This window comes from Ciconia boyciana, chromosome 4, assembly GCF_034638445.1.
Source record: "Ciconia boyciana chromosome 4, ASM3463844v1, whole genome shotgun sequence".
Lineage (NCBI taxonomy): Eukaryota > Metazoa > Chordata > Aves > Ciconiiformes > Ciconiidae > Ciconia > Ciconia boyciana.
The window spans coordinates 74,297,082-74,441,260 of record NC_132937.1 but is presented as its reverse complement, the minus strand read 5'-3'; the positions used below and the strand labels follow the sequence as shown (position 1 = coordinate 74,441,260).

The window sequence follows — 144,179 nt, the reverse complement described above, 5'->3', positions numbered from 1 at the left end:
AAGAAATGTTACTTTCTTCTGACCGTACCTAAACAGTAAATTTTGTATTTCACAAAGTATGTTTTATAATTTATATATTTTTATATATTATTTAACTGACTATTTTATTAGTGGTGTTAAATTGTATCTGTAGTTTTAAAAAAAGTTAAATTCATACTTGTAACTTGTACTTATTGTGCCTGAAGAAAAAAATTGGTTCAGGAGCATGACTTGCTCTTTCAGAGTAACTTTGTACTAATTTCTGAAATGGAAAAGAATTACAAATATGCATTTAAAACATGATGATTTTTACTGTATTAATTTCTGCATGTTAATGACTATCTTCTCTCTAAAGCATGATACTAGGTCTGTCTGATTACGTAAAATGGTCCGAAAAGTCAAAACAACTATGGAGGTTTGGACAGAAAAACTTGTAAAAGATGCCTAAATCTTCTTTGGCAACTAGCTTGGAAACATTGAGTACACCCATACATTGAGAGGAAATATGTACTGCTTTCCAGTTCTACCCTCAATATCACCAACCATTTCCAAACAAAAAGGCATAAAATGGCCAATGATACTAAAAGAAACATTTAACTCCCTCTCAGTATTCTTCCTCATGTCAGAAAAGCAGTTGCTTTACAGCTGTATTGTGGAAGAGCAAAATGAAGAAAAGAATGCTGTAATGAAAAAAATGAACATGGACAGCTGGGTTTCAGCTATGAGTTTATCTACAAAACAAAAGTCCACTTACTTTCCACTTCAGCAATTCATAGGAGAAATCACTGGAATTTCTCTAGTAAGATCTCATCTTAACCACCTAAGAGCTGTGATGCAAGTTTGAGTATCAACATATTCCAAATACATGAGCTAAAGTTTTGAACTTTTGACTTGTCTAAATCTATTTCTTTTATTTTTGTATCTTCATTTCATGAATTTTGTTTTTTAATAATTTAAGAATGCATTCCAGTCTGGCATCATAATTTTGGTCCTAGACAGTCCTAAGTGGACAGTGTTCAAGCTGCTGTCTTCATTTCTTCCTTTAACACCGCTTCCATCTGTATAGTCTTAGTCTGCATTGTGTTTCCTCCACATTACAGGAGTGAAAAGTACATTAGTACACCATCTATTCATATGAAGCTCCAGATTTACGCTATGTTCTTGCTCATGATCTAGGCTCTCTTCAAGAACAATTTCTCATAATGGAAGTGCAAACAGTAAATAAGCAAACATATTGTCAGTAACTTTAAATTTACCAGTCACAAGGTTCCACAAAATCTAAAAGTAATGAAAACAACTAAATCATTTGCATGGACTGATTCCTTGAGCATGTGAATGATCTAGCTTAAGTAGTCCCAAGAAATGAAGATAAACTATCATGTAAAGACTGTTTGCTATCCTGGAACAATGAAACCTACAGCAGCAGCATACTGGATCACGATCCTTCTGCATGAAAAAGCTGGTCAGTTTGATGCTTCCTTGTGGACCTCTCATTAACCTCTTTGCTCACTCTTGAGGACAAAGACGTCATCGACAGTCAGTTTTTATATCCTTATTTTATTAATATGGTTTGTTAGCCTCACCCATGACCAACTTGTACAAAAGCTACGCACCTTATCACAAATGCATAACCTCTTCTCAAATAGTAAAAATGTGTATCTCCTTAAGAAGATAAGAGTTAAGGATTTGGAAGTGTTAAGAATTTTGAAATTGTAAAGAGGAAACAAATACTCAGGGGTGATTTTTTTTGCAACAAGAATGACATGGCCTTACTAAAAGAAGTTTAAATGGTATGTAATTTTGGTTTGGTTTTGGTTTTTGTTTTTTTTTTTAAGAAAAGCTGGGTTTCTTTTCTTTTAGAAGGGACAAGGTATTTGTCTTCAATAAACATGGAAAGCTGGTTTCAACCATTCATCTGGATGGGCTACCATTTTCTACTTCTAAATCTTCTTTAAAAAGTTTCCTTTTTCACCTTATCATAACCCCAAAGAGGTTACCACACACATGCAATTTCCAAAATTACACTTAAAACATCTAAGCCAAGGCTTTTGCAGAGTCTTAACCGAATTGTTATTCTCCCTACTCTTTCTCAATCATAATAGATCACTGTGTCTTGGAACAGGTTGTGTGTTGTGCTCTTTTTTTAAAATCAATACTTAATAGCTGTATTTAAGTAGTCAATAGAATTTGCCAAGGAATATACAGCCAAATAATGAAGTCTTTTCTCCAACACATTTAAAAACTAGTAACATTAGAAAATTCAAGGGGAAAAAAAAAAAGAGAGAAAAAGAAGACAAAATTTTCATGTGGTCTTCATTGTTCACATACCCCACTAATTTCATTTATTATTTATCATGCTTTTATTGTGAAGAAGGTAGAGATTAAATTTAGCTGTCATCTTGGTACAATCCCCACAGTTCAACATACATGATCTGACCATGTTTCATACACAATGCTAACCTAGCTTCCAGATATTTATTGACTTATCAACCAAAATGTCTCTCTGGTTTATCCAGTTGGAGGAGAGAAACATTAAGATATACCTAATTAGTCATATTTATTTTGACATCTGAAAATAATTATGAGATTGCGAAGGAAGGAGGACATGAACTTCATAAGAAAAAACATCCTTGCAAGAAATTAAAGAAAACACATTTTACAATAATCTAAGAACAATGAATTTGAAACAATTTACAAAATTTTTTGAGTTACTAATTTAGAAAGTTATTTCCAGGAAACATTTTTTTCAGAAACAGTGCTTATTAACAGTGCTTATCTTAACTGTTTCAGAGTTTTCTTTAAGTGAATCTGAAATCAGTACAGCTGCATGTTCTAGGCCCATAGTTTTAAATGGACTCTTTAACTAGAAAATCCTCCTAATATAGATCCAAAAATCAAAATGGTTTATAGTTAGTGTACAGAAAAGTGATTATTTTCTTTAAAGTTAAAAATGTAAATGGCATGATGCAATATTCTAACTTTAGTTTTTAGTTAGCTTATTATTTTTTTTAAATCCTTTCTTCTTGTGAAAATGAAAGGATCTCCCCCCCCTCCCCATACGTCATTCAAGAACTATTTGATTATCCTTCTCTCCAAGTTTCCATGGAAACATGAGATTAAACACAATAATAGTAAAACTGTTTCTGCCAACTAAGCAAGCAATCATTACTCCTGTATTATGCAGCTAGTGAATCTCCAGATTCTGCAAAAAACTCTCAGCATATATTCACTTAAAAAATTATAAACTGATTTGCAGTAGTCTCTTTGGCCTTAGATGAAACTGACCTGATAGTCAATATTCTGAATTCAACTACTATACTGTCACAATTTAGTCTGATCTTAAAAACATACACCTTTTCCAGTATCCTCTTCCATTCAGCTTACTACCAACATATTTTCACCCATGGGAACATCAGGCATATCACACACACACACAAAATACAAGAGTGCAGTAACAGGAGACACTTCAAAAGCTGGGTAATTCTTTGTAAAATGAGACTGAGAGATTACAAACAAGGAGGAACTCAGTATTAGCTGGTCCGTGAAGTAATCCATTCGTGTTGTATATAAGATTACCATATAGCTGGATTATTGCACAAGGGAAGAAAACAGTATTTGAAATAATTAACTATAGCTACTGAATCCAAATTGTTTATGAAATTATGACTTTGCTTTTTAATTGCTCAGGACTGATGGAATTCGAAGTCATTAAAAGTATCAAAGAACCAATCCGTCCTAATAATTTAATAAATAGTTTTCATTCTTTTTAGATTCTGTGGAAACAAGATGCTTGTGGTTAACAAACTTGAGCCTATTTGTAATATACTTGTTTTTTCTATTTAAGAGTCCTTATAAGCTATTAAAGAGCCCCAGATCACTAGTTTCAATAACATTAATACCTATCTACTAACAATTATATAAAAGAATTAATTATGCTGTTATGGTTAATATATACAGACATTTTTATTTTACTTTGTCTCTTCTCTGAGCATGACTTGATTGCTAAAACTTAGAGCTGACCAACTCAACATATTAGCTACTAAAACTCAAAAAGATAGAACACACACTGATATCACCTATGTTTATATTGCCATCTCCCCATCGCAACATATTATGCAATTTACTTACTTTATGGTGCGTCTGTACTGTTGTGGTTTAGCCCCAGCTGGCAACTAAGCACCACACAGCCACTTGCTCACTAGCCCCGGATGGGATGAGGGAGAATCGGAAGAGCAAAAGTAAGAAAACTCATGGGTTGAGATAAGAACAGTTTAATAATTGGAAGAAAATAATAGTAATAATAATAATAATGAATTGTAATAAGAAGGAAAACAACAAGAGAGCAAGAGAGGAACAAAACCCGAGGGAGAAAAAAAAACAGTGATACAACCGCTCACCACCTGCCGACCAACGCCCAGCCAGTCCCCGAGCAGTGACCGCTAACCCCCGGCCAACTCCCCCCAGTTTATATACTGGGCATGATGTCATATGGTATGGAATAGCCCTTTGGCCAGTTTGGATCAACTGTCTTGGCTGTGCTCCCTCCCATTTTCTTGTGCACCTGGCAGAGCATGGGAAGCTGAAAAGTCCTTGACCAGTGTAAACACCACTTAGCAACAGCCAAAACATCAGTGTGTTATCAATATTATTCTCATACTAAAATCCAAAACACAGCACTATACCAGCTACTAGGAAGAAAATTAACTGTATCCCAGACAAAACCAGGACAATATCCACCCCTTATTCTATACCATCTATGTTATGCCCATGTTCTATATCATCTATGTTATGCCCATGTTCTACCCTTTCTAATACATTCCAATTAATCACCACCACTTTTCCTGTCTCTTGATATATATACACACAGCTATCATTCCCTTGGTCTATGGGCCATCCCTGTAAAATGTTCGTTAAGTTTAATCAGTCCATGACTTTGGGCTCCATCTGTTACAAGTGTATTTCAGGACAGAAGAGATTGTGTGTGGTGTTGGATTGTTGCATGCTGAAGCCAGTTCTGGTTCCATCACTGCTGCACTTTGCTTGGTTTTCATCGAAGTTCATTCTTCATTAATCTGGGTGATCCTTACTGAAATACCATTGATATGGTGTATAGTAACCATAAAAGTGATGACATACAGTATTATATAGCAATTAACATCATACTACTCAGTTCATTGGCTATTCTCACCCAAAAGAAAATCCCCTTGAGGTACACATTGGACTTCCCCATCCTTTTGCATTACCCACCAAGTGCACCCGGGTCCTTGAGCAAAAGCAATCCCATGAATGGGCTTGCCTTTGCCTGAGGCAGGAGTAACCCAGACTGTCTTCCCCAGCATGTTTTTTATGTGCACTACAGGGACCTTATGTAGCGGATTGATGCACGGACTCCAATCGAGGGGTAAATCAAAGACCCTTTATTGAAATCTTCCATGGTCTATATACTTTCTATTTGTTTACACACATGCTACTGAGAGAACTCCTATTGGTCTACATGTCTTGTCCACGTGCCCCCCATGCGTCCCTTCAGCTAATACAATTGGCTATCTCCCTGCAACCCTGCAGTTCCTTCCCCCACAACAAAGGTGTTCCAGACGCACTGTCTCCTTTTTTTGGACATGACCCAGACCCTCAGTACTTCAATCTTGTTAACTCTTTCACTCCCACAATGCCTAATTCCTCCTCAATTCCCCCTTTTTGTTTTTCAACAACATATTTTTTGCACCAATTTCTGCAACATTCCTTGAACACATGACAACAAACAAGGTACAAACAGCAAGATACAATAAAATATACACTGATAACCAATAACCCAGTTTTTAACAATGATTCAGCGTTCGCACTAAAGACACCCATATGTTGCTACTGTCCCAGGTTATCGTTGACATGGGGTTCGCTGCTGTTATGGTCGTCAGTGTCAGCAGTCCCCATGTTATTAGCAAGGGCAGGCTTGTCGGTGTCTTCATGATTCGCTTTTTCAAGGGCCGGTCTTACACATCGAGCAGCGATCCAGTGTGGTCCTTGCTCTGTGGAGACACAAGCGTATCCTTGACCCCATGTTATTAATGTATAAGGTCCTTCCCATTGTCCTGATTGTAGAGACCGTACCCACACTTTAACATCCTTGCTAGATACATCTATCCTATCGGTCGAACCAAAACTTAAAAAATGTCGAACAATTGGTGGTCGCTGTTCCAGTGCGGCCTCCCTAATATCTAAATAATTTAAGGTATAAACTGTTTTCCATAACCGTACTTGGGGGCTTTCTCCCACCATTCCCCCTTTTTGTTTTTCAAGCATACGTTTTAGGGTTTGGTGACTGCGTTCAACAATAGGCTGGCCTTGTGGGGAATGTGGAATGCCTGTTACATGTACTACACCCCATAGCTGTAAAAAGCATTGGGTTTTCTGGCTAATGTACCCAGGCCCGTTATCTGTTTTGATAGTAGATGGCACCAGTGTCGAATGATATCTTCTGCTTTTTCTCCAGATTCTGCAGTTGCCCATAAAGCACCCGAATAAGTATCGACAGAAACATGCACCCATTTTTGTCTCCCAAATTCAGCTGTATGAGTGACATCTGTCTGCCATAATTGTAATGCGTAGAGACCTCGCGGATTTACCCCCGTTTTGCGGACGGCAGCAAAAGGTTGACAATCAGGGCATGCACGTACAATGGCACAGGCTGTATCCCAAGAGAGGCCGAATTGTTTTCTTAGTGCTTTAGCTGACTGGTGAAAAAACTCATGGGATAGCTGGGCTTGTTTTATGGTTTGTGGTACTGGGGTTGCCCAAACTGGAGCGGTCAAGTGATCTGCTCTACAGTTACCTTCCGCAATAAAACCTGGTAGATTTGTATGGCTCCTGGTGTGTAGTACATAAAAATCGTTTTGCCTACGATTTAGCTCATACCATAATTGTTTAAATAAAGAGAACAGCTGTTCGTTATTAACATGTTTTAACCATGCTTTCTCTAATCATTGGACTACCCTGCATACATATTGTGAATCAGTCACTGTATTCAATGGTTCACTCCATTTTTGGAATGCTTTTATGACTGCTACTAATTCCACTATTTGAGGAGTGCCTTGAACCACATGGATCTCTTCCTTCCAGTGTTCCTCTTCTTTCCAAACTATGACTGCTCGGCCCATTTTTCCTGACCCATCAGTAAACGCAGTAATTCCAGAGACTGGTACAGGGCTGCATCTGGGTCGAGCAACTATTTCAATGTCTTTAAATGCCATAAATAATTTATGAGCTGGCATGTGGATGCTAAGTGTTCCCGCATAGCCTAGCAAAGCAGTTTGTAACGGTATGCTATTAGCTAAGCTCCAGTCCAAATGTTCTTTCGTCAATGGAATGTAAATTGTATGCACTTCCTCACCTTGTAACTGTACAGCACGTTTCCGCCCTTTACAGATTAACATCGCAAACATTTCCACTCTGGTAGTAATAGTTTTCACAGACTGATATGGCAAAAAAACCCATTCTATCAAAAGCAAAGGATCATTATTGGTTGCTACCCATTGCACCAGTAGAGCTAACGTCTGGGTAATAGTGTTAATGATATAGAGCTGGAGACCGTATCTGTCATGCACGCGATGGGCTTGTCGTGACTGTATTGCTTGTTCGATGTGAGCCAAGGCCTCCTTCGCTTCGGGAGTCAGTATACGTTTGGAATCTAGTAAGGGATCACGTCTTGATAAATCAAAGAGAGGTCATACTGTATCATTTGTGATTCCCAGCAAGGGTCAAATCCAATTAATGGCACCAAGTATTCTTTGTACATCATTTAGAGTGCTGACTTCCCACTTCAAGGCCACTCTCTGAGGTTCAACAGCGCATTCCAAGATTTTCCACCCTAAGTAATGCCAGGGGAGTTCCTTTTGCACCTTCTCAGGTGCCACTTGTAATCCAAATTTCTGTAATGCTTGAACTGTGTCTTTTACTACTAACTGTATAAAGTCTACAGAAGCCCCAGAGATGAGTATATCATCCATATAATGACATATTAGTATTTGTGGGTATTGTTCTCCAACCCCAGAGGGTGCTCTTGCGACATATATTTGACATATTGTGGGACTATTTTTCATGCCTTGAGGCAAGACCGTCCAGTGATATCGTTGCATGGGTTCGCTGTTGTTAATTGAGGGAACCGAAAATGCAAATCGAGGGCAGTCTTGGGCCGCTAAAGGAATTGTAAAAAAGCAATCCTTCAAGTCCATCACTATTATTGGCCAATTCGCAGGAATCATAGTAGGAGAAAGGAGTCCCGGTTGCAAAGCCCCCATGCTTTCGATCACTGCATTGATTTGTCTCAAGTCATGTAACAATCGCCATTTACCGCTTTTTTTCTTTATAACAAACACAGGGGTATTCGATGGACTTGTAGTTGGAACAATGTGACCTTGTTGTAACTGTTCTTGCACTAAATCATTCAGAGTGCGGATCTTTTCGTTTGTGAGGGGCCACTGATCCACCCAGACAGGCTCTGTTATCAAATCTCAAGGCTTTGAATGCGGAGGCCATGGCTTGAGCCTGATGTTCGAATGAGCCAACCTTTTGACAGGCCTCCATCATTTCTACCAAGTTGGGATTGCGTAAAGTCTGTAACACCCTTTTACAATCTACATTTGCATTTTCTACGGCTAGCTTCATTAACAACACTTCCCTTGCTGTCTCATTTTCAACTTGTTTCTCTATTGCTTCTTTCAACTTATCTATAAATGACATAAATGATTCAGTTATCCCCTGCTTTATAGAGACAAATGATTGAGTAGCCTTCCCTGTATCGGGAGTTTTCAGCAGAGCTTGGTATGCCAACTGGCTAGACTGCTACAGAATAGCAGGGTTCAATCTAGCTTGTAATTGCGGTGTCTGTACTGGTGCTTCCCCCATTAGCTGCGGTATTCCTGCACCTCTCAAGGGGTCGCCATCCGGCCGTTCAAAATTAGTTATGGCTGCCATCTCACAGGCAGTCCGCCAATATGCGTCAAACATTACCCTTTGCGTAGGTGTACATATTAACATGGATATCTGTTTAATATCATACGGGGTCAGTTCATAATTAAAAAAAACGTTATTCAACAAACTTTGTACATATGGTGACCCAAGACCATAATCCATAACATTTTTTCGCAGTTCTTTCACTAGTCCAAACGGCAACCCTTGCCATTCTGTCCGCCCCTGAGTGTCTTGAATCACAGGACACGCTATGAGAGCAGCAATTCCATGATCGCCGCTTTTTTTGGCTTGTTGCCGCAACTCCTGCCAATGTTTCCTTGGATTATGATCTGTTTCAACACATTCAAAGTCCCCTCTATTTTTCTCCTTGTACGGGTCCTCTGCAAACAACGAATCCATATTCCTAGGTGATGGTGGCGGTGGAAAATCGGGCGAGGGAGGTGCAGTGGGCGCTAGTTCGTTAGCTGTGGCAGCCGCCACTTCTTTCTGTCTCTCTTACAGTGGCTGCTGCAGCGGCAGCCGTTACAGCGCGATCTGCCTTTTATTGCTTTAACGAGTCTGTAACTAAGCGCCACGTGGTTAACAAGCCTGTGGCACCGGAATCCCCCTTGGTAGCCGCATCCCATAAAACCTGTCCAGCTGTTTCCCATGTACATATTTCAAATATCTCAGTCAATTCTGGAGCTACACCTCGGCTTTTAAGCCAGGCGAGCAGCATGCACAGTTGCGTCTCATCATACTTAATGCTGCCCTTTTCTAATATCTTCTTAAACACAGTTACCACCGATTTTTCTTCTGCAGACATTGTTGCCCCCATTGTCCCTGGCTGCTCAGCTGATCTAGGCAATTACTTTGTCCGGACTTTTCAGCTCTCCAACCGCTGATTCTCCAACGTTCAGCCAGTCTCCGCTACCGGTCGCTCTTTCCCACGATTCTGTCCCGCAGACTTCAAGTTTCTGTCCTGCAGACTTCAAGTCTCCTATTCGGCAGACTTCAGGTCCCGCAGACTTCTGGTCTCCTGTTCGCAGACTTCAAGTCCCACAGACTTCATGTCTCTGTTCGCAGACTTCAAATCCCGCAGACTTCATGCCTCCTGTTCGGGCGCCATTTGTAGCAGATTGATGCACGGACTCTGATCGAGGGGTAAATCGAAGACCCTTTATTGAAATCTTCCATGGCCTATATACTTTCTATTTGTTTACACACACGTTACTGAGAGAACTCCTATTGGTCTACATGTCTTGTCCACGTGCCCCCCATGCGTCCCTTCAGCTAATACAATTGGCTATCTCCCTGCAACCCTGCAGTTCCTTCCCCCACAACAAAGGTGTTCCAGACGCACTGTCTCCTTTTTTTGGACATGACCCAGACCCTCAGTACTTCAATCTTGTTAACCCTTTCACTCCCACAATGCCTAATTCCTCCTCAACCTTATCCCCTTCTACGGTATGTAAAAGTTTTGATTGGGCAGGACCAGCTCGATTGACAGATCCTCTAGTGTTAACTAACCAGGTGGCCTTTGCTAAACGTGTATCCCAATGTTTGAATGTCCCACCACCCATTGCTCTCAGTGTAGTCTTTAACAGCCCATTGTATCGTTTGATTTTCCCAGAGGCTGGTGCATGATAGGGGATGTGATACACCCACTCAATGCCACGCTCATTGACCCAGGTGTCTATGAGGTTGTTTCGAAAATGAGTCCCGTTGTCTGACTCAATTCTTTCTGGGGTGCCACGTCGCCATAGGACTTGCTTTTCAAGGCCCAGGACAGTGTTCCGGGCGGTGGCATGGGGCACAGGATATGTTTGCAGCTATCCAGTGGTTGCTTCCACCATTGTAAGCACATAGTGCTTGCCTTGGCAGGTTTGTGGGATTGTGATATAATTGATCTGCCAGGCCTCCCCATATTTATATTTCAGCCATCGCCCTCCATACCACAGAGGCTTTAACCGCTTCGTTTGCTTGATTGCAGTGCATGTTTCACATTCATGGATAACCTGTGCAATAGTGTCCATGGTCAACTCCACCCCTTGATCACGAGCCCATCTATATGTTGCATCTCTTCCTGGATGGCCTGAGGTGTCATGGGCTCTCACCGAGCTATAAATAATTCACCCTTATTTTGCCAGTCCAGATCCACCTGAGCCACTTCAGTCTTAGCAGCCTGATCCACCTGCTAGTTGTTTTGATGTTCCTCAGTGGCCCGTGAGGAACATCCTCAGATGTTCCTCACATACCCTCTTGGGTACATGAGCATCTACGTGACGTACTTTTACAACCAGGTTCTCTACCCGGGCAGCAATATCTTGCCACAGTGTGGCAGCCCAGATGGGTTTGCCTCTGTGCTGCCAATTGTTCTGCTTCCATTGCTGTAACCATCCCCACAGGGCATTTGCCACCATCCATGAACCAGTATAGAGATAGAGCACTGGCCACTTTTCTCATTCAGCAATGTCTAAAGCCAGCTGAATGGCTTTTACTTCTGCAAATTGGCTTAATTCACTGTCTCCTTCAGCAATTTCTACCACTCGTCGTGTAGGACTCCACACAGCAGCTTTCCATCTCTAATGGTTTCCTACAAAACGACAGGATCCATCAGTGAACAGGGCATATTGCTTCTCATTTTCTGGTAGTTTATTGTACAGTGGGGCCTCCTCAGCACGCATCACCTCCTCCTCTGGTGATATTCTGAAATTTTTGCCTTCTGGCTAGTCCATAATTACTTCCAAGATTCCCGGGTGACTGGAGTTTCCTATTCCCGTTGTGTGATCAGTGCAAGCCACTTACTTCACGTAGCATCAGTTGCATGATGTATAGAAGGGACCCTCCCTTTGAACATCCAGCCCAGCACCAGCAGTCAGGGTGCCAAGAGGAGTTGTGCTTCAGTACCAACCACTTCCGAAGTAGCTCAAACCCCTTCATATGCTACCAATATCTCTTTTTCAGTTGGAGTATAGTGGGCCTCGGACCCTCTGTATCCCTGACTCCAAAACCCTAAGGGTTGACCTCAAGTTTCCCCTGGGGCTTTCTGCCAGAGGCTCCAGGTAGGACCACTCTCCCCGGCTGCGGTGTAGAGCACATTTTTTATGTCTTGCCCTGCCCAGACTAGCCCAAGGGCTACTGCATGAACTATCTCCTGTTTAATTTGTTCAAAGGCTTGTTGTGCTCAGGGCCCCATTTGAAATCGTTCTTCTTCCGGGTCACTTGGCAGAGAGGGCTTACGATCAGACTGTAATTTGGAATATGCATTCTCCAAAAACCCACAACGCCTAAGAAAGCTTGTGTTTCTCTTTTGCTAGTTGGTGGAGACATGGCTGTTATTTTGTTAATCACATCCATTGGGATCTGATGACGTCCATCTTGCCATTTTATTCCTAAAAACTGGATTTCCTGTGCAGGTCCCTTGACCTTACTTTGTTTTATGGCAAAATCAGCTTTCAGGAGGATCTGGACTATTTTCTTCCCTTTCTCAAAATCTTCTTCTGCTGTATTGTCCCACATGATAATGTCATCAACATATTGCAGATGTTCTGGAGCTTCACCCTGTTCAGTGCCATCTGGATCAGTCCATGGCAAATGGTAGGGCTGTGTTTCCACCCCTGGGGCAATCGATTCCAAGTGTACTGAATGCCCCTCCAAGTGAAAGCAAACTGTGGCCTGCACTCTGCTGCCAAAGGGATTGAGGAAAACGCATTAAGGATATCAATTGCAGCATATCATTTGTCTGCTTTTGACTCCAGTTCGTATTGAAGTTCCAGCATGTCCGGCATGGCAGCACTCAGCGGCAGCGTGACTTCATTCAGGCCACGATAGTCTACTGTTAGTGTCCACTCTCCATTAGACTTTTGCACTGGCCATATAGGGCTGTTAAAAGGTGAACAAGTCTTACTGATCAATCCTTGGCTCTCCAGTCGACAAATCAGTTTATGGATGGGAATCAGGGAGTCTCGGTTGGTACAATATTGCCTCCGGTGCACTGTTGTGGTAGCAACTGGCACCTGTTGTTCTTCAACCCCCAGCAACCCCACAACAGAAGGGTCCTCTGAAACACTAGGCAAGGTGGACAGCTGTTTAATTTCCTCTGCCTCCCAGGTACCTCCAAAAGCCCACCGGTACCCTTTTGGGTCCTTGAAATACCCTCTCCTGAGGTAGTCTATGCCAAGGATGCACAGAGCCTCTGGGCCAGTCACAAGGGGGTGCTTTTCCCACTCATTCCCAGTTAGGCTTACTTTGGCCTCCAATACAGTTAACTGTTGGGACACCCCTGTCACTCCAGAAATACAGATGGGTTCTGCCCCTTTATAGCTTGATGGCATTATGGTACACTGTGCACCGGTGTCTACAAGAGCTTTATACTCCTGTGGGTCTGATGTGCCAGGCCATCGAATCCACACAGTCCAGTAAACCCTGTTGTCCTTTTCCTCCTCCTGGCTGGAGGCAGGCCCCCCCTAGTCCTGGTCATAATATTCATTACCCATTTCTTGTATAGATGAGTCAGGAGCTCCTTCATTAAAATCAGGAGTAAGATCAGCCCTTTTACTCTGTCTGGGGAACTGTCCACTGGAAACCGGAGCAGCAATTTTCCTGGAAGAACCCCCTTTGGTGATTGTTTTCCTTGCAACTCATGTACCTGTGCCTCTAGGGTCGAGGTAGGTTTTCCATCCCACTTCCTCATGTCCTCTCCGTGGTCATGCAAGTAAAACCATAGGGTGCCCCGTGGTGTGTACCCTCTATATCCTCTCTCTTGAGCAGAAGAACGCTGACTTCTAATAGCTGAGACACTGGTCCGTACAGGTGGGGAGTAGGACATATCTTCTCTGAACCGTTGGAACTCCGGGGATAGTTTCTCCACAGCTGAGACAAGGGAGGAAGAGATACTTTCTTCGTATTCCCGGAGGTTACTAGCAGCTTCATTCACTGTTGGACCATCTCCATCTTTCCAGGTTAGCATTGCCAATGAGTGGGCACACGACAATGGTGCATTCCGTACCAACTTCCGCCACATAGGTCATGTGCACTGAACCTCATCTGGATCTTTGGGTGACCACTCATTGTCCAGGTCACCATAAATCACCTCCAACACGGCTAATTCCCTGAGGTACTGGATACCTCTCTCCATGGTGGTCCATTTCCCGGGGCGATATACAACCTCTTCCTTGAAGGGATATCTTTCATTTATAGCTGACAGGAGTCACCTCCAGAGGCTGAGGGCTGGTGCCCCTTTTGCAATCGCTTTGTCCATGCCCCCTTCCCTAGAAATGGATCCCAGCTGTTTGGCTTCCTTACCCTCTAATTCCAGGCTACTGGCCCCACTATCTCAGCATCGGAGCAGCAGGTGACAATGTGCTCACCTGGACGACAGCTGAAATCTTTTTGCATATCTTGCAGCTCACTCAGGGATAGGGATCAGGTGGTTTCCATCTCGTTTACGAGTTCTTCTTCTTCCTCCTCCTCTCCCTGTAATGGCCCTGCTCTTTCATCTTCCCTTTCTAAACGAGCTGACTTTTGCTTCCAGGATTTCTTCTTATGTAGAGGGGCAACTGATACTGACACGGGTTGGTTCCCTGGTTGAAATGCGTCATCTGTCGCAGGGGGGCTGGGGTGACCGCAGTGCTTGTAACAGAGTTGTCCGGAATAGCCACAGTGCTTGTAACAGGAGGGGCTGGAGCAGCCGCAGTGCCTGTTGCAGGAGAGGCTGGAGCAGCTGTGGTGCCTGTCACAGGAGGGGCTGGAGGAGCCGCAGTGCCTGTTGCAGGGGGAATCAGAGCAGCCGCAGTGCCTGTTGCAGGGGAGGCTGGAGCAGCCGCAGTGCCTGTCATTTTGTCACCAGATCCTTGAGCGTTCTGAATAGTGTTGAACAGGGCTCGGTAGGCAGGGGGCAGACCCCAGCACATTGCAGTGATTTGTATCTCCCTAGAATTGCCAGGGTGATGACATACTTTTTCCAAATATTCTACTAATTTTTCAGGATTCTGCACTCGTTCATGGGTGAAGTTCCAAAACATTGGAGGTGCCCAATAATTTAGGCATTTGCCCATGCTATCCCACACACCCTGCCACTCATAACTATCCAGCCTGGGGGCAGATCTCTGGATGATATTCTTAAATTGCTTACTAATCTTGGACAAGATTGAAACAGTATTCCCAAGCAATACCAATAGATATATCTTAACTACTCAAGGATGTTCAAGATACTGAAAAGTTATTGTAATGAAGGAGGAAACATTGTAGAAGAAAGTAGTGAAGGTACAATTCTGCATTTCCTCCATAAAAAACCTCTCAGAGGAAGAAATATAATTGCGAATTGTCTCCCTAAGGTGATACCCGACATACAATAACGGTTTCAGTACGGCACTTAGATACCAAAATAAACCCAAGGTCACTGTTTTAATAACAAATCTCACAGGCAAAACTTCACCAATTAAAGCAGAGCACAGCAAACTGCAAAAAACAACACCCATCTTTAACATGTACAGCAAAAAAATGAATATGGTGCAGATCAGGTAAACCAATACCGAGAACAGATGAATCAATATCGCATCCCACAACTACTAACAGATCTAAATTCCTTAATATGCTCTGGTTAATCTGTTATTATCTCAAACCCTTCGTGCCCCACGTTGTGCGCCAAAAAGGACTGTCGTGGTTCAGCCCCAGCCGACAACTAAGCACCACGCAGCCGCTGGCTCGCTCCCCCCCGGTGGGATGGGGGAGAGAATCAGAAGAGCAAAAGTAAGAAAACTCATGGGTTGAGATAAGAACAGTTTAATAATTGGAACAAAATAATAGTAATAATAATAGTGAATTGTAATGAGAAGGAAAACAACAAGAGAGCAAGAGAGGAACAAAACCTGAGGGAGAAAAAAAGACAGTGATAGAACCACTCACCACCCACCGACAGATGCCCAGCCAGTCCCCAAGCAGCGACCGCTACCCCCCGGCCAACTCCCCCCAGTTTAGACACTGGGCATAATGTCATATGGTATGGAATAGCCCTTTGGCCAGTTTGGATCAACTATCCTGGCTGTGACCCCTCCCAGTTTTTTGTGCACCTGACAGAGCATAGGAAGCTGAAAAGTCCTTGACTAGTGTAAACACTGCTTAACAACAGCCAAAACATCAGTGTGTTATCAGTATTATTCTCATACTAAAATCCAAAACACTATAACAGCTACTAGGAAGAAAATTAACTCTATCCCAGCCGAAACCAGGACACTGTACCCTCAGTTAGTGATCTTCAATATGAATCTGAGGTCTCACTACAATTTTTTTTGTTTTTAAACATGTCTTGCCATTCAGTATTTTTGTGAAATCTGTGGATTTCAAATATTGTACATAAAATTTGGATGGACATCCTTTTCTTTCATATGGCCTCCATCTACATAAGAGACAATACTTTTATTAGGATCCTCATGCAACAATGAAATAAGAAAACCAAAGGAAACTGACAAACACAAACCATCTTACAGTTCAAGTTTTTCAAGATGTTGCCAATCCAACTACAAGCACAACTAAATGCTTTTGTATTGAATGATCCTTACAAACAGTATTATACGCATTTCTTAGCCTAGGCTTATTGTGGTTGGCTGGCTGCCAGACCCCCACCCAGCTGCTCTCTCACTCCCCCTCCCCAACCGGACAGGGCAAGAAAATAAGACGGAAAAGCTTGTGGGTGGAGATAAAGACAGGGAGATAACTTACCAATTGCTGTCATGTGCAAAACAGACTCCACTTGGGTAAAATTAGTTTAATTTATTACCAATTAAAAATTGACTAGGAGGTGAGAAACAAAACCACCTTCCACACCATGCCCACCGTTCTTCCCAGGCTCAACATCACTACTTCAGTCTTATACCTCCTCCTCCTTCACCACACCCACGTGGCAGAGGTGGCATGGGGAATGGGGGTTGCCGTCAGTCCCTAACTTCCTCTCTGTTGCTTCTTTGTCCTCACATGTTTCCCCTCCTTCATCAGGTTCCTTTCACAGTTGACAGTCTTTCATGAACTGCTCCAGCATGGGTCCTCCACAATCTGCAATGTAGATATCTGCTCTAGCATGACCGTCTCCATGGTCTGTGGGGAAATACCTGGTTTCCTCCACAGGCTGCAGTGAAATCACTGCTCCAACACCTGCAGCACTTCCACCTCCTCCCTCTCCTCTCACCTTAGCACTCGCAGGGCTATTTCTCACATTTTTTTAACCCATTTGTCTCTCTTAGAGCTGCTGAGCAGCATTTTTTTACTCTTTCTTAAGGATAATGTTCTCATAGATGTGCCCCACCCATGGCTGAGGGGCTCAGCTGTGCTCTGCGGCAGCTCTGTTGGAGCTGTCTGGAAACGGCTGTGTCCAGCACAGGGCAGCCCTGGCCTCTCCTCACAGAGGCTGCCACCCGCTGCCAGCACCTGTAAATCCATTACAATCATACATATTATTTGCTTCTTTATGGTAGATAGAACTGAAAATAATGAGTAAAATCTGATTGTCAAAACTCACAAAATACTTGGAAAAACTGTGTACAGAAATTTACTTAAGATATTTTCCAAAACAATTGTAAATCACCAACATAATGATGTCTAGGATCATTAGGATTTATGAATTCTATTTTAACTAAGGAATTTTACAGTATTATTAATAATTTTTACTACTTAATTGCTGTTGTTGAAATCCTTTGGAATCAAAATTACAGTGAATAGTATTCCAATGCTGAATCTTATGTCAACAGTCAGCAGTTACAAGTTAAATTACAGAAGGCACTCTTAAGATATGTCACAGAGCTGCCTTGAAACCTGACTCACCCAAGAGTCTCTACTGTGTTTGAATACTTAAATAACTGGCAGTCTCATTCATTCCAGCACTCATCAAAAATGACCTTAAAACACATTGGGAGACCATAGAGTTCTGATAGTCTTAATTCTGAAAAAAAGTACTGCTAAATTTGGTATTGCTAATTTCTAGATTATCAATGTTATCAAAATTGTAATAACATTTTGAACTGTTTTTATTATAATAATGATATTATTACATGAAATGAAAGGTAACCTCAACCACCCCTCAATCATTTCACCAATAAAAAAATCTTGACTGTCAAGATGCAGGTGAACTGTGAATGGCTGAATCTGAAGTGAATAATCTCCAAAAAAACCCAGTTACTGCAAAATAAACACTTCTTCAGGAGAGCAGTTAATCTGTGAGCAAACTTTTTGAAAGTCTTTTACAGATAGTAAACCAGATAAAAATAAATTCTACTTCCTTAATACTTGAAAGACTTTCCAAGTGAAGTCTCAAGTGATCAGAAATTCCTGACATTGTTCAAAGAAAAGTGAAACTCTATCAGTCAGTAGATTCTTCTCTTCCCATTATATATAGCAGCATGTACATTCTAAAACCTGTGTAGACACTTTCAACAAAGGTACTTTCATGAACACCACAGGTTTCAGGAGATTTTACTGACAAAATTCTGTTAAGACAGAGGGCAAATGTTTTAATTGTACCCAGCACATGATGTTCTTTGGCCTAGGACAACTGAGATTACATGAGCCAACAATGTGCCCATGCAGCAAAGACGGCTAATGGTATGCTGGGCTGCATTAGGAAGAGTGCTTCCAGCAGGCTAAGGGAAGTGATCCTTCACATCTACTCAGCACTGGTGAGGCCACACCTGGAGTACTGTGTCCAGTTCTGGGATCACCAGTACAGGAGAGATATGGACATACTTGAGAGAGTCCAACAAAGGGCCACAAAGGTAATGAAGAGACTGGAGCATCTCTCCTATGAGGAAAGACTGAGAGAGCCGGGACTGTTCAGCCTCGAGAAGAGAAGGCTCAAAGGGATCTCATCAATGTATGTAAATACCTGAAGGGAGGGTGCAAAGAGGACAGAGCCAGGCTTTTTTCAGTGATGCCCAGTGACAGGACCAGAGGCAATGGGCACAAACTGAAACACAGGTGGACCTGTCTGAACATAGGAAACACTTTTTCCACTGTGAGGGTGACTGAGCACTGGCACAAGTTGCCCAAAGAAGTTGTGGAGTCTCCCTCCTTAGAGATATTCAAAAGTCATCTGAACACGGTCCTGGACAACCAGCTCTGGGTGGCCCTGCTCAAGCAGGGAGGCTGAACCAGATGATCTCTGGAGGTCACTTCCAACCTCAACCATTCTGTGATTCTGTGAGATGGTAGACTAGGAAAAACTAAGTCTAATTTGGCAGGAACTTTGGGTAACCTTGTACTTGTCAAAGAGAGCATAACCACTGTTTACCAACTCCACACTAATTTTTCAGCTCAGGCAATGGACAATAGAAAGACTGGCTTTGCAAGTGATTTTATGGCCTTCTCCTATCACAGCCTATGACCAGAATCAGTTCATGTTCATGACCATCAGAAGAAGGAGGAAGGGGGGATGGAGGGAGGGGCTGGTGTTTGGTTTGGATTTTAATTTTGTCACTGAGAAAGAAAGAAACCAATAACAATTTACTGAGAGCATAGAGAAGGGAACTGAATGACAGATAGTTTGGATTTTTAAGCAGCCCAAAGTAACCCCAAAACACTGGAAAGTATTACTCCAAAAGGTCTGGCTGTTCACACCAATATCAAGCCCACAACTTAAAATTCACCTGTGATACTGCACATAGCTTTACAAGCAGCTCCTACTTCAGGTACAGTCTCAAAGGACACTTCAAAAGTTTAATATCCCTTACCCAGGATTCATTTTGCATTGTAATTGTGTGTTACCTGTACATAAGCATAAATGGTTCTTACTCTCAATATCCACAGCTATAGGAGGCACAGAGGATTTTGAATTTCTTCAGATAAGAAACTAGTAACTGCCATTTCTCCTTAGGTAAATACTTTAAATTTAACAGATTTGTTTTAAAGAAAAAGTCTAAACAGATGCATGTCTGTTGAGAAGCCTAGACCTCAAATTTCTTTCTTTTCCAGTCTGTTATTGCAGAGGTGGAACTGAGCTGTTTGTTACTTCCAACCGTACTGAACTAGCTCCATCTCTTTGTAAGGAAAATACTTTGACTTTTTTTCCTCCTGGATGAAAAACACTATTCTGTTTATAACATAAGTGTATAAACTGCCTGCAAGGCTCCTTCAGATCAGTGGGAGTGAGATATTTAACTTCCTTTCCCCACAGCTCTGTCTTGTATGAATTTAAAGCTGCTTTAATTCATAATTCATGAGGCATTGACCCCAGTTTTCCAGACATAAGTATCTGCTGAAACTAAGTGTCACAGAGTTTTCAAAGGCTGTGATTTTGCCATAGCACATACTTGTTCAAGTTATGATGTGGGTTATGCTAATACCAGTTCAAAATAACTTAAGTAACTTTGACTAATATAAAAGAACTTTCACCTCTCAGACCTCATTAGTATTTATATTCAAGATACCTTTCAAACAACATATATATATATTTATGAAGAGATTCTTTACTCAGTTAAAAGAAATCTTAGTGTACACCAGTAAAAACAGACTAAATGTGACAGCATGCATTTGTGAAGTTTGTTTGGGATTCCTTGTTACTGTTACTGGAATTCAAAATATATGTGGTATTTGACAATTAGTACAACAAAAATAAAGGACCTTGTGCTATACTGGGAAAATTTGCATTTATGATTTTATTTATTTTAGAAAACAGTAATTTAAGAATTTTAGAAATTCTTATTTTCATAATTCCAATTGACACATTTATACAAACAACAGTAGAGAATCATGAGGTAAGAACTAAGATTGAATATTTAGGCATATCTCTCTAAATAAAACCAATCAGCCTTGATAATTATTTTGTTCTTCTGTCATATGTGACATGCTGGCTAGCATAATGGATGTCATTCCCATGTGAGCCATTATATTTACATACTTACAGAGGGGAAAGTCCCTTTATTCTGAAAAGATTAACAACGCTGTATCATGGTTCTACTTGTTTAGAGTCTCTGCAGGCCATTGACTTTAATCAGAATGTTTTGTCTGAAAATTCCAGATACTTTAAGACATGCAGCTGAGTGACAAAATACCCACTCAATCTGTAAGATCATGGCTATAATACACAAAAAGAAGGCATAAATATAGCCTTGAGTGCCAACAAATAGATGTCTTGAACGAACAAATTTGTGAAGTTTGTACCTCAGCTTTCAGCTTGATCAATTTAAAATGGCTTCTCACTGGTACAAAAGTACAGATAAATGAGCTTGCTTTAATTGGCAGTCTGAATACCAACTACAGCATTACTAAGCACTCCTTCATTTCAGAGGTCATTCTTACACAGAAGAAAAAAATATTTTGTTTACTAATAATAGTCAGCCATTTGAGACATTTATATATTAATGTGGGAAAAGCATCAATTTTAGCCAAAGTTTCAAACTGAACATGAGTATAGAGAAGAGGTAATAGATATTCTGTGTGCTTTTATGATAAGATTAATCAGCTAAACTGAAAAAAATATCTGTAACTAAACCAAACAGCTTCAGAAATCTTTGAAGTATTACCAGATAAACCAGTCTGGCTGGATGAGTTTGTACATACAATTTGTACAGGTTCTTTCATGTCACCACTATAGCCATCAGAGTATTAACAACAGGACAAAGTTTTGATATGGACAGTTACTGGCTGAATTCATTGACATGCTTCCTTTTCAGCTTGCATGCTCTTTTGTGTTAAGAAGGGCCAATTACAGTGTGCCATTTGACACCCACAACAGTAGCGCTTTGCTACAGATATAAGCCACCATGCCAAATAAATAAATAAATAAATACTAGCACATGTGACCAGTACTTTGCTGTGAATTTTTATTTTTGAGGCCACGCTACTTGATGAAATATTAAAAACTTGGGTATGTTGAAGGATCTGGATAAGGATAATCACCATATTCTAGGACAGCTCACTCCTCCTCCGGGTTATCAGTTTATCCAGAAAGTATTAGGAGACCCCTTTGAATTTCCTCTCTGTTATGGTGGCAATCACAAGGCAGTAATAAATATTTCATCACAGCCACCCACTATCAGTGCAACTATAACCCAAAGCACTATATGCCCTTGTTTACTAGCACCATAAATAACTGATCATAGCACTCTAAGGAAGGTGGATGGTTGTTTTCAGGATATATTTTCAAAGAACAGATTACAGACAATTATATGTGCATTTATATTTATTAATTATTCATCAATAATTATTCATTTTTATGTCTCCTGTTGGTTCAGCCATCAAAGCACTACAGTTTTGAAGACACCTCATTGCAAGTTAGCTGTCAGCAAATGAAACCTTACACTCCATCTTTTAAGAAACAGACACATCATGCATTTTTTTAGAACCTAAATATCTCCTAAATCAAAGTGTTCTACCCCACCAGAGTTTCACCCTAACCTATAAAATGCACAAAGCTGAAATAGGAATATGTCCAAAAATATACATATTTTTCTGAGACCTAATAAAATAAAATATCAACATACATGTATGCACACGATAATAGCTAGCCATAAAAAAATCACTTATTGTGGAAATCTGAAAGAGACAAGCAAAAGAACTACTAGAATTTGACAAGATTATAATAACAGTCCAAAACTACTTTATTGCAGAGAACTGACTTTCTTTTCAGATATCATTGAAAAGATGAAAAGAAGCAAAGTGGAAAGGTACATTTAAAGTATGGTTGCCTTTTTTCTTCATGGAAAGAACAGGTTTTCTTGCAGCCGTTATTACTAGAAATGAGCAAAGAAAAGGGAAGAATTCCTTTATATCAATCCCACAGATGATTGTGCCATGGAACCTCCACAAGTTCCCAGTTTGCCCAGCAGTAGCAGAGATTAACATCAGCCTCAAAGTATTACACCATTTGAGACTCAGGATAGCCCAAAAAGACATTAAGGTGATTCAGCAAATCATTAATCAGTTCACTGCTCTACCATTTCTTGTCAAGAGAATGTGACAAGATTTCACTGTTAAATACTCTTCCATCTACTTCAAGGACAATGAGCATTTTAAAAATAATGTAGTCTACATCACTGAAACCCAAAGAAAAAACCCAAAGAAAAATATGCAAGTTAACTTTACCAGGAAATCAAGGCTGTTGCCAAATAAGCTTATGAGATAAAATGTAGACACTGACATTTATATTTAATGTTCTATAAAAATACCAGGAAATCCTGCATAACAGCTTATGTAAAAATGAAGAAATAATTAAATCAAAAGGCAAAATATTGACACATAGTGGATGATATGAGGTTAGGATAGCTACAACAACGTTCCAGGCAAGGTGGGAATGCTGATACTGAGTTCATTCATGTGCTACATCTTTGTCTCAGTGCAACAAAATCTTCCCAAATTAGGATTCAGGTCCATAAAGCAGCTTCCTCCTGCATTATAAACAAATACTAACCATTTCTAAGGCTGAAGTTCAGAGTCTAAAAACTTACCACTCCTATTATGAAATGGTCATATTCTTTCACCTCTCAGTCTCCTCTTCCCTTACTACCACAAATTCTTATACTTTTTTTTTCTTCTGCCCTCTCTGATGTTTGCCAGACTGTCTATGAGCTGATTTTGCACTTAAATATGAGGAAAACAAATCCTCCAACAAACAAATGTGTGCAAACACAGAGTATTCTACTGTGTTAGCAAACGCAGTAGTTTATGGAAGGCTCTGGTAGGAATCTGATCAGACATGAACTATATCAGATATGAACTGTAACCCTAATTCAGAAATTCAAGCCAATTTTGTAGTAGTAAATAAATTTAAATACATTACTAGTTTTTGAAACAAGGCCAAAAAGAAGGATCTCCATTCAAAATAGCTAATTTACAAAACAAGAGGAAACCCTGATTCAACAATGGGGCTAAGAGAAAGGGATAAAAGAACAGTCCAGAGACAGAGGACTTGCATGGGTTGGGATCCAAGATTCTGTGCTACCCTGAAAGGTTAGAGATTATGAGTATGTATGAGAGGAAAGGAAATAAGGAGTCATAAGGAATCTGTGGGGATACCAAAAATGTACAGACCTAGTGTACTGTGACTACTTAGCCTGCTTTGTAATGCAGTTATAGCTAGTTTTGTGCTTACCTGCAATTTGTGAAGTGGTCTATGCATGAGATTTTCTGACAGGACTCTATAAACCCACTGCAAACGTTTACAGAAGAACTATTTGATTTTTTTAATCTAAAAGAGAAAATATTTTACCAAAATAAAATTCCAGCGGAAAATACATTATCCTTCTGAAGAACTAGCATGCTAGAAGTTTAAATTTCCTATTAAATATCACTGAAGGATGAAGCAGTAAGATTCTAATCGTGTTTTACCTGAAAATGTTATTGTAATTTTGACTGCTGCTAACAAAGCATTCATAATAAAAATTTAAAATCAAAATTGCTTGTTTCTAAATCATACGCATGTACTGAAATTTATTTTGACTGAAAATAAAATGTTCAATTCATAGATTTCCTACTAGTTGCTAAAAGAAAAGGAAATCACCTTAGAACTCATTTTTCTTAAAGTAATTAAACAAAAGGAAGACAACATTCTTTTCCAAGCAGAATAAAGTTAAATTTATTTATTTATTTTGCAAGGAAATAATTTGGCACATTATCTGATTATTCCATAGTTAATTAGTTTGTAGAAAGATTATATGGTATATATAAAACAGTCGAATCTAGCTTCTGTTAATAACTTAGAGTATGATTATGAGGCTAGAAGTTAAGGTTAAGAAATTAACTTTATGGTTAATTAGAAGAATTCGGTGCTCCTACAAACAAGAATACTGTTACTAGAGGGAAAAAACCACGAATTATACCATGGTATACAGCCCTTTCAAATCCATACAGAGGTTGGGGTTTTTTTAAAGAAAAAATGAATATTTCCTCTGCTACAGAAAATATAAGCATTCCCTTTCATAATAAAAGTATATGTATGCTTATGTGTGTATGCATATGTACAAACACATACATATGCAAAAATAATGTTTCCCACAGCAACTGTCTCCTAGAATGTCACTTTCTCCTACAATCTCTAGATTCTCCTAGATTCTCCTTGATTCTCCTAGATCTCCTAGAATCTCCTAGATTCTCCTAGAATCTCCAGCAGACAACACCTTTGGAATTTAAATACTTTCATTTGTTAATCATGCTACAAAGTTTAAATTTCATATTTGAGAACTAAAATTAAAAAATGTGATGGATATGCTCATGAACATTTTAAGCTTCAGAACAACAAACCTATTTTCTACTCATGGTTAGGTATATTTACATTTCTGGAGGCTTGAATAAAACATTCAAAGGATCAATCTGTGTTTTGCATTTACACCTGCTCTGTGTACTGAACCCTATGTATTGAAAGGCACCTTTTCATCAGTCCCACATGTGATGGGTACATGACAAACAAACCAAGTTCAGGATATACTCTTTGTTTTGTTTTATTTTTGGAAAGGGGCATCAATTCTTTGTTGGTAGTGTTTTTAGTTAAACAGCCTCCTAAGCAGACAGGGAGTTGGTATTGGCTAAAGACAGCAATGACATGAAAGCACTTAAACAATGTATGACTTAATAATGTTTTGGTTTTATTACACACACACACAAATTCAAGCACGAAAATGACACCTAACTAAAGCAGAGATGCAGAAAACAAAGTCGCAACTTGTCATGTCTACACTTGCAGCGTTTCCTCTCTTAATTAATTTTTGAAACCTGTTTTCTAAACTCAACCAAATCTCCAATCAACTTCCAAGGCTTAAAGTTTTAAAAAGAACAAACAATTCACCAGAAGCACTGTCTTGGGGTCAAATGACACAATTTAGGCTTGGGAATTGCACACCAGATATTGGAATACTACACTGATTTTTTTTTTCCAATGGCTTCACAGAGAAGGAAGTCATTTTGTTCCAAGGAAAACGCAGTTTTGTTTTTCTAGTTGGAAAACATTTTCTTTTATGCCACTCTTATTCATTCCCACCACACAAAAAGGGACTTTAGGATTTCATACAGTCCATTTCTTGGCTCTATGGCAGGAACAACTGTACCTCTAGACATTTCTAACAACTGTGTATCTAGACTTCCAATAGCAACAACTCTAAAAACCTCACTGAGCACTGTAGCCCATTGCTTCGTGATCCTATTATGGTTTTTTTCCTATTGTGTTATTTAAGATTCCTTGGTGCAGTTTAGGTCCATTACATGTTTTAACATACATTGCCCATATATGGAATGGAGACCTTTCTCTGTGTGGTAGACTTCTTAATAGTTGAAAATTTGCTATGTTTCTAAATATTCTGAGATTTAATTTGCTCTTTTTTAGACTAAACAATTGCAATTAAATAATTTTTACCTAGCAGATCAAGTTTCCTAGGTCTCTGATCATGTTCACTTGCAGCTATCAGAGGAGAAATCAACCTGCAACCTTCTGGGAGCTTGGCCACAGTAATCCAGTTAAAGTTTAACAATGCTGAATAGTTCCATAAATTACAACTATAATAGCCCTGTTAATTCATCGTAGAACTTAATTTGTTAAATATTCCTTCTATCACTCAGTCTATTTCTCTAATTAGTTTGATATTAGGTGGATAAATAAGCAAATCCTATTCTTATCTATCATTCAAATCTCTAGCACTGGCAACTGAATAATTTCTTTCACAGTTTTTGGTGTTTTATTACTGCTGTTCTCAAAATCATTACTTTATTTTAAATACCTTCCATTTGTTCTGTATTTTCCTAGTTTGTTACTTTGTTGACTTCTTGATTTTAGACTGGTCTGTCTCTAAAAATGAAGGTACCAAGTCACATATATTTTTTGCTGTACTGATGACTGACTGATGTTCTGCAGGATCCAGATCTTTCATTTTACACCTCCTAGTTACAGATTAACTTCCAGGCGTTCTGCCGTTCTTTGTTTCACTGAACAGAATGATTACTCTGGCATTATTCTCATACAGCACATTTCTGAGTTCCTTGAAATTACCTGTAGCCTCTGATAAATCTCATGGAAAAGTACAATTGATTACAACATGCGAATGTTACATGTACACGCACAGATAACCAGCTGAAAAAGACCACCTAACCACTCAGCCTTCATTCTGGGAGAGCAACACCTGTAATCCACCTCTTTTTTTGTAAGATGCATATCTAACAAGGTTCACCTGCTACCGCTGGGTAACTGGACATCTCTTTGTGGCTTGAAATTTCTTATGCTTTTCTCTAATACAATTTTGCCTCATACACATGAACAGAGAGGCCAACCCACCTCATCCGGTCTGTTCACGCTCTCAGAAAGACAACTAAGAAACCAAAGTTAACGAAGCATTTAATTTTGTTCATTTCACAAAATCTCTACTTACAAATGCAGAGATTACCAACATGGCTTGTGAGATCAGGCCTGATGTCCTGTTTGATTATTTCTATTTCAAATTCTGCCTTCTGTATTGAGACTGTACATAGAGGTGCAAGTCATTACAAATTCTGGTGGAAACAACTCCCTACAAGCAACTCACCTGAAACCCCATCAGCATATTTCATCTATACAACTAAGAAAAACACCCATGAGATGGTAAAGACCAGACATTTTATTACAGGGTTCCCTTTAAACCAGTCACTACACAGACAAAAAGTGTCATAAGTCCTTTATTAATTCTAAATCAGAAATGATCCAAGAATGAGCAGTTTGTGATTTCGCCACTGAACATATTCAGGAATCCTCACTGATCAACAGAATTACTTTTGTATATGTTGGCACATCTGGAAAAAATAATTGCATCATATTTCATGATGATAAATGCTTTAAAGTGAAAACAAACTTTGGAACATGATTATTCCAAAGCGTACAGAAACATAATCAGAAACACAGGAGATATATATGCACGAAAGCAATAAACAAAACAGGATGTGACAGGCATGATTTAAGTGAAATAAGGATTTTGATCTAAGAAATGTTCTGCAAAAGCTTTTTAAAATTCCATTCTGTTATTCACTGAACTTCAATATACAAAGTTTTGAATTGTAAATCATCCGTAGCACAGATGGCACATGAAGTGTCAAATAAACAAGTCACCACCACATTCCTCCATAGATTGATGACACCTCGTTGCACGATGTATGCACCTTTGGGAGGCTGTGGCAAATCTCTCACAGGGCTTCTCTCCTGGAACTAACATGAAGCTGTGTTTGCCTTGTGGCAAGCAAGTGTTTGTGCAATTCATTAAGTTTTCCTTCAAGAGCACTCTGTAGAAACACTAAGGTTAGGCAAAGAAATGGTAAACATTGTGAAATAAAAGGAAGCTATTTATGCTAGGTGAAAGGCCACAAGACTTGTTTAAGCACCTGCAAGAACAACTTCAAATATGTTGATATTTATACACAGCCTCCTGGGAATTTATTGAAGATGTCAAAACTTCAGGCAGGTTGCCTTTCTTTTCTCCCCTTAAACCATCTGTGGATTATAATTGGAGGAGGGAATGACCTAACAGAACATGGAATAACAAATTTCTAGTCTTTTAGCCTCTTACAACAAAAACAAAAACAAAGATCAAAGACACCATCTAGACTGGGCTGATTGTTTCATTTTCTGAAGAACTGCCCACAGCTAGCATAAGAAAATATTCAGAGTTCTAAACAAAGCATAAACAAGAGCATGTTTAGCTTACACCTACCACAGAATCTTCTTGTGCCCTTTTAGTGTTTAAACCTTTAGCCAGCTGGACATTCAGTTTATTGAAAGCGTGTTTTCATTTACTAAGACATTAGAATATTCCTAAAAGATTGGAAATATATTTTGAAGCAAACTCTGTTGAGAGAACACTTACTGTGCTGTACAGGAAGAGGCAAAAGGGACAGCAAATATGTACTCACACAGCACATAACAAATCCAAGAGAGAGAGGAGCTGGTTTTTCAATTTTTTTAACCAGAAACTATTTTTTTTACAACTTATGACATATGCACCCTGATGTAAGGTCTTACATTTCATGCTGAAATACAAGGAATCTGCATTTAAAACCGCCACTTCAAAAATTACGCTTTCATGAAAATTTGAATCCTATTATTGTTTTTGTTTATAAGTGCTCAGTAGATATTTCCTATAATTACATGCAAGTTAGCATCCCATACAAACACTGAGCTTTCTAGTCTATTTCACTGAGAGACAGAAAGCAGCAATCACAAACAAAAAGCAACTTTTAAAATTAATTCTTTCCACAATCTAGAAGTCTACAGACAAGAATTGTTTCAGTCCTTCAATAACCCAAACACTGACCCAAATTTTTAATCTTTCTGGATCCTTTTTCTCTGCCAATCTTCCAATGTTTTTATTAGATATAGCCTGATTTTGTACATCAACAAATATTTTAAAAAATATATTAAAAAACCAAACACATTTCCAGCAACAGACACTGAGGCTTAAATCTCAGGTACTGTATCACTAATTCAGGAGCTCCAAACCTAAGAGAGAGCTTACAGCCCTTTCTGTCTCAGTCCCTCATTAGCTGTGCTAAATGCTCTTGGCATCAAGAAATGAAGGAGCCATTTACGCAAGCTCAGGTAGGCTTTCAACCAGTGTAAGTCAGCACCATATCAGGAAAGCTACAGTTTTGCATTATTAGACTTACTGAACCAACAGGGAACCATTCTGATGCATGACTGAAGTCTGTGTTTGGTTAAATAAACATATACTTAAGATCTGGTGATTCATGCATAACTATAGCTGTATCACTGCTTACAAGTGACAAAACTATAACCTCCTGACCACTTTTTATTTTCTACAGTGATTTCTGGCTATTATAAGCCTTTTAGAAAGTGAGTGAGGAAGAACATCTTGCAAAAAAAGATAATTAAGTGTCTTGCTGCTTTTTCTGGGCTTTACTATAATACAAATAATACTCAACAAGGACAGAGCTGGTCCTCCAGATTCCGATACCACATGAAGAATGAAAAGCAACAAGAAATGCAAATATATGCTTCTAACTGTCTTTAATGTGGTGCATTATAAGGCATTATCTAAGAAAAATGAATTTTGATAGTGACAATTAAATTGCAAGACTTGTTGCCTATATGTTAATATGCAAGGCAAAACCTCAGCAGGTGCTCTAACTCATTAAGTGATTTTCATTAATAATTAATTAATCAAGAAAAGCACTTTGACTGAGATACAATTTGCAATAGTGACAAGTGAATCTGAAGTTGTCTTTGGCATTCAGTTTACATTCAAAAAGTTACACCCTTGACACACAAAGGAAGTTTAGAAGTGCCCTTTTCTTCTTCTACATGTTGATGTCTCATACCTTCCACTTTTAACACTGCCTATTCTGTCACCTAGAGGGTAGTTATTTCAGTATTTAATAAGAACACAGACTTTGGAACTTAGATTCTTTTCTTTTTTTACATAAAATAAAAAAAAATGCACTTCCTACATCTGTCAATGACCTGGAATTTTTATAACTTTGAATATATGTACTCAGTGCTATGACAGCAATAGCTCTCAGAAAGGTTCTTGTTCTAACTATTAGAGTCAAAATAATTCAGATCTTACACTTTTTTAAAGTATTTGAATGTTCGTAGTTAAGTACTTACATGCTCTTACAATTTGCCATTCTATTATTTTATGATTCACAGATGTAAAAACTTCCGTATTTCAAGAAATGTTTAAGTTAAATAGCCTCTTATATTTTGATATACTAAAAAGAAATATCAGTAAGTACCCATTCCAGTTATGTTTATGGGACCAAAAAGCTCATAAAATCTGGTTCCATGCCCTCCCATAATATAAACTAATAAACTTATTAAGTACTACCCTAAGACTAAATGTGTTTTCAGATGCTTCTGACAAAAAACTGTTCTAAGCCTCACCTCTGCTAAGGCCTGAAATTCTCTTCTAAACTGCAGCTTTAACACACCTATGACCTGTTCACCTCATCTGTGTGTGCCAATGAAGTCCACACAGACACAAATTTATTTCATAAGTGTCTGGTTTTGGCTGGGATAGAGTTAATTTTCTTCCTAGTAGCTGGTATAGTGCTGTGTTTTGGATTTTACTATAAGAATAATGTGATAACACACTGATGTTTTGGCTGTTGCTAAGTGGTGTTTACACTGGTCAAGGACTTTTCAGCTTCCCATGCTCTGCCAGGTGCACAAGAAACTGGGAGGGGGCACAGCCAGGATAGTTGATCCAAACTGCCCAAAGGGCTATTCCATACCATATGATGTCATGCTTAGTATGTAAATTGGGGGGAGTTGGCCAGGGGGTAGTGATCGCTGCTCGGGGACTGGCTGGGTGTCGGTCGGTGGGTGGTGAGTGGTCATATCACTGTTTTTTTAATTTCCCTTGGCTTTTGTTCCTCTCTCGCTCTCTTGTTGTTTTCCTTCTCATTACAATTTTTTGTTGTTGTTGTTACAATTATTAAATGGTTCTTATCTCAACCCGTGAGTTTTCTTACTTTTGCTCTTCTGATTCTCTCCCCCATCCCACTGCGGGGGGAGGGTGAGCAAGCTGCTGTGTAGTACTTAATTGCTGACTGGGGCTAAACCACAACAATAAGAGAAAAAGAAAGATGGAGACAATTCCCTCTATGAGCTTAGCAGGCCCCTCTAGAAAGCTGTGGCTTTAATCCCTTCTTGAAAATCAGTTATCAGGACTGTACTGTGGCATTCTCTCCAAGTCTTGCATTACCAGCATGCAATCCTGCCCTCTAAAAAGTCATTTCTTCAATGGCACATTGCAGAATTGCATTCCTTTTTCACGTCTCTATCCTCTTGGTGGCACAGATCATCCTGCCATCCACTAATGCGTCCAAATATTTTTATTCCAGCTGCAGTGGGAGAGCTCAGAGTACACAGCAAAACTGACTGTGCATTTTGTTAACTATCATACCAATTGTATTCCTCCTCTTTCTGCTGTTACATGTAATTGCACGAAACTTCTTGTTCCTTCTTCAGTTGAGGCATTAAGCTTGCTGATCGTCCTGGTACTACCCTACAAACTGATAAACTTTTAGAACAGAGTTAGTAAGCACTAGAATACATACTGCCTTCTTCAAAAGTGCTGTGGTGGCTTTTGCAAAGGGAAGTGGGACTGACTAAATCCCCAGGGGTTTAATGTGAGTCACTGAATAAACTCCCAATGGAAGAAGGCTCAGAGGAAATGGGCAAAGAAAGCTGACACTATGAAGCCGGGGCAACTTCTACACCAGTGTGTGCTCTTGCTATGTATTGCTCCGAGGAAAGAGCCTTATATGTGTCTGTTTATGTATATAAACAACCCCATGCACTAACACAGGCTGGGGGCCAGCTAGCTGGAAAGCAGCTTGGCAGAAAAGGACCAGGAGATCCTACTGGGCAACAAGGTGAGCATGTGTCCTTGCCACAAAGAAGACCAAGGGCATCCTGTGCTGCATTGGGAGAAGTGTTTCCTGCAGGTTGAGGGAGGTGATCCTTCCCTTCTACTCAGCAGTGGTGAGGCCACACCTGGAGTGCTCTATCCAGTGCTGTTCTGGGCTTGTCAGTACAAGAGAGAAATGGACATACTGGAGCGAGTTCAGCACAAGGCCTCTAAGAGGCCTGGATCATGAGGAAAGGCGAAGAAAGCTTGGGATTGTTTAGTCTGTAGGAGGCTGAGGGGGTGATCTTGCCAATGTGTATAAATGCCTGATGGGAGAGAATGAAGAGGATGGAGCCAGGCTTTTTTCAGTGGTGCCCAGTGGCAGAACAAGAAGCAGTGGGCACAAACTGAAACACAGGAGGGTCTGTCTGAACATCAGCAGACACTATTTTTATGCTGTTAGTGTGACCAAGAACTGGAACAGGTTGCCCAGAGAGGTTGTGGAGTCTACCACCTTGGAGAAATTCAAAATCTCACAACATGGCCCTGAGCAACCTGCTGTAGCCAAACTGCTATAAGCCAGGGAGGGGATTGCACAATGTGATCTCTAGAGGTCCCAGCCAACCTGAACCATTTGGTGATTGTGTGGCTGTCCCAGCACATAAGTGAGCTATTGGGAGTAAAGGAGTGATTTGGCAAGGAGTACTTTGTTGTTGTAATTTAAAAAAAAGAAGATATACAGAGAAAAAAAAAAGCCTAGGCTCATCTCAGCACTATTTATGCTTTACAGAGAGCTCACATCTGTACTTCATTACACAACCATGCAAACATATTTTTTCCAACACTAAAGCATTGTATATTCCTAAAGTAATGACACAATTACTTATAACAATCATCATGTGATATCAGTAAATAACTGGTAAGCATATAAGACTTTAGTGATATTTCACTTAGCAAATAATTTCCCTACTGTAGATGGGACTGGTAGTGCAATCCATTAGATTTACCCTGTAGTATTCTTTCTAAGAATGTTCTAAGTTGCTTGTACATTTTGCAAATTTAATTCACTTGAACTTAGGTTTTTCATGCTAGCTGCATGCCTCAAGCAAAATAAATATATAATGAACTTCCCAGGAAAATTGTTCAGTGGTCTCCAGATGCAGGTCAGGAAAAATATGCCCCACAGTACTTGAGCAGAGAATCCAAATTTGGCAGGAAATGCCCTTTTCCCAGGGATTTGCTTTTTTCATATCAGTGAAAATCTACACACTCAAGTAAAGGAAATCTACTCAGTTTCATGTTAAAATATCTATAATACCTTCTACGTTTTCTAACTCCTGCTGCTGTCCATCCTTCTTTTTGTCATTCTCAGTTACTGGGCCTGTTTAAGATCAAGGGCTAAGGGTAACAGAACTATTCTTATAACTGTAGTGCAGGGCTATGTGGGGCTGAATGGAGACACACTAGAGCCCAGCCTTTCCTTTTCTCTCCCCTGCTAATGTCCAGACAGCACTGAATATCCCCACCACTAAAAACTGAATGGAAATTCATTTAAGGGAATGCCGAAAGAATGAAAACAGGAGCAGCAAATTAAATTAAAGACATCAATTGGTGAGCTCAGGGAATAACAAGGGATAACAGAAGACATACAATGATGTGCAGAAAAGACCAGAGATATCAGAAAGCATATCACAGTTCTGCCAGAGAAGGGATTAAACAAACCAGAAATTTTAACTTATAAAAGGCTTGACAGAAAGTACACAAAACAGCATTATCTACAGTAGAATCATCATGAACAAGATGAAAAGCTGAATAAAGCACAACTATTCTTTAGTTTTCTTAACATATATATTAAATGAATTATTATGTAGAAAGTCTGAAACAACCAACATACATGAAAAATGTTAATTTCATGGATAAAATGTCTTTTGCAGGCTATTATACACACCAGATTAAATCTTCCCCCTCAAGAAGTCCTTTATGAGGAAACCAGGATGAATGTGACACAGGAAGGATCACTTTATCACCTGATTCTTACATTCTTTCCCTAAGCATCCCCCATTGTTCACTACCAGGGACAGGAGGCTGCATTCACCAGACCATGTATGTTTAGAGCTAGAAGGGAAAAGCTCACAGTATAAACAGAAAAAAGGGGCTGGAGCCATCAGAAAAATAGCTAGGATAGAAAGCCTGAATGGGAAATTGTACACACAAATTTCCACAAACAATTGTGGAAGATGGCTGTACCAGCTCACAATTATATGCAACTGGTGTGTAAATAACATTAGCTTATTATGGGGAAACCTGTAATAGCTGAAGAGAGAGTAAAACAAAAATATCCTGGGCATAACTGAGAAGATAACTGCATCCTGGAAAGGGACTGAGGGGGTGGGTGGAGGCAGGGGGAATGAGAAGATGAACAGGTAAGAAATCAAGATAAATCCATAGCTTGCTAAACAAAGAGAGGTAGATCAAGACAAGCTAGAACTTAGAAACAGCGACAACTAACTGAGCCAATGCAGCCAGACCCTTTGAAAAAAACCTAGGAGTCTCACTGAGCACATTTTTGTCCTGCTCTAGAAATGGAATTCTATGTTTAAATTAAGCCCACTGGGGAAAGTACCATCTATTTCCAATATCTGTCAATATAAAAGATGAGAACTTTTTTCATCAATCCAACTGGCAGAAGTTTGTTGCACTGATAAAATACCTGTAGATGCTAAATCTCAGTAGTTACTTTAAACATTTAAATGAGTTGGATCTAGCTGTAGTAGTACACCTGGGAAGGACAGCTTTTATCAGCAGTAGCCTCCTGGTTAAGCACATGCTTTGTCCAAGGAAGATAGATGCAACTCTGGCCCAATATTAGTTCTTTGACCATTCTTAGTCCATTCAACTGATCTTGTAAGTAGGTGTAACCAATATGATTAGTTTGTTCTTTTGTAACTAAGCAACATAGAGATAGGAGCGGGGTAGACAATACTTTAATATTGTGTTTGTACACCTATGGCTATGGATATGCTACTATGCCCAAAGACAATTGGACAAGGAGTAGTACGGTCATGCTTCCATGTTCCCAGTACAGCCCCAGCCTATCTTGATGAGTCGAGGGTAGTTAGAATAATTGGTTTGTATTAAGGGTGCCAAATCATTGTTAGGGACCATGCACCATGAAGAAGGGAAGCAAGTTACATAAGCAAGGTGATATTGTGCATGTCCAGAAGAAGGGGTCAACTAAAGGACACACCTGTACGACCACCAAGGACCACCAGAGACCCCCACGGAAGCCCCTCGGAGCTCAAGGACGCATGCATAATGACCACACAAATATGATAATTAGTTCCAGGAAATATAATAAATATGTATGATCATTCCAGGAAAATTGATGCATAGGTATGTAATCGGACAATATAAGTTTCGCCTGCAGTATGCACGCTAGGTGGAATGATCCTCCGTGCATCCGGCGCCGTAATAAAGAATGCCTGCTTCTTAATACTACATTGGTGTTAAGGAGTTTGATTCCCAATTTCGGTGACAGTTTTGGCGACCCAGATGGGACCCTGCTTCTGAATTTCGACAGATCCAAGGGATCGCAGGACCTCCAGCCAGCACCGAGGGATCCTCGGGGAGAACCTCCGATCCCCGGACCAAAGAATTCTGAGCAAGATCCCCTGGAACAAGGTAATAAGGCATTCTTGTAACGGGTAACAGAACTCTAGGTAGGATGTGGGTTAGAGTCCCACTATAGGATGTGGGTTAGAGTCCCACTAAAGCCTGCTCATAAGGCGTGGCGAAAGCTACACAGGGTTGGGCTAAAGAGGTACCTCGGTTGGTAAGTCTCTGCTAGGTGAAAGCCTGTGGAGCGGGGCCCAAGGGGGAGTCTTCAATGGGGGGTTGAAGTCTCCAAGGTTGGGATTTCCTGCAGGGGGCTGGAATCCCAGAGGGAGCTCCAACAAGGGTTGGGGTCCCTCTGGCTAGTCCCTGTGATAGTGCACAATCACAAGCACTAGTCTTTTTGTGAAATGGGTACGTTTCTGAGTAAAAAAACCCCATCCCACAAAGAACACCTTTGGGATGTATTTTAAAACATTGGAAAGATCTGGGGGGTGATCCTTTGACTTGGAAACAATTAATTGAATATTGTAATTATTGGTGGCCAATGTATACCTTGGAAGGTGGGGAGAGGTGGCCAAAGAATAGTACTTTGCGATATAATACCATCTTGCAATTAATGTTATTTTGCAAAAGGGAAGGTAAATGGGATGAAATACCTTATGAGGTATTTATTTTTGCTTTGAGAAATCATCTGGAGTGGCAAAAACAGTGTGGGATTATCCAGTAAGATGGCATTGACTTTGGAAAAAAACAGGGAAGGAATAAGAGTTTAAGATGATGTTGCTCTGCCTGTAGCATTGGAAAAGGGAATGTCCCAAAGTGAGAGAACTGGATCCTTCACTACAGGCAATTAAGTTGATGACTCTGAATGATGAGGACTGAAGGAGACAGGGGAAGTCAACCCCAGCTGAATGCCTGGTTACATTAAAGCTGGGGAATGATGAAGTAGAATTTTTAGTGTATATAGGGGCAACATATTCGGTATTAAATATATGCAAAGGGGGGTTTAGTCATAAAACTATAAGTGTTGTTGGGGCAGCAGGGCAGAAAGAAAATCGTCCGTTTTTACAACCTTTGAAATCCAAATTGGAAAAGCAATGAGTAACTCATCAATTTTTGTATATGCCAGAATGTCCATCATCTTTGTTAGGAAGAGATATATTGAGTAAATTGAATGCACAAAATAATTTAAAAAAAATGGGGAGACTCAGCTATTAATACCTGAATCAAAAGCTGTGGAAGCGAGAATTTTCATGTTACAGAACACACCAAAACTGAAGGAAGAAATTCCTGCAGAAGTGGAGGATACAGTAATACCCTTGTTATGGGCTAGTGGAATTCCAGGTCAGTCTAAATTGGCAGAACCAGTAAAGGTTGTTCTAAAATCTGGAACTAAACTGGTAAGACAAAACCAGTATCCTATTAAGTGGGAAGCTAGAAAGGGGTTGGAAGAATTAATAACGAAATTTTTTAATTATGGATTATTGATAGAATGTGAATCAGAATATAACACCCTGATATTGCCAGTGAAAAAGCAGAATGGCAAGGAATATACGTTAGTTCAAGATCTAAGAGCCGTAAATCAGGTTGTTCAAGGCATTCACCCAGTAGTAGCTAAGCCATATACCTTGCCGACATCCTTAGAAGAAAAGCATAAGTGGTTTACTGTACTTGATCTCAAGGATGCTTTCTTCTGCATACCTCTAGACAAGGATAGCCAGACATATTTGCCTTTGAATGGAAAGCCCCACCACTGGACACAAGACACAACTCACCTGGACGGTGCTACCTCAAAGGTTCAAAAATAGTCCTACAATATTTGGTAATCAGTTGGCAAAGGAATTGGAAGTGTGGAAAAAAAAATTCAGAAATATTAATATTGCAGTATGTAGATGACATCTTGATAGCAGCAGAGACTCGAGAGGACTGTTTACAAGTGACCATCAGCTTGTTGAATTTTTTGGGGGACAAGCAGGATACCGAGTATCAAAAAGCAAGGCCCAGATTGGGAAAGAGACTGTGATATATTTAGGCTTTGAAATTTTGCAAGGACAAAGAAGATTGGGAGCAGGCAGAAAGGAAGCAATTTGTCAAGTTCCAGAACCCAGAACGATACGGGAATTGCGGATATTTTTGGGTATGGTCAGGTGGTGTCAATTGTGAATCCTCAACTTTGCAGCTTTGAAAGGATCCCAGGAGAATTACCTGTTGTGGACACCTGAGTGTCGGACAGCTTTTAAAAATCTGAAGAAGGCTTTGATGTCCGCACCTGCGTTAGGACTGCCAGATTTAGCAAAGCCTTTTGAATTGTTTGTACATGAGCGATAACATCTTGCTTGGACTCAAAAATTAGGAACTTGGAAACGGGCCGTTGGGTATTTTTCTAAGCAATTGCATAACGTCAGCAAGGGATGGCCTGGATGTTTGTGAGCTGTGGCAGCAACTGTACTCTTAATCCAAGAAGCAAGGAAATTAACCATGGTGCAGAAAATTACGGTTTATGTCCCACATATGGTAATTTCTGTCTTGGAGCAAAAAGGGGGGCATTGGCTGTCCCCAAGCTGCATGCTCAAATACCAGGTCACTCTCTTGGAACAGGATGATGTGGAACTTAAAACTACAACAGCAGTGAACCCAGCAATGTTTTTGAGCTTTGAAATGGGTGAGTCTTTATACCATGATTGTTTGCAAACTATTGAACAGGTATATTCTAGCAGACAGGACCTGAAGGACAAACCGTTGCCTAATCCTGATTTGGAGCTGTTTACGGATGGAAGCAGCTTTGCCCGAGATGGAAAACGGATGGCGGGGTATGCAGTCGTCACCACCACCCAAGTGATGAAAGCTGAAGCTCTCCCTGTGAATACAGAAAGCAGATTCACACACAGGGAGCTATGTAGAAGGAAAGAGGACTGTTGTCAGCTCAAGGATCGCCCATTAAATATAAGGAAGAAATTCTTCAACTCCTCCAGGACATCCAGCAGCCCAAGGAAGTAGTGGCAGTGCATTGTAAAGCACATCAATTTGGACAAACCATGGTAAACGTGGGCAACCGACTGGCTGATAAAACTGCTAGAGAGGCAGTGGAGCAAAGCATCCTTGCCCTGGGACCAGTAAAACAGGTAAAACTTCCAACCCTAAAACCAAATTATGGTAAATTGGATAGATTATTGGCAGAACAGTTGAGAGTAGTAGAAAATGAGGTGGGTAACACCCACCCGACAAGTCATAGTTACCCCACAAATAATGATAAAAATAGCAGAGGAAAAACAGAGAGAAACACATGGGGGAATTGAAGTGATGATTGTGGATTTACAGAAATCAAGATTGCTGTGTGCACATCCCAAATGTTACAGCTGCTTTGAATGAACAAAGAGATGGTATGAAGAGGGTGGCACAGCAGACTCAAGGTTTAAGGAGTGAAATGCAAACAAATTGGTTAGGCCAAATTTTGGGACATTTTGGATTTCCTCTTGAAGGATGGATAACTGAGTTGTTACAGACACTAATCATTTTTATTACAGTTGTCTTGGTGATTTGTTTGGTTTATCAATGTTTAAAGAAAATGTTGACACAGACAATGTCTAGGAATTCTGTAACAATTTTTAAATCAGCGATGAAGCATCGTACACTAATGCCAGGAGAGAAGCCACCTGCTTATGCTGAGATATGAAATATTAAGAGTGGAAGTATTGAAAAGATAATTATTTCAAAACTTCCAAAGGGGGGAAATGTAACCAGATGTAACCAAAATTATTAGTTCATTCTTTTGTAACTAAGCAACATAGAGATAGGAGCGGGGTAGACAATACTTTAATGTTGTGTTTGTACATCTATGGCTATGGATATGCTACTATGCCCAAAGACAATTGGACAAGGAGTAGTACAGACATGCTGCTATGTTCCTGGTACAGTCCCAGCCCATCTTGACAAAGAGTCGAGGGTGGTTAGAATAATTGGTTTGTGTTAAAGGTGCCAAATCATTGTTAGGGACCATGCACCATGAAGAAGGGAAGCAAGTTACATAAGCAAGGTGATATTGCGCATGTCCAGAAGAAGGGGTCAACTAAAGGACACACCTGTACGACCACCAAGGACCACCAGAGACCCCCACGGAAGCCCCTCGGAGCTCAAGGACACATGCGTAATGACCACGCAAATATGATAATTAGTTCCAGGAAATAGAATGAATATGCATTATCATTCCAGGAAATTTGATGCATATGTATATAACTGGACAATATAAGTTTCGGTTGATGCAATCTGTGGTATGCACGCTAGGTGGAATGATCCCCCGTGCATCTGGTGCCGTAATAAAGAATGCCTGCTTCTTAATACTACATTGGTGTTAAGGAGTTTGATTCCCGGTTTCGGTGACAATCTCATCACCAAATGAGAATGAAAGACATGGTCAACACAAGTTTAAAAAAAAGTTGGAACAACAGTGTGTTTCCTCAAACACACAACTGTCTGAATCCCACTTCAGTTTGCCAGTACTCCAACTTGCACAGGAAGGTGAAACAGGTGGAACAGTCAGTTTACTGCAATACTAGTCTTCCCAAGCTGTAACTTTGTCAGTGCCTTATTTTTATTCTGCTTGCCAAGCTCTTTGTACTAGTTGTGCTTTCTTTCTGCCTGTTCAGCAGAATGTGGAATGATAGGCTTATCCTGTATAAGAGAAGTATGTTTGTTTGTTCTGAATGCACATTATAGCAGATGAATCATTCAACCTGGAAGTAGAATTTTTCACGAACATCTTAAAAAATAAATAACAATTATAGGAAGCTTTCATAATAGTTGCTACAATTAATCTAACCACAACTTTTTATTTCCACCCCACTTCTTTCCAACTTAATTTCTAGCCATTCTTTTCTGCTTGGGGAACAGGAGGGGGACAATAAAACTAAAAAGAATCATAGGGGAGGATGGAAGATAAATTACTGCTGCTTGAGATATGTTTGTTTTAACAAGCTGGGAGTTGTATCTATTTTCTGATTAGAGTTTGCTTCCAAAGAGCAAACGAGGAATAAGTTTAAAGACTTAAGATGTGTGTTGGGTATATGGATAATAACACATGAAAATTAAAATCCCAATATTCAATACATACATATAAAAACACACGAAAAATGTTTATGAAAAGTGATTGGCATTGGACATTTTCATAGCAAATGTCATTGCCAGTAATTCTACCACAGTTATTACAAGCAATTAAATATTATGCCAAGTTCTCATGGCACAAAGCCTTATTAATGGTGATGGCAACACTGCAATTTTAACACTTGAATACTTGCATCTGACACCTCAATTAACTTCGTGCCTACTGCCTACATTAAAAAAACCTGACACATGAGCACCATATGCATCTGTACATTTCTTAACAGCAAATTAGTTCTGAATGGGCAGTTTTAAGGTTAAGACCCATTGTCTCTCTAGGTGAGAAATCAGTTTCTCTCATATGCACAGCTGAGCTACAAAATTAGCAATTAACAAACATCTGACCTGCTATATACACACACAAATAAGGAAATGAAGCTGAATTGTTTGCAATTTTTTTTTTTTCTAGAAATCTTAAGGGAATGTAGTAGGGGTAAAGCAGGTTTAATTCCTGTGTTTCCCAGATAAAATGGCAATCCTCCCTCTCACAGAATTTGTATTTTGTCTCTAACACTTTGCTTTAGACAACTGTGTTTCAGAAAACTGAAAAATAAAGACTGGCCATTTTAATGTTAGCAAAGGGCTTTCACAAAATTACTTACTGAATACCCTGATCCACAGAAGCACAGAGTCAAAAAACATATCGTAGTGCTTTGTATGCTTTAGGACGCCACAATCACTTTACCTCTCCTGCTACAGCCAGAACTCCAAAAAGCTCTCCAAACATTAGAAAAAACTTTTCTGAAATCAATTCTAATAGCTTTCAATATAACTATAATCAGATTTTATTAAAAACTCTTTATATGTACTTTGTGCACTATGGCTATGGGGCACATATAATTGAACATTATATAATAATGAAAAAACACGTTAGTTTTTTGTCCCAGGCACTAGGCTCCATGACCTACTTCTCATTGTATATTGCCATTTTCACAAAAGGAGCTCCAAAGAGTAGCCAAGACTTTTTTGTAATAATAATTTTTAAACAAAATCCACAAGTGTTAACATTTTAGCTGTTCAGAAATGTTACTGGCCTATGCCCCTTTCCCCAACAAAGGTAGTAAGGGTACAAGAATTGCTTTTCCTGTTTTCTGCTTTCCTTGAGGAATACATACATTTTACCTATACCTGAAGAGGCAACAAGTCACCAAACTTCAGAAAGCATTGGAAACAGCCCAAGAACATGCAAAATCACATTCACCAAGCCTATGCCCAATTTCCAACCTCAAATACCACATAAAATCCATGATGAGGTATCATGAAAATTAAATATATATCACAATGAAACAACACTGAATACTACAACTAAATACCATCTCTGTTATAAAATGGACAATTATACATCAAATTAGGACAGTAACAGACCAACAAGTAGTGGTTTTAAGGAGGGAAGTTATGCATATACTATTCAACATCTGTGTAAATGGATGGCCAATCCATTTCACACAGACATTTTTATGTCTGTATGGACAATTTATGCATCATTGTCCAACTCATGAATTCCATGCAAACAGTTCACCACAGCACTCATCAAGTTCTTATTTCACATAACCGGAACTAAAGCATTGTTAATCTCACCCACCTCCAGAATCACAAAACTAGTAAAAATTTAGTAAAATTTTTTAGAAGACAAAGTATAAGGTTACTGCAAAGGAAGCAGGTAAATTAAAAATTAATTAAACATATTAGTACACACAAAGAAGCAATATACTATGCAGAATGGAAGTTCCTGACACATTACAAAATTACTTTAGGTAATTTATCTAACATAAACATCATGCTTGTCAGAATACCTCTTCTGGACAGACATCAGCAGAGCAGTTGCAATCAAGAGAGGGTGTGCACATCCACCATAGGTTGCATCATAGCAGTTGGAGACACAGTCAAGCTGGAGACATTTTAATCATTTGCAAACAAAGGTTGACAAAATAAAAAAATCTTATGCAGAAATTAGAGTATTCTGATGCTACAGTCACTGCAGAAGAGAGGAAACAGACCAGAAATAACTGGTCTGTGTGCTCTTCAACATGCTTATGAACACAGAAGGCTTCAGGCTACAGACCAGGCTCTATAGCCCGGGCTCAGCCTTAGAAAGAAACATAGCTATGGTGTAAAGATACAAGGTGGCTTCCTGTTTCTTGTTTCAGTCCTCAAAACCATGCCCTTCCTGTGTAATGCTTTACTCCTGCCCAGACCCTAATTTTACATCATCAAGATTCACAAAAATGCTCTCTCACATTTTCTACCAGTCATTAACAGAAATGCAACCAACTCAAGACCAGCTTCTCTGTAACACAGAGTACTAATACCCATCCTCTAATCTAATACTTCTCCTTTGCTATTTCCCCTTTTGCCATTTCTTTACCAACCTAGTAATCACTCTTGCAAGAGATCTTTTCCAGTTAAAGAACTGACCACGCTTGTGCCACTGCATCACTTGCATTTCTCAGGAGTAGATACATTACAAATAGAAGTACATCCTCTGTCTAGAAATAAGGAGTCTGAAGGAAGAATGCAAAATGTTGGTTGGTTGTTTCAAGGCAGATAATGCACATTATTTCAAATTGTATTGAAGCAACTGGACATAGGTAGGCATTTTTCTTCAAAAACTTGTTCAGGAAAAAAAAGCTGCCATACTGTCATATTCACATTAATAAATCTGTTATTAATCATTCCTTTTATTTCTGTCTCTATATTATGGTACCAGTATTTACTATTCTGTAGTTCATATGATACTACTTCTCACCTAAATGCAAAGATCCATTAGGTTATTAATAAATCTCTAAAGCGTCAGTTTCTTCACAACACTGGAACAATATAACAACAAAACCAGACCATCAGTGTTTTGAGTTTTAGTGCTTTCATTGTTACTTCCATTTCAAAACTATCATTACCCCATTCCTGGAAGATGAGGCAGAACATTCATTCCTGAGTTAGAGAAATTAAAGATAATCTAGATATTTGATCCTCATTGAATTAAGTCTAATTTTTTCCTTACTCTTTTAAAAACTGAATGGCTAAAAAGCACTTTGCCATTTGCTTTCATTCCTACTACACTACATTTGGCAAATGTAACTTTATCCCTACATTTAAAGTTTTTCATTGCTTATTGGCCTTTTCCTTCTCACATCCTCTTTCCCTCATACGACCTTTCGGAATTCAATATTCTCACAGACATACGCAGTCCTTCTTTCAAGTTACCTCACTAAGAACAAAAAAAATTTCCATGTGGAATTTTAAATCTCCCTTTCACTTGAGTATCTGGGCTCCTCAGTGTAGCTGTATTTCTAAATCCTTAATTTATCAATATTTCCCCTTTCGAAATCAAGACCATTAAAGATCTATTCCTGCTTATACATTTAAGTCAAAATAAATCAACACAGGACTATAGAATCTAAAGGTATTCAGCTTTTTTGTAATGTATTCCTTAATCCCCAAAATAAGTTTAGTCATTGAAAACAAATTAACTGATTAAGATACTGGTCAAATGTCACTATCTAGACTCTAGGACTATTAACTAGCATTTTTTTCCCCATAGTCTCTATCTAGAAAGCTAAAATATCCCATATTGCTGGAGTGGACAGTGCTATTTTTTTTCCTTTAATGCTGTTAGAGAGACTTAGTTTCCAAAAATTACCTCATCAGAACTTTCTTACTATCCCTTCCAGACTCCACTGAACCCAGAGTACCATGCTATGACCACACATTTTAGCTTTATTTCTATTTTCTTCGAACACCATCTTACATTTCTATAATTATTTCCGTTAGTTAACCTATAAAACTGGGGTTCAAGCAGTTCAAGATCCTCTCCCTTGTTATTAGACTTCCTGCATTACCACACAAATATTTCAGTAGTGGCCTGTTGACCACAACTGATCAAGGATAAAATCCATTATTTAGTGGAATTACTTATGTCGTTATCAATATTATCAATATTTTTAACTTCCTTTCCCCTTGCCATTTCTCCTATTACTCTTTTATTACTTCATCATTTGCCATTTTCTCATTTCTTTTATTTTTCTATTCTGAAGTGCTCAAGTTGAGTTAAAAGATGTCATGCCTTCTTTCAAAGTCTCATTTTTTACTTCTTCTTTAGTGTCTTTCCCATCTCAATTTGCAGATGACAGTATTTTCAACAGAATATAGCTATCAAGAGGAGTTCATTTTTCTGTGAATGCCACTTAGTAGTCAAGCATCCTAAAATAATTCTCTTGAAATGCATTTCCCCTATTTTTTTAAGGCGATTAAAGTAATTTCACCCATATAACCCCAGATCCCTTACTACCCTAAGGATCTTTCCTAATCTTGGGCACTTTAGAGCAGATAACTGTCATTTGTCCCAAGCACCACTTTGCATGAAAAATATATGCATGAGTAGTGACATACTGTTACTACCTTACCCTCCCCGCCTACACACATACAATGACACACACTCTTATACAATTTTCTTTTTTAAATGAAGTTGTGCCAGGATAAGGAGAACTTCCTTCTAAAGATGGGAATTTTTTATTTTGAAGTATTTTAAGACAGTGATGCTTAATTTCTGTAATATACAATTATTATAATTTTCAGTCCCAGGCAAATTTTTCAGTTAATGAAAGGAAAGCCAATGATAAAAGACATAACCTCCACACTTTTCAAGTTTTACCTTTTTGTAATTAAGAAATGTCAGCTGATATACAGAAATTATTTAATTAAGTGTTAAATTTACTATAAGCCTCCCAAAAATCTTTTTTTCTAAATGTAGTTTTCAAATTGCTTTCAGCAAAGCATTAAGGATAATGCAATTTTGTGACTTTAAAATTAGTCAAGTGATTCTCAAGACACTCTGTATTGTTCTTACATACAAACTGAAAGCAGGAGTTTTGAGTCTCATACTGAAACACTTAATTACAGGATGAAATCATACTTATAATGTCTGTGGGTTATCAAAGTTCAAATATATTTTTAAATCTATTTTTATATCATATAAAATGCACTGTTTTATTACAGTATACAACAATCCATATTAGAAAAAAAATCAGGATCTTCATTCACTACAGCACTGTTTACTAGGAAACAGAATGTCGCAATATAGCCATTACATAGAATTTCATTATTTTCTCAATCTTAGTAGCCACTCAGTGGCTGCTCTTTTTAACACCTGGACATAAACAGGACCAGGAACTTAAGAGATGCTGAGAACCTGCAATTTTCAGTGACATCCCCTTGAGTTAAATATTCTTATTATGTGAAATAGGAACTAAAGCCATCGGTATTTCTTCTCTGCCAGCAGACTCAACTCACACATTTGGAAGGAAAAAAAAAAGGTTATGGATATAATTGGGGTGGAGCTTTTTTTGTCATTACTGAATTTTTGTAGATTTTTTTGTCTCTTGTTGCTTGTCTTTCTTTTAAAGAAAAGATTGTTAATAATAAGATACTTTGTTAACAAAGTTTTGGTAGAAAAAACTGTGTGATTTACAGTGTGATTTTTATGAAGGATACAGTAGGAATAGAGGTATCTTACCAAACTGGCATTGCACACCATATAATAAGTTCTGTACTTAAGGATAGAAATAGTAATAACAGCACACACAATGAAAAGGGAAAAGGTTTACATTACCCATTTGACTGTATATTTTCAGAGGAAAGGAAAAAAAGTTATCCCTCCATGTAACAGAAGTTTAGTAGTTACCACCTAACCATCTTCACCTAATACCACAACACCACTTAAGCTATCTTCAATATTTTAAATTTGAAGTTGTGACAGTATCTCTTTCAAATTCTGGCTTTGACTGGCTTTGAGAGCTTAAAATGTATGCTAATGACAGGACAGAGAGTTTAATCATAATCTGCAGTTTTGGGAAATATCAAAATGTTTTGCACTCCATTTAAAAACTAATCTTGTTAAAGGAGTTTTATTCTCACTGATCTTTGCTTCCAGGTACTACCACATCAAACCAAGCCCATTTTCCTGTGATAAATCAGTTGTTTATACAGGTTAAAGGTGGCAGCATGAAATCATCAGACTAAGATAAGCAACACAGAGATAACTCACATTTACCATGTGCATATGCAAGTATACCAGTAGTTCAGTGCAAATTTCATCATCTAATTTCCCATGCACATACATTTTCCTCCTTGTAAATGCAAAGTAGTTCATTCACCTTTGAGAGGGAAGTGAAACCACCCAGAATTATCTTGCAGGGCTGCAAAGTAGAACAATAACAAGTAAGTTACCAGTCAGTTTACTGTGTGAGCTGAATCTAAATCCCAGAAGATGAGGAAGCAATAAGGTACAGTTATAAATCTCACTAAAATGTACATTCTGATCCTTAGGTTTATTTTTATTAATCTACAAGTAAGAGATAATTGGGCCTAACTGTCCAAACTCAGATTTTTAATGGCAGTGGTGGCAAAAACTGGTTTCTCATACATAAGTTCCAAGAAAAAAGAAGTGAATCTATAGCTTCCTAAAAAATTGCAAGACATTAAACATGTAAATACACTTTAAAATTATTTTAAGCTACAGATTTTTTGCTTCATTTATTGAACGTGTTGAGGATCTAGTAGGTTTTCTTTTTTTAAGAGATCTGGAGACAGAAAAAAAACAAAGCTATTAATGCATGTAGAAAGTATCAAGGAGCTTAGACAAACTGCACTGACAGACATTTCTGACCTTTATTGTAATAAATTATGAAAGTTTTGCAAGAGTTCTCAGTCTTGCAGGAAGGGAATGGAAGTGATTCCATGGTGTATTTAGGTGTGTTTGTGTTTAGGTGCCAAAGAATGGCTGCATATCCAAAAGCTTGCCTGTTTTTGCAACTGTGTAAGTCTAGCTAGAAAATCTACTCTCCCTGCAAATTTTGCCCTGCAGATATCCATAATGCTTCACAGCTTCAACATTGTAGACACTTTCATATTTATGAGAAGAATATATACAGCCAGAGAGATATTTAAATAATAAAATTATTCAGGATGACCAAAAGCATGAAGTTTTTAATTCACGACATTTTTCCTCAGGATCTTCCAAATACTCTACTGAAAAGCACATCTCTCCATTTTCTAAGTTCAAAGTTAATAAGGTCTAGGTGTATAAAGACAGTTTCAATAATGAAGAAAACCTCTACAACATTCACAAAGTATAACAAATATAAAAGGTTTTTGCTGAATAATGCATCTCTTATTACCAGACAAGTGACAGATCACAACAAAAACTAAGCAATGAATATATATACTTTGTTATAAACAGGCAGCATCAGCTTCTGATGTGCTGTGCTTGGAAAAGACACCTTATTGTTGCATGAGTTCCCTCCAGCAACCTTAATATTTCAAAGCCACCATGGTGCACTCTCATTTCCAATTAATGAATGCTACTGTTTGACACATCTGTATAAGAAAGAGCTTTGTATGTTTGACCAAGGTTTAGAACTTCTCTTTAAACTGAGGCTGACAAGTGTCTTCTGTGCTAACAATAGACACATACAGTCAGGACTAGGCTGCATCTTCTTTGACACAAAGCTATACAGTCAGTATTACCACTTCCATATAACATATGCCCAGTTTTTGCAAGTCTCAAGCTGAGGATGGGACCTAGCTGAAGTCTTTTAGCAGCACAGATTCCCTGCTTTCTTTCCCAGAGGAAAGCCACTGCTTTTTGTCACACTTTCTCTTACTTAATTTCTTTTTTTTCCCTCCTTCATTATTTGCCCCCAGCTTCAGGTTGACCTGTTTATTTCCACCCATTCCTCTCTGTTGAGGATAGAGCCACTTCTGTTGGTACATGCTCTTGTGAACAACACGGCAAAGAACAGACCTGAGTGAAGTCCAACTGAAGACCCCACATAGAAAAATGGTGATGAGGTGGTTATGTTACCCCGTAGCCACCAGTTGGAGAAAATGAGAGAGATCAGCCCTGTAATTCTAGAGCTACTCAGACTTCCGTTAGGAAGAGCAAGAAAGCAAATTACTTTCTATTTTACACTACCTTCACAAATGAACTGTCAAGCTATATGAAGTCTCTTATAGCATGTTTGTATATAAAGCTGTCTTAAAAAATAAAATACAAATGTTTGGGGTAAAAAGTAAGAAATACCAAAATATACTTTATATATAATACATATATGTTATATATAGTTTACATTTTAGTAACATGAGCACTTTATTTCTATTGGTTCAGAGTAACAAGACAATACAGAAATCAAACATTTTGTTCTTTTGCTTAAAATTTGTTGATGTTAAGTACATTTTCTTTTTAAATCTCCATTCTTCTGATACTATTTAGTGTATTTATTTTTAAAATGAGGTGTTGAAAAAAATACCTTGCTCTTTTCTTCTTTGATGGAAAATAAACATAGTAATTCAGTTTCACTGCAATGGCCTAATCCTTCTCCATTGCTCGCTTTATTTTTCTTGGTACCAAAACACTTACTAGTTCACTTCCACACTTTTTGCTTCTGGCATATTTCAAATACTAAATTATTTGTTTTTAATAAAGCTGATAAATTTTTTTCACCCAAGAGAAAGGCAAAGTGTTCTTTCAAATGAGAAGTAGAAAAAAGCTTGCAAAACCAGAATTCCAAGCTGCAATTTTAAAAGAAAGACTACTCACTAAGATTTAGTCTACAGGCCTTCATTTTGTGTTTTTATATAGCACAAAGCTGTAAGAGCACAAAGCTTTTCAAAGCTGAGCTGCTGAATGACAAAAATACAAGGGAAGTTACAAGAATCTCTACCCATATCCTAGGTGTAACTGAAAAATATATGGCGTTTTCTTGAGACTTCACTTTCACCGTAACCATATAAGGAAAATGGTAGGAAAATTAAAGTTAAGTAAAATGAGACCAGAAGAGTGCTACAACCAACATTTTATTTGGGTGCCTAGAGTATTACTGCCCTTTCTTTTGCTCAAATAGGTTACTAGGACTAGCTGAAGTCAATAGAATGTATTTGAGAATATTGTTATTAGATTAAAAAAATATTTTAATAAATTAGCAAATTTATATTAAGTCTTAACAAAGATCTTCACCAAGTTAGACATATTTATATTAATCTAATGCTCTGTGTCTTCAGAATAGTGTTCGAACATTTGCCTATGTAGCTGAAGCTGGAAAGAGCAACACATTTGCTCCCTTAACCCCAAAGACATAGTTTCTACAATACCAGTTTTGTAGCAGTTGTTTTGGCTATAAAAGATATGTGAACAGCATTGTGTTCATTAATGCCTTATTATTTTCAGGAGACAGGTAGCTAAAAAAAGACTGGTACTTTTCACCCATACAGATCAAGAAACTTCCAATGACTTTAATCAATTTGACTAATGGAGTGTTTTGTATTGAATTAAATAATTTAATTTAACACTTTTTGCTTAGACATTTGATAAATTAGTGATGTGTTTGTAGAGCTGGACAGTGGTGTGAATCCACTTCCCATGCCCAGGTTCAAGACAAGATCTAGTTAACAGTCCACAAATCTGCCTATACATTCTTCTCATTGGAGGTGCCTAAACAACAAAACTTGATTTCTGGGAAAAAAGAACAAGCAAAACAACAAAAACAAACAAATAAATAAAAAAAAAAAAGTGATAGGTATACTGATTATTTCTTTTAAAAAGCAACACAAGCTTCAGAATGTTCGGACCCTATAATCTACTACGTGAAGTTAAGCTCAGGCTGATGAGCTGATATATCAAGTACTTTCTCCAAAGCAGACTACAGACCACACACGCAAAGAGTTAATGGAAACATGTAATTTCTTCACACCTTGTTACTTCTGGGTGGGCGAAGGTAGTTACTAATACAACGATCTTTGTTCAGCTCCTTAACCTGAAAGTACTTGCTTCCAGTGATTTACATCTGATCTTAATCTCTTTTCAGTTCTGTCTTCCACTGAATTCAGGAAGGCATATTTCTGGTAACTTTTTAATACTGTTTGCTTCATTTAACCAAGGCCTGGGTCCATAAATATTAGCTAGCAACAGACTTACAATTCTAATTAATTTTACTTGTTTTCACATTCATCATTACATGATGTCAGTAGCAATAGTGTCTAATAGGAGATGTCACATAGTAAAATGACTGTACATGACTTTACAAGAAATTATATGTCATTGTTCACTACTTTAACTGATATTGCAATACTGCCAAATATTTTCTGACCAGTTCTAAATAACCCTTCTCTACTGTGCCTCCTCTTACTCCCTGCACTGGCACTAGTTAGAATTTGTAATTCTTCAAATGTATACTTAATTCCAACTGCTGCACTACTAGTGTTTCTGAAGCTGTAGCTTTGGCTTCTCCACTGCAACATGCTTGTACAGAGACAGGTTAGGCTGTTCTGTGGATAGTGCCCTCACCAGACTTTTAAACCATGTGTAATAAAATTCAATTTGTACCAGACATCAGAATTAATAATGAAATAAATTCTGAACTTAATATAAAGAAAATTTTATATTTAGGCATTCCAAAAGGAAGACCTTAAATCTTCAAATTCTTGCTTTATTTTCATATTTTCCACTTGGAGTTTCTGAAACAAAACAAAAAGTTTATCAATAAAGTAGTGCAAGTAACCAAAAATAAACATTCGACCAATATTGATGATCCATAATGGATTGACTCATCATTTATTGACTGATGATCTAATTAACCATAGAATATCCAAGGTATGTTACACAGAAGTGTTCAACATACAGTGTTTAGAAAAAACAATTGAAGCAGTATATGCCATTCAAAGTAATCATATATGTGAATGAGAAATGTGGAATAAGCAAGATCGCAAGGGTGAACAAGAGCATGAGACAGTATGAGAGCTCAAGAGAGACACCATCAGAGTGCAAGAAAGAGGGCACGCGCCGTAGAACACGAAAGACTGAGCATGGGGAAGCAAACATGAGCAAGCCAAAGCAAGAGAGCATGCACACATGACCGAGCCCACAGGAGCATGTGTGAGACAGAGAGAGCAAAAGTGAAAGAGCTAGAGATCAAGTGAGAGAGCAAGAGCATTGTCAAGACAGCAAAGATAACAAGTGAGCAAGAGATGTAACAGGAAGATAGGGAGAGCACGACAGAGAGTGCATGGGGAAAGGGGGGGCATGGGGGTGCACGTGCAATGGCATGAGAGTGTGACAGTGATAGTGTGAGAGTGCAACAAGGCGAGAAGTGTAACAGGGCACAAGAAAGGAAGAGAGGGAAAGCACAAGAGTGAGTTTGAGTGCAAGAGCACCAGAGAACAAGCCCAAGAGCGCAACATTGACAGTAAGAGAGTGCAAGCGAGCTTGAGCATGAATGACAGAGAGTGACCACAGGAAAGAGCACAAGTGCACAAGCACAGAAAACAGCAGTGAAAGAGTGAGAGACAGAGTGTGACACAGGGAGTGTACAGAAGGAATAGAGAGCGCCAGTGCAAGAGACACAGCAAGCATGCAAGAGAGCATGCAAGTGTCCTTTAGCTCTCCTTTCAATCAGCCTTTAAAGTGGGGCAGACACAACATGGTCTCATCAAATTCTGGAAATCACTACAGAAGACCTAGTGTAATGAATAGCCCTCCAAAGCTACATCAGATAAAGAACTGTGGAGTCCAATGCACAAATTACTGCTAGGTAGCTCATACTTCACATGTTGAAGTCTAGCAAACTATATACCTTGAAGCCTTTCACACTTCCCATGCAATGAATAAAAATGCACCGTTTTGCAATCCTCTTCTAAAAGCCTTAGAAATTTCCATTTTTCTTGTCAATGAAAAGAAAGAAATAGGTTAAAAACCACCAAGAACGTATAACTTTCAGTTCAGAGGATGCCATCTGAAAGTCCATAGATGCTATTTGTTGGCTTATCATTGCCCGTTTAACAGCTAAAGAATTATAAATCATCATTATAAATCATCAATTTATAAATCATAATTATAAATTCTTGCTTTAAAAATAGGTAGTCAGAAAGGCTAAATAAAGTGTGATTAAAATATCAAGTGTTTCAAACTATTATCTAAATGGTTAAAACCATACTTTTGGTTATTACAAGCATGCAGCTGAATGATCATTGTACTACTACTTTATTTACTTGATGCTAAAGCCAAATATATAAATTTCCTCACTCTCTTCACAGAAAAACAAATGAACATCATAACTCAGAAAGCAGAACAGATGCTTTTATGTAAGATGACTTTTATGTCATAAAAGCCCAGCAATGAAAGCCTGAAGAGAGGAGACAAGGAGCAGAGACTTTGAGAATCCCAGAAGGACAGGCAAGCACACAGGTAGAAGCACTGTGTTGACATCTAGTAAAGAACGAAGGGAACAAACAAGACAGCCAGCATGTCAGATCTCAGTAGGACTAAGCATGCATACAAGCACATTTTTATATGTGAACATATATGCATACATAGATACGTATGCGTATGCATGTGTGTAAATACCTTTAATTTTTATATTTGGATATATAGAATATCTTAAAAATAAATAGAGAAATATAAGGTACTATTTGTGGTATTTAAAGAATCAATACATTATAATATTCCAATAATATACTCACATTAGGAAAATTCACACAATCTGATATGCCTAAATGTTCCCCAGCTACTTGATCACCCCTCATATATTGCAGCATTGGCATGGAAAGTAAAAATTCCTCGTTTGGAGAACCTCTAACAAAACCAAAAGCAGATAAGGTCCTAACACACACATTGTTGAAACAGAAACTCTGCACAAACTACTTTTCAAACGACCTGAAACACTTACTGCAAACTAAGCTTTTTCACAGCACAGCAAAACTGTCTAGTAGCATAGCACAGCCATCAAGAAGAGCAATCAGCAACATCAACAATAACACACCATTCTTACCAAGCAAAGGACAGAATATTTAAGATTGTAAAAATAGAGCCAGAAATTAATTATTCCTTTAATGGAAACTGATTCACCTGCTCATCTACTGGGGTCTAAACTGGATAATAAAATTTGGAGGAATATAGCACCTGGCCCTTTCGCCAAGTACTTGCCAGTGCTGAAGAACTGAGCAAGGGTATTTGGGGTTTGTAGGACAAGTAATTGTGTGGAAAGCATTTACATTTCATGCTGTACATGCTACGTCTTCCCACTGTCTTCTGCCCACTAATATTCTGACCTGATTTATTTACCAGAAACCCCACACCCAACCCCAACGTACCCAACATTAATTGGATTAAAATCTGATTGTCACATTAAAAAAAACACTTAGCAAACACAGCCTTTTAACAACATAGTCACAGCTAGCAAAGATCCTAGATAAACTATTCCCTGTGCAGCAATTAATGTATTAAAAGTTATGATCCATAAACAAAGCAAGTACAAAACCAGTAGCTGTAAGAGTCGCAGATAAGTGAAAAAGTAGAATAAGTAAAAAATTACAGGAAGAAGTCAGTTATGCATCATTTCAAGTAGCAAGGGTAGAGCGTGAATTTTACACATTACATCAGGCAAGTTATAACTATGCATACAGGGTGCCTAATCACTCTACAGTAAATGAAAGGTGTCTCTTTTCATTGAAGCTACCATGAAATACTTAATAGTTGCAATGCAGTAATAATACACACAGATGTCAATCATACAGAGGACACAAACAGGTCTGGGAAATTCCTGAAGCACGTGCAAGATAACCTCTTCGTGCAAGTACTATGGGAGCTGACTAGGAAAGATGCCCTCCTAGATTTATTGTTTGTAAACAGAGAGGAACTCATGGGCAAACTGGTGATTGGTGGCTGTCTTGGTCACAGTGACCATGAAGTAGTTGAGTCTCAAATCATTGGTGATAGGAGGAAAACTGCTAGCAAAACTTTGACCCTGGATATGGGGAGGGCAGACTTTGGGCTGCTGAAGAAGCTAGTTAGTAAGGTCCCCTGGGAATTTACTTTTGAAGGCATAGGGTCCATGAATGCTGGTTATTTTTTAAAAGCCATCTCTTCAGAGCACAGAAGCAGGCAATTCCAAAGTGTCAGAAGTCAAGCAAGTGGGCCAGAAGGCCGACTTGGCTGAGCAGGGATCTTCTAGAACTTAGGCAGAAAAGGAAAGTGTATGGACATTGGAAGCAAGGACAGGTGACACAGGAGGGCTACAGAGATGCTGTTCACCATTGTAGGGAGAAAATTTGTGCGGCCAAAGCTCCATCAGAGTTCAAGCTGGCCAGTACTGTGAAGGATAATAAAAAGGGCTTTTTAAAATATCTTAACAGCAAAAGGAGGATCAGAGACAACGTTGGTCCCTTGCTTGATGAGATCGGTCACCTCACAAATGGGGACGTAGACAAAGCATAGATAAACTAAATGCCTTCTTCACCTCTGTCTAACACCGATGATGGGCCCTGGGACCCCTGGAGCTCTGTGATGGAAGACCATGACTGGAGGGGTAACTCCCAGCTGACTCTGAACTTGTTCAAAACTTGCTGCTCCCGAAGGATGCATGTAAGTCTATGGGGCCCAATGGGATTCATCACAGTCTACTGAAAGAGTTGGCTAATATTATCGCAGGACCTCTCTGCATTATTTTTCAACAGTCTTGGGAATCTGAACAGGGCCCAGTCAACTGGAAGCTGGAAAAGGTTGTCCCAATTTTCAAGACAGGTAAGAAAGAAGACCTTGGTAATTACAGGCCTGTCAGTTTCACTTCAGTGCCTGGTAAAATTATGGAGAAGGTTATTCTGGGACTTATTGAAAAACACTTGAGAGACAATGCAGTCATTGGTCATAGCCAACACGGGTTCATGAGGAGAAAGTCCTGTTTAACTAACTTAATTTCCTTTTATGACAAGGTTACCTGTCTAGTTGACCAAGGGAAGCCAGTAGATGTGGGTTTATTTTATTTTAGCAAAGCTTTTGATACTGTCTCTCACAGTATCCTTCTGGACAAAATGTCCAGCATACAGCTAGACAAGTCCATAATACATTGGGTGAACAATTGGTTGACGGGTCAGGCTCAAAGAGTTACAGTAAATGGGGTTACATCAGGCTGGTGGCCAGATCCCACCTGGGGTTCCCCAGGGCTCAATTTTAGGGCAAGTGCTCTTTAATATTTTTATAAATGATCTGGAAGCAGGAGTCAAATGTACATTAAGTAAGTTTGCCAATGATACCGAATTAGAAGGAGCTGTGGACTCCTAATTCCAAGCAAGTGCAGGATTGTGCACCTGCGATGGGGTAGTCCTGGTTATATGCACAAATTGGGGGATGAGAGGCTGGAAAGCAGCCCCGCGGAAAGAGATCTGGGGGTTTGGGTTGATGGCAAGTTGAACATGAGTCAACAGTGTGCCCTGGCAGCCAAAAGGGCCAACCATGTCCAGAGGTGCATCAAGCATAGCGTAGCTAGCCGGTCGAGGGAGGTGATTGTTCCACTCTACACTGCACTGATGTGGCACCACCTTGAGTATTGTGTGCAGTTTTGGGCACCCCAGTATAAGAAGGACATAAAACCATTAGAGTGTGTCCAGAGCAGGGCAACCAAGATGGTGAAAAGTTTCAAGAGCAATATTTATGAGGAACGGCTGAGGTCACTTGGTTTGTTCAGCTTAGAGAAGGCTGAGGGGTGATCTCATCGCAGTCTACAACTTCCTCAAGAGCGGCAGCAGAGGGGGAGGTGCTGATCTCCTCTCTCTGGTGACCAGTGATAGGACACGAGGAAATGGTATGAAGCTGCATCAGGGGAAGTTCAGTTTGGACATTAGGAAAAGATTCTTCACTGAGAAGGTGGTGGGTCACTGGAACAGGCTTCCCAGGGAAGTGGTCACGGCACCAAGCCTGTCAGAGTTCAAGGAGTATCTGGACGATGCTCTTAGTCATATGATTTAGTTTTAGGTAGTCCTGTGAGGAGCAGGGAGTTGGACTCAATGATCCTTATGGGTCCCTTCCAACTCGAGATATTCTATGATTCTATGATTATCCAACTTAATCACATTACGCTTTTGTAAAAGTGGTACATATAAACCACATTTTCAATAAAGAATTTGAAGAACTGTTCTACAACTGAATACACAAAATGCAATGTAACACTAAATTCTACTGCATTAAGAGTACTACTTAGTCTATTGAAGATGCAGAACAGAATGTTAATGTACTTCTGTTTTAAAATCCAAATCCTGACAATGAATTTTACACAGCCTTTTTATGTCAAAACCCAAAAACTCTTCCCCATATGAAACTTGAACATTCCCAAAAAGTATTGTTTCATTTCTAGCAAACAATTTAACAAGATATTAAATTAAATATATTTAACATATATTAAATTAAATATCTATAACAAGATATTAAATTAAATATAAATTTAACAAAATATTACACACTACTTGGTTTCTAAGAAACAGAACGTTAGCAGAACTAGCAATATTACAGGTAATTAATCACACATTATGTTCCTCCTAACTCTTTTTTCTATTTTTTATCACAGAACTAAGTTATTATTGCCCTTCAAAAGCTGATAGTTTACCACTTCCTGCAAAGTAAAGAAGCAACTTTATCCTTTCCTTTGCAACAGTCTGCCTTTTTCTCTTCTTAATCTTTAGATTAGTGAGATCTCATTCCTAGCCATGAAGATGCAATTACTTCAGGGGGGAGGGGGGAGGTTCTAACTAGATGTTCCAAAGCTATCCCCTCCAATGTGAAATCAAATAAACAAATAAAACTGGAGAACATTTAATTTACAGGGGCTAGCACACCTTACTCATTATTATATTAACAAAATGTACAACTTTTTATTCTAATGTTTGCATTAAAAAAAATCAGTATTTCTAATGATAAAAGAATATAAAAGTACACTAAAGACATCCAAAGTCTATCACACTGTATTGGCTTTATGAGGCAAGGTTTTGGCAGTTGGGGAGCTGCATGGGTGGAAGAGACGAGGGCCTGCCCTGTGCTAGACACAGGTGGTTCCAGCTGGTTCCGTACCAGACTTACCACTGGCCAAAGCGGAGCCCATTAGTGAAGCTGGTGGTGCCTCTGTGAAAACATATTTAGGAAAGGGTAAAAAATGCTGTGCAACAGCTGTGAGAGAGAGGAGTGAGAAAAAAATGTGCGAAAAATGATCCTGCAAACACCAAGGTCAATGAAGAAGGAGCAGAAGGAGGTGCTCCAGGTGCTGGAGCAGATGTGTCCCTGCCACCTGTAGAGGACCATGTTGGAGCAGATATCCACACTGTAGCCCATGGAGGACCCCATGCTGCAGTAGGTGGAGATGCTCTGAAAGAAGCTGCAGCCAATAGAGAGCCCACATAGGTGCTGCAGCATGTGGAGAGGAGCTCGTGGTGGACCGTGGTGGACCCACGCTGGAGCAGTATGTTCCTGAAGGACTGTACTCCACAGAGAAGGACACAAGCTGGAGCAGTTCGTGAAGGACTGTAACACCTGGGAGGGGCCACACGTTGGAGCACGGGAACAATGTCAGCAGGAAAGAGCAGCAGAGAGGAACTCTTACAGACCGTGCACAACTCCCATTTCCCCATCCTCCTTGTGCCCCTCGGAGTGGGGAAGAAGGTGGACAAATCAGGAATAAAGGAGTGAAGTTGAGCCTGGGAAGAAGGGTGGGAGCAGAACAGAAGGTATTTTTAAGTTTTGCCACCATCCTACTCTGTTTTTAATTGGCAATAAATTAATTTTCCCCAAATGCAGTCTATTTTGTCCATGACAATAACTGGCAAATGATCTCCCTTGTCTTTATCTTGAACAAGGAGCTTTTCCATTTTTTCTCCCCCTGTCCTATTGAAGAGGGGGAGTGAGAAAGCAGCTGAGTGGGGGTCTAGCAGCCAGCCAAGGTCAACCCACTACACCCACTCAGGTTTGGACTCCATGAAATGAAATACATTCAGACTTGCATCTGAGCACAGGAAAGAAAAAAAAGAAAAAAAAAAGAAGAAGAAAGATGAGAAAGGTCCAATTCTTTTAACTGCTTTACTGAGAAAGAATATTCAGAGTGTATTTGGGTGATCCCCAAAGAGCCACTCCAGAATACAGACCCAAATCTGTATTTCCATGAAAACAATATGCCAAAACAAGTTCATTTTTAAAATCTTACCTTGTATGTAAAAACATACCTATTCTAAAGGGAAGGAGGAAAAAAGAAAGAATTAAGTGAAGTGAAATATTTGCCATGCCAATAATCATTATTTATTAACAGCAACATGTCATACATATCCTGAATTAATCATATTCCTCACAGACTTTGCATTTACTGCAAGGTTAAATTTTTATAGAAGTTTAAAATAAAAATGGATCCCAAATTCTGAGAAAAATTACTAGCACAGAAGACTACTGGCTTCACATTTCTATCTAAGCATTACATGGGTACAAATATATGATGGGTTTGAACTGCAGACTGGGCTCTGGTTAGGCAGAACACTTTTTTTTTTTCCCCCCGGAGTGGAATAATCAGTGCATATTCCAACAGCTCCCTTTCTATGTATTAAAGTTATTTCAAAATTTTGTAAAGACTCAAATCTATTTCTCTGCACAAGCTAAATATGCAGGTCTTTGCCAAGATTCCTGTCTATTGTGCATTTATGAAGGCAAACATGAACGCCATTGATCCCAGTAGGAAGTCTTGCAGGCCTGACATACTCAGTGCCAAAGCAAGGGCTCTAATTAGTGAGCAGTTCTGGTCAGACAGTAAAGGCCTTAACCTTCCTTGGGGAATAATGAGCTAGGCAATGTCTGAAGCCCCAAAATAAGCTTTAGAGAACAGGGAGGGTGCACAGAACTGCCTTGAAGGCACTAAACTGACAGACACAGGTGACCGAACAGTGAACCATGCACTTGGCAATCAACAGCCAAATGCCTGCTATACATAGGCATCATCCAGTCTTTGGTTCCTCTTCTTTGCCTGGATTACCAACAGAATTCAAAGGATTATATTGGTTGGTACAACTATTTTAAAAAAAAACAAGAAGTTTGTTGAAATCCAGATAGTTTCAAGTATCTCCAAACTTTAGCAATTACTTCTAGTCAAAGATGATGCTTGTTGACAATACCAGATACCAAATTTTATCTCAACAGAATAATTATTAAACTCAGCAGCAATAACAGCCTTCGAAAAACAGAATTGTTCAGCACCATGTGTAACTTAGATATTTCAAAACTGTTACCAAATCAAGTCACATACTTTTAACTATATTAATTTCTAAAGGAAATCTATCTAAAGGATACACCTATATAGAAAGTCTTTTCATAATAAGGACCACATAAGCACCTACACATACATGTGAGACCAACATCTAGATTTCTTTATGTAAGTTATCTTGGATAGCTTTACTTCTTTCCTCACATTGCTCCTTTAGAGTTCACAAAAATCTCATTTAAAAATATTTTACATATAATTACATTAAGTACATAAAGGAGCTTAGACTTCTTAAAAGTTTACAGTGGCAAAAAAATGATAACTGAATCTCAATCAAGCAATTACACATTAACTGTGAATGTTGTCACATGTGCAAAGCTCCAGTAGAAAAAAAAAATCCAAACATTATATGCATACGCATTTTACACAATGTCAAATATGTATTAACACATAAAGCAGACAAATTCCTCCCCTGTTAAAACTTTTCAAAAGACTTCTGAAAAGACTTTTTGGAAAGAAAATGCAAATTCTAAAAATGAAATATTAAAAGTATAAACAAAAACTAAGAAAAGGAGGCATTTAAAATTTATTATCCTGATTCCCAAATTGCAGTTGTCCTTTTGACAAGAAAAATGTTTGGTCCTTGTGATGTTTGTTTCATTTTCAGTGTCAAGTTGATGTTAACTACTTGCTTTCCCTAAGTATCCTTCATTCTTGATGAGACATAAGAAAATTATTTATGAAAAAACAGATATAATTTCAAGCTCATTTTTGAAGAGACATAACAAAATTATTTATTTATGAAAAAACAAATGTAATTTCAAACTGGCTTCCGACAGCCAATAGTTCTCTGCCTTTTGTTTAAAACTGATTATTCTTATTAGCCTGAAAGTCTACTATGTATCAGCAATATTACTGGAAATACATTCTAAAACTATTAAGATATCAAAAAAAAAAAAAAAGACTGTATCAGGAATGATAGTTACTTTTATATTAAACAAAATTTTACCTTAGTTGCAATAGTACATGGAGTGTCTAAGGAAATAACACCACAGAGCCACAAAGAGCATGATTAGAACTGAGGACAAAAATATGCTTACAATCCTGCTCTTCTTTCCCCCAAATCCACGCAGAGTTGATTTGGAACTAAGAATAAAACTTACAATGCATAAAAAAATCCTACAAATACCTTTCTTAGAAGCCTTATTAGACCGAGGGAATGTATTTTACTAATTCTATTTAAAAAAAAAACAAAAAAACACCCAAGCAATCAATTTGAATATTACCATCTACACCAATTTCAATTAATTTACTGACCCAACTGCAAGACACTCACACATATTCAGAGATCTCTCTATATGAAAGGTATGTAGGCACAAAGTACTTAAATCCAGCAAAGCTTGGTATTTTTATTAAATGTGGACTTGTTATGGCCAAAGACACCAAACAAGTACTTCAAGGGAAACGAGCTGGAGAGGTGTTATGGGGAACAGAGCCCCAAGGCTCATTTAGGGTAAGATTTCATGAAACGGATGACAACCCCCTCCCCCCCTTACTCTCACAAGGGGCAAATAGTTCCCTCCTCATTCCCTGCTTGGCTGCATGGCCTCAGCTCTACCTCATGGCTGCTCTTGTTCCCTGGTTGAACTGTTGTTAAACACTCCCAAGGAAGCCCATTTCCCCCTCCAGCACTGCTGTCTCAGTTCTCCACCAGCCCAGAGAGCTGAACTGGCATGCCATGGAGACAGAGGAAACTGCCAAAAGCATGTAGTTAGGGAAACTGCATTAGAAGTGGCAGTAGGTCATCTGATTAGTATTGCTGCCTTTTGAAACTTCACCCCCTTAAAAGCAATATTAAATAAAAGGAGAAAATAACAAACCACAGCAGTTCAAGAAAGAACAGCATGCATCAGAATTTAGACTCTCAAACTGTAACAAGCAGGGAGGTAATAGCCATCAAGACCAAAAGGGTTCAAAGAACCTTCCATACTACTCATACAGCTGCACATCATAAAAAGCCCCATGACTCTTCAGGTAAAAAAAAAAGTAAAAAGCTCAAAAAACTAGTGTGTTACAGTAGACAGAAGGAACCTGCAAACACAAGGATCAATTTCAACATGCAAGAATGGTCCATAGGACTCTAAAGAGGTAAACTGCTTATCAGATTGCCAGCTCAAACCTGAAATCCCAGTGAAATTAATGAAAAATTTGCCTACACAATAACTATTAGATACAGTATGACTATGCTCGTTTACAGGCAAGAAAACTTGGAAAATTAAAGAAAACTTAGCACATTCAGGATGACCTCTCTTATCCACTCTAGTCAAATCTAACATTAAACTGTACTCTAGCATTATTTGCAGCAATCTGTACTTTGACAGGAATAGCTATCTTAGTAGTAGGAAAGTTTGGAAGTAAACATTGGATACATATGGCTGCAATCACAACCCAAATACAATTACATTACTTCCTCATTTTCTTCCACTTGACTGCTTTTTTTTTTCTTTTGTCAATAAATATTTTTTGGAAGCATGAAAGATTTGAAGACAAAATTCAGAAGAAGACAAAAATTACAGTCTGAAATGCAGTATGAAATAGCAGTAGTGATCCATAACCTGGATGCTTCTGATAACTTGCAACTCTAGCATGCCAAGGACACAGCAGATTCTTTAAAAAATCTGGAAAAAAAAAATATTTGAAAGTATGTCCTACTCTAACTGATCCCTTGAGTTTGCATTGCTAATAAAAGGAAAGCATATATTGCTCCCTGTGAGAAAGTGTCTGAAGAATCACTGAAATTAAAGTTGGGTTTGTTCACATCAAGGCATACAGGTATCTTACCTGTGAGGTAAGATAGAACTACATTTACAGGAAAAAGCTACAGCAAAAATCTGTGAAGTAGTCACAGGGTCTGAGCTATTCAACCTACTCAGAAACTAACTCAATGGAACATAAACAAAACACATCAAAAGTGCCTTTAGAAATACTTTTGGCCAGGTCAAATTTGGTCATATTTTTGGCCAGGACACCAACTACCATGAATTGATTCTAGACCACATTGAACCACAAGGATAAGTAAGAGGAAGGGGAATGTCACTCCACATTAGGCACAAATATGCTGCATACCAGCAGGACACCAATCACTAGGGTGGATTGGTTAAATAACCGTAGAAAATTTGGGCTCTTGATTTCAATAGCAGCAGAAAAGCATTGTAACTGCCTTCAGCCCCCAAGTGAACCTAAGTATACAGATTTGTACAGGCACCCTGTTCTCTTCAAGGCCAGGAGAAAGAAGCAAGGAGGAGTGATCAAAGACCACGACCAGCATATTTTGAGTTACAGGGCTTCCTTGAACTATTTACTGACAGCTGTGAGAAGGAAGTATCTAAAACCTGTCATTTAGCCCAGACAGACGCATACTTTAAAATAATGTATAGACTTACAACAAACTTTGGCTTTCAAAGGTTTTTATGTACTTGGCTTTTAAAAAGCTCTTTTGCCTAAGTCCATGAACCAAAAGCAATACTCATAAGACAGACAACAGCATTGAAAGCAATTCCTTATCCCCTGGTAAAATTGTATTTGCCTATGCTCTTTCAAGAGAGAAGGGAAGCATCGCCCTCTAGAGGAAATCTATTATTTTCTGGAAACAGCGTTACAGCAAAATAAGGCTCAGGCCTTATTCTCCAAATCCCCTTTTATCTTTAGTTGATTACAAGAAATACAAAAGTTGCCATTCAAGATCTTCCCCAGTTTCTACTCCCCCTCCCAAAACAGGTGAAACATACAAATGAAATTTTATTGCTAACAAAAAATGCTATCTTTTTCAAGTACAACATGCACTGTTTAATACAGACTGGCTTTATAGGCTGTTTTGAAGGGCTTTAACATACCTAACAAGTTAGTCACAAAAGGTCAAAGGGACAGGGAGGGAAACAAGCTTTGACAGAGGCAGACAAAAATTGGACAGAGGCAAACACTTCTTTCTGCATAAAATCTGAGAAGGCCTTCAGGGGAAAAACACTGCAATGCTTTGTTGCATTAATGCTCTTACAAAATTAATCCAGATCATAAATTAGGATTCAAAAAATCACCTGTCGAGCCAGAGGACTATCAGAAATTGAAGGAAACACCACAATTTCCTAAACACTAATATGAAAAAAGACTCTAAGGATAACCCAGGTTAAGTGAAATCACTTTAGACAGTTTGGATGATTACATCCAGCGACTGCAACTGCTGCTCTGACTGATCTACTGCAACTCTCTGGTTGGGTGCCTTCTAACAGTGCTTTTCAGCAAAGAATATGAAACTTTTGACCTAAGTACCTCAAGTCCCTGTGGTACTAAAGACACAAGATTATAAATGTTTTTGTAACACACTGCAAGGGGGATTGAATAAGGAAGAGAAATTATTCTTCAGACCCCATATCATATTCTCATTTTTAGAAACTATCTTGACCTCCTACACAGATACAGGAAAAAACAAAAGTGCACATGTGACTGTGCATCAAGGGAAAAGGAAAAGATGGATGAGAAAATGGCCATGTCAGCAAAGTCAGTTAATCTACTCTAATATCTATATTAAAAAAACCCCAAACAAACAAAACAAACTCACCCACCTAAAGGAAGGAGAACAAATCCAAATTCAGTTTTGTTTTCAACTTCAGAAATATATACAAGAGTAAAAGAAATCTAAACAACTGAGCAACACCAAATTCAACAGCTTTTCTCAGTTTGATGGCAGGTATTACAGAACAGTACCAGAACTGCCTCCCATAAGACTTCTTCTGTTGCCACTAAGACCTCTGACACGCAGATTTAAGACATTATACAGGAAAAAAAAGCATGAACCTATGATTCCTATTAAATACTTAAAGAGAAAGTGATTTTAAAGAAATGCAAGAGATATAGTTACAATATCCAACAACCACTTTTGTTTAATCAAGTTTATATGCATAATATCAGGACTGATAGCATATTTGTTTGTAGAATCAATGCTGCTATCCTATCATTCCTTGGAAAGGTCCCCACCAAGAGGGCACAGAGGTGTATTTAGGGTGCACTTGCATTTTCTACTCAAGCTTAACTGTTCAATAGGTAACTGACTTGCAAACAACTGTTTGTTTGGATACAATTTTTATTTCTCTTTCAAGTAAAGGGAGAGGGGGGACAGAAATTATCTAGACACAGACTGTAACATCCTCTCTTCTTCACCTAAGCAGTAAAGAATACCACTTCTCTGAAGTTAGAAAGATAGTCAGCTACTAATTCACAGTGCAAACCTGATTCTGGAATCTGGGCACATTTACACAGTGCCCAGAACTGCAAAATTTATCAAATACATTTACAGACTCTATCAGTGAAGTTAAGACTGCATTTATAAGCTATTTTGTTCATATTTGTGCTTTATTCAATCATGAGCACACAGTTTTTATGTTTTAGTGAGCTAATCACCTCGATTTCCCTGAGTGAGAAGACACTTTACTCCTGATCCACACAGATCCAAAAACTAGGCCAAAAATTATATACTTCTACTTTAAAAGCAGTGGATTTAAAGGACAGTAAAATGTAAGAAGCTAACTGACCAAAACATAAAGCTTGTATCTTGTCCAAAAATCAGATGGCTTCCTGTGAAAAATGCTGCTTCTTCCCTCCAATAAGCAATTCTTATTTTGGATTTCCAATAGCGTGACAAATTGAAGTACAGTAATAAAACAAGATGCTTAGGTATGGACTCCGAGATTTTAAAATTTTCTGAAATCTATTTTAAAAAGACACACAGTTTTATATTCAGAATCTTGATCAAAAGTTGCTATAAAATTTCTAATTTACCATTCCTATAGCAAAACCACTATATCTTCTTTTTAATCTGATTTATTTTTTAAGAATAATCTGCATACTTGAGATATTAAAATTTCTATAAGCTTTATTTCCTCAAACGAGAACCTTAATCGGGCCTTTCATTTTGAATGGGGAAGCAAACTACTTTCAAAAGGTTTCAATTCCACTATTATCTCTTCCTTGCGCCTACATACTCCTAATAGTGTTTCAGATTCAAAACTCACTTGTCATACTTCAGACCAACCCAGAAGCTATCTGTTATAGAATGTATGACTACCTCAGTAGTCGTTTGGCGGTTTGGGGGGTTTTTTTGTTTGTTTGTTTTTAAATCAGTTTAGTCATTAAAAAATATGTGAGCTGTCCTACAGTATGCAAAATACCTATTAACTGCAATATCCCTGGCAGGAGAGCGATAGTGTTCTTAAAGCTGTAGTTGAAGGAAGAGGTTCCTGTAGAGTACCTAGCCAGTTCTGAAGAATTTTAAGATAAAAGATGGATTTGCTTACATGTAAAGTTGTATTTGGTTTACAAAAAATGTTACTGCCAGTTCACTTGAGATCAAATCAACTTATGGTTTTTACTTGGAACTGAGAGTAGTTTATTATTTCTGTAAGAAGTTGCTTAAAAATTGTTTTAAGAAGTCATCTGAAATAAGACTGTCTACAACAAGCGTCATAGCAAAGAAACGAAAAGCAAATGGATATGAGAGCCTACAGTCATATTTGCGTGGTTTAACAAGTTGCTGCTTCTCAGATCTTAATTACAACTCCTTACGTAACTGTGTGTACATTCAAGTCTGTAGCAATGCAGAAGAGGATCCAAGTTAAACCAAGTAACAGAAAGCAGTCTGAACACATAATTGCAAGAATTCTCACAGAAAGGAGATGCTAAACATTATTTTTATCCCTAAAAAAATGAAAGAGAATGTTTCAAAAGCCCAGTAAACACAGTGGAATAGCAAATTGTTCAATAACAAATTAATCATTGATATCTCATCAGAGCAGTTTAAATACTAATTCTACAGTAACAGTTTGTCTAGAAATTGTAAAAAGGGAAGCAAAACTAATTTTGCTAGTCAAAACTAGTTATGCAGTTATCTTGAATTTCCCATTTCTGTTTCAATCTGGTGGAGGATCTGATATGAAGGACACTTATCCCTCTTCTACCAAGAAGAATAAAAAACAATTTTTATATAAAGTTTCTGAAAAACAGAATTTATATATACCTACACATTGTCTAATTACCCACTCACTAAATAAGTAATTAGGGTCCTATACAATGCACAGATATATTCATGACACCAACTGAAGACGTTTAAGCCTGATGCCTGAACTAGACACCAAAGCTCCCCATGAAGTCGACAGAGCCATCAGATCATTGAAATTCTCCATGCCAGGAGTCTGCCCAAACTAATTTTCATTTGTTTTTCAGCTAATGCAACTCAGCTATTTTCACAAATGTGGTTAGCAGAAAATACTGTCTTGCTAGTCTTTTATAATTCTTAACAGCGATTCAATGAGCCATAAGCACCTCCATGATTTGAAGAGAGCTTAAAAGCTGAGGGGTAGAAAAGGAGGGGAAAGTGGAGAGGATGAAAACCCTAAAAATGTGTCATTTCAATGTCTGGAAAAATTCAAACCAATTTGGGCAGAGTGGTAAGAACTGGTTAAAAAACAATGTTTCTATAGATTCAGCAGAAGTTTCTTACAAATTAACATTAAGTACTCTATTTCACTCCATCTACAGTGACTATCCTCCATCCGATGGGGATTGGGCTGCCCACACACCTGACAGCTGCTCTCTCAGGAGACAACCATGATAACATCAAAACTCTGAAGAAATTATTTCTCTCCAGCATACCAGCAGTCTCCATGTTGTGCTCCAGCAGTACAGGGGGAGAAGAGAAAGATCTGTACAGTGGAGGTGCTCATCAGTCAGCATCAGGAATAAGGAAGCTCAGAGCATGTGTGGTGAAGATAATGAAAGAAAGAATCAAGGATGAAGCCAGGGTCAGGGAGAGATACAAGCAAGGTGGGATGAAACAGGTATAGGATTGGGAGAAATAATAATGAGAATAAAGAGAAACACAGATATCTAGACTTTCCACAGAGACTAAATGCCAGTCACAACAGGGCCTGGAACTGCATTGCATTTCTGAGACTCTTTATTTGTTCATTATAAGAAATATTATGAAAATAACTGAGTTGCATTAGCTGAAAAACAAATGAAAATTAGTTTGAATGGACTGTCGGCATAGAGGATTTCAACTATCTGGAGGCTCCGTCAACTTCACAGGGAGCTTTGGTGTCTGGTTCAGGCACCAAGAATAATATTTGCATTTCACATTTGCATTTGGTAACGACACTGAGATCCGCTGGCAACTTGTATGCCCCTATTCCACTCTACTTTGTGATTCTACGCATCTACCTCATAAATAACATACACACACACAATTAATTTAAAAATTATTTTCTAACTATGCTACAGTAAGTCATGCAAAGCTAAAAACTGAAATAAAACTGGGCTTCCTTAGCAACCTGAATTCAGCCTCTGATTCAGCCTCTGTGCATATTTTTACTACAACAGCCTGACCTCATTACCTGACTTCGTATTACTACCTCTTACTTTGGGCAAGGTAAAATCTGAAGATGAAAACTTCAGGGTCTGTACACTAAACCAAGCTGTAATATCTTATTGCCACAGAAGCTGAAAGGTGTGTAGGGAAATCAAAGGAAACCACAGAAGTGAAGAGAATGATCTTGTGAAATAGCACTCAAATTCCTTGATACAAACCAGAAACTCGTCAAACTAGTTAAAACAAAGAGAAAAGGGAACAAAGTGCTTATGTGACTTAAGTGACTTGAGGACCGCAAGCAAGCAAGGCCCTGACCCTGTGCTAAAGTCCTCGATGCAACTGACTTAAAAAGGCTTCTGAGATCTGTCAGAATGGGATTGCACTCCAAACCATTAAGTTTTCCCAGGCTTCAGTTTACTTGAGCACTGCAATTAGCAATAGCAGCTACAGCTTGGGCCTCCCAGCTCGATGCCATGCATCAAGCAGTGAATGCACCGTTCACATACTACTCTGGAATAATTTGCATAATAATTCTGGTAGATACACAGAGTTTATCTGTGTAAACATATAACCTGTGTATACACAGGGGACATCTTACTAAAGAATCATTGAAGATCTTCACCCAACAAAGGCTTCCATAGACAGTATTCCGAGAGAAAATAATTTAAAATTACTTAAGTTGATAAAAGCAATTATTAGAAAATTAAGTATATCTGAGCTGTTAACTCAACCTTGTAATATTTGCATTTTACTTCATATTTTAATAGATGGACTTCTACCATTTTTAACATTCTATACACTGTAGAAAGTATTGAAAATGAGAATAGTAGGCTCTTTTTTTAAACTGTTAGCAAAACACTACACTAAGATAAAGATATAGAATCCAAGGGAGCATCACATCTTCACAAAAAAAGTTGGCATCACATCTTCACAAAATAATGCTGAAGGATTATGTTTCTATAACTAAGAATCTTTTTTGCCTCAAATCTGGAGAAAAAGTAATGATGATAAAGCTTTGTACTCCAAACATAACCCACTATTATTGAAGGGCAAGGACAAATTCCTCTCACTTCCCCCATCCCATCATTGGAAATAAAGGAAAAAACATTCAAGATGAAAATCACTATCATTATTTATTAAATCCAGTGTGCCTTTAAAACATCCGAAATATGTTGCTGTGCTTATTTAAAGCCTATTCTCCATGTAGGCTGGAATAAGAAAAATATCTGTAGAATTATGCAAAAGAGCACACAAACAAATCTTCAGCATACTATTTATTTAACACAAACACAAAGAACTCATAATATAGTATTTATAAAATGAACACATAAGACATACATAAAAGAAAAATAACCAGAATCTGGACTTTAAACTGTAAATTTCCTGTGCAACCCAGACAGCTGCCTTATTCTCTGTGTGCCTAACTGTCGCAGATGGAGTGAGAGTGCACTTCACTCATAAGAGTGAAGTAAAAATATAGTTTATTGATACAGAATAGAGAGTTAACAAAGTTCAATGCAACAGTGTTTTAACAAGATTCAATGGCAAGGTACACTTGATCATTTACTGCATAGAGGACAGGGTTAGACAAAACTGTCAGGGAGACGCTCCCACTGAGTCAGGTTTGGAAAAGGATTCCCTTGCTTTCTAAACTCCTTCTCAGCGAGGAGTCTAGGTGTGGCTAGATCCAGTCCTAGTCCCAGACTTGGTCAACGGTTTATGTCTAAAGGATTATATGTGCGCAATCAATCCTTTATATCTCTTAGTGTCACCGAAATTGGGAACCAAACTCCTTAACACCAATGTAGTATTAAGAAGCAGGCATTCTTTATTACGGCGCTGGATGCACAGGGGATTGTTCCACCTAGTGTGCATACTGTAGGTTACAATCAACCAAATCTTATATTGTACGATTACATACCTATGCATCAAATTTCCCAGAATGACCATACATATTCATTCTATTTCCCAGAACTAATTATCATATTTGCATGGTCATTATGCATGCGTCCTTGAACTCCGCGGGGCTTCCGTGGGGGTCTCTGGTGGTCCTTGGTGGTCGTACAGGTGTGTCCTTTAGTTGACCCCTTCTTCTGGACATGCGCAATATCACCTTGCTGATGTAACTTGCTTCCTTTCTTCATGGTGCACGGTCCCTAACAATGATTTGGCACCCTTAACACAAACCAATTATTCTAACTACCCTCGACTCATTGTCAAGATGGGCTGGGGCTGTACTGGGAGCATAGCAGCATGTCCGTACTACTCCTTGTCCTATTGTCTTTGGGCATAGTAGCATATCCATAGCCATAGATGTACAAACACAACATTAAAGTATTGTCTATCCCGCTCCTATCTCTATGTTGCTTAGTTATAAAAGAACAAACTAATCATTTTGGTTACATCTGGTTACATTAGCTAAGATTTCAAAGTTTAGCATGCTATTAGTCACTTAGCAAGGATTTGTTGCGGCAAGGAATCTCTCAACCTCGAGGAGTAACCTTTAGAGGTGTCCCTGCTCAAGGGGAGATCCTGGCGTGCAGCCCACTGCCGTGCAGGAGAGCTCAAAGGGCTCTTGGGCTGCTCACTATTTATGGGGGATAAGATGATTGACCCATAGTCACATTAGCATGCCAACCACAAATTTTAGTTTCTTTGGTGGGCGCATTGCACAATAGCCCTAGGCTATTGTGTTGTTATCTGTCTCCTGAATCCACTTTGAGCCAATGCAGCCGTCGTGACCAGATGCATCCATTATAGCCACCACTGGTGGTTATTACCTAAGCAGGGCTGCAGGAGATAAAGGTCGGAGACGGGGGAAGCACACCATCACACTAACCCCTACATAAAAACTCTGACATTTTTTAGGATAACTAGATGAAAGTTTATATGTTTTCAGTGATGGAAATAAACAAGCCAAAACTGTACTTTTTATTTACAAATAAAACCATATGATACAGCTGACTTCTTCATTGTTCTGATCTAATTGCTAATTATCCACAACAACCTCATTACCTGCCTGCAAAGGGTTTTTTGTTTTGTTTTGTTTTAAATACTGCTGGTTATCTATCCAGTAGCAAATAAATAGTTCTTTAGACAAAAAAAACAAATCAATATTATCTTGAGAAATAAGCACTATGATTCTGACCACACAAATTGTTGGGTTTTTAAATAAATATAAGAGCCATTAAGCCTCCAAATGATTCTCCCTATAGTTGCAAAAAGGATTTTTCTTCTTTTACTTTCTGATGGTTTAGCATTATCATAGGTCCCTAAAGACTAAGAAAGTATTATAACGCTGGTTAAAGACGAGGAAGTAAGGAGGACAGCCCTGCATCTCAAATTATTTGTTATAAAAATGTATTGGAAAAGACAGATATTTATAAGACCTTTTGCAATCTACCACTTTCGCTAATATTATTAAGTGTTCCAATGTATTTAAAATCTTATTATTCTTCATTAAGACAACAAAGTGTGTTTTCCCGACACTCATTCTTTCTTAGAGCACTCTGGTTGGTGTTTGTAGATGCAGCCCAAGTATTATGCATTACCTTTTACATATAGTAATGGGATTGCACAAAAAAAGCAGGGAATACATTTGGAAACTAAAATACAAGCTACAGTCTGCAGGAACTGTCAGGGAAGATGAAAATTGGCACGTATGATAGCATAGATTGACTGTTATTCCCTGACAGAAAAAGTATTCAAGCAGAGAATATCTGTACAGGTTTAGAGTCCAGGATATGTAGTCAACAGAACATAACTCAAGTAACAAATGAAACCAGTTTCTGTCAACTAAGTCCTTACTGCTTCAGAAAAACAATGCTAGGCTCCTTTGAGATTACATACTGCCTCTCTGGAATTCTACTTAGGATAGACTTAGGGTCTAGAAGGGAACTCATTTTAAGCCTTTCATCCAACCTCTAACAACCTAATTGGTGGGCAGGCAGGGTACCTGCAAACCAGAGAATGACAGCTCCTAGTTTAAGGTTTTACAATAAGGTTTGCAGAGTTCTCACTGCATCACAGCCTGCCACTTTCCCATGTCCAGGAGAGAGCTCTACTCCCTTTTTTCCCTTGGTTTTATTCCAAATCTGAACAAAACCACACTTGCTTGAAATTCTCCCCTCATCTTGCTCAAACAAGGAAAGTAGTACTGAGCCTTATTCCAATCTGTCCCCTCTAATTCATACATCAGAGCTCTCAACAAGGGATTCTGACAAACTCCCTCTGCACCCATGTCTACTACAGGATAGCAGTTCAAATTAAGAAAATGCTTCTTACTTTTTGGAAAGTTAAGCAGCGATTTCAATGACAAAGAAAAATTACTACCCTCCTAAATAAGTATACGAACCGTCAGATGACTACAGCATTTTGCTTACAGAACCATTAGAAACTACTTAGAAAACAGTCAATGACATACATACAATTTTACTGGATGGCATCAACTTGTGCCTAGCTCCGACTGCTACACATCTTAAGTTAGCACCATTCAATCTGCAGTAAGCTGCACAAACGGGCTGTTACCTGCAAGAGTGAGACTGCATTTTAACACAATGTAAACATGCTATTATATATAGACTTTTGTTGGAAGTCTCTCAGCAAACACCAAAAACTAGCCCAGAAAATGAGCCAAGCTTTCAGACTTTCAGCTTACCCCTGCTATTTAGATCAATATCACCATAATAAGGCAGAACAGCGAAGCTTGCACTCATGTGGAAAGAAACCTTCACTAATATACTTCATGAGCACTAAGCTTCACACACTACTTCCATAAGCATTAAAATAATGGTGCACTTTGTGAGCCCTACGGTTTTTAACAATAAAGAGTCTGAATAGCTGACTAAATAGCTATTCTGGAAAGATTTAAGAGTGTTAAACATTCTATGTCATTTAATTAGAATTGAAAAGTTCCCATATTATCTACTCTGAAAACATATACTACCCTGCTTTAACAGTCTTTCAGAAAGCTATTTTCAGCCATAACAAGGGAATGGATCACAGCTAGACCTCACACATGTTGCACGAGCTACAACTCTGATGCAAAGTGAGCTGTTTGACCATCAACTATGGTTCAGGAAGTGACCAAACGCTTCCTTAACAAGTGCCAGATGCTGATCTGAAATTCCAGGTATAAACATGCAGGTAGAATACAGCCATCACTGTGGGCTCCTTATAAATAGAGTAATCACTTTTTGTCTTTTTAGTAATTCAGACACGTTAGTAGTTTCCTAAACTAGAAACTGTAACACTACCACAACCTATCCCCTAAAGAGTTATTACTAATTTCCATTTGAAAAGGGACACTTGCAGCAATAAAGTCATCAGCATTCATATCTGTCTTGAGAACATTAGTTTTCCAAAACTGCTATGAAAGAGTCTACTATATGAACTGCACTGTTCAAACCTTACATTCAAGTAGAGCTTTTGGGGATTTATAAAACTACCTTCAAAAAGGAATGCACAGCATTTGTACACCTGGTATAGACTCTGCTATTCATTAGAAAAGTTTTTACAAATACCAGGGCTTTTTTCTGTCCCCACACTGATCATTCATACACACACGAGTCAAAGTTCTAAAATATCAAAAATGCGATTTTGCTAAACATATTCTTCATGATAAAGGCAACATGACCTTAGAAGTATACTGATCAGTCAAAAATAACCATATATTTACAGTCCTCATTGATTTTGTTACAACAGTGCAGACTTCTAGAGAACATTCCTTTTTCATGGGTATGACCTTGATTTTTAAGAAAGATTCCTTTTTTTAACTGTTTGTACTGAAAATTTAACATCTCAGTTTACAAGTTCAACTTTCAAGGGGCTTCCTTATAAGTCCAGAACATACTTGTGCTGTAAAGAAGTGATTCTATATTAAGAATATGCAACAAGATCTGCTGCAGTTAGAATCTAAAGTACAGTAGCAGTAGCTCATACTAGAGGCAGACGAGGAAAATTTTTAAAGTTACTATTCCTTGTTAAGGGCCATGAATAGGAAGTTCTGGATAGGAGTATATTCAAACAGCCACTCTCTTAATTAACTAGTTGTACAGTGGGTTAATGTCCTGTTTTTTCTCCTTGAGATAGCTCATTTGGAAACTCACCTTACAGTCACATTTTCCTGGTGTTTCTAGCATAAAGATTTTATAGAATTACCTCTTTTTCCAAGGCTTGCCAGCAAACCTTGCAGAAGAGATGCCAGACAGCAAATCAGGATATGCCATTCTTCATCACGTCATGTAAGAACATGCATGAAATAAAAATAATATTAATTAAAAAACCACCCAAACCAAACCCACACACCCTCTCCCCCCAAAAACCCCAAAACCTATGCATTGAAGTCAAGTGCATTACTGACATACATTAACTGGCCAACAAATCATAGAATCATTTAGATTTGGAAAAGACACTTAAGATCATCAAATCCAACCATTAATCTAACACTGCCAAGTCCACCACTAAACCATGTCCCTAAGCACCATGTCTACATGTCTTTTAAATACCTCCAGGGATGGTGACTCAACCACTTCCCTGGGCAGTCTGTTCCAATGCTTGGCAACCCTTTCAGTGAAGAAATTTTTCCTAATATCCAATCTAAACCTCCCCTGGCACAACTTGAGGCCATTTCCTCCTGTCTTATCGCTTGTTACCTGGGAGAAGAGACCAATACCCTCCTTGCTACAACCTCCTTTCAGGTAGTTGTAGAGCAATAAGGTATCCCCTCAGTCTCCTCTTCTCCAGGCTAAACAACTCCAGTTCCCTCAGCCCCTCCTCATAGGACTTGTTCTCTAGACCTTTCACCAGCCTTTTATGCTCCTCTTTCAATGTTTTCCTGAAAGTGTACTGCTAATATCAAGGAAACAAATGTAGTTAAATATATCCTAATTACACTCTGTGTTTCACTGAGTGCTAACTTAGAACATTGAGAATGGTTAGGTGTCCTACACACGGATTATATTATTCCTGTTTATTTCTCCACAGACTCCTTATAGCAGGACAACTTACATGACAGACAACAAAAGAATGTCTCTGCCATAGCACCTTGCAGAGGTGCAGGAGGAGTTCAGTTTTGCCTCCTCTTTTCCACAGCCCAACCACCCCCAAAAGCAGCAATTTGTGGTCTGGAGCAACCAACCCAGGTAGCACATAGACCTGAGCACTGTCAGGCACTAGATACCTTGTAGCTGACAGCTCTGCCCACGTGCATGCTGGCCCTTGCAAGCAAGGTGGCACAATGACAGGCAGTAACAAACAACACAGACATAACAAGGAGCAAAAAGTCTTTAAGAAGAGATGTGGAATGAATAAAGTACAACTACCCCAGACAACTTTGTTCCAGTGCAGGTACAGAACAAAAGCTAGTATCTACCACCTCTCTCCATCACATGCTACAAAGTAACTGCTCCAGTGCTAATTAGATGGTAAGCAGCAGTGAACTGTCTCCTTGAGAAGTACTGAAACCTACAGCTGATCAGCATGACTACTTATTCCATGGTAAAATATAATACTTCAAAAGGTACAGATAGCACAAGTGAAGCAGAGGTGTGGATATAGAACTGGGGCTTGTGGAGGTTAGAGAGATGAGGATACTGTAGTAGAAAGTTAGAATCATGGGCGTCTGGTTTCAATAAAGATAATAGTGATCAGGAGTTTGGTAGAAGGCACATACCTACAGGATGAGGCTGACCTACCTATTAGACTTGAGCATCCACCACTGCTGTACAGAATTTCAACACAGCAGATGCCATTCCTCCACATAATCTATCTTCCTCACTACTTGGAGAGCACTGTATCAACAGCTAGTGCACTGCATATATAAACTATTTCAGTTTTTTATATATGGTCTCTGCCTGTACTTATTACAACTTATTAAGAGAAAAACAGACAAAAATAAACAGATCTTGCTATCACTGTGAAAACTTTTCTCAAAGATACTCAATTAGTAAGTAACATCTTTCTGACTTGCCATGTCAGAAACACTTAAAAAGAAAAAAAGAAAAAAAAGGGAGGGGGGCAGGGCACATTTTATAGCTATGTTTAAGTTCTGAAAATTAAAAAAAAATAAGTATCAAGGATTTGCTGGTTTAAGGCAACAGAAAGATACCCTTGTCACCATTTAAAGACCTTGAGAAAGAACCTCAAAAATGCAGTAGACAAAAAGTTCACTAGAAATATTTTCACCACAAGTAGTTATATTACAAAACAATAAGGAAAAGGTGTCTAATTTTTAATTACTGCTACAGAATAAAATTAATTAACCTCTCACCACTGCAGTCTAACGAAGTAGTAACTAAGAAATAGTTAATAACGAAGCAGTAAAAGCATTTCCTTTCCCAGTTAGTAAACGCGAGTTCAGACTACCGCCTCTTCCTCAAAGGAGTCGGGGGACGGGAGAAGAACCATCCCCACTTCCCTACGGAATAGGTTTGGAGTTCTTTTGTCCCATCAATATTTCTACTTCTTTCAGCCCTACTATCACGTATGATTAAAAAAAAAGAATTCACAGAAAGGGCTGCACATCACCGCCCATGGGTGCGACACACTTCCAAGCCTCGAACGCACCCTCCCTCCCCTTCATTCGGCATGCAAAGGAGGCACAGCGATGCGGCGCAGGCGTACAAGGAGCTTCCTCTCACACTCCCTACTCCATAGGCGCGTCACATCCTGGCCGTGCCAGGGTTGCGCGCAGGCGCAGTGGCCGCCGAGGCTTGCGGTCGGCTGGAGGGCAGACAGGAGCGCGGGGTGGGAGTGGTGCAGGGATCCCTCCCGATAGTTCGTACTCGCGCCGTCCCGCCGCTCCAGCGGAGCAGCGGTGGGACGAGCGGGTTGCTTTGCCTGCGTGTCTGAAGAGTGGTGTTTGTTCTAGGGAGTCGGTCTTGGCAAATACACACGCCACCCAACTACCTCATTTGCAGTAGGGAGAGAGGTCAAGCCAATCTCGGAGTAGAGGCTTGTTCTGTTTCGATTTTCAGTCGATAATGACACAGTGACGAATGAAGCACACAAATACCCGGCCGAGGACCTGAGTGCTTACGCAGCTGCCAGGACCCAAATACACAGCAGCCTCGGCCCCGGAAGCGCTTGCTGCGGCAAGGTCGAGAGCTCTGCGCATGTGTCGGAGTGGTGGTACGGTCCTAGCGCGTTTCCGCACGGGGAGAGAGGCCTAGTTGTCCTTCTCTCTAGACTAAGCGAGATCTTCGCGCCGCTAGCGTGTACCGGCCGCAGCGGTCATGGGGAAGCTGAACGTGGTGATGCTTCGATACCTCTCCAGGGAGCAGTTCAGGGTCCTGACAGCGGTGAGCCGTGGGGAGGCCTGGCTGGGGGGGACAGGCGAGCGGAGGGAGCAGGGGAGCCCTGCCTAGACCAGCCCTGCGCACGAAGTTCCGCATGGCCGGCTACCTAAGCGGGGTCGGGCAGGTTCCGTGCACGGATAGGAGACTGGATTGGTTGTGTCGCAAACGGCAGCGGAAGAAAGGCTGCAGGGGAATGGGACCTGCTCGTGTTCTCGCTGCTTCCCCTAGGGTCCGATGTTGGTGTTTCCTGGTGGGGAGGGCCCAGGTCGTGCCGTTCTTTCCTTCAGCCGGCCGCCTCGGAGGGATCGTTAACGGCAGGGCGGTCGCTGGGGCTGCCCAGGTGGTGACTGTCCAGTAAGGTACCGTCACCATTTCTCCAAACGTGCTGATTGCTTTTGGCACCATGTCTAACGAGGAGTCAGCAAAGGTTTACCAGTGCACGGCATGCTGCCTTGGCTAGTTATGTAGTAAGTGCAGGCTGCACCACTGGGCCTGTCTGACTGTACTGGCAGCAGGAGTACTAGTGGAAAGGCAAATTGAGCCACGGCTGTGTACGTATGAGAAAATAGTCTCATTTCAGAAATGTAGAAGAGCTCCTTCATCCACTCCTGAGACTGAAATCTAATCAGCCATTCATCTTCTGACCAGTACAGTAGAAGTTTCAAGGCTGAATTATACAAAGAATATCAAGGGGCACTGATGCATATTAAAAGGTTTGGTTAAGTCGTTAAAAAAAAAAAAATGCATCCATGAAAAGAGATTTTAGTCTCAAGTGGGATCTGATATTATTTCATTGTTGAACACAGGGGCTAACAAATCTATTTTTATTTACTCTTTTAGGTGGAAATGGGCATGAAGAACCATGAAATAGTTCCTGCTAGCTTAATTGCTTCCATTGCCAGCCTTAAACATGGTGGCTGTAATAAAATTTTGAGAGAGTTGGTGAAGCACAAACTTCTAGCTTATGAACGAACTAAAAGTGAGTTTAAATTTTGTGTTGGGCTCCCCCTGTCATTCTGTCCCCAATGCTTCACAGTGGCACTTGCAGAAGTACTACAGCTTGGCATGTATGAGCATCCAGAGCACTTGCTAGCCTTACCTTCTCTTGGTCCTAACCTGGGAATATGGGTTTGTGCAGTACCAAATGTTGTATCTCTCTGCTGAGCTGCTGGTGATGAATAAATGATAAACATGACAGGCAGAAAAGAGATGAACAGTTAACTTTCTTTTTTGCTCGGTCACCAAAGTAATGAAAAATAAAAGACTCATCAGTTAAGGCAATATTCAAATGCATACAGGAATCAACCTAAATGAGTTACAGTCTTATAGTTGTCCTGGTTTCAGCTGGAATAGAGTCAATTTTCTTCCTATTGGCTGGTCTAGTGCTGCGTTTTGTATTTAGTATGAGAATAATGTTGATAATACATGGATGTTTTAGTTGTTGCTAAGTAGTGCTTACACTAGTCAAGGAGTTTTCAGCTTCTCATGCCCTGCCAGCGAGAAGCTGCGGGGGTGCACAGCCAGGACAACTGACCCAAACTGGCCAAAGGGATATTCCATACCATATGATGCCATGCTCAGTATATAAACTGGGGTCAGTTGGCTGGGGGGTGGCGATGACTACTCAGGATCTGGCTGGGCATCAGTTGGTGGGTGGTGAGCAGTTGCATTATGCATCACTTATTTTGTATATTCTTTTATAGTTATTATTATTTTCCCTTCCTTTTCTGTTCTATTAAACTGTCTTTATCTCAACCCATGAATTTTACTTTTTTTTTTCCCCGATTCTCTCCCTGCTGGTCAGGTGGGGTGAGCGAATGGCTGTGTGGTGCTTAGCTACCTGCCAGGTTAAACCACAACAGTCCTTTTTTGGTGTCCAACGCCGGGCTTGAAGGGTTGAGATAATGACAGATCTGACCAAAGCGTGTTAAGGCAAATTTGTTATAAGCATTCATTATATTGGCTTAATAGTTGCTGGTCACAATGTTGATTTATTTGCTCTCACAGTTGTCATGCTTGCTCTCAAAGTTGTGTTATGTAATACCTTACTTGCAGTATATGTTCCCTGTTGTGCCATTTATCACTGCTAGGAGCTGGGTCAAGGTTATCACTTTGCTGCAGTGTGTAACACTGGCTTATGGTATGATAAAATCATTGGTCATGAGACTAGTCTGGTATTTGTACTCAGCATTGCTGTCATCTCCGTACATCAGGAGCCATGTCTAGGAAACTATTAATAATTACACTCTTTACCTTTTCTCCTCGGAATTGGAGCAGACTGCAAGAGCCTTGTATAGTTCACCCCCTCAGAAGCAGCTACTGAAGTGGTTTTTATTCCCTGTCATGTGACAAGTAGCAGTTGTGCAGGCCTTTCCCCATTTCCTTCAGCCTTTTAGTTGCACCTGGCTTTGCAAACATGCTGTAGGAGTCTACAGGAAATTCCTATCCTTTTTGGCCCAGTTCTTCAGAGCATTAAGGGTTGCTCTAGATCATCAACAATCCCAGATCCCTGCTGTATCTCCTATATGTGTGTCTTCCAAAATGCTCCTTGGGTTTTCCCAGGCTGTTTAAAGTACTGCCATTGCCTCTATTAGAGAGAGGCTAACAGCATGTCTGTCTTTTGCCCAGTTGTCCATTTTCATAAAACTTGCAGGATTTTAAACTTCTTTACCATTCTGTCAAATTGGGCTGATATTAGCCAATGGGTGAAATATTACTTGGGTGTGGTGTACCGTAAGTTGAAACAAGAAACAAGACTAAATTGAGACTTAACTGTAAATGTAATGTATGTATAATGAGGAATGAAATGTTTTGCATTTTATTCTTACCTAGCTTTCCAGGGTTATCGATTAACTAATGCAGGATATGATTACCTTGCTTTGAAAACTCTGTCTTCCCGACAAGTCATAAATTCTATTGGAAACCAGATGGGTGTTGGCAAAGAATCAGGTAATTAAAAAAAAACATTTTTAATAATTTTTTTTTAAGCAAACCCAGCTGTAATGTTGAAAATGTTTTGCTAGAAACTGGGTTAGTTTTCCTCTGGATAGTCACATCAGTTATTCTGTCAAACACCAAGATTTATGGGTCACTTGTTAAAATGCTATGTGAGGCTTCTGGCTGCATTTGAATACTTCTTCACAAGAAAGTTGTTCTGCTTTGACCATTTTGTCTGATTCTTGGTTCATCACTTAGGTACTTTGCAGGCAGATGCTGTTTGTCTCATGCTTTGTGACGAGTTTTGAACCATTTTAGCAAAAACATAATTTCAGGTTTTTCATCCCACTTAAAAATAAGATAGTAAAGTAAAATAAAATAGACTCAAAACTATTGGAGTACTATCTTCGTTCGTCTTACGTTCATGTAGATTGTAATTTGACACAGCATGTAACTTGTGTAATTGAAGAATGAGAAGGGGATTATTGGGGACAAATGGTAGCAATGAAACATAGGCTATTTATTAACACTGTTTAAATTAAGAGGCTGGTCCCTTGGGTTGTCTGTCCACTCAATAGAAAGAAGGCGGCTCTTCAGAGTGCAATTAAGAACACTGGCATCTGCCCTAGATTTCTCTCAAGGACAGCTTATGTTTGTTCTTTGCTGTGCAGATAGCCTGGGGATGTTAACCTGAATATAGGAACCTTAAGATCTACTCTGAAAGATGTTTCAGATAACATCAATATTTCTTCTAATGAAGTACCATGATCTTTTCAACAATAATTTCTTCTTGTTCAGCTCTCTAATGTACAGTATGTAAATTTAGCTGTGTTTACTAACTGTAGTACAACTTGCCATGCCAGAAATAATAATTGTGAGAAGTGAAGTAACAAACTTATGACTGCACTTTTTCATCAGATAGTAGCTTGTTAGATATAATTTGTTTCTTAGAACTATGCCATTATGTGTCTTCTAGATATTTATATTGTTGCAAATGAAGAGGAGCAACAGTTTGCATTGAAATTACATAGGCTTGGAAGAACTTCCTTTCGCAGTCTGAAAAATAAGCGTGACTACCACAAGCACAGGCATAAAATGTCATGGCTGTATTTATCCCGGCTAGCAGCAATGAAGGAGTTTGCCTATATGAAGGTAGGTGGCCATTCACACAATATCAGCAATAGTGTAATAGACTGGAAGATACTTTTCAGACTGTCTTTTGATCAGTTCATGTTTGCAGTACTGGTAGGATTTACGCTTTTTATCTTTTTTTTTTTACTAATGGACTTAAAGGATACGTTTCAGAGAATTTCAATGCTATATGTTTTGTATACTTTCCAATGACAAAATGAAGCTTTGCCATGGAAGTCGTGTGGAACAGAAGCAGGTGTCATGAGAGAATTTCAGATGAATGTTGTTATTTATGGATAGATCAGTTTATTGCTTATGTTAGATGGGAGTTTGTCAATATATATAGTGTTTTCTTAACTATTTAATTTTAATTTTTCAATGTATTGTCTCTTTCCAGGCTTTGCATGACAGAAAATTTCCTGTTCCAAAGCCTGTAGACTACAACAGGCATGCAGTTGTTATGGAACTTATTGATGGCTATCCTTTGTAAGTACTGAAGCTTGAATTCTCTGTGTTATAGAAACCCTAACAATGTTAGGTTCAGTAATGTAACAGGATTAGGGTTTTTCCTTGTCATGTGAGTGAATTCTGACTTCACCATGCTGAATAATACTCTTTAGCCCACACTCAGTAGCATTCTACTTAGATATAGTCTTGCTTCTCTTATCTCTTTATTCAGGTAAATTGTTTTTTTCTTAGTCCAAAGAAACCGGTGAAATAGACTAATTTTTTAAGTAAGGAATACATCAAAGATTGGTGTGACACAGGTTAGTACTGCAACTGTTTTCTACACAGAAATCACATATTCTGTATGTTATTGGATATATACAATATTGAATATTATATCTTTCACATTCTGAGCTCCGGTTCGTGATCCTTGCTCTGGTAATTCGAGTAATATTATCACTCACTGTTTTAGAACTTCTGTTCTGTTTATGTAGAATACCATGTATAATCTGGTTTTGCTTCTTCAAGGAAGATTACTTTGCTTGAGTTGTTCAACATCTAGAAACATTAAATACCATTGAAGTTTGTACGTGAAGGAATGGTTTGTTTTGTTTGCAGAGCAGAATGCAAAAGGCCTATACACTTGATATAATGTAAAATAACCAAGGTGCTTATCCAGAGATTTAAAGTGTCTAGTTCTAGAACAAATCAGTTCATGCTCTTGTATAGTAATCAAGATCTAACGTGGGCAGTTTAATCAAAAAGGAGTTAATCCCAAAGTATAACAGTTGAAGAGTAACATGGAAGAGACTTCATTGTATTGTTAAATACAATTTGTTATATTAATTTGTTAAATGATTCCACATCCATCATGTACATGGAGCACTTCAAGTTCCATGTGGACATCTGCAGTGGAATTTTACCATGCGCTCCCTGTTTTGCCATTCTAACCTGAAGGAGATAAGTAGTGGATGAGAATTATTTCAAATATGCCAAGATCAAAGAATCTCCAAATAGTTGAGGTTGGAAGGGACATCTGGCAGTCATCTGGTCCAAACACCCTGCACAAGGACGGGCACCTAGAGCCTGTTGCCGGTTTTTCTATTGTCTATTGCCTGAGTTGAAAAACTAGTGTGGAGCTGCTGACTTATGGTAAACAATTGTTATGCTGTCTTTGACAAGTACAGGGTTATCCAAAGTTCCTGCCAAATTTGACTTAGTTTTTCCTAGTCTACCTACTTTATTTCGCATCTTACAGAATCACAGAATGGTTGAGGTTGGAAGTGACCTCCAGAAGTCATCTGGTCCAACCTCACTGATAGAGCCTGGCCACCCAGAGCTCGTTGTAAAGGACCATGTCCAGATGACTTTTGAATATCTCTAAGGAGGGAGACTCCACAACTTCTTTGGGCAGCTTGTGCCAGTGCTCAGTCACCCTCACAGTGGAAGAAGTGTTTCCTATGTTCAGAAAGATCCACCTGTGTTTCAGTTTGTGCCCATTGCCTCTGGTCCTGTCACTGGGCATCACTGAAAAAAGCCTGGCTCTGTCCTCTTTGCACCCTCTCTTCAGGTATTTATGTACATTGATGAGATCCCTCTGAGCCTTCTCTTCTTGGGGCTGAACAGTCCCAGCTCTCAGCCTTTTCACATAGGAGAGATGCTCCAATCCCCTTAATCATGCTTGTGACTGTTTGCTGGACTCTCTCCAGTATGTCCATGTCTCTCTTGTACTGGTGATCCCAGAACTGGACACAGTACTCCAGGTGTGCCCTCACCAGTGTTGAATAAAGGGGAAGGATCACCTCCCTTGACCTGCTGGCAATGCTTTGTCTGATGCAGCCGAGGATACCATTAGCCTTCTTTGCAGCAAGGGCACATTGCTGGCTCATATTCAACTTGGTGTCCACCAGGACCTCCATGTCCTTTTCTGCCAAGCTGCTTTCCAGCTGGGTGACACCCAGTGTGTACTAGTGCTTGAGATTGTTCCTCTCCAGGTGCAGGACTTTGCATTGCTTATTGAACTTCATGAGGTTCATGCTGGCCCATTTCTCCAGCCTGTCAAGGTCCCTCTGGATGGCAGCATGACCCTCTATCAGCTATTCCCAGTTTGGTGTCATCTGCAAACTCTGCCCCATCCAGCTCATTAACGAAGATGTTAAACAGGACTGGAACCACTTTTGACTGCCGGGGTACACTGCTAGTCACTGACCTCCAAGTAGACTTTGTGCCCAGCCATTCAGGCAGTTTTCAATGCACCTCACTGTCTGCACATCCAGACCGTACATCGACAGCATTTCTATGAGAGTCTTACAGGAGACAGTGTCAAAGCCTTACTGAAGTCTAGGTAGATAATAACTACCTCTGTCCCCCCATTTAGCAGGCCAGTCACTTCATCACACAAGTTTATCAAGTTGGTCAAGCATGACTTCCCCTTGGTGAAGTTGACTACTCTGGATGATTTTCTTGTCCTTAACGTGCCTGACAGTGGTTTCCAGGATTAGCAGCTCCATCACCTTCCCAGGGCTCGAGGTGAGGCTGACCAGCTTATAGTTCCCTGAGTCCTCCTTGCCCTTCTTGGGGCAAGATGGGAGTGACATTTGCCTTTCTCCAGTCTTCGGGTACTGCTCCCACTCACCATGATTGATCTACAATTAACAAGAGTGGCCTTGCACTGACACCTACCAGCTTCCTCAGAGCTTAGGGGTATGTCCCATCAGGGTCCATGGACTTATGTATGTCCCGTTTGCTTAAGTATTCCCTGAACTGATGCTTTTCTACCAAGGAAGGGTACATCTTCCTTGCTCCAGCCCTTCCCCCTGGTCGCTGAGATTCCTGTCTCGGAAGATACCAGTTAACATGACTTCCAAATTCAAAGAGCAAGTGGGACATTTTCTGATACAGACTTGTGGCTATGAGAAGTGTCACCAGTTAATTTTGGTAGAGTATGAAAGTGTTCAACAGGAGCTTGTTACAGAGCTGCTAGACTTCCATTGTTCATTCTGTGTTTTGTACAAGTGATCCGTTCTCCTAATACTGTAGTACTGCATTCGGACCAAAATATTTCACATGATAACTGTAAATGCTGACCACTTCTTGGCAGTTTATGGTACAATGAGATAACTACCTTTTTACTTGTTTTTTTTTCTAGAGAAGATGATTTGTGTTTTGCCACTTAAGGTACTTTGCTTTCTCAGGTATACGTTCAGGAATGCTTTAAGCTTTTTTTCTTTTTTTTTTTTTCCTAAGTTAGTTTAGAAAATACGTTTTTGTAAAACAAAATGTCATGGGGCATTTCAGTTTGAATACGGGAAGACCTAGTTCCTATTGAGACCATAAGATTACCTCAAACAGGAGAGAGACAAAAATTTGCAGATCCATTATTTCAGTAATGCGTTATGACAATGGTGCATGATGGGAGGCAATGAGCTTAAGCTGAAATGAGATTTAGCCTGGATATAAGGAGAGATTTTCTCCCTTTGAGGACCATGAGGCAGTGGCACAGGGTGCTTGTGGAGGTTGTGCAGACTCTCTCCATCCCTGGAATTTTTCAAGCCCCAACTAGACAAAGCCCTGAGCAATCTGGTCTGATCTTAGAGCTGACTCAGCTTTGAGGAGGGTATTGGACTACAGAGACCTGAGGGCCCTTTTAGCTTGAATTACCCTGCCATTCTGTCAGATATATTTCATATACTTTGTCTATGTTCTTAAATAAAGTATTTGAAGATTCAGAATATTTTATTTTATTTAACTTTTCAGGTACCAGGTGCACCAAATGGAAGATCCTGCCTCTGTCTACAGTGAATTAATGGATCTAATTGTAAAACTTGCCAATCATGGTTTGATTCATGGTGATTTCAATGAATTTAATCTCATATTGGATAATGATGACCATGTCACTATGATTGATTTCCCTCAGATGATATCAACATCACATGCAAATGCTGAATGGTAGGTTCAAATTTGAAGATGTTTTCAAAGTAAATCTGACGAGTGCTGATGACAGCAAATAGTCAACCATTACTTGTTTCCATGAGCCTGTTTCTGATTCTTTTTTTACCATTGTTGTCATGCAGCACAAATAATGTTCCAAATGTAGTTTGATTTATGAATGAGTAGAAATGTCTCTTTAGGATAAATATGTAATTAATTGCTTCTCAGAGTGAATGATGTTGTTCAGTTAAGAAATGCTTAGAAATAAACTGCATGCAGTTTGTGTCCCTAAGCCTTTTGTCTTGGGATCTCTAATAGAAATAATTTTCAAATAAAATCAGTAAAAGACAAGAAATGTAGGGTAAAAGTTTGTCATTACAGTAGACGTCATTACCTTGATTTTGTGTTTGTACAACTCTATTTTTTTTACAGGTATTTTGACAGAGATGTTAACTGTATTAAGGAGTTCTTTAAGAAACGCTTCAGCTACGAGAGTGAGCTCTTCCCAGCATTCAGAGACATCAGGTAGAAACTGCCAGATGAATTTGAGTTCTCCTATTTATGGTATTTGTGTTGGTTTTGTGAGAAAAATGAGTGCCTGTGAGAGATGCTTGTAGGAGAAATAAAAAAATAGGCCCAACCATGCAATTTTAAATTATGTTTTTGTAATTCCTATTGTGTTTTCATCAGCCAAAGTTACTGTAAGTAGTTTCCAAAAGCTAAAGTGTGCTTTAAAATCTGCTGCTGCCTCCTTTGTCTTTCCTCTTGTAGCTACAGAAGAGAGACATCAATACAAAAGCTTGATCCAAATGGTAGATATCTAGGAAACGTTAACAGGGATGCAGAATCGGTTTCTCCCACTTCTCAAAGCCCATTTGACAGATCTAGTATATTGAGGATTAATTTGTGTTTCAATTTTAAGTTTATTTTTAAAATGCTAGTAAATATAGTGGCTGCCTCTTGAAACATTATTATGTTTAAAGTTTTCTTCCTAATGTCTTTTGTGCCTTTTGAAAAGTAAAGTAATTTTTCACCTATTTTAAGACTGAAGCTGCTGCAATGAAAAGGGTTTTATTTCATTATGAGTGCTTTTCCAGAGGGGTACCACACTTGAATCGGTCTCTATGTATCTGTGTACCCTTTATTCTTCTGTTTGCTTTAACATAATTTGAACTTAAAGCCAAATTGTATTCCTGCTAAACTAAAATAATTTCCTATAAATAAATAAACAAACAAATGCTGGTTATGGAGATGGAATCATCTTTTGTAGAAGTTTGCTTCTCTCAGGTAGCATTCTGTTAATACTTTACCTAAAGCTCGGTGCAATCACATGGTGTTCTGTGTGTTTCAACAGAGTATATCCTCTTTGTTAATAGTATGGGTAATTATAGTCTAGCTTGATTAGTATTTTTAATCCAAAATGTAGCATACTGGTAGCTTGATTATTTAGCATATTAAAAGAAAACATACTTTTACTTCTTTCACAGGAGAGAGTGTTCTCTTGATAGAGAAATAGCTGCCAGCGGTTATACAAAAGAAATACAGGAAGATGGTGAATTGCTTTACCCACCAGGTTCTGATGAGGATGATAATACAACAGAGGTATCAGAATTTGTAGAAGATGCTGAGAATAAGCTCAGCTTCTTCAGCAAAGATAAAGAAAACAATGCAGGCTTCATACATGAAGTGGGTGATTTCTCTGAAAGCAGAACTTCTAACGACTTTATGTATAGCAATGAAGAGCCTGATGCAACTGAAAGTAGTGAAAATACACAAAGGCTGAATATGTCAAAGTTGAGTTCAGCCTTAGAAAAAATTGAAGGGCAAGCTATGCTTTGGAAGTCTGGTGAAGATGCAGAGAGTTCTTCAGTTGCTTTCTTTGAGGTCAAAAGCATAACTGAAAATGTTGCTGAAGTTGAAAATCAGACAGATCAAGGAGGGTGCTGCAATGATAAGGAGAATGGAGACAAATACCCTGATCTGGTGGTTGACTTGTCAACTTTAAACGAGAAGTTCAAGCATTACAGGTAAAGATTCATATTTACTGGAATATGATATATAATACATATATCTAGGAGTGTCGTTCCTCCCCTACCCCTAATAAATGCAAATCTTTCAAGTAGGTCAAAAAGGACTATTCTTCAGCTACCCTTCTTTAAACTGAAGACTAAAAATTCAATTTATTTTTAAAACGTTGCAGTCAATATCTTTCCTATTGGTCTCATGATAGGTAACCTGTTGATTGGTACTATATACGTAATACTTCATACGTAATGTGTGACAGATCAGTTGTCTGGCTGTGTAATAGTATCTGAGAGAACAGGTCTTGGATTTAATTCATAGACCAACCTATTTTCTGTGGTGGTATTTTTTCCCCTTTTTCTTTGTCTCAGTTAACATTGGTAGTGAAAGAGTTCTTGATAGTAAAATGCTGCTTCTAAGTAACTTTTATGAATAAGTTTGTCATTTGAATGCTCTGTCTCAAAGGCAAATTATTCTGGTGCTCACTCAGCTGAAGTTAGCAAGAACAAGCTCCTTGGAATGTATTATTCAAATATATTGTACTGTGCATTGTTATAGCTTTTAATTCCTTTCCTGACATAGTTAGAAATTCCCGCTAGCCCCTTGTACATGAAATTCTAACTCTGATTTTGCCAGTCCACCATGTACCTGGATGCATATACCAAGGTCATACTCCCCCTCATCTGCTTTTGCTTTTTAGTGAAATGACTTGTCAAGACATTGTGCAGAATCTGAAATACTTTTTTTTAAGTGTTCTGAAACTTCTTTTAATGTGCTTGGTGTACATGTGGCTATTGTGCTACAGATTCTTCCTTTCATAAAATGCCTGTTTTGAACAACTACTGTTAATATTTAAAATGTAAATGTTCTGTAGTACTTGCATGTTCTGTTGGGAGTTTTCAGATTATATCTCAAAGTTAAGACTAAAACATGATGCTCATAAAGGCAAAGGATGTTTATCTTGCTAGTGGAATAAAACATTGATGTATGTATTTTAGAAATGAAGAGACTATCGTTCATATTGCTGAGCACAGAACAAGGACTAAAAGTGTCACATCAGCCAGAAGTGTTGGGAGCTGTTCAACAATTCCAGCGGTAAATATTATTGTTGTTATTATCTAGTTTACTCTCAGTCCATGTTAAATAGCACATAGCTGTTAGTGCGTATTTGTAAAAATGTTACCTAGCATTAATTATCTTTAAAAAGACTGTTACCATGTACCTCTCTGGTTTGCATTTCCGTGCCCACAGAAAAATAGGACTGGTGCTTCTGTAATTGTTTACAGGGAATGATTTCCAGCACGTTCCTTCATGTATTGCTCTTTCACCAAAGCTCTACGTCAGCATTAACAACTTTCATTTAGCGAATAACATGCTAATGTATGTTAATGTATGTTAATGCACTAATGTATAATCAGTTCATTGATTTCTGTTGCTAGCCACAATTAATATTTTTTATTTTAAAAGTGGCTGCTTGAGTCAAGATTTAATTTGGCCTTTTAAACCTGTCTTCTTAGAGATTTATTCACACTCTTTTCTGAATATGAATTTATTTGACTTTCTGCCTTATATAAAGCAGAACATTTTACAGCAGAATTTAATGTCTTTTTCTTCAACCCCAGGCTATACACTAGTCAGTATGGCTACCTCTGTCACATTTTTAAAAGTGCATTTTAATTTTAAAGGGAAGAAAGTCCAATGTTCTTTATTACTTATAAAGTATTCTTATACAAAACAGGAATAAAATTCTTTCAGCTGACAGATGATCCATGAGGTGTTTTTTTAATTGGGTCAGACTACATAATTGCCATTGTAAATATGCATACCTATGTTCAGTCTCATTTTCATTTGCAGTTAGGACCAGGAGCTCTGAAAAATCTAGTTTGGAGAACATGTTAGTGTAGTTTCAGCTCTTCCATGACATGTACCAAAAGTAAATATGTACTTTTTCAATTTGTGTCTCTTTCAAAGTATTTCTATTGCCTGATTAGAGTGTTAGTCCTAGAAATACTATATCTGAAACCTCTAGTGCTGGCAAGAACAATTTTTTTGGTTTTGTTTTGTTATACTTGATCTTCCTCATTCAACAGTCTTTTCAGTCTGCTACTTACTGCTTCAGTACTTTTCTAACAAAGGTTTTGTTACTGTCCTATTAAGTGATGTGTTATTCTGTGAAGCAGCCTTGTTTTACACAAGGTGCCTGTTGGTGGCTATGTTATTAATGGAATATTTGGCTGCTTTGCTCTTTCATGTTTGGATTTTTTTTTTTAAGGAAAGTATTTTAAAGATATACCAATAACCAGTAAAGTTACATGTGTAAATAAATGTTAAGGAACAGCGTGTTTGCATCTTGTCTAAGATTTTTTACAGGAGTTCATGCGAGGAAAAAGCAACTTTGATCTTCATCATCACAGTTCTTATTCTAGGGGATGGCATTGTATCTTCTTAAGGAGACAAAGGATTAGGTTAAAACTATGGGATGAAGTAAACAAGAGCCAGGATGATCTGCCAGGAATTCCCTAGCTTCTGGTCCATGCAATCTTTTTTTTTTTTTTCCCTCCTCTTTTTTTGAGTTTGCTAGTTTAAGTGTGCAGAATTAAAAAACAGAAGAAGATCAGTGCTACTAAGTCCTATAAAGGAAATTACTTGAAATTGTACTTCTTTATACCACTTGGTGGTAGCAGTGGTCATTATGTAGCTATAGAAACTTTTTTCGAGTATTTAGTGGATGTATGTTTATTCTGTAGACAGACACATAAAATGTGTTAAAAATACGTAAATGGCATGTACCTACCTAATTTTCTGTTCTAAAAGAAAGAAAAAAAACACTTCAGCAGACAAGCTTTGAAGAGATTCAGCCACATAAAAACATTTTTCCTGCACCAATTTACCTTGCATAATGATAAAATAATGTTTCTGCCCATGGCTGAGTCTTATTTTAACTTTTGAGTATTAGAGCTAAAGAAATGATATGTATAATGAGCTATTTGTAACATAAGAAAAATAATTACAAAACTAAAAATGCAAAATAATGGCACTGCAGTAAGATCCATGGGGCTGCTTAGAGCTGATGGCTATTATTGCTGCTAGCATTTATCTGTTGTTTATGCAGCTTGCTTTCTGTTTGGTGGAGAAAACATATTAAAGCATAAGCAGATTTTTAAATTAATCACACCAATGAATTCATATAGGCATATATAAACAATGGCAGTAATAGCAGTAGGTACAGTCATAACTTGAGACTATGCAAAAAAGAGAAAACATCATGAATTTTGGAAAATCAGATATTCCACATGAAGTAATATATCTTTCTATGCTCGCACAAATCTTTATATGCACTGATGTAATTTAATTAGAGGAAACAATGTGAATGATCAAAAATTTAAAATGTAAATCTGTTTACTGTGAAGCATTTCGCAGTATTTCCTTACATTTAGGTTGTGATGATGGAAAGACCAGTGGGTCTTTCCACAACATGCTGTGGTTGAGCAATAGAATTTGGTGAATTTACATTATGATTCTGGAAAGACTTCTGGTATCCGTCTTGCAAAATTTCTTTTATCAAATTTTGTATAAACTGGACCAGAGTGGGAGAAGTAAAGAAGCCTTCTTTCAGGGTTCTGCCTATAGAAAACACAGAATGACAGATGCTTTATTGGCAAAAGAAAAACAACAGTGCAACAGTTTAAATTAGTTCTTACCATTTTTTCTTCAGGAATATTTTAAAGAGAATCTACAATTTTTATTTCCAAACAACTCAATGTCAAATATTGAGTGCTACTAAATACCCAAGGAAAGAAGGATACGTCACATGCAACTGTTTTTTATCCACATTTCAACAGTCAGCCTGCATGCGACATAACTTAGGAAACTGCTGTTCAGGTGGTTCCCTAATTACTACAGGATTCCTGCTGAAATCAGTATTGAGTAATTGGATTCATTGACTACCTTGTATTTTGTTACTTTAGTTGTATTAGTCACAGCAATTCTTAAAGAGCGTAACTTGCCAAAATTATGCTTTCTGGTTCCTGATTTACTCCCTACCAACTTACTACTTCATATGCTACAGTGGAGTTGAGTTGATAGTACAACCAACAAAACACAAGGCAACGGAAATTGGGGTACATGTAAAGGAAATATATTTAGATGGATATTTTTCCTTTTGTCCAGTTATTTGGACAGCAGCAGATCTTTTATTAAGGGCAGATTTATTCCTCGATATGATTTTTTTTTTAATGCTTTATTGATAAGACACTCCTTTGGGATTTCCAACAAGGTATGATTCTGTCATGATTGAATAGTTAGAAAGATGAAAATAATTTGATTTCTCTTTTTCTTCCAAGGCAAGATATGAAAGTATGCAGTCAATATCAGTGCAGCAGCTTGACCTGGGATCATTTTCCAAATGACAAAATCACTGCCACAATCTACTAAATCACGGCTTCATTTTTATTATGGATAGCTATTGCCATCATAATGGAGAGCAGAATTTGGAATGAAAACATAGGTGTAAAAAACAGATGAAATTTCATAAAACTACTGCAGTTTTATGGAAATAACAGTTGCTGTTGCTGTTTCAGTACTTTCAATGTAGAGGCATGAGACAGTCCTGTTAGTAGGAGAGTGCCTCACGACAGGCGAAAACTGGAGGAGGAGTTGTAAATCAGTCCTGACTGCCCCTCCTTTTTAGCCACCCTTATGGTAAAGAGTTGTTTTCCAGTAGAATCATACTCAGATCTTTGTAATCCAAACTTTAGAAAAACCAGGGTGCTAAAAAAAAAAAAGGCGCAAACTGAATAATTACTGCAGGATGTGAAATGTTCTATTAGTCTTTTTTTTTTTTTTTTTTTTTAAACTTAAAAGACATTTGTCAAATCTTCAAGCATAGAATGTTACCAGCTTTTTACATTTTGGTAGAAGGCATGTGTTTTGCACTGAGAGGTGCTGGTCCTTTATGATCCCTGTAAGAAAGACACTTAAACTCTGTAAAGTATGATTTAAAATGCTATTTATTAGAGCTAAGACTATCAGAAGAGAATAGCGGTCCCACACCCCTTTACATGCTGGGAGCCCTGAGGGTGTAGCACTGAACAGGACTCCAACACATGTGCAGCATGCCATGCAGACCTTGTCCATAGCAGAGAATCTCTCTTTTTCAGTCATTCGAGCTATTTTACAATTTTCTTACAAGGAAACAATTCTGTTCATAATTTCTGCAGTCAAGCTGAACTGATGTTCACATAAGAACTTCTTGCTGTGCTTTTAGATAAAGGCAGGGCCATACAGGAGGCCTAATTGCCAGTACTGAGTGGGGGCTGGCTTAGTTTATCCTGCTGCCAATGGATTTGTGCAGTACAACACAGGCCTGAAGACAATCTTGTACATGCAGTTTAGTGCAACACAGAACAGACCTGGGCTTACTTACATTAACTGTTGTCTGGTTAGGATCATGCATGTTCATGTTGGTACTGAAAATACACTATCGTGGTGCCATGTCTTAGTACTATCTTCAAAAAGTTCTGATACTGAATTGTTTCTTTATTTGTAGGAACTGGTGAAACAGAAGATAAAACGTCAACTGACTAAACACCAAAAGTCTGCTCTGAGGCAACGACTGCAAAAAGGAGAGGCAAATATTTATACCAAACAACGTCGAGAAAATATGCACAACATTAAGTCAAGCTTGGAAGCAGCTAGTTTCTGGGGATAATTTATTAAAGCTCCCATAGAACGTGAGAAAACTCGTAATGTATATGCTTGAAAGAATTATGCTAATAATGACTAATTCTTTTATATAATGGAGCAATCTCTTATATATAACCAAATGTTTTTCTGGAAGTTAACCTCATTCTGGTTCGTGTGATTTTGATTGGGGGATTTTGTTTTGTGTTTCTGGTTAAAACCATTGACTGTAATTTAAATTAAATTAGTAGTACTGGCTAAGACCATTTAACTACAGCAATTTCCAACAGTATCTTGTTGTAAATAAATTGTACTGTGTTTGTTTAGATTAAGAATCTTCTGTTGTGCAGAGGATTCTTCTTAAGAGGGAAGGGAAATTTTTAAAACCAATTTTTACAATTACATGAAATTTAAATTTAAAATGTTGCCTTCATGTTATAAACAGATATTTGTTTGGTGTAATTTAAAATCACAAATATAAACCTGATAGCAGCTAGCAGCTCTTAAGATTTTGTTTGTACCTGTACAAACATGAGCAATCCATATGATTCATATGCATTTTTTGAAGCCAGGAATTCTCATTTATTTTTTCCTTCACTCCAAGATCTCACGTATAAATCTTGCCCAGACAAATATATAATAACAACAGTTTTGTACAGACCTGGCAGGCACTTGGATTTTTAATGTGCCTGCACAGTAACCGATAAATTTGATTCCTTTATATCTAATAACTTCCATAAAGTGATTAGGATTCTGGAACTTCTCTTTTCAAAAATATTACCATGACTTTTACTATGTTATATACTTGGGGTCTGAAGACCTAGAAGAAAAACAAGTATCTTGATTTTTTTTTTTTTTATTTTAAGCAAGGTTTGTCTAGTAATAAAATTAAATGGTGTTTATATTTAAAAACATGTAATAAACTTAAGGAGAGAAGTGTTTGTGAACACTGAAGCAAGAGAGAGCAGTTTTAATTTTTCTTTGTTCTTTTTTTAACCTTCTATCCACTGTATCTGTGCTTGAGATGTGAGGTGGAGCCCTTCGTGGGAGGGACAACTTGGCAGAGTTTAAATTATCAATCTATAGTTTGGAAAATCTTAAATCTTTTACTTGCCTTGGTAAAAGAAATCAAGAACTTTGGCTGTGACTTTTTGGTTTTCTGCTCGCATGTTCTATCTGTTCTTTGCCCTGTGTACCTGATATGCCCGATACCTTATTCAGGTTTTAACCTGTTGAAGAATTGCAGCCTCTATCCTGTCTTGCAGCATGCTCTTGCTTTCAAAGTTTTTAATTTTTGTCTTCTCTCTGGAACAACATAAAAGCTAGTCTCAGCCAGCAGCGGTATGTGGTCTTAAATAAAACCGTGGCAGGTCAGTGAAGAGCTGCAGTAGATAAGTGTTCCTTGTAGCATCACAGCTGCATGAAAGTCTGTTGACAGAAGTAAGGAAGTCCAATTAAATCTTACACATAAGTGATTGCAATCAAGGTATGTAGGCCTGTTTCTTGATACAGCTAGAGCTGATTTGAGCAGGAGTAGAAAAGCAAACTAAGTCAATTTAGTTGCATTTCCATTTTAAACATTAAAGGAAATAAAAATCTTTTTATGTTTCTGGGCTCTTATCTGTTAAGAGACTGGTTCAGTGACAGCTTAACAAGATTTGAGTTACCGTTCTTTGGCGAATATGTGCATGCACTTTTTGGCTTCTAATTTAGGACTTCTCACACTGAAAGAGTTCTTTCTGGTGTGTGACCTTAAGTCTGTCTTGGTAATCGGTTCCAAAAATATACAAAGGCTGTCTGTTTGATTCAGCACCATGAGAAAAGAAAGAATGATGGAAATCTTTGCTGTTTATTTTCAAAATGTCCTTTAAAACATCCATTACCTCTTTTAAGGGTATTCTAATGGATTGCTCTAAGTTACCATTTTCATTTACTCCGCCAGACAAGACTCTTCTGAGACTGGACTTGGTGAGGGAGGAACTAATCCTCAAAGTTACAGCTTAAGATATCTTTAAGACTGTTTTTTCCAAAGCAGCAGAATTCCTGAAATATCTAAAGTCATCAAAGGTCACAGTGAAGTTTACGCATCGAATGAAGTTCAGAGTACTCACTGCACTTGAATGTCCACATATGAAACAAAGTATTTAGAATGAACTTAGGAAAATGCAGAGATTAAGACAATAGTGTTTTTACTATCTTAAAATCACATATTCACCAGGAAGGAATGCATGGGTTATAACAAAATTGGTTTAAAATGTTTTAATAAGCACACATAAAGTAGCATTAGTTCATTAATTTGTAACCAAACAAAATTCGAAAATTAGTAAGGAGCAGACAAACATTGTATTACACACTCAATATATGCAACAGTATGTGTTAAAACTTTTAAGTGATAGAGGTACAAGGTTGTGTAGCAATTTTCTACTGCTGAATCCTAAAAAACTATTTTTTGTTTGGGAACATGGAAGAAAAGATTGTAAAGTAACTAAAGAACACATCTTTACTTTTGGATTTTTTTTCAAGCCAGGAAGACTTTACTGGAACTGATATAAAAGTATTCTGTACCAGCAAAGTAACTCTAGTTGATGTAGCTTATGGTTGCTACAAACAGTCCTCCTGTCTGAAGGAAAAATTATACCTGTATAACAGCAGTATATTTGCGTTTGTACTTCAGGCTTTTGCCAGCATGTTTATGTCTGTCTTTTGGTTTGAGTGCTGCTTCAGACCCCTGAACAACCCACAGGTCCTGTTTTCTTATATGTAAATAGTTTAATTCACTGGCATTTTAATACACTTACTGTACATGGAGTTGGAAACTACATTCCAGGAAAACAGATTCAAATTGGGTTAACCTAATACATCACAAGTTTAATTTTGCTTTCTGTTTCATTTTCCACCTGCCATTAATATCAAAGTTGTGTTCCTGTTACATAATTGGAAGAGAAACAAAAGCATACTTTTTAGTTAATCCACTGCTTAAACAAGAGTCCACATGCTACTTTCATGGTAGTGAGTTTGGAACGATTTTACATCTTTTTTCCTTATATTTTCAGTCTCTCCCTAGAATTTGAGAGTCTTGGGGAGCAAGGGGGTCTCTTTGTTCATTTGGCAGAAACCAGAACGATCTTTGCTTGATCACGTCAATATCCTGATGAAGCAACTCTTTCACTCTTTCTCTCCCTAGCCTGTAGGTGGGGGCGTGTAACGGAAGGAAGCAATAGGAATGAGCCTGTCCATCTGCCTTTACAGCTAATTAGCTCAGCATGCAGCAAAGATAAGCAATTCAGGGAGGTGGACCCTCTGAAGGATCTTGGAGTTAGAGACAGTGTATGACTGGCAGTTGTGGGGAGACTCTTTAGGAATCCAGGGCATCAATGAACTGCAAAAATTCAGTATAGGACTCAACTAATTCAGGTATGAGGACGGTCTGTGGATGCTTTCTAAAGAAGCAGACCGGAGATGGACAGAACCTTGGAGTCTTCGCAACTTGTAATTGCCCGAGTTCTTCCTCATAGGGACCCTGCCCTGGTATTTAAGACTGTAAGTACCAAAGATCTGACTTTCCCAACAATTCAATTGCTTTATTTAATTCAAATGTCTGCTACAGTCAAGATATTAAGACATAGAAGTAATTAATTGGCTTGTATTTGCATGCATATGACAAACTATAATACTATTTTAACTCCATATCACCTATCTAAGGTGGTGTTGCTGGTTGTTTAAGTTTGCATTTCAGAAGATTGATTCAGAACTTTTTCTTAGGATACTTAATTACATTGTTAGTGACATTCATCTTGTGGCACTTGACAGCCTTGGAAAATTTTATGTCACTTTCTTTTTCTGGTAGTTTGTCCTGTCCGCTTTTTAACCAGTGTTTCTCTAAAACTCCAAAGTATCAAAATCTTAATGCTATGTTTACACAGATGTAATATAATATGCTGCTGCTTAAACGTAAGATGTTTTCCTACAAGTAATGGAATGGGGGGTGGGGTGGTTTTCTTTTTCTTTTCTATCAGACTTGAGCATAAATGCACATTTTTTTAAATGCATGCCAAAACTGTTCACTTAGTTATTCTATATATATAGTTTTCTCATCTTACAAGCTGTATGTACCTGTCCCTCATGAAACATTAGTTGTGAAGTGCTTTTCAGTAAGTGCTGCATTATAAACTAATCTGTTGCATCCCTTGAAACCAATGGAGTTGAATGTGACCTGCATATCCAGGAAATACGAGTATTTAAATTTGAATTTATGATTTAAGTAGGGCTATACATGAAATGAAGTGCTATTTAATTATTAAAGTTTTACAAAACTTATCCCAAGTTCTACAGATTTCACATGGTGGTGGCTAGAAAACAAAACCAAAAATTCTTTTCTATGAATTAAACAAAAAATATTTTAATTCCTTTGTTTTTACAGTTTCCTCCAGAGATTAATGGGATCTCTTAATTTTGTGCCCCCAAATCCAGTCCTACTTAAACTGTTAAATTAGGAGTCTTCTGGCTGTCATTTCAAGCTAAATTGATCAGTTGTGTAATGTGCAGACAATGCTGGGATAATGTTTGATTTTTATTTTTTTTTTAAGGAGCTTTTTTCCCTTAACATTTAAATCTAGTTGTAATCTATTGTGGGACCTAAGGCACAGTGCAGAGGTATTTATTTAATCTCCACTTCATTTGTCAACAGCTATGTTTAGAGTTAATAAAATCAGTCTCATACAATCAATGGTTTCCTTCTAACTTGCTGTGGAAGAAATAAAGTACGTGGCTAGTATTGGACCAGGGGGGAAAGCCTGTGTACTGCTGCATTAAACATTTCTACTCACTAAATTTCCATACTGTTATTCACACTGAAAAGTGAGAGACTGCACAAGTTGTTCCCTGGGAATAAGTAGGAATACTCATGTAGAAAGATGCTACTGTCATGAGTGTCTTGTAAGGATCCATCCTGAAACTTAAAGTTCAACATCTGTTTCTCAAGCCACCTCTCAGGTGGTTTTTATGCTGCTGGGTAGATGTGTATTACCATTGCAGTCTTGGGACCATCCAATAAAGTCTGTGAATGTACATGCATCACAGGACCAAAGAATTTGATGGGGGGGAGAAGAGGGAGGCGAGAAGTTAGTCTGGAGGAAGAAGGGCATTCCCTTTCATAAGTTATCACTGGTAACTGGTTTCTACAGATCTGCTGACAAGGTTTTTATTGATACTGTATGTACAAGCTGCTTGGACAATGCAGTTGTGACCACCCACAGATCTAAGGGGAAAGATGATTAAATTGAAACAAAAGTGTAAGTGGCTGGGAGTACTATTTTTCTTTATTCTTTTCTGAGGTATTAAAAGAATTTTAAAGACATTCTAATACTGGTTTAGCCTACATAGGCTTGAAATTACTGTGAGTGCATGCCACTAATTCTGACTGGTGAAAAACTTTCATAGTGCTTTGTGTATAAAGTCAGATGAGAATTTACATACCTTCTTTTTATCTTCAGTAAAAAGTCAAGTCTAAAATTATTTAGGTAGAGTTGTGCATCTCATCTGATTTTTTTTAATGGGATTTAAAAAATGTGAGCAGGTATTAGTCTGGAAAGAAGATAACCTCATGGTTCCCTGAAAGAGCACGTTCACAGCTCTTACAAACACATTAGTTTCAGCCTTTGCCAGTGATAACCAGATAAGAATGAAAAGCCATCCAGCATCCACTTTACTAACAGCTACCTTTTTTCACAGTGTGAGCTGAACCAGTTTAGTGTATAGATCAGACTGAATTTTGCTAAGAGGGAAAAAACAAGCATCTCAGAGAAAATAGTCTGCTTGCTACCACTCAACACCACATACAGCTTTTGTTCCCATTGCAACTAATGGGCCTCTGCTTACTCTGACCCAAAGGCATGGTCTCTTGGGAATGCCTTCATAGAGGGCTTTCCCCAGCAGCAGGCAGAGGCAGGAGTTTCAAGAGTTCCTGCCTCCCTCAGTGCAGCTGGCAGGAGAAAAAAGTTTTTATATGTAAAACAGAGACATGAGTATGCACTAGCCTTGCCTATTAAGACTTTTGTTCTTACTGTCGGCACTAAACCTGTATATTTAAACTGATTATGTTCCATACTGGAACTTCCAGCTAGCACTAGGTAAAAAAGAATTTTTGTCTGAATTAACAGATCATGGATCTATTTTTCTCTGAAAAAGCAGTATTCCATGATTTTTGACAAGGATTTGGTGTTTACCAGCAGAAGTGGCCTTCTGTATAAAGGATGCAAGTTCTGCAGTTAGCTAGAAAAACTTAGCCACATTTCTGGTTTTGGAAAATCTCAGTTTGCACATGCTCAGTGGACACAATCTATAGGTGTGAAATTTCTTTTCCCTAATAATTGTGTGGGTGCTGAGAGGAACTGGGCCTTGAGTGGTATCTCTGGGCTGCTGTGAAGCATGCCTGGATTTGCAGTTGCCCTCACATACTGGTATGGCCACACCTGCTGACCCAGGAACATGGACGGTAAGACTGCAGTATTTATGACACAGAGCACACAGTCCACCCGTTAGTATCAAGGAGGAGGCATGTCAGGCTGCCTACTAACTGGTGGGACAGAAAACATCAGACTGAGACAGCTAATCTGCAGAAAGGCTGTAGCAGGCAGCCCCAGGGAGAAAGGAATGGGCAAAGACCTGGACGATGGAGGAGGATACTTAGGCTAGAACAAGGAGCCCAGCATTCAACTCTTGTAACTGTTACATTTACTTTTTTGCATTTTCCTGGTCTGTGTTTATTATGTGACTTCTGTCTCAGATAACGCAGGGGTCATAAAGATAACGCCTTCTACCACACAGTCCCTATTTAACCCTAGAGCTAGTCTAACCTGTGCAGACAGAAAAAAAGAAGTGTCCTGGTAGCAGGGAAGGAATGAAAAGTATCAGTATGTATTTAATTACTATGTAATTAGACTGTATTTCCTGTGCAAATTAAATTCATCCCCCTTCTCCATACATACTATGATGCACCAGTGTATTCTAACTTCAGTTGTTTATTTTTTAATTTTCTTTGAGGAAAAATGTGGATACCCAAGCAAGGAAGGAAGCTGAACTCATGAATTCTGTAAGGAGTCTAATAAAAGGCTGAAGTACAAAGGGTTGTTTTTCTTTTCATATTTGTTACATCTCAGAGAATGTAAGGCATCACTTGACATGCTACCTTGGTTTTATATCTCATAATATTGTTCGTTAACTAAAAAGTAAGTTGCCGTTGCATTTCCCACATGTAAATTATTTTTGTAGGTTGAAGAAATGGAAATAAGCCCTTTACTTAATGTGCAATTGTCTGAGTAGAGCCACTGTGGAATGTACTACAGAAAAGGTTTACAGTATTAAGACTGATCAGATGTGATGTGCAAGACTGTAGGACACCTGAATATATGTCAGAACCCAATTCTGTTAAACACTGTGCAATCAAATTAGGTTCTCTACCTGAAAATGCTTACAGCATGAGTAATGTACTATGCTATCCTTACCCCAGATTTTCTGAAATGTATCAGACAGTATAGAAAAAGTAATTCCAGATCCAATAGTAGATTATTTACTGTGCAGAAAGATTTTCTTTTTCTTCAAATATATGCTAATTTTACTAGTTCTCTCTTCTCTCAGTTATTTCTAGTTTGTAAACCAAAGGTGAAGTAGTGATAAAAAAACCTACAAGAATTAAATAGCATCCCATTTTATAAATTGGAGAGGCAGAAAAAATAACCAGGTATATTCCTAATCCAACAACACAGAAGTTAGTGGAGAGATTATTAACCCAAAGATTTTGAATCAGGCACTTTATGATCTTAGGAAATAGTAATAAAACTGCCAAGGTTTCTTTTAGGGTTTATAGTTCTTTCTGTTGGTTTTGTTTGGGGTTCTTCACTGCTGGTGGGGTTTTTGTATGCTTGTTTTTAAGAAATGGCCTGCTTGAAAGTGCTAGAAGATATGAAAGTCTTAGGAAAAATATATTCAGCATGAATGGAGAGGAGGTAGTCCTCCTTTTGGCCCTCAGCAATACCACGTGTAGAAGTCAAGAGAGAGTGAGACTCAGGATGCAGGGTAGAGAATTATATGGTGTGGTGAGTTGACCTTGGCTGACTGCCAGGTGACCACCAAGCTGCTCTCGCATTCCCCCTCCTCAACAGGACAGGGGAAGAAAATATGATGAAAAGCTTGTGGGTTGAGATAATGACAAGGAGATCACTCACCAATTACCATCACAGGCAAACCAGACTCAACTTGTGGAAATTAATATAATTTATTGCAAATTAATAACACAGTAGGCTAGTGAGAAATAAAAACAAAACTAAAACCACCCTTCTTCTTCCCAGGCTCAGCTTCACTCCTGACTCTATTACCTTGCCCCCTCCAGGTGGCACAGGGGGATGGGGAATGGGGATTGCGATCAGTCCATAATGTTCTTTCTCTGCTGCTCCTTCCTCCTCATGCTCTTCTTTTGCTCCAGCATAGGGTCCCATGCTCTCCTCCACAGGCTGCAGGGAATTCTCTTCTCCAGCACCTGGAACATCTCTTCCCCTTCTTCTTCACTGACCTTGATGTTTGCAGGGTTGTTTCACATTTTCTTGCTTCTCTCTCACAGCTGCTGCACAAGGGTTTTTTTACCCTTTCTTAAACATGTTATCACAGAAGCACCACCATCATTGCTGATGGGCTCAGCTTTGTTCAGCAGTGGGTCCATCTTGGAGCTGGCTGGAACTGGTTCTGTCCAACATGGGGGCAGCTTCTGGTGTCGTCTCACAGATGCCACCCCTGTAGCCCCTCTGCCCACTGCTAAAACCTCACCAGGTAAACCCAATACACATGGAAAGTGTCTTGATGGTTCTATATGGAAAACATCCTGCTGAGGAGCTCCGCTTCCCTGATGGCCAGAGGCCATCAAGGCGGGGTCAGGAGTCAACTCTGGACTGACTCTAAGCAGGTTACATCCATATAAATCATAGAATCATTTAGGGTAGAAAAGACCCTTAAGGTCATCAAGTCCAACCATAAACCTAACACTACCAAGTCCACCACTAAACTATGTCCCTAAGCACCCCGTCTACGTGTATTTTAAATACATCCAGGGATGGTGACTCAACCACTTTCCTGAGCAGCCTGTTCCAATGCTTCACAACCCTTTAAGTGAATAAATTTTTCCTAATATCCAGTCTAAATCTCCCCTGGTGCAAATTAAAGCCGTTTCCTCTCTTTCCTATCACTTGTTACTTGGAAGAAGAGACCAACACTCACCTCGCTACAACCTCCTTTCAGGTAGTTGTAGAGAGCGATAAGTTCTCCCCTCAGCCTTCTTTTCTCCAGACTGAACAACCCCAGTTCCCTCAGCTGCTCCTCACAGGACATGTTCTCTAGACCCTTCACCAGCTTCACTGCTCTTCTTTGGATGTGCTCCAGCACCTCAATGTCTTTCTTTAGTAAGAGGCCCAAAGCTGAACACAATATTCAAGGTGCAGCCTCACCAGTGCTGAGTATCGGGGGACAATCACTTCCCTAGTCCTGCTGGCCACACTGTTTCTGATACAACCCAGAATGCTATTGGCCTTCTTGGCCACCTGGGCACACTGCTGGCTCATATTCAGCTGGCTGTTGACAAACAACCCCCAGGTCCTTTTCCAACAGGCCTTTTCCAATCTTTACAGCCACACTTCCGCAAGTCTGTAGCGTTGCATGGGGTTGTTATGACCCAAGTGTGGGACCTGGCACTTAGCCTTGCTGAATCTCATACAGTTGGCCTTGGCCCATCAATCCAGCCTGTTCAGATCCCTCTGTAGAGCCTTTTTACTCTCAAGCAGATCAACACTCCCACCCAACTTGGTGTCATCTGCAAACTTACTGTGGGTGCCTTCGATCCCCTCATCCAGATCATTGATAAAGACATTAAACAGAACTGGCCCCAATACTGAGCCCTGGGGAACACCACTTGTGACTGGCTGCCAGCTGGATTTAACTCCATTCACCACAACTCTTTGGGCCTGGCCATCCAGCTGGTTTTTTAACCAGCAAAGAGTACACCCATCCAAGCCGTGAGCAGCCAGTTTCTCCAGGAGAATGCTGTGGGAAACAATGTCAAAGGCTTTACTAATGTCCCGGTAAACAACATCCACAGCCTTTCCCTCATCCACTAAGTGGGTCATCTTGTCACAGAAGGAGATCAGGTTAGTCAAGCAGGACCTGTCTTTCATAAACCTATGCTGACTGGACCTGATCACCAGATTGCCCTGTACATACCGTGTGATGACACTCAAGATTATCTGCTCCATAACCTTCCCCAGCACTGAAGTCAGACTGACAGGCCTGTAGTTCCCCAGATCCCTCTTCCGGCCCTTCTTGTAGATACTGTGCTATAACTGACCACTGGTCCACTCTCTCTCCTGTCCTGTTTTCAGCTAGTCCCAGTAACCTTACTACACTTTTGTCGCGGATGGAGTGAGAGTGCACTTCACTCGTAAGAGAGAAGTAAAAATATAGTTTATTGATACAAAATAGGGAGTTAACAAAGTTCAATGCGACAGTGTTTTAACAAGATTCGATGGCGAGGCACACTTGATTATTTACTGCATAGAGGACAGGGTCAGACAAAACTGTCAGGGAGACCCTCCCGTTGAGTCATGAGGTTCGGAAAGGATCCCCTTGCTTTCTAAACTCCTTCTCAGAGAGGAGTCTAGGTGCGGCTAGATCCAGTCCTAGTCCCAGACTTGGTCAACGGTTTATATCTAAAGGATTATATGTGCGCAGTCAATCCTTTATATCACTTAGCTAAGATTTCAAAGTTTAGCATGCTGTTAGTCACTTACCGAGGATCTGTTGCGGCAAGGAATCTCTCAACCTCGAGGAGTAACCTTGAGAGGCGTCCCTGCCCAAGGGGAGATCCTGGCGTGCAGCCCGCTGCCGTGCAGGAGAGCTCAAAGGGCCCTGGGCTGTCCACTATTTAAGGAGTAAGATGATTGACTTATGGTCATATTTGCATATCAGCAAGAGGTTTAGATCCTTGCGTCAAAGCAGCCAATGGCTACTTTGTTGCCATTTGTCCTCAAGGTCCAGGATAACTGGATGCAGCTATCAGGATGACTCCCACTGATGGTTACTGCTTGTGCAGGGAGCTGGGGAGCTGGGGGCGGGGGGGAGCACACCGCCACACTCCACCCCGTGACTATAGTCAATTCATCTTACCTTCACAGAGTGGTGGTACGGTCACCTCTTGCCTCTGTGCCATAAATAGTATACTGATGGTTTGTGCGCTTATAGATCCATGGTAAGTAGACAGTGAAGCACTGCTATTTGTTATGCGTTAATTTGTATGTTTTGGGTGGTTGAAGTTGGGTTATCTGTTTTATCATGTGCCAAACCTTTATATACAATATAATTATAAGCAATAGACACACTAATGTTAGAGTTAGTAAAATGACAACTGGGTGAAGCATAAGATTGAACACTCCTGTTGCTGTCGGTGACCATCCAAGAAGAGTTTCCCACCAATGGTGTTCTCCATCCTTCTTCACTCTTTCCAAGACATGGTGTATTTCTTCTGCATCATGATGAACGGTGATTAGAGTTTTGTGTCCATTGTTTCGTATGCGTTCTAGCAGTTGACACAGGTCATCATGTTGTAGTAGTTTCTTCACCAATGTAAGATTCATTCCGATGGGGGTAGACAATAAATCTTGACTCAATGTGTAGTTAGATTGTAACAATTGATAAGACGTAACAGGAGCTGAATAATTGAAGTCACATCCCACAATTTTAGTAAAGTTACAAACACAAATATTTGAGCGATTGCTTGTATCTACAGTAACGTTATCTACAAATATAACATCACAAAGGGTTCTCATACAAACACATCCTTTTCCAGTATACACAAGTACAGTTTCAGGGGCTTCATTAGGTCGTATTTCAAAATGACAAACATTTTGTTCAGTGTCAAGACAGATGTCTTGGGCTTTGAGGGTGTTACTCTCACAAATAAATCCTTGTTGTTCCCATTACAACGCATGCATTAACATCAACAGTTTGCCATTTGTTTCCATTTCGGTGGGCCCATACTCTATGTTCTAATGGATAGAGTACAGTTCCATTGTGATTCAATCCCAGTGCAATGATTGGGTATATGGTGTATACCGAAGCATTGTGAATTGTTAAGACAAAAGCTGTGGCCTTATTGCTAATGGGGTCATAAGTGAAATTGACTAAATACCACCAGGACTGGAATTCTTTCTCAAATTTAGTTGCATTATCCCAAATTACCTTTCGAATTTCAGTGGGTAAGGTGCCCTCTTCACCTTCTCTTATAATTGCTGCTACCATAGATTGCATCCACAGTTGAGCTTGGATACAACTAAGAGCTAGAGAAACATTGGTTTGGGCTACACCAAGTGCATCCACAATCAGTTGGTGGTCCCTTTCATTAATTCTTTTCCACTGAGGTAATATATCAGATAAGAGCCATTGGTTAGTTCCCAATGCTAATAGAGAAGACCGTAATGGGTGTTCTAATTTGTTCAAATCACTTGTTGTTGTGCTCAGTTTGTTTACGAGTACTTCGGCATCGATACTATTTAAGACTCCCAATCCTGTCCCTATGATACCGGTCACATCTCTCCTTGTTCGTCTTGGAGAGGTGAGGGTTCGCCCATGTAACCATGCTAACCATCCTGCATAGGACGTACCTAGGAATGGTGAACAGGTCGGTTTGATTGCAGAGATATTAATTTGCATTAGTAGTTCTACTCGTTTAAGAGACCATGATGGATTAAATAACACTTGTTGTTGGCCTGTATTTTTGATCACATATGGTCCAACTTCAGAAACCTGTGGGAATAGAATTGTCTCATCCTTTACAGTCAGGGCGGTTGTTGTGCTAGGCTTAATAATGTCTATTTTAAATTTAAAGGATAATCCCACACGATGGTGAGCCCAGAGGCAGACTACAAAAACAGGTCGTACTAAGGTAAAATTGTACCAACAGTCCAGTTTTTCAAAGGCGCAAAGTTTCGTATCTTTGGCTATTGGTTTTGATGTAATGTTGTACACAGAAATCTGAGATGCCTTCTCATGGGTAGACCCATTGATCATCCGGCATCCTATTTTAATTTCTTTCCCTGCTGTTCCTCGGAGCCGGGGAACTTTATCATCAGCTTCATCTTTATCCCAACTCCATTCATTTTCTAAGTATGTTTCAGTTCCGTGCATGACCATGGTGGAAAGCTTTAAATCCCCCTTACTAGAGTGTATTCCCATACTTCCAGTGTACTCAACACGAGCTTGGGACCATGGCCATTCTAGGGTTCTTTGACCACAGGCTAAGAAGAGCAGCATTGTTAGGGTTTGGAATAGTAACATGAACACAGCATTTCCGTCTGCCATCCTGTGGGGTGCTGTAAGAGAAAATAGAGACTTGTTTCGGTGGGGAGAGTCCGAACAGGTTACCCCATTAAGAAGAAGGAAAAATCCATCGTGAACTAATTCTGTGTTTTGCACCACTGCTATCAGTAGCTTCCCAGGCAAGTGGGCCACGAGGTTTAGTTAAAGTCATAGGCACAGTACCGATAGATGGCAAATTGACCATCACAGGCTGTCCTGGCTGTAATGTCATTGGATATTCTCTTTTCCTAGTAGGTGGAGCGCTAAGCTCAGTTTTTGCAAAGAATGCTCGGCTTACAGGGCTTCCAGTAGGCCCATACCGATTGTTTAATTGATGGAGTACTTTGGGAAGTCTCGTATCCCATTGAGCTTCCTGTGGTTTGAGACTCCTTTTCAACAAGCCATTAGCTCTTTCTACCATCCCATTTGATTGAGGGTAGTATGGGGTGTGGAAAACCCATCTAATTCCCTCTTGTTTTGCCCAATCTTGCACTTCCTTACAAGAAAAGTGTGAGCCATTATCACTCTGGATAACATCAGGAGTAGGTAGATTTGAGAACCAAAATGACAGCCCTCGCACTGTGTTCCGCCCATCGGCTTTCCGACATTTAGTCGCCATAAGCAAGCCGGAGACTACTTCCACTCCTGTAAGGATGTATCGATATCCTGCAGAGGATTTGAATGGTCCGATATAATCAATTTGCCATGTAGACCATAAAGTTTTCCCTTCATTGATATGTAAAGGTGGTGCTTTGGCAGGATGATCTGCTTGTAATTTCAGTCTACACTGAGGACATTCTGTAAGAATAGTTTCACAAGTTTTTCTATTTATAGGCCAGCCTTTACTCTGTGCAGCAAAGTAAAGTGCTTCTTTACCTGTGTGGCCTAGGTTTTGATGTAACCATTCTCCCAGTCGATACCACTCAGGATTTAAGGCGATTTTCCTAATTTTAGTTAGCTCATCTACCTTTTGATTCCACTTTGTGGCTGGTTGATTATCTTTAGCATGAGCTTTTACCCATCCCATCTTGAAAGGTGTTTTCCTGGCTATATCTAGTAATAATTGCCAATCTTTGTTTCTCCAAACTGGGGATCTATTTACTTCCCAATTCAAGGTTTCCCATTGACAGAGCCACTGTGTGGCACCGGCCCACACAGCATAGGAGTCTACATATATGATTTTTGCTCCATTCTGTGCTGCTAAAACAACTGCTCTTATTTCTCCTACTTGTGCACTGCCTTCACCTTCTTCTACTACTTGTTTGCCGGTGGTAATGTCTAATGCAACAGCCTTATATTGCCATTTACCGTTTACCCTTTTGCTGAAGCATCTGTAAACCAAATGTTTTCTGTTGGTGTACCCTCAGTGAGGGGTGGTGCATCCAGAATGGGTGAAGGTTTAAAAGGTTGTTGTAAAGCTAAAGGGTCTGTGTTTATGGGCATCTGCAATTTGGAAAGCTTAGTGTGTCCTTCAGTTAGTTGCATATTTTCTGCAACTCCTGTTAGGTAGGCATACCATTTTCGGACAGTGGGTTTTTGTGCAACTCCTTCTGGGGAGCAGTCCCTTTTAGGATTGCTTCTAGTAAATTAAATGGTCCTCTAGTTTGCACAGGTTGTCCCTGATGTATTTTCTCAACTTGTTTAACTGCTCGGACTAAAGATAAAAGTCCCTTTTCCCATTCAGAGTATCGTTGTTCTGTTTCTTTAAATGCAGTTGAGCTAAACAATAAAGGTCTTTTTGGCCCATCGGGTCCAGTTTGGAACAGGTTACAGTAAGTAGCATGTTCGGCGAAACCCCATTCAGCTATAATAGGGTCGCGGGGGTGTACTGGTCCCAGTGACTGATATGTTTTTAACTCTTCAGTTAGAGTTTTGACTGCCTCTTTATGTTCTAATTTCCACTCCCAGGGTTTGCCTTTCCGTAAGAGTGAGTATAAGGGACGGGAAATGATAGAAAATCCAGGCACATGTTTCCTCCAATCAGAATATCATCTATATATTGGTACAGTTTCACTTCTTGGGGGAGTAAGACTGTCTGTAAAAGTTCAGCAAGCGCAGCATGAGCAATCGTGGGTGAATGTTTATACCCCTGTGGGAGTCTGTTAAAGGTGTATTGTATTCCCTCCCAAGTGAAAGCAAACTTCTCTTTATCCTCCTCCTTTAAGGGAACCATAAAGAACATATCCTTTACATCTAGCGCTGCCATCCAGGGATGTGCAGCTGCTTGCAAAGTAGCTGTTAAGTTGGCAATGTTTGGCACAGCAGCTGTGAGCGGGGCTGTATTGGCGTTCAGGCGCCGATAATCGACAGTTAAACGCCACCTCCCGTCTGGTTTCCGGACGGGCCAGACAGGTGAGTTATATGGGGAGTGCGTTCTGGAGATAATTTGTCGTTTCTCCAAATCAGCTATGACTTCAGAAATTCCATTTCGTGCCGCAGCAGAAATGGGATATTGCGGTACGTTAGTGATTTTTGACTCTGGGAGCGCAGGGGCTGCGCGCAGTGCCCGCACTGCAGCCTCCCGGCTTCTGCTGGGGTTGGGATCGATGTTCGAGCCGAAGGACCACGCGCTGCCGTTCGGCAGGCGCCAGGTTCGTCCGTTTAAAACATCGAAACCTAAAATATTTTCATGGTGATCTTTAATTGCAAAGCGGGTACTCGACATGCGCTTCTCGCCCGGGAGCCATAAATTGACCTTGGCAGTTTGGCACTGAACACTCACTCCGTTCACGCCAGTAATTTTAACTCTTTGCCGTCTGGGTCGTACACCCAGCTTCTCGGCATCTTGCTGTGTTAATAGTGAAATTTGTGCTCCCGTATCTATTAAAAACTTTACCAATTGTCTTTGAGGACCAACTGGAATTAGAATGTATGGGCTGTTATCATTTATCCACTGATAAGCCTCCACTTTCCGGACAGGCAGGCCCAATTGCCTTCCGGACACTACCCGTTTTTTGACTTCATGTCCTGCAGTTCCTCCCTAAGCGGGAGGAAGGGGTTATCTCCCCTTCTGGGGTCTGGTGCAGGAGGAGTTGAAATATGGTCCTTCCTTTCACCATTATCTCGTTTCTGGAATGCTTCAATTAGACTTAAAATAATGCCAGTAGGTTGACCTTGAATCGCAGCTCTGGGAATGCCTAAAGCTAATGCATTCCTCCACAACTCATTCCTCTGTTCTCGAGATTCTGTTTGGGGGTTTTTAAATTTGTTTCCCTTCGATCTAGTTTCTGTTCCCTGTTTTATGGGTCTTACTTTGTGATCTCCTCCCTGGGGCTTCAGGTTTTGTTTTTCAGCTGGTGCATCGTCCCAGCCCATCTCACGGCTGTAGTTAACAATGCCGTGCATCAATTCTGCCCAGGTAGGGAGCTGCTTGTAGGCATTTTGAGCGTTATCACCTAGTCCCTCATTGTGCTCTGTGTCTTTCTTGATCTCATCTCGTTTTGCAACTAAATGGGATTTAAGAATTGCCGGGGCTCCTCTAATCAGTGGTTTTAACATTGCGAAATCTACTGTAGCAGACAGTGGGACATCATGGGACCCTCGTTTGTGCATGGCTTGTATACAGGCAGCTTTTGTGATGGCTGTAGAGAGCTCACTTAAAGATTTAATGGGAATTATGGAGGGTTCACCTCGCTCCATGCTGTCTATTCCTCCAGCCCAATAAGCTACTCGGCTGGTGATAGAATGAGGTGTATTTGTCGGGTCAGGCCCTAAATTTAAGAAAACTCCCGGACCCCAATAGCCGCTTGCTTCGTCCTCACTCAACATTATTCGGTCACCGCCACTGAGGCATACTCGCCACAAGTATTCCGTTTCAGTTTCACCTGGTTTTCTGCTATATCTCTCTTGCAAATTTGTCAATTGCAACGGATCCCAGGGGATGGTTCGCGTAGTATGTCGCGGATGAGCACCCCGAGGGCCCACAGTTCTTTCTGTTTTAACAATGGGTCTGGCTTCGTACTCAGGAGGATTTGTGGGGAACAAAGGGTCGTCGTCTTCTGGCTCGCTATCATCGGGATCACCCCAGATGTCTCCATCCCAATCTTCAGGGGATACTATTAGTTTCCTAATCTGTACAATGTCGGGGGGGCGGGGAGCCTGTATAAGCATCATCTCGACCTTTTCTCCCAACTTTTGTCTTTTTCCTTTTCCTCCTGTAACTGTTTCTGCAGTTGTTCAATTTTAAAAGATAGTAACAACTCAGTTGCCTTTCTACCTTCTATTTCCTTCTCTAGGTCCTGCTCCCTTTTATTTCTGTTGTCTCTTTCCTGATGTGCAGCTTCTAAACAGGCACCTAGCATCTTGCAGATAATTCCTTTCCCTTTTCCATCTTTTGTGTGGCCTCTAGTTACTTTTAGGTGTTCTTCAATGGCTTCCCAATTATGCCAATTGTCACGAGTCCATTCTGCTGAGAATTTGGGACTCGGATTCACTCCATGCCTCCGTAAATAATCAGTGATACTACTTGCCATCCTGCCGACTACGCCAATTTGTCGCGGATGGAGTGAGAGTGCACTTCACTCGTAAGAGAGAAGTAAAAATATAGTTTATTGATACAAAATAGGGAGTTAACAAAGTTCAATGCGACAGTGTTTTAACAAGATTCGATGGTGAGGCACACTTGATTATTTACTGCATAGAGGACAGGGTCAGACAAAACTGTCAGGGAGACCCTCCCGTTGAGTCATGAGGTTCGGAAAGGATCCCCTTGCTTTCTAAACTCCTTCTCAGAGAGGAGTCTAGGTGCGGCTAGATCCAGTCCTAGTCCCAGACTTGGTCAACGGTTTATATCTAAAGGATTATATGTGCGCAGTCAATCCTTTATATCACTTAGCTAAGATTTCAAAGTTTAGCATGCTGTTAGTCACTTACCGAGGATCTGTTGCGGCAAGGAATCTCTCAACCTCGAGGAGTAACCTTGAGAGGCGTCCCTGCCCAAGGGGAGATCCTGGCGTGCAGCCCGCTGCCGTGCAGGAGAGCTCAAAGGGCCCTGGGCTGTCCACTATTTAAGGAGTAAGATGATTGACTTATGGTCATATTTGCATATCAGCAAGAGGTTTAGATCCTTGCGTCAAAGCAGCCAATGGCTACTTTGTTGCCATTTGTCCTCAAGGTCCAGGATAACTGGATGCAGCTATCAGGATGACTCCCACTGATGGTTACTGCTTGTGCAGGGAGCTGGGGAGCTGGGGGCGGGGGGGAGCACACCGCCACAACTTTTGAGACTAATGCAGGCCAGTGAAAGACACGAGCAGAAGAACGAGAAAGAGCAAATCCTTTTCCCTTTCCCTACTGAGCCTAAAGAATTAATCAGAAAAGTAAGTCACAAATGTAAGGTAAAATCACTGTAGAAGTTGAAGCAACCATGAATCACTTCCTGCTTTTGGTAAAGTGTTCCCAAGTTTAATTACCTCAGTTGGAGTATATTACCTTTTTTCACACCTTAATTTGTTGAATGACAGTTTTTAACCACAGTATCTTATTATGCCCTTGCTTCAATATTAAAAAATGCTCTGGTATCCAGTAGAAGTTATTATATAGCTTGGAAAAAGCTAAGTACTTCCACAAAGGTTTTTTTTATCCCCTGACTTGAATTCAACCAACCTGACTTGGTTCCTAGCTGAATTCCACTGTAGTTAGTAGGTTTGTGAACATTTTGCCAAGTGATTTCAGTCCACTGGGGAGAAGGAAATAGGCCCCTGAAGGCCCCTCAGCATATTGTTTGTGCCCCAGTACTTGCTATGTGATAGTATTTTCTTAATGCCTCATTTCATCCTGTTTTAGTGGAGGTTTGGGCCTCATTCTTATTTGTACGACATCAAATAGTATATATTAGGCATGGAGAATAGAAATTATAGCATGGGAAACAGTATATCCTAATGAAATCATTACTAACATCCTAATATATGACAGCTTATAAACACATAAGAAGATCATGGAAAAATTAAGTGATATTGCCTACTTACACTTGCAACAATTTTTTTTTTCTAAAGCTATCCAGTTGTTTATTTAAAAATATGCAAAATTAATTGAAAGAGAAGATATTAAACCTTCCATTAAAAAACTGCTGGTTCCTACCTCAGTTGCTGACCTTTTTTCTACAGATTTAAGTAATACCTGTTTGTTAGTCTGAAACCAATTTAACAGCTTCCCTAAGATGCATGCATTAAGTTACAAGCTATAATAGGCTACAGCTGCAGAAGGGTGCACTTGGGATGTATGAACTTTGTTTGAATGTTATAGTTTTACTGATTATGTGCCACAGATTCATTTAAGACATGTAAGGCAACTTCACTAGACTCTCAGTAAAGAATCTTCTTTAATAAATTTTGTATTACATATTTCTTTCATTCAAAAACCTTGTATTCTTCTCACATTCATTATTAAATTAAATCTATGAAGGCAGTTAAAAGGGTTTTTAGAAAGAGCTGGTTTAAGTTTTAAAATGATGAAGTAGGTGGTTATCTTGTGCGTGTTCTTTATATTCCACTGTCTAGGCAGCAAAATGTTGTCAAGTATATGACTCCATTCTACTGCACTGCATAGCCCTTCTACTCTTAGCCAAAACACCTCCCTTTTAGTTAGCCATTCTCCTGTTCATGGTCTTATTTGTTTGCCTTGGTTAAGGTGAGTGCCTAGCCAGAGTTCATAGCAGTTTGGAATAATTTTTTTCTTTTTTTTTCTACCATTAAAGTGGTACATACTTACTGATGTAATTCAAATCAGACAGTTCTGTTTCCTGCTCAGAATGATAATTTGACTCTCAGACTTCCATGAGCGGAGGCAAGGCATTTCCTCCTCAAAGGTGAGAAATCAAATGGAAAATAATGGCGTGATATAAGATATGTTTCATCATTTAATCCTCTTCCAAATCTAGTGCACATTAAAAAGTATTTATGAATACTGAAAAGAGCTCAGGGCTCATTTAGGGTAAATGCAATAGAACAACCCATGTACTTCTGCTCTGCAGAACTCTGAGCTTTGAAGCAGCATGCTCCAGGAAAAAAAAAAAACAATCCTTGCAGACTAGGAGAACTTCAAACAGGATACCCTAGGACAGCTTCACCAGGTGCAACACTTAACTCCTGGACAAGACATTTTTTCAGCTGATTAAAAAGCATGGTAGGGGAACGCACAGAAAAAGATAATCTTCTCACCTCATAACTAGACATTACAGTCAAAATCAAATAGACTATTGTGAAACCCTTAATATTCACAGATGGGAGAGAACTAAAGAAGAAGGATATATGAAATTCTTGCCTTTGAAGTAATACTTCTACTACTATAAACCTCCAATTGAGAAGGATCTTAGTAGGCAGGGAGGGAGCACACATAGATTTATGGATAAAATAGTCTCTGCTTGAACAGGAAACTTGGCATTGATTTCAATAAAATCAATACAGTTAACCAATTCAGCGATCCACAGCATACAAAGTAAGAATTTATAAAACACAGATAATTTAATACTGAAAAAAGTGGTTCTCAATGCATATGAATACTATAATCATTATTTTAAAAACACAGCCATTTCATAGGCATCATTCAAAATACAAAAAACAATTACAAGAATGAGAATGGCTTTTCAAAATGAGATACATATTGTAGTGTTCTGTTTCACTAAACCTCTCAAGTAAAAGCAAATCTTGCTGTTTCATATAGGTACTGCTACTATTCCTGAAAATTCTCATGGTTAATACATTGCATTGTTAGACCAGTTGGATACAAAATACTGATACACAGCATATGATACAAACATATGATACAAACAACATTCTTCCTGGAGTGTTTAAAAATGAAACCAAAGAATGCACATTCTTAGAGGAGAAATGAATATTGGGAGATCTTAATAAAACATTAGTAATCATGGTACTGTTTCAGAACAGTACCATAGCACAATTAATTGTACACCTGAACACACATATACATTTTTCATGCCTTCTTAAATTACTGCAAATCTGCATGATATATAATTAAAATATCAAAGTAATGGTTATCAGGAACAGTGTTATGAAATAAAAAAAAAAATTAGTAGACAACTTCTAGAATCTCGTAACATGTTTAATGTATGAATAATTTAGGACGAAACATTTAGGCATATATATACACAGAATTTCTGCTAGTTTAGCTGAAATTGGTTTAGTTATCTATTTGAAATTGCTATGCTGTTTTAACCTTGTGACAATAAACTTACTGGTTCAAATCATAAAGCGGTCTCACAAAAAATTGTTTCACATAACTAAAACTGATATTTGGGCCACATCCTACAGTTGACCCGGTACAGCTTTGTGTACATCAGTGCTAACTTTGGCTGGGGTTGAAAAATCACAACAAAAACTGCAGTGGTAATTTGAGATGTTACCACCACATACACATTACCAAGTATTTCCCAGACAGATACTGCCATGCCCACAGCTAAGCTAAGTTCTATGACTGCTCCTTATCCACTTCCGTACAAAACCAAGCACTTAATTACAGAGGTATCCAGCTGCAGTGTTGGCTTACTGCATAGCTTGCTATGTATATGAACTTAATTTGACAGACAACAATTCTAATCAGAACAGAAGTATTGCTGCTCAGCTACTGTATAAGTTAGTCATATTAGTTTAACCTGTAATAGCTACTCACTGCTTATTAGTCCCCTGGTAAAATGTTTCTTTATCTGTAGAGGTTGTGACAACCAAAAGTATGTTTCAGGATTTCAGCAAAAGTCAGGACACTACCTCATTTTTGTTGGTGGATGGCAGTAAAAAGAGGTACTTCTCTAGTGCACTTAAAAGGTCTTGTGACTATTAGTTTGCACAAAACTGGAACTTGAGTGGAAACTTTCACTCAAGTGAGAAAAGCAGGCTGTCCAAATGCTAAATTACCTTCAAAAGGACTCATGAAGAAGAATGGAAATAAAACCAGAAATTTTACATTCTGAACTCTTTTAATTGCTATAAAACTGGCAATAAAAGGGAAAAAAAGATCATGCACACACACCCCCTCCCCCCACCCCGATTTAGAGGGCTACCTGTTGCTATTGTTGGTATTAAGCAGTTTAAATATCTGGTGTTTCTTGTATGAACTACTATAATTTTCTTTTAATAAGCAAAAGCATGATGTTTGCGGGTAGTTCCCTGCTCCATCAAGGATGGCTAGAGGCATTGGACATTAAAATTCTGGGAGCTGGTTAGGGCAAAAATTGGTCAAAAATTCTTGGGACTTCCCTGTGCTGCTTTGCCAATTGCAGCCTACACATTGTTAAAGACTTGACAGGTGAAGCAGAGCACAAACCTCTGGCACAGATATATTTATCAGCTGTAGAATATTCAATCTCATGATGATACAGCTGAATTTTTATTTTTTTTTTAACAAAAGTTGTAATATACAGATTAATGTGATGATGAGGCCAGCAAAAGTACTGTAGGTTACCTATACTACCATATTTGGTATTCCTGCAGATATTGGATTATTCTTTTTAATTATTACACTCTTGGGCAGCAATTGTTAGAAAGGCCAAAGTGGTTTATGGCAGCATCCAACCTGTGGTGTTCTTGATGTTGGTAATTTTTATTGTGATCTATTTCAATACCAATACAGGATGAAATATCATCAATACTGTTTCTTTACTGAAGTGGCAGCTTCTGTTGAATTGTCAAGTTTAAAGCTTGGAAATTTGATGTTCATGGAATTTATGTCTAAATCAGCTTTCACTTAATGGGTTTTGAACTAGATTGTTACTCAATACATATGTGAATAGTCTGTGAAACACAAGGTCTCATAAAAGATGCCCAGACATTTACATCACTGAGACACAGCAGAGACAGTCTAGTTTCTGAAGCATTCTTGATCAAGGTGGATTACCTTTTGGGGCCTGTTCTGCTGGCAGTTTACCTGGGTAAAATTCCAATTTTTCTCCCCTCATGTTACTTATAGTTCATAACTGTCCATCTTGAGTATAAAAACAGAGAGAGTCAACAATTCCAGAAAACTACTTAATCTTTCTGGATTACCAAGTACTGAATTTCAGAGATCAGCAGTAGTTAGAACAGAACCCTCCACAATAAGATCTAAAGACATCTTATTGTCAAGATGGGATTAATTTAGCAAAGCAGAATACCATTTCTTTGGTTTCTCTGTATTTCAGTTTTTCATAAAGTTGAGCTGCACTGTGACAGATGGTTATCCCAAGGTGTTTCTTGTTACAAATACTTTTAATCAGATAACTGCTTGCTTTATGCTGAAACAATATTCATATGGCATGACAGTTCTGCATCTTTAAACACTACAAATGCCAGAATTACTAGGCACCAACACTACTGCTGCATCTATAATTACCATTCCAGTGGTAGAGAGCAGTGTAATCCAACTGCTCTCCCTCAGTTCCCAAGAGCTCAGACCATGCTGCTTGCATGTCCTCATGGTTTCAGCACACAAAGGAGAAGGAGGCTGGTGATGGTCACACTCTCTGCCCCTGCCCTCATCCTGACTAAATGTGCAAGAAAAACTGTTGCACATGAGACTAGTGGAGTAAAGAACAGGAAATAGAGCAATGTCCCATCCATGGACTGCATGTAAGCTACCAGAGTAACACTATCTCAGAATAGATCCCTTTTCCTTTCTCCCCCCACTAACAAGCTCAGACTGAATGAAGAAAGGGGAAAGCTAAGGTGGGAAGTTATCTCCACCCTCATTTATCCTCTGAATCCCACTGATTCCTGTACAGACAGTTAATGCCTTACAGCATTATGATAGTAAACTGGTATCAGTACTCAGAAGGGTTTATGCTATTGACTAGGACTAATCCGTACACCACTGGAAGGTCCAGAATAAGAACTTTATTTCTTACCTTCTAATTTAAACTTTTAATATTTAAGTAAGGGATTACTACTGACAGCAGCATGTATTTTTATGGTAAATATCCTACACAGCTGTTCTTTTGGGTAGACTGGCTTTTCTGGCAAGGTCTAAAGCAAATACTGGCAGGAGCTTTGACAAAGCTAAAAATAACATCTATATGGTGCTCTTCCTTCTGTAGTCATCTCCTAGAAAGGGAATTTATATCTGAGCTACAACACAGCTGGCTTTGTGAAAGGTGTCTAGATAAACTAGGCACAAAATCCCTTTCGAGTCCAAAGCAAAAACCTGTGAGAAAAGTCCACCACAGAATTTAAAACTTTGGAGCACCACATGTCACGTTGTCAGCTGAATTCCTGATTTACGTATTTCCATTTTCACAATAGCCTGTAACTATTACCATCATGATATACAAAACCTTTAGCATGGCCACTTCATAAAGTTTTGCATTAAAAGCTGCTTTCTCTGGGTAACCATGATTTTTTTGAGAACAGGTAAAGAGAAATTAGAATACAACGTTTTCTCTTGTTTGAAAGTGAGCTGCTCCATTTCTGCTGTTCCAACATACTGACTTAAAGGAATAACACTGCTGACCCAGAAGGAATGTTCAACAGCCATCTGTAATCCCTGAAATTCCTCAGCCTATGTCTCTGCAATGTGATCCCATATTCACACCAGGGACAATCATACAATTTTTAATACTGGTAAATATATATAAGGTGTCAAGCTCATATGTCTGCGTTTCTTGTCTAACAGAGAAAACACCAAGTCAAGATCAAGGACTTACATGGTAACATACAGTCAGCATTTTTATGTCGGACAGTGAATGTCATAGCAATATCGCAGGTGTTCTGGAAAAGCAACCAGAAGCAGAAAGCCATATTTCCAAGTGAAGGCATTGTTCTGTATGAATCACTGAGCTCCCTGCATCCGCTGTTTGTGAGTTACATTACCTTGTCAGGAGGATGTTGCTTTGGTAACTTTCAGGTAAGTGGCATCTTCCAATCTTTGCAAGGGGAAATTTTCTTCTGAGGAGGATTTTGTCCTAAAAGATACATGGCCACATCCATTTCTGTAACAATGCAGTTTCACACCTGACTTCTTTAGCCTTGTACTCTCTGCAGACCCAGCAATTTGAGAGAGACAAACTACTTGAAAAAAATAACAGGCAGTTTTAGGAATTAATTGAGCACAGAATGATTTTACCAGTCTAGTCTCTGGTTTTCAGTCATATCTACAACAAAAGAGATTATGATTAACTTAAGCACTTCTGTCAGTTGAACCTATGACACTGTGTGTGGTTTCTTTCCTTCAGGAAATAAAAAAAACCTCTTCTGAAGGAGAAATAGTTTTGTTTTGTTTTTTTTCAGTGTGAAGATATTTCTCACCATAACAGTATACCTAATAATATGTACCACCTACCCCATGCTAATGCTGGGCTGACATATAAAGGACAGGGAACAAAACAAATCACAGTCTGTTCAGATTTCACTTTCAGTGATACAAAACACTGAAACTGAATTTGATGCCTCCAGTCTCCAGGAGGAGGAAAATTGCCTGGTTAAACACTCTACCTTCATTTAAAGGAAGCTAGCTCAAGCTTGAACTTCATAAGCATTGACACTGTGAAACAGAACATTTGAAGAATGAGCTTGATATCCTCAACAACAAAACTTTTAAGACAGAATCAGAATTATTTCCAGAACATCAGTGGTAATTTTAGTAGACTCCTTCATAACTTCCTTTTTTCACTAGCTGCTGACTGCATAGCCTTTTGTGAAATAACTGTTGGCTTCAGTACAATTACAGAGAGAGAAGAATACAGCATTTAATTAAACACAGTATTTAATTAAACCAGAAATATCCCAGCTAGCAATTTCATTTCAAAGTTCATTTGTATTCATTGATAAATCAACAAATCCTGTTGCTGAACTACTTGCTTTTTTGGTCCAGAGATAGTTTCTCCATGTCAAAACAGAGCAAGATATAGTTGTCATTCTGTCAAAAATACAGACCATAAGCAAATGAATAAAAGAAACACATTTAGGAACACAGTTTCCAGAGCCTGTTACTCAGCAATTCTGAGAAACAGTTACTTCTGTGTTTGTATTACTTTTAGAGGTAGAAAGTTATGGCAGACCCATACATTGTGTTAGAAAGTGGTGAAGACTTTGATGGGGAAAATAGGCTACATTCCTGTTCCACATGCAGTGTAACTTACTATAAATTTTTACATTCTCCTTAGAATTTCTAGTATTTTATTATTAGCCAATAAATAGTAAAATATTAAATATAAAATCATGGTGTTTATATTTTTTTCTAATCCCTCTCTCATTTCAACTGCTTAGAGTTATTCACACTACACAGTACCTTATAGCACCTGGGTCCAGGTAATGAGGTATGAATTAATTTGTTATAGGTTATGTTTGAAATTTAGGGCTGGCCTTCAATTGAAACTCTTCTTCAACTCAGTGGTAAGTTAGCTGGAATACAGCATTTTTATCATGTTCCAAGCTTGTCATAGCCAAGTTACAGGAATATATGTACCTTTAAGCATTTTCTTTTTTATTTACCTATTTGTTTTGTGCAGAGTGGCATTATTTCAGTATTTCAGCAATTAAGCAGGGTAATACTGTTATATAGTCATTTTCTATCCAAGTCTAACAAGTGCATGCACATGATTTACATCACTAGAACATGCCTATCCCATTACAATAGTAGGAGGAAAAAGATGAATGTTGAGTCTAATTGACCTCTAGTAGTTTGCATGGTGAAGAAGAACGTGTTGCAACGAATCAGAAAATTCAGAGTATACATAGCAGATATTAAATAATATAATAAAGCTCATTACTTGCCATTGTTTTGTGACAAAGAGGGGAGTTTGCAGGTGAACTCATCCAGAGTATATTTCTAAATCTAGCCACCTTATTCCCTTTTTTAAAAAAAGGTGGGGAGGAGGTAAGTAAAAACTAATTTTTTCATCTACAAAGACAAAGCTGTTACTCTATGACCAACATGTCCACAGATGCCTAATCTTCAGCTGAAGACCAGCATCAATCCATCATCTCCACAAGGGCCAATGCAACAGTATTCTTCTCATACATGCACCTAAGTTTCAGCAACTACTCATTCATTGTAATCTAATGTTTATATGTAATCCATTAAGATCTAGCACCTGAGGCAATTGCTGTTATTCCAAGTATTTTAACCAATTTGGTAAACATCCATGGGCCTTTCCAATTACTATAGTTCAACCCTTCTGTTAAACAGACCCAGATAACAGTTTGGAGACTGTGAATTTTGCATTATGTGCTTTCTGGAATGTTTTCTCAGTGCATAAAGGAAACAAGCCATATGCCATAGGATCTTTCAGTTCACAATAGGAGAGTTACAGCCTCAACTAGGATAGGAATTGAGCAAGCCATAATGGTTTACAATGGCTTGGGCTGGAGCTGGGAAATTTTACTCAACTTCAGCTGCACAGGGTAACAAAAGTGTTCTACTGTATAGGATCTTTCTTTTCTCAGCTCTAAATTTTCAAGGCAAGATGCTAGCTTGGTATAAATAAGCAAAACTCCCACCTCCCACCCCCCAAAAAAACCAAAACACTAAAAATGACCTTGAATTCTCTGGGTTTGCACTGTGTACAGATTAGGCTTCTTTTTCTCATGACAGAAGACAGAAGGCAGTCAGATTTTTTGTTTTCCTGTATTTCTGCAGGAGTGTTTGCCTAATTAGGAGTTTGGGAGAGTTACCCAGTGGTAGTTTGTTTGGGTAGCCTTCTAAAGCTTCTAAAAGGCTACAAAGTTGACTGAAGTTGTTTAAGAAAGCACATTGCTTTCCAGTGACTTCAGTGCTTCATATTTCTTATGCTGTGCAGCTCAGGATCAAAAATAACTTTTCAGCAATCCGTATAGAACCTAATTTCAAACTAAAATGGGAGTAAACTACTTTGGAAGAAGCTAAACTAGTAGTGCTTGGTAGTCTAAAAATTGTAAATAATGAGATTATTTTGCAGAGCTTCTGGGGGGGGGCTCTTCACAGAATCTTCTGAATATTCTGTGTCTACTTTACATAATGTGTCAGTCCTCATTATGAAACTGTTGAGAATACAGTTTACAGAATTGCTTAAAACATCCTAGAATTTCCTGGATCTGAAATGTTTCAAAAAGTTGTGATGATGCCAAAGCAAGACAGTTTTGACATTGTGGGCTTTGAAAATATGATGCAAGAAAGAAAAATAGCAAATTTTTTGAACCTTTTTTTCTTTGCTAAATTCTTATGCTGCCTTGCATGCTATCAGTTTTACATGATGTTTCATAATTTGCCAACACTTCACCCACCCATGATCTCTTGTGTTTTCTTGGTTTTGAATAATGCTTTTCAAATAATTGAACATCTTCCCTGTGCATTATAAAGTGCTGGATTGTATATTTCTCTCCTATAACTACATTGCTGCAGCTGGTCAGGAATATAGTTCAGGATCACCTCACTGATGCAGAAGCAGAAGAAAGACAGCTTGGCAGCCTGCTCTCTGTGCCAAGCTGCTGCAGATGGAGATTAACAGATTGGTTCTGTTCCTGCTTTCAGGAAAAAACATTAAGAGCATGCAAATGGGTCGAATTGAAAATGGCTCATCAAAGACATGCACCGTATAGCATTAAAACAATTTAGTAATTAATTGCCAATATCTTAATTTATAGATATCAAGGCTCTCAGTGTCCAGATTGCTTAAAACCTACTGTAGTTATTATATTTATGACATGTGTAAATAATGGTAAGCAATGCAGTACAGACAAACTACAAATGTCCCTACTCAAGTCTTGTTTTAAATAATCCTTGTAATGAAAATTTTCTGCATCCTTATTTGGAATCCTTATTCTGCCTAGAGGCATGTAGGTATGTATTACATGATATACCTCATGGTATTTCACAGTCAAAAAATCTGTTAATTTGCCTATGTTTTTCAAAGATCTTCTCTTCCATTTTTGTTCTGGACTCTTAACACAAGAATCACATATCACAACTAACTAAAAAATGTGCAATAATTTTCATTTATGTCAGAGGCACCAACATAAGACTCATCTGATCAGCTTCTGGCTCCCCTCTTGCTGAACTAGGGCATCAAGCTGCTCATGTTTTTAGCAGGTGTTTTTGCTTTTGATACCAAAGAGGAATATGCCAAATACTTTGACTTCTTAAATACAACATAAAGCATTTGCAAGCCAAGCCTAGTTTTCATCTTTGTAAGAGAGATGATCTACATCAATGAATCCTTTAGAACAATGGGTTTGTACCTCAATAAGGATAGAAACACTGAAAATTTCCTGAGCTGATGATTAGTATATCAAATTATTATTTGCTTATGTACTTGCTCGCATTTCCCTGCTACTATTAATCAAAGTATGCTTTATAAGTACAGGTAATATCTTTTATTAGTCTACACAGTACAGCTGGGAACAAAAAAATGGACCAGATTTTGAGTGCATTAGCACTTTGAATCTGTAGGATTTGAACACATGCAGGTTCGTGCAACCATTTTTCCCAGTCTAATGAAAGTTTGATTGATTAAATAGAAGGTCACTACCCAGCAAATATTCCCTCCGTTACATACATAGAGTATTATCCTCACAACAATATTAATACTATCAAAACTACAAATACACAAGCATCAAAGTGCATGTAACTAGAATGCTCATTGGTAAAATATAAAGTTTATGCTTTCAGCATAAACTCCTCATTCCTCAATTCCTTGTGGTGTGAAGAAACCCTTCACAACTGAACACAGTGAAAGGAATGCAATAAATAATCTTAGTCCTGCAGCCTGTGTGATGTCACTGACTTAAGGACTTGGTTAATTTCTTCTTGAGCATTTTCATATCAAATGGCCAGAAATTAGCTGTTTAAAATCAACAAACACTGTCTCCTTCTCACTTCAATCTTTCCATGGTCTTACAGGTTTGAATAATTTGGTGGGTGTTCCCAGATTTTATCATGTGTGTGTATAAGACTGCAGATAGATGGCATAAATAATATAGTGTTTGTTATCAGTATTGCCTTCAGTCAGCAGGGGCAAATTAAGCTCCTCTGAAAATCTTGTAAATCAAATAAATGTTGTCCATGGCATTTAGAGGCCTGAGTGCTTCAGAGTTGCAACTTAGTTGATGGACTTCTCTCAATTTAATTTTTCTCTTGTTCTGCCTAGAATGGATTATCTTCCTCGTCACATACATGTGGGGTGCTAAAATACCGCATTTAATGCTGTGCCTTCTTCAGCATTCTAGCTTTGAATATAACCTAGCTGCCAAAAACACTGAGAGAGAAACGTGAAGGAATAGCTGTCAGAATTATTTCTTTTACTTCACTATTTAGATTTGCAGGTAGAGTAAGAAGAAACTCTGTAGCTTCAAAATATGCACATAGCAGAACCGGAGACACTTTCTTCTTTTTAACTTATGATTTCTGCAAAATGTGCTCTGCTAAGCTTGCCTTTGTATTACCCTAAGTTAATACAATTTTATTCCATGTTACTCATCAACACTGGAAAAAACTCCCAGAAATGTACCACAAGGCAATTGGTTGCTTAGTCAGCAATACATTGTTGCAGCAAACTTAAAAGTCTCAGAAATATAACAGATGTAGAAGGCAACTGGTTGTTTACTCAGCAATACGTCGTTGCAGCAGACTCTCTGTATTAGGCAAGGAATGTGCTTGGTTAAACACTCATGCCAGTGGTGATGAAAAGTGCTGATTTTTTTATTTACAGCTGTCCCTAAGCCTTAATCCTTTTAGTCTTGTAGACTTTGTTTTTTATGTTTTAACCCAGCACCTGAAGTCAACTAAGGCTGTCCATGTTTGTGTGTCAGGGATACAGAAACTCCTGAATTCACTAGCTTTGTAGGTCATCTTGCAAATTTAGCCTCTTTTACAAGTTTCTTCACAATGCCATAGAGAGCATAGACTTGAACTGATTGTTGCCAAACTGGGATGGGAAAGCTATTTAGTGTGTCATGAAGGTCAGCTGAAGTACCTTTTTAAAGGCACAAACCCCCATTTTTTTAACTGCAGCACCAAATTTGATCAGAATGGAAATGCTAACTTCTAGCTCTCAAAACTCATTTCACTTCTCACACCAATATCCAGAAACTACCTATTAAACTTATGAACTTTACTATCCACAGAAAGCCACTGCTTCTTTTCCCCTGAGCATCCTGGTGTTTGTAAAGATTGTCAGTACACTCGCAGATTTTCAGTACACTCACTGTGCAATAATATACATTTGATGTTTGTTATAACTTGTTGTCCAAAGGAATTACCCAAAGGACAAATCAAGGCAAGGCTGGAGTCTAAACTCTAAAACCCCAGTGCAGCAAATGAGCAAGGAAAACATCAGTTTTCTTAAAGCGGCTGACTCATATTGTTGGTCAGGCAAAGAAACCTCTGAAACCTTCCTTCACTGTTGCTATAAACAATGCCATGAAATACCTGTGGTCACTCAGCTGCCACAACTAGTGGCCCTTGAGAACTAAAGTAAAATTGGGGAGCTGCAGCAATTAATGTCCTGCATGTCAGACTTATGTAAGTGAGCAGCGGGAGCAGCAGAGCCTTCCTTCATGCCACTGCCACTGCATTTAGAATATGGGGGGTCCTTTTGCTGATTTCTCATCCAAGGTGACATAGTTGGCCAGCCATCCTCTAGAAACTTAGGGATTCACCAGAAAGACTCTCAAAGCAGATGTAGAAAGCTTTAGCGAGAGCAGTGGAAGTCTTCTGTGCTGTTATGCAATGTTTTGGTCTGTTTTCTGTTCTACACACTATATTTCCAATGCCAGCCTTAGAATAACTGAAATTGACTTTTAAACTCACTTAACAAGCCTCTTCCTCTTTTCTCCGATTACAGGAGTGATGCTTTGGTTTTGATCTCCTTGCAGGCACCAAACAGAAGCGGAGGAGGCAACTAGAACAACCTTGCTTTAACATTGATGCTTCTGAATGATTTCAGGTCTTGCTGTGACTTAAAGCAACAGGCTGGTTTTATCACATTACTGCAGTAACACAGTAGCAGCCAGTCCTATAAAGCTGCCACAGGATCAGGCAAAGCCAGAACTAATCTCTATGCCACCTGCTTACGTTACAGAAAGAACTTGCTCAGTACAAGTTCATTTTACTGCACTGAGGGTCTGGCCCATAGCATTAATGTTTACAATGCCAGAGAGTATGACAGGTAAACTTGTTGTTTCAGATAAATAATGATCTATTATGAAACACTGTGAGTTTTGGATACTTGAGTACAAAGAAAGATTATCTTTAAGCTAGGGCCTGCTTTCCCTGTTACCTACCTGTCTGAAGGACTGGGACAAACCTGGTTCTCTGAGTCTTGCTCACTGCCACCTGTCCACATTGGCCTGGTCAACATCACCTCTTCCCTGTGGAGACAGAGGCTAAGGCTTCCTTCCCCTTTTCAACTAGAAAAAATGAAATTTCTAAACACCAACATGTTAAGAGTAGAGATGACTACTGGTGTTTCAGTATGTGTTACAGCACAACAACAAAGCAGAAACCCCCCCAACTCTTTTTGAAGGCTGTCAGCCAGCCTGAAGGCCTAGCCCATTGGTATGACTAGCTATTATGACACTTATTCTGCAGTCTTCACCGTGGCTTCAGCTTTGAATAATTCCCGACTTCTTTGTAAACCTGAGCCCAAGAGCCTATTCTAAAACCTTTGCCCTCCGCAAAACTACAATAAATTTTTACCCTTTTATTCACCAGCTCAAACGAGCTTTAATCAGTTTCATCCTTTCAAGACTGAGAAAAAAATTTAAATTAAAGTGAAAAAAAAATCACAAAGTCATATGTCACCACTTTAAATTATAATCTCCATTTCTGTTTAAGTTTTTATATCTCCTGTTACATTTAGTAAATATTAAGGTGTTTTTACTTCTTCCAGATTTGTAAATCCCTTAATCTCTCAAGAGTTACCATATGCTTATAAATCTCTTTGATCCGCTGCTTTGCTTGTCTTACTTAAAAATTAATAGGTTTTTTTATCTGTCATTTTTCTACCAGATTTCATCTTCACTAAGACAGTTTAAAGCTAAATTATTTGGGTTGGTTTATATTATAACATTATTATTGAAAGCACATAAGCCTGAGTTTTGTTCTCAAAATCTAATAAAACAGAATCACATGCAACCTGCAAAAGAATGTTTAAACATAATGAAAGAAAAACACACAGTGAGAAAACATTTGAACTGAGCAGTTTGAAATGGATGTAAAATGGTTAGATAGTTTACACATTCAGGGAGATGCCATTTTCCGAGAGAGCATTATAGGAAACATTGAAATTTAAAAAAAAAAAAAAAAAAAAAAATCACTTTTCTTTTAGAAATAACTTTTTTTTGGTGAACAAACTTGTTAAAAAGGGTATTTTAAAAGGGAGGGTAAAGTGGTCTTCTTTCAAATTAAAAAAAAAAAAATTCTATCCCTTGAAAAGACAAACATTTAAAACATTACTGTGACTTGTTTCAGAGAACTATGCATCCCTTTTCACTGAATTTAAAACAATCAATGGTCTGCTTGACCGAAACCCGTCATCATAGTTAGAAGTCTCCCAGTAGTAACACGATGCAGTGTACTCACACTTCCTATTGAAGTGATTAGAAACAATCCAGTAGAATTAAAGTAATTGTGTCAGATACTGAATTCCTTAAGGCCTGGAGGAAGAAAAAAAGACAATAGAAAAAATGTCTTATGTAATTGAACACAAAAGGGTATGCAGTGTATCATATTAAACATTACAAATTACAAAACTGATCTATCAGTTGAAGTAAGATAAAGTCCTCAAGTATGGCAAAACTTCCTGGCCATGAAGGAAATTAAACACTGGCATTGTAGAGATTTTAGTTACTGTTTCTTGGCATCTAAAACATATTCAGATATTTTTAAAAAACTGCTTTCCCCCAAGTCTAGTGAAAATTTATTCATCATGTCTCTGCAAAGATAGCTTTGATGTTGAAAACCATGGCAGATTCTGAGTGCCCCTGTTCTTTCTCTCTTTTCATAACACATGAAAAGAATACAATGACACATTGACTTAATATATTCATACTGCTTCATCTCTGTATTAAGGCAACTGAAACCAAATGTCAATTGGTCGTTTAGAAAGACTAGGAATTTACTGTTATTACTGTAAAATATAATATTTATCTATCTCACCCCATTCCCAATAAATTACTGGGGTTTTTTGTGGGGTGGGGAGACAGCAGCTGGAAGAATGAAAAAAGCAGAGTTTGAGAGTGACTGCTTTCATTGCATCATGAGAGAATGGCCATCACTGATACTGATTCGCCATCTAGGATAGAGCTGAAGTAGAATCTGCACACTGCTGTTTCTCTTGAGTGTCTTACTTGCTTGTTCAAGCCCAGACTGTTTGTCAGATTTGAGATTTTTAGAAGTTTCACATTTTGGTTAGATTAACATAAATCTTATGTTTTTTAGGCATTTTTTAAGCCTGGGGTGCGCTTCATCTACTAGGTTCATATGGATTTCATTCACATAATCCGTTCCTTGTAGTTGCAATTCAGGCATTGCTAGTGCTTTGGTCTCTACTTTTCACTGTCTGTGACACGCAATTTAGTCTTGTAAAAGCTTTGATATAATTAAAATCCTTGGGCTTGATGTGGGGTACATGGTTGTGTCCTGACTACATATGTAAAGCAGGATGTTGGGCAAGATGAGGTGGGGACATTTTCTGGCCTTAGACTCCATAAAATTAGCAGCATGCGTTTTGTTCAGGTCACCCCACAGAGCTCATGTTGTGCATGAGTGTATCGTTTGCTTGTTGAAAGAGATAAGAAATTTTCATGCCCTATTACAAAAACAAAGAAAACTAACATGAACTACAATTTTTAAAGATTTGACTAAATGGGCAAGTAGCCACCAGTAAAATGTGCAAGGAAAGCAGCTAGCTGCTGGCAGCTCAACCAACTATGCAGCAAAGGTGGGGCGAACAATGGTAGGTGACAATTTTGTTTCAAGTTATCCCTTTAAACTGGTCAGAGCCTTCTCAAAATACCTGACATAGTATAGTTGGCTTAAAAGAAGCGCAAAGGACAGAATTATCAAGAAATTCAGAGATGTCATTCTGCTTTGCAGATGTCAAATCAGACCTGTTTTCTGAAGAAAAAATAAAAAAAGAACCCAAACATTTCAGATGCATTTTCACTGGAACATTTTTTGGAAACTTAATTCACTCCAAACTTGGGGTTTGCTAGAAAGTGTGTTATTTAGTATCATTTATATATTAAGTGTTATTTGTATATTAAGTATTATTTATATATTATTATTAACTTTGTAATATGAAGTATTATTTATATATTAAGTAGTTATTTATATATTAAGTGTGCTAGAAAGTGTTTGCTAGAAAGTGTGTTAAATTAATACTTGCAGATACTATTTAAATTTTGAATTAAAAAGGTCACCAAATTTACAGATTTTTTATAAAATAGATTTATCTTTAATTAAACCAATATTTTGTGGAAAAAGTGGTAAAGCTATTTCCCACTTAAAGTGTTGGCTCTCAGAAGTCAAATTTTAGGAGAAAAGCAGTTAATAAATAATGCAAGTAATACTTTTTTTGAACTGTGTTTTACCTTTCTTGTATTGAGAGGCAAAAATACACTTAAGAAATGCAATGGGAAATACAGACTTCACCTGAGACCTGTAAAATTAATTATGTGCTTTTTCAGAGCTGCGTAAGCAGAGCAGAGGCAAGGCGAGATGCTGCAAAAGTGGCTCTGATCAACTCTCTCTTCAATGAATTGCTTTGTCACAGGATCACAAAGGAATGCATCATCGAAAGTGTTCAGGAGGCTCTTTCCTCAACCAGCACAAATGCGAAATGACACTTAAGGAATTTAGTATCAGTACTGATGCATGACTGTGGTTTATTGATAAACATCTCCAAAAGGATTATTAGAACCTCTGCAAATATATTGTCAGTGTTAATCCAGGGAACTCAGAGTTTGTGTGCTTCTCTACTATGTAGGATGATATCAGTTTAGAAGATAGCAGGGGGAAAAAATCTTAGGAAGATTTTGTAGGCAAAATAGGTAAGGTCTTGTAGGCAAAATCAAAGCTCTACATAGCCTACTCTCTCTTCTCTAGTAGTGACCAATAGATAGCACATGTGAAATGTATTCATGGAAGAAATCTAAATAATTATTATTCTTCAAAACTGGTAAATTTTCATCCAGCTGACAAAATTAATAGTTTTAGTGTTTTTTCACCGTTGTTCTAATAAAGATTGTCCAAGCCAATATTATGCTTAATACTGTGGTATTAAAACATCAGTTTTGCAAGGCTGTGTTAACCCTTACAAGTTGCTTAGATTTGTTTTCTCTGGAGTTTATACCTAGATAAAATATTTATAGCTCAGAACAATACTATGTAACAAATATCATCTTGGGCTGTTAGAAATCCTTAAAAATGAAAGCAGTAATTTTCTAAAAGACATATCTAATGGATTCAGGAAAGCTTAATTGAATTCCTCTTATGTTTGCATTTCTGATAAGTATGAAAGAGATTTTGAAAAGTTTAGAAACATTACTATTTCCTTGTATTTTGTGACATGATCTGTAGTGTTCACTTTCTGAGGAAAAAGCCTTGTACTCATAAGGTATATTTGGGAAAAGATGTAGAAACAAATGAGTGTAAGGCAGTCCGGTCTGTATCAGTCTTACAGATGAAAGGATGGTTTCTTTTTGCAGCACTGCAACTTTTGTACTTTTTGGAGGGACAAAACCCCATAAAAGTTAGGAAAACTATAGCATGATTTATTTTTGTGTGAAATTTAAAGGGATTTTTGATTCAAGTAATTTATCATTTTTAATGGAAATTTTTGAGGTAAAAGGTTATGTACTTTGCAGAGTTCTGCTTGGATTTCCTCAGGGATATTTAAAAGCCAGCATAAATAGTTCAGCAGCAGTGTGTTAACACTACAGCATTCGAAAGCCATACATTTACTAGCAGTTCGGTGGAACCATATTGGGTAGAAATCTGTTTAACTTTGTCATTGAACATCTGGGGTTATCCAAAGGAATCTGTCCCAAATTATCTCACGTTGCTTTCCTAGTTTTTCCCCTAAAAAGGAGGAAAAGGAACAAGCTTAAGCAAAACTCTTCCCCTTGCTATACCTGGCTAATTCATGCAGCTATCGGATCCTACTGGAAATGCAAATACAAAATTATGGACTATTTCATCATACTTCATCAATATGGCCATAGAAGCACTTCATTAAATGCCTTCATTACTATAGATGTACTTTATGAGATGCAAAACCTGCACAGGCAGAATTATCAGTGTGGTGATAAGTATTCCTGCAAACTAGACAGAAGTTACTTAACTGAAGGGGCATATTGTTGGTTCACTGCAAATAATCATGTTTAAGACTTTAGATGGATGAGCAACAGTATCACAGAGATTGGTAAATCCTGGAGCCAGGAGACAGACTGTCCTTTCCATAGAATACCAGGACAGGTAAGGTCAGCTGAAGGGCAGCAGGGCATTAACATAAAAATATATACTGCTGAGCCACTAGTCGCTCCCAGTTTATTTCAGAAGTGCTCTGGAGGGATGTTGCTCTGGTTTGTAGAAAAACCTAAGATGGCTTCAAAATTTTAGTCAGTCATTTTAGTCCCATTACAGTCAATTTATGTTAGAGCTGTAAAAATGAAGAATATTTTGTCTTTTTGACTGAGGAGGGATAAATAGGTCTGGACAGAATAAAGCAGATTGTTTCCTGTTCTTTTCTGCTTCTCCTCCTCCCCAGTCTCCTATTTTCTTTCTGTCTTTACACCTGGCAGAAACTTGTTAGAGCTGCAGAATCAGATACTTCTTCTACATAATTTTCCTTTTTGTAAAGAAATTGAAAATTCCAAGCTGCCTTTTTTCTCCCATAAGTGTATGTCCTCTTTAAAATAATGGCATGCTTTTTGAGGTGGAAAATACTTCAAGTCATTTTACAAGCTCTGCATTATCATTTTCCTGGGGCCTCCTCCTGCTCTCTTTGTCATCTTTCATCACCCATCCCATTATCCATTGCTGGGATAACACTGTCCTTTTTCTCCTCCTTTGTTGCTACTGATGAGGGTCTTATTTCTAGTGCAGTGTTGAGATGCACTAGATATGCATCTCAACATGAGATGCACAAATATGTCAGAGCATATTTGAGCCATAGCAAACACCAGGTTAGAAAAGCCTCACACAATTCACTGACTCATCTAGTGAAATTGAATAAATCAGGCTAGAAAATGCCTGGCTAGATAGAAAAGAACAAACTCTGAGCAGGTAGTGCAAAATCATGGGCAAGAGGAAAACCATATCAGATAAAACAGCTTACCTATATCAGGAGAAGAACGATTTAAGAATGACCAGTAGGATCTGCGTGGGGAGGGCTAGCTGAGCAAGCCTCTAGGGTGCTGAATGCTTACTGAAAAGCAAGTATTAAAGCATTTCCAGTTAATCCCACAACTCCTTTCCTCCTTCCCTGTAATCAACAGCTTACTAAGCTATTTAGCATTCTTATTTGCTATCACTGTAGGAAGACTGGCAAGCATCCAAAGGTATCAACAACTCTAATGTTCAATAGATTAATGTTTAAGGAGAAAGAAACCAGGGTTTATGAATTGTCAGCGTTCTTTCACAGTAATCAGATGGTATACAAAATGTTGGTAAAATTAATAACTGCCACGGTAACTGTGATTGACAAAAACAGAGTGCCAAACTGTTTGCTGTGCAAAGAAACAGAGGGAGGGACCTTAAAAATAACGCAGGTTTGCAGTGCTGAAACATGTTCATAACTATAAAATATACAGCAGACCATAAACCAACCACTTTCTTTCTAACCACATTTTCTTGGGTGCTGACAACCCAAGCACTAGTATTGGAGCCTATCATTACATGCTAGAATCAAACTTTGGAAAGACAATGCTGGAATTTCAGGTATAAGGATGACAGTGCAGCTTCTGCTTCATTCACATTTGAATGAAACAACTTACTTTCATGACTAATATCTAACAGAATTCATGGCATTTGAGGCATGGTGAGGATGTTGTGATGATGAAGAATGAGAGAAAACTGGATTAAGATCAAATCTGAATGATTAAAGGCCAAATGCAAAACTCTACTACAATAAGTAAAATGGCAACATTATGTGACTGCTATCTAGAAAACAGCAGTGTTCCCTTCTGAGAAATTATATGTACTCAAATATCATCTACATAGTGCTGTGCTTAAAAGGAACATTTGATAAAATGTCCTGTTTGATTCCAATTCCTAATGAAAAATATCATACTAAATCTACATTATTGGAGAAAATACTGTGGACACTAACCTTACAATAGGTACATCCGAGGGGCGGGGGGGAGGAGAGAGAGAGAGAGACTGACAAGAGAGACTGACTTCCCGCTCTGGTGTTCCAAAGAAAAATCTAAAAAAAATGTACTGAACATGGGTCAGTTAATTGCCACGCTGTGTCTAATGTCATATGTTTAAGGGCAAATATTCCTGTAATGCTAGTCATCTCAGAAGGATAGTGATCACCTCTGGTCCTCTGCCAGAGCCAGCCTTTTCAAAGTTTTACTCTGATTGAAAGAAGTTTGATACAAACCTTCAGGTAATTTATATACTGAGGCACTAATGAAATCTCCTGGTAGCTGTTTGTTTACAGCTTTCCATATAACCAAGTCATATTTAAACCTTCACCTACAGTTTTTTCACATAAGTACCAAAGTAGATCCACATATTCTGAGTCAGTTTGCTTTTCTTCTATTTGATGAGGTGTGAATTGGGCTGATGTCAAACTCAAAATCTCAAACTGCCTGCAGTATAGTGTAGGGTTTTGCCTTTTGTTAACGAACACAAGTTAACTGGAAGTGGGTGCTATGTTACAGGGACCATTCTACTTCACCTTACTGGAACAAGCAAGACATGGCCACACATAAATATCAAATGAGTGCAAAGGGAGATCAAATTCAGGAAAATAATCTGAGCATTCATAGAGCACCCCTTATGTCTGAGTTGCAAGTAACACTGCACAGTGTCTAACACAGTGTGAAAAGTGGCCTCATGGGAAAAGTTGCTATATTTACTCAATATTATAAGTAATGATACTGCACTGGAGATGGCAAACATTCAGGAGAGGTGCTGTGGCCTATGTTATGCCCTTTTGAAGTCCTGACTACCCTTCTTCTGACCCCAAGATGCACTTCATGCAGGGAAGGAAACCGATAGACATTTGAGACATGACCAAAGACTCATCAAAAAAATTAGGCCTTTAACACTCTTGAAATACAAAAACACGTAACAGAGTAAGATGCTTTAGCCTATGAGCAGGCAGTTTTGTGAAAGAAAATATGTTTGCAAATCCAGATCCAAAAATGTCCTAATTAAATTTTAAAGGCCTTTCCTTCTCAGGTAGGCCTGAGACAAGTAAGCCAAGAAGATTTAGCAATTGGCCTAGAATCCCTGTAACAGTGCTACCAACAGAAATGGATGAGAAGTCTTCCTAAAAGACAAGATTGATATCTACTGTAGACATGTTAAAATCCAATGGTAAGTAAGAACCAATACAACAGGTTTACACATCTGAGCAGATCAGAACAGAGGTTGAAGGAGCCTACACTATTTTCCATTAATTACTGAGTTTCCAAGAAAATTTACACCTGTTTCTGGGTCCAGGCAGTAGTCTGAACTAGCACAGGTATATGTTATTTTAGAAGGTTTATGTCTCCCTCCCATTCCTCCCTCCAGTTCCCATTAACATCCACCCTAAGCCTCCACAGGATCTTGGTTTCATTCAGGCAGGATGATTTTAGAAACCTTTCTGGTTTGGACCAAGAAATTTTAGAAGTCTTAAATGTTGCAGGATGAGAAACCCATTTCCATCCCAGTTCTACTGGAAGTATTCCAGATGTAATTACAACCCAGTAAAGGCTCTAGTTCAGAGTTCTTAGATGCAGGCAATTGTCTGAGAGTTGTCTAATAGTACCTCCTGACACATTAAAATGCATCAACTATGGTTCAGTTGAAACAATTGATCTTTTTGTGTATTAACTGTGAAATATCCATTGCGTTTTAGAAAAAGTTCAAAATGCTTAGAGGTGGTAATTTAGCAGCAACATTTGCATTTAAATAAAAATGACTACATTGGTAATTGTAATAATTTGGCTTAAGGACACTGGATGTCTGCCCTTAAACTAAAATCCCATTAGAGCGATGTTCTGTTAGACAGCAGCAGTCATCCATATTTTTGTTGATTTTCAGAGAATCATCGAACAGCACAAGTTGGAAGGGATCTCAAAAGATCATCTAGTCCAACCTTTTGTGGGAAAGGGAGCCTAGATGAGATTATGTAGCACCCTCTCCAATCTCATCTTGAAAACCTCCAGTGATGGGGACTCTACCACATCCCTGGGGAGGTTGTTCCAGTGATTGATTGTTCTCACTGTAAAAAATGTCTTTCTTATATCTAGATGAAACCTCTTTCAGTGCAACTTGTACCCGTTGTCCCTTGTCTTCTCCATGTGGCTCCTGATGAAGAGAGAGCATGTATTTTCTTTGTAGACACCCTTTAAGTGCTGGAATACTGTGAGGAGGCCGTCCTGAGCCTTCTCTTCTCCAGGAAGAAAAGACCTAACTCCTTTAGTCTTTCCTCATAGGGCAGGTCCTCCAGTCCTTTGACCATATTCATGGCCCTTCTTTGAACCCTTTTGGATCCGGTCTATCTGCATCTTTTTTTTAATTGCGGGGACCAGAACTGGACACAGTACTCCAGGTGTGGCCTGACAAGCACTGAGTAGAATGGGATGATCAGATCTCTGTCTCTGCTGGTAATATCCCTGTGGATACAGCCCAGGATCTGATTTGCCTTTGTTGCTGCAGCAGCGCACTAGAGACTCAAGTTCAACTTGTTGTCCACCAGGACCCCAAAGTCCCTTTCAGCAAGGCTGCTCCCCAGCCACACAGATCCTAGCCTGTAGTGGGCTCTTTGCTTATGTCGTCCCAGGTGCAGGACCTTGTTAATCTTGATACATTTCTTGCTAGTCCACTCTTCCAGTCTGTCCAGATGTCTCTGTAAGATAGCTCTCCCTTCTGATGTGTCCACCTCACCACCCAGTTTGGTGCCATCAGCAAACTTGATGAGGGTGCTTTCAGTCCCACCACCTGTGGAAAATAGTGTTGAATGCTTTGCTGAAGTCCAGGTAAACAACATCCACTGCTCTCCCCACATTACCAGAAAGTGTTATTTTGTTGTTGAAGGTGATCAGGTTAGTCCAGCATGATTTGCCTTAGATAAATCTGTGTTGGCTTTTCCCAATCACCTGCTTGATTTCCTTTGCAATAGATGGGTATGAATGACATATGCCCTCTTCCAGTCATCAGGGATATCCCCTGGTCTCCACGACTTTTCAAAGATTATAGACAGTTGGCCTAGCAACAGTGTCATCCTCTTCTCTTAACACCTTGGGGTGGATTCTGTCCGGGCCCATAGATTTATGTGGGTTGAGCCCTTGCAAGAGGCAAAAGACCAGTCCTTCATCCACTAGGGGTGTGTCAACATATGTGTTGTTGTAGCTACTTGATTCCATGATCTGGGTTCAGCTGCAGTGGTAAAGACAGAGGCAAAGAAGGTATTGAAAAACTCTGCCTTGGGAACATTATTAGTAACTAGTTTCTCTGCACTGTTTAGCAATTGTCCTATGTCTTCCCTGTGCTTCTGCTTACTGCTCATGTGTCTGAAGAACCCTTTCTTGTTGTTCTTGATGTCTTTGGCCAATTTCAGTTCTAGCTGAGCCTTAGCCTTCCTGAATGCATCTCTGCATACCCTAGCAAGATTCTTGAGTAGAATAGAATAGAATAGAACAGAATAGATTTCAGTTGGAAGGGACCTACAATGATCATCTAGTCCAACTGCCTGACCAATTCAGGGCTGACCAAAAGTTAAAGCATGATATTAAGGGCATTGTCCGAATGCCTCTTAAACACTGACAGGCATAGGGCATTGATCACCTCTCTAGGAAGCCTGTTCCAGTGTTTGACTACCCTCTCAGTAAAGAAATGTTTCTTAATGTCCAGTCTAAACATCCCCTGATGGACACAGCTTTGACCCATTCCCAGGCATCCTGTCACTGGATCCTAGGGAGGAGAGATCAGCACCTCCTTCTCGACTTCCCCTCCTCAGGAAGCTGTAAAGAGCAATGAGTTCGCCCCTCAGACTCCTTTTCTCCAAACTAGACAAACCCAAAGTCCTTAGCTGCTCCTCACAGGACATGCCTTCCAGCCCTTTCACTAGCTTTGTTGCCCTCTTCTGGATGCATTCAAGGACCTTCACATCCTTCTTAAATTGTAGGGCCCAGAACTGCACAACAGTATTCAAGGTGAGGCTGCACCAATACTGAATATAGTAGGATAATCACCTCTTTTGACTGGATGATTATGCTGTGTTTGATGCACCCCAGGATGCTGTTTGCCGTCTTGGCTGCCAGGGTACACTGCTGACTCATATTGAGCCTTCTGTCAAGCAGCATTGCCAGATCCCTTTCTGCAGGGCTGCTCTCCAGCCTCTCCTCTCCCAATTTATACTTGAGTCCTGTGTTCCTCCATCCCAGGTGCAGAATCCAGCATTTTGACTTGTTAAATTTCATCCCATTAATCATAGTGCAATGCTCCAATCTATCTAGACCCCTCTGCAAGGCCTCTTGTCCCTCGAGAGAAACAACAGCGTTTCCGAATCTGGTATCATTAGCAAACTTTCTAGTGGTACATTCAACTCCTGTCTCCAGATCATTGATAAATCTATAGAACAGGACTGGCCCTAGAACTGAGCCCTGAGGAACACCGCTGGTGGCTGGCACCAGATGTAGCCCCATTGACTACAACCCTTTGAGCCCTGCCCTTCACCCAGCGCACCATGTATCTGCTCATCTCTGAGCTGGACAGTGGTGAGCTGGACAACTTGTCCAGAAGGATGCTGTGAGGGACCTTACCTTATCAAAAGCCTTACCAAAATCCAGAAAAACTACATCCACCACCTTCACTTCATCCACTAGGCGGGTGACGTTATCATAGAAAGATATCAAATTAATTAAACAGGACTTTCCTTTGTGAACCCATGTTGACTGTGCCTGATGATTGCATTGGCCTTCAAATGCCTTTCAATAGCACTCAGTATAATCTTCACAATTTTTCTGGGTAGTGAGGTTAGACTAACAGGTCTGTAATTTCCTGGGTCTTCCCTCATGCCTTTGTTGTAAACTGGTATAATGTTGGCTAGCTTCCAGTCAGCAGGGACCTCCCCAGACTCCTAAGACCTTTGGTAATTGATTGAGAGGGGTCCTGCCATAACAGCATCTAGCTCCTTCAGTACTCTGGGATGAATCCCCTCTGGCCCCATGCACTTGTGAACATTCAGCTAATGCAACTAGTCTCTTACAATTTTGGTGTCCACAAATGGAATGTCACTGCTCCCACACTCGTGTTCCTCCAACTCAGGGGACTGGGCAGCCCAAGGTCTGTTAGTATTATTAAAGACTGAGGCAAAAAATGCATTGAATGCCTACACTTTTTCTTCATCCCTATTAGTCAGATGACTGTCTTCAATAAGTATCAGTTCAATGTTTTCTTTAGACTGCCTCTTGCTATTAACAAACTTTAAAAAGGCTTTCTTGTTATCTGAAACAACACTGGCGAGCTACAACTCTAACTGATCTTTGGCATTTTGTGTCTTCTCCCTGCATATGAGAACCACAGCTCTGTAATCTTCCTGCGAAGCCTGACCTTGCTTCCAGAGAGTGTACCATTTCTTTTTCCTCTTGAGCACCACGAGGAGTTCCCTGTTCAGCCAAGCTGGCCTTCTGCCCCACTTGCTTCACTTTTGACACAACGGGATTACCTGCTGCTGCTTTTAAAAGGTGGTTCTTAAAGACTGACCAGCACTTATGAGCTCCTAAGCCCCCAAAAGCAGATTCCTGGGGTACTCTGCTAAATAGCTCCCTGAACAGCTTAAAATTTGCTCTCCTGAAGTCCAGGGTAGCAACTCTGCTGTCCTTTTTCCTCAGTACACTGAAAATTTTGAACTCAACCATTTCATGATCACTGTGGCCAAGACAGCCACTTACCATCACATTCTGCACAAGTCCTTCTCTATTCACAAACAGCAAGTCTAGAAGGGCATCTCTCCTAGTTGGCTCACTGAGTACCTGTGACAAGAAGGTTTCTCCTACAAACTTCAAGAATTTCCAAGACCTGCTCGTCACAGCAGTATGATTTTCCCAGCTGATCTCTGGGAAGCTGAAATCTCCTGTAAGGACAAGGCTACTGATCCTGAAATTTCTCCTAATTGCCTATAGAATAAGTCATCAGTGCTTACATCCTGGCTGGGCGATCAGTAGTAGACACCGACTACAACATCTGCTTTGTTTTCCATCCCCATTCTTTCAGTCCTTGATGGATATTTGTCCACCTTTCCATAGCCAGTATGCTGCTTTTTTGCTTTTAAGCCTAACCAAAAGCTGACTGTCAGGCCAGGGTGGTCTGCTGTTCTGTCTTCTTCCTTTCCCTTTATAGAGGATGGATTGTTATTGTGCTTCCAGGAGGCTGTTCTGGAATAACTCCCATCAGTCGCAAGCTCCTTTGCCCTCCATGGATGCTTCCCATGGAATCCCTTGCAGTTGGGCTTTGAGCATAACAAAGTTGGCTCTTCTAAAATCCAGAATCTTTGTCCTACTAGTGATCTTCTGAGTGCACAGCAGGATCTTAAACTCCACAATGTTATGATCAGTGTATCCAAGTCTACCACTGGTAGTTATGTTGTTGAGTAAGCCTTCTCTCTTTGTGAGCAGTAAATCTGGCAATGCGCTGTTCCTAGCTGGCATGTCTAGCATCTGTAGCAAGAAGCAGTCCTCAATGCATTGCAGGAACTTGACGGACAACCTGTGTACAGCTGTGATTTTTCCCAACAAATGTCTGGGTAATTGAAGTGACCCATAAGGAACAGATTCTGTTGGCCCAAGACTTCCTTGAGCAGCCAAGGTGAGGTACATCAGCCTTGTCATCCTGATTGGGAGGTCAGTAACAGATGACTACGATAAGATCCCCTGTGGTGGTGATTCCTCTAATCATACCCAAAGGCATTCAATAGAACTTTCATGGTCTCCATAGCTCACTACTCTCACTCAAATTTCTCTTTTACATAAAGTGCAACTTTCTTCCCTTCCTATCTTTCCAGAAGAGTTTATAGCCATTCATTGTGGTCTTGCAGTCATGTGAGTTTTCCTACCAAGTTTCTGTGATTCCTATGACATCATAACTCTCAGACTGGGCACCGAGCTCCAGTTCCTCCTGTTTGTTGTCCAGACTACATGTATTGATATATATGCACTTGAGGTGGCTGAACTTAGACTTCTTGCCTTTGGAGAGGGTTGGGGAGCATTCCTCGTTACTCTGGTAGGTGCACTCATCCAGTCCTTTGCTTATGAATATGCAGGTGTCATCAATTTGGACACTACCCCCACACTTCATTAGTTTAAAGTGTGATTCACAAAGTCAGCCAGCCTACTAGTGAAGATTCTCCTGCCTCTTCTAGATAGGTGGATCCCACCTCTCCCCAATAGGCTGTATTCGTCAAAGAATGTCCTGTGATCATAGAAACCAAAACCAAAACCCTGGCAATGGCAACAACCACAAAACCAGGTACTGATCTTCGTGATGTGTCAGCTTCTGCTTGCACCCCTATCTCTGACTGGCAAGACAGAGGAGAATTTCACTCCACTTGAGCTCCCAAGGCTTGAAGTCGTGCTTGATTTTGCCCAGGTGTTTCTTTACCATGCCATTGCTGCCCACATGCAAAAGAAGCAGGGGATAGTAGTCTGTGCTTTTGACCAGTTCTGGCAGTCTCTGTGACATTCTGTATCTTGGCTCCTGGCAAGCAGCAAACTTCCCCTGACTGCCACTGGATGAGTGTCTCAGTGCCGCTCAGCAGAGAGTCACCCACTGCTAGCACTTGCTGCTTTCTTTTGTAGCTTTTAGTGTGTGCTGCTGGTGCAGTTTCTCCCTGTGAATCTTGCTCATTGGTTTTGTCCACTGCCAAGGTTTTATATCTGTTGTTGGTTGGTACATGCAAGGAAGGGGAGTGAAGTGATATCCTGTTCCCCCCAGATTCACCAGAGACCATGGCACCTCATGCTCCAACATGTTGTCTTTTTGCTGCTGAAGCTCTTCTTCTGGTAGTCCTTGGAGTTCAGTGCCACTGGGCCCCAGAATTTATTCTTGCAGTGTCTTGAATAATACTCTCTTTTTCACTCTCCCTAAAAAAGCATAGCCTGCAAACTTCCTCCTGCAGCTCCTCCACCCACTGCCTCAGTGATTCCGCCAGAACACACTCTGTATAGATAGAGTTTCCACCCTCCTCCACCCAGGATTGTGGGGGCACAGACTTTGCAGCCCTCCACCTGTACAGCAGGTTCCCTGACAGGAAACTGTGTGGGTGGCTGCCTCCACTCGTCTCAGGCTAGCTTGGCTATCTAGATGGTTCTCAGCTGCTGCAGAGCACAGTCCTTGCCTGGTCTCTACCAATATGCTTCTGACAACAACAAAGTACTGCCTAATGAGCCCTTCTAATTCCCTGGTGACTTCAAGCTGCTGGGAAGTTTGCACAGCCACCAGCTAGGTGAGGGTGACTGATGGGGCTGCAGCCTAAGCCTGCAGGTGAGCACAGAAAGCAGCAGCCCAATCGCTGGTAGAGTGCACTGCACTTTCTGCACGTCCTTCTATGTGAGCCATGCAAACTGCCAAAGCCATTCCCAACAGATGCCAGTGCCTGTTTGTGTACATATTTGCCACTCCCTTTCTGTGTGCATTTTTTTCTTATGTAAAAATGTAGTTACTTTCATTGATAGCATTCTTTCTGTGATAGTTGCCCTTCTCAGTTCAAAGTTCCGAAGTTATTAAAATGGATATGACAATGGTTTGGGGCAAGGATTTAAGGTTAATTTTAGATACCATTGGTAATGGATCAAAATCAATTCTTTTCTGCCATGGGTAGCTGGGCATATCAATGAAGATTAGAAAGCAAGTAATTTAAACTGCCATACTAGCAATGCACAGAAAATAGAAAATATATTCAGTGCAGTGACCAAGAGTTCACAATATTTTCATGTTAGCATGTGTCAAAAAGCTCTAATTACCCCAGCGCTATTGTTCACACTAGTGACCTATAGTGTCAACTATAGGTCACTATGACTATAGACAAGGTTGTAGTAGTTACATAAAAGTAAGTAAAAGTTTCTTTAGAGATCAATATTAAACCTATACTGCACAGAATATGAATACTATTCAGTACTCATGCATTTTCTACTTGCTTTGAAAGAGGTAAGTTAAAAGTTCACTTCCAGCTGTTTGGCCATCGGTCTTTCATTATATCTCTTAATGTGATTAGGATTAACTTTTTTCTTATGTTATTGCCTTTAAACACCAAATTTGCCCTATTTTTTTCCTTTCAAAAGCAAAGGTGTGGGTTTTGAAGAGTCACTCAGTAATCAGCTCCCATTTTGCAGGAGCTGATGATTGTCTGTCAGCTTCTGCATTGGAATGGAAGCCTTAAAGCCCTACGTGAAACAAAGTGCTCCCGGCAGGTAGGACATCACATCAAAAACTTGGGTCTCTGAGTGGTTGACTGCCTGAGGTTAAAATATACAAAGAATTTTCTTTGAAGTTCTGAATTTGTTCTTCTTTTGTTTTAATTTATATTGGACTTTAGACAAAGTTAAATTTCAAAATAGATTTGTATTTTCTGTACTTGGCCTTTGCTGTCACTGCAGGAGCCCCAGAATATTTCTTACTTTTATCTATCAAGAAACAGGAAGAAAATTCACTTGAGTAAAAACTGTAAACCCAGCATGTTTTGTCTTCCATTTTTGTGAAAACATTTAGAAATGTATTAGGTTAAACAATTTCAAGACATTTTTTCACTTCTTAAATTATGTACTGTGTTACAGTCTACAGAAAAATTATGTGTTCCAAGTTGTCCAAGGGGAAAAAAAATCACATTTAGCATTTAAAATATTACCACTCTTCAAGATAAGTCTTCATAGGCAGAAGATTTAGTTATATCTTAACATTTTGAGCAACTTATAAAGTAATTCAATATCTGATGGGCATTTTATCCCCTTTTAATGAGCAGCTTTGGAAGATGTGTAGAATGTTACAGAAGTAACAAAAATTACAGAATGTGTTATTTTTTACCAGAACTGAATGGTTCTGCTGGAAGTTGTTTTGTTAAAATCAAAAACAAAAAACCCAACCAAAACTAAAAGATATTTATTACTAACTTCCGTGTCTGTTGTTATTTTTCCTGAATAATAGGAAGTAATTTCCTACTACTTGCAGTATCTTTAGATGAAAGGATGAGAAGTCACATGGCCTTGGACTGGGTTATGAAGGAGCAAGAATCTCTAGGAACTAAATCCCAAGAGCTGCAAGTTGCACTTAGGGAACTGGAAGAAGTCAGGAAAGCTGGGCAGGAACCACGGTTTTACAAGGAAAAGAAAGAAATACTGAGCTTAGCACTGAGTCAGATCTACAGTGATCAAGTTACCTCTCCCTCATGGAATGATCAAATGAGCTTGGCGTTACATGGCTACCACTAACCTTGAAGAAGGCATTTGACTTCGAACTATGACATACTCCTCTCAGTTGAAAAGACCCCGTGTGTAAATTGGTAATGCACTTTTCCATGACTGTTTTAATTTCTGTATCTAAAAGCACTGATGTCTTTTTTAAACTCTTTTTTCAGTGGATAGAAATATTCTTCAGGTCAAGTAAAAGCTACCATTAATATGTGATGTAGTACTGGTACTAAGCTACAGGTAAACCTGAAGGGAAGCAAACCACAGAAAACTTTTATGGTACTCTGGAGATTGAAGTGTTCTGCACAAAGAGTCTACATTTTTTTTTCTGAAGATGTAAAAATTGTGGTCAGAACCTACAGACCGTT

The 144,179-nt window shown here is 39.1% G+C and overlaps 2 protein-coding genes and 1 long non-coding RNA gene across 7 annotated transcripts; 2 read left to right on the top strand and 1 right to left on the bottom strand.

Moving 5' to 3' along the window:
- Positions 1–69,815: 69,815 nt before the first annotated feature.
- On the bottom strand, positions 69,816–77,526 carry LOC140651062 (uncharacterized). Of its 4 annotated transcripts, XR_012042245.1 has the most exons (5): positions 76,726–77,304; positions 76,151–76,266; positions 74,616–74,684; positions 72,884–72,983; positions 69,816–70,612 (listed from the first exon to the last, which is right to left on the bottom strand). It is a non-coding gene; the product is annotated as an uncharacterized lncRNA (long non-coding RNA). The 4 variants fall into 4 exon arrangements; XR_012042246.1 differs by lacking the exons at positions 76,151–76,266; positions 76,726–77,304 and adding an exon at positions 77,364–77,526; XR_012042244.1 differs by having other exon boundaries at positions 76,151–77,304.
- On the top strand, positions 77,160–95,765 carry RIOK2 (RIO kinase 2). Of its 2 annotated transcripts, XM_072860117.1 has the most exons (11): positions 77,160–77,755; positions 78,333–78,465; positions 78,593–78,731; positions 80,585–80,701; positions 81,666–81,841; positions 82,218–82,306; positions 86,024–86,215; positions 86,630–86,722; positions 87,685–88,224; positions 89,218–89,314; positions 93,768–95,765. In XM_072860117.1, the coding sequence occupies exons 3-11, from the start codon at positions 78,599–78,601 to the stop codon at positions 93,927–93,929; spliced, it is 1,599 nt and encodes a 532-aa protein (XP_072716218.1). In that variant the 5' UTR covers positions 77,160–77,755; positions 78,333–78,465; positions 78,593–78,598; the 3' UTR covers positions 93,930–95,765. The 2 variants fall into 2 exon arrangements, with proteins under 2 accessions (XP_072716218.1, XP_072716217.1); XM_072860116.1 differs by lacking the exon at positions 78,333–78,465 and having other exon boundaries at positions 77,161–77,755; positions 93,768–95,761.
- Positions 95,766–97,356: 1,591 nt separating this feature from the next.
- Positions 97,357–143,832, top strand: LIX1 (limb and CNS expressed 1). The gene is given in 7 exon segments (XM_072860118.1): positions 97,357–97,445; positions 118,953–119,116; positions 129,877–130,028; positions 133,045–133,129; positions 142,741–142,818; positions 143,549–143,573; positions 143,576–143,832. Coding segments are annotated over 7 exon segments (846 nt in total). The 5' UTR covers positions 97,357–97,360.
- Positions 143,833–144,179: the final 347 nt, after the last annotated feature.

Coding starts and splice junctions, on each gene's coding strand:
- RIOK2 (XM_072860116.1), top strand. CDS start 77,690: ATGGGGAAGCTGAACGTGGTGATGCTTCGATACCTCTCCAGGGAGCAG. Junction 78,732..80,584: donor AGCTTATGAACGAACTAAAA/GTGAGTTTAAAT, acceptor ATTCTTACCTAG/CTTTCCAGGGTTATCGATTA. Junction 86,723..87,684: donor CCAGCATTCAGAGACATCAG/GTAGAAACTGCC, acceptor CTTCTTTCACAG/GAGAGAGTGTTCTCTTGATA.